General features: G+C 37.9%; 5 protein-coding genes and 1 non-coding gene across 6 annotated transcripts; 1 reads left to right on the plus strand and 5 right to left on the minus strand.

Annotated features, from left to right (window-relative positions):
- Positions 1 to 30,651: 30,651 nt before the first annotated feature.
- On the plus strand, positions 30,652 to 31,807 carry LOC110868639. The gene has a single exon (XM_022117867.2). The coding sequence runs from the start codon at positions 30,795 to 30,797 to the stop codon at positions 31,617 to 31,619; it is 825 nt and encodes a 274-aa protein (XP_021973559.1). The 5' UTR covers positions 30,652 to 30,794; the 3' UTR covers positions 31,620 to 31,807.
- Positions 31,808 to 41,377: 9,570 nt separating this feature from the next.
- Positions 41,378 to 46,134, minus strand: LOC110868638 (protease Do-like 1, chloroplastic). The gene is made up of 8 exons (XM_022117866.2): positions 45,666 to 46,134; positions 44,211 to 44,333; positions 43,916 to 44,087; positions 43,794 to 43,831; positions 42,819 to 43,017; positions 42,282 to 42,434; positions 41,735 to 41,869; positions 41,378 to 41,637 (listed from the first exon to the last, which is right to left on the minus strand). Exons 1-8 carry the CDS (start codon positions 46,061 to 46,063, stop codon positions 41,560 to 41,562), a joined length of 1,296 nt encoding a protein of 431 aa, XP_021973558.1. The 5' UTR covers positions 46,064 to 46,134; the 3' UTR covers positions 41,378 to 41,559.
- A 3,037-nt stretch (positions 46,135 to 49,171) lies between these two features.
- On the minus strand, positions 49,172 to 54,106 carry LOC110868637 (protein KINESIN LIGHT CHAIN-RELATED 2). The gene is made up of 3 exons (XM_022117865.2): positions 53,838 to 54,106; positions 50,628 to 52,366; positions 49,172 to 49,460 (listed from the first exon to the last, which is right to left on the minus strand). Exons 2-3 carry the CDS (start codon positions 52,340 to 52,342, stop codon positions 49,286 to 49,288), a joined length of 1,890 nt encoding a protein of 629 aa, XP_021973557.1. The 5' UTR covers positions 52,343 to 52,366; positions 53,838 to 54,106; the 3' UTR covers positions 49,172 to 49,285.
- A 1,748-nt stretch (positions 54,107 to 55,854) lies between these two features.
- LOC110868635 (protein farnesyltransferase subunit beta) lies at positions 55,855 to 63,866 on the minus strand. The gene is made up of 14 exons (XM_022117863.2): positions 63,661 to 63,866; positions 63,486 to 63,572; positions 60,646 to 60,751; positions 60,519 to 60,554; positions 59,977 to 60,059; positions 59,534 to 59,587; positions 59,362 to 59,413; positions 59,155 to 59,219; positions 58,156 to 58,212; positions 57,972 to 58,044; positions 57,804 to 57,890; positions 57,622 to 57,721; positions 56,996 to 57,102; positions 55,855 to 56,270 (listed from the first exon to the last, which is right to left on the minus strand). Exons 1-14 carry the CDS (start codon positions 63,804 to 63,806, stop codon positions 56,028 to 56,030), a joined length of 1,296 nt encoding a protein of 431 aa, XP_021973555.1. The 5' UTR covers positions 63,807 to 63,866; the 3' UTR covers positions 55,855 to 56,027.
- Positions 63,867 to 83,151: 19,285 nt separating this feature from the next.
- LOC110866959 lies at positions 83,152 to 86,787 on the minus strand. The gene is made up of 2 exons (XM_022116100.1): positions 86,283 to 86,787; positions 83,152 to 85,769 (listed from the first exon to the last, which is right to left on the minus strand). Exons 1-2 carry the CDS (start codon positions 86,785 to 86,787, stop codon positions 83,152 to 83,154), a joined length of 3,123 nt encoding a protein of 1,040 aa, XP_021971792.1.
- An 11,911-nt stretch (positions 86,788 to 98,698) lies between these two features.
- Positions 98,699 to 100,549, minus strand: LOC110868633. The gene is made up of 3 exons (XR_004862758.1): positions 100,502 to 100,549; positions 99,913 to 99,966; positions 98,699 to 98,818 (listed from the first exon to the last, which is right to left on the minus strand). It is a non-coding gene; the product is annotated as an uncharacterized LOC110868633 (transcript).
- Between the last annotated feature and the right edge of the window lie 43,630 nt (positions 100,550 to 144,179).

The following is a 144,179-nucleotide window of genomic DNA, read 5'->3' on the forward strand; positions in this document are numbered from 1 at the left end:
GGCTTTGTGAGATGTTTGCTATACGCCACGAATGGGTCCCGTGTTATTTCAGAGAGATACCGATGTGTTGTTTGATGAAGACTACATCCAGATGTGAGAGCTCAAACGCGCGTTTTAAAGTCAACTCGTCAGAAACTAACACATTAGTTCAATTTTTAATGTGTTTTGAAACCAGTATCGATGCTCAACGGCATACACAACGAGATCTCGAATTTAAAAGCGACATGTCGACCCCTCGCTTATCTACCGGTCTTCGCATAGAGGCACACGCGTCCGAAACATATACATGGTCTATGTTTCTTGAAGTTCGAAAAGAAATATATATGGGCATGTTCCATTGTATGCCAATTGAACGTCCTGGAACGACCGATGAAAAAAATTACACTGTTCGTCACTGCAAATCAAACATGTCTTATGTCAATGAATTCGAGGTATGTCCTTACCCCAATATACCATTACTACATATTAACCTCAATATATCTATTAATATACCATTACTACATATTAACCTCAATATATCTATTATAACTGTCTACTGTCTACTGTCTGTTTGATCAATTTTTTATTATGCACATGTGCATATATCAATTTTTGTCATTTGTCTGTTTGATCAATTTTTTATTATGCACATGTGCATATATCAATTTTTGTCATTTGTCTGTTTGATCAATTTTTTATTATGCACATGTGCATATTTGATCAATTTTTTATTATGCACATGTGCATATATCAATTTTTGTCATTTGTCTGTTTGATCAATTTTTTATTATGCACATGTGCATATATCAATTTTTGTCATTGTCTGTTTGATCAATTTTTTATTATGCACATGTGCATATATCAATTTTTGTCATGTTATGTTTGTTTGATCAATTTTTATTATGCACATGTGCATATATCAATTTTTGTCATGTTACAACTATTGTAACCGTCTGTTTGATTAATTTTTTTTGTTTTATCAATTTTTTGTTATGCACGTGTGCATGTATCAAACTTTGTCTTATGTTATACCTATTGTCTGTCTGATTAATTTTTTTTATTCACATGTGCATGTATCAAATTTTATCTTATGTTATTCACTCGTTCGTATATCAAACAGTGTTCATTCTACTTATAATATATGTTATGCATATGTGCAGGTGTCGCTCAATGTACCTGAACAAACTGTAAGTTGTACATGTCTTGGGTTCACTCTTATTGGATACCTATGCCGACATGTATTCTGTATATTCCGTTACCACCAAATTGAACGGATACCGTCCCACTACATCATTCCACGGTGGAAACGAGATGCGCTCCCGTCGGTTGTTCATAGCGTATCTAACATATACTCATCTAACAACAGCAAGTTTGCTATCATCCATAATGAAATAATGGATTTAGTCACTCAATGCACAACCCGACTCAGACGCAATCCTGATCAGCTACGTTCCTTATCTTCTGAGATCAAACGCATCAGAAACCGCGTATTTGAATCGTTCCCGTGTGAGCCTCAACCTCGTTCCGTTCAAAAAACTGCAAACATTAGTGACATCTTAAACATACCTTCAAATCTAAGCAAAAGTGTTCATCCTCCTCAAGGTATTAGAAACAAAGGTTGTGGGACCAAAAAACAACGGATCGGCCCCGGTGGTCAAAACATTAAAGATAAACGAAAGAAAGCCGGTAAACGACAAAAAGCCGCCCGCTTATGCAACAAATGCAACAAGTATGTATTTGACCATGATTCTCGCAACTGCGAGAAAATCAAAGCTGCCAAACTTGCTGCACGAGCAGCTAAACGTGCTTCTGCTATCGCCGCTGGACTACCCGCCTCGTCTGATTCTGATTCTGATGATACTGATGTTGATCTCGATGACACCAATGATGACATTGATGAGTATAATTCTTCTGATTACGATGCATCTGAATACCCCGTCTCTATGCAAAAAGCTCCCGTACCCGAGCGAACACATGTTGGACGTGAACCTGAACAGTCTTTTGAGCCTGATCAAAACCTTAGGCGTTCAACTAGACGTCGCAAACCATCCAACATAGCTCGTGATTCTTGATTGATTTATTATGTATTACAACTTATGATTAGCGAAGTTATCTAATTATGACTACTATCTAATTATGACTACTAATGTTTGTTTTGTTTATTTTTTATTAGTACCCATTTAACTTACAGTATTGATATTTGTGATTAACTTGTCATATACAATCTCTGTGTGTTTTATCACTTCATGCACATACTGTATGCACATGTGCATACAATCATTTAACTTACTTATCAACTGTGTTATATCACTTCATGCACCTGTATGCACATGTGCATACGGGTCATTTAACTTACTAATCAACGTAACATTCCATATTTTAACAAACATATACATTTATAACTAATAACACTGTATGCACATGTGCATATGGTCATTTTACCATATTATTTCACATGTGCATAAACAACACACAACACGAACTTGTTACTGTAACCAAATTAATTCACGTGTGAATAAACAACAAACTATATGAACTATAAATCCAAACATTGATCACCATATTACATATCCAACACACCAATTTTTACACTACACATTACCAATTTGCTAAGATTTCAACTTCTGAATATATCAACCAACTATTAGTAACATGATTATCTAATTCCAACCACACCTAACCAAAATGTAACATGCATCATAACTGTATCAACTTGTTACCTTCCCAACATAACCATCTAACATGCCTAACCAAACAAAACAATCCAAATTACCAGTTTAATGTTCAAATACTACCTACGTGTCATGAACTACTACTACTCTCAAACTTTATCCGCATTCTTCCATTTGCTAAGAGTGTCCCAACATTTTTCTTGTTTTGCTCGCTCTTTTTCCAACAATTCTCGCATTCTTTCATCTTCCAAATTTTGTATTGCTTTTCTTGCGAGGTACATAACCGTTGCCTTGTACACGTTCGCCTCTGATAGTAACAGTTTTGTTGCAATCTTCATCCTCATGTTTTGCAATTGCATGTCTTGAATATTTTTTTGCGTACTAAAACCGCATTCAAACTCGACATCACTCCCTTTGTACATTTCCATGTGCCTCATAGCAAACACGCCACAATCGTTGAAATTATCGCTCGTCGCCCATTCCAGTTTTTTATTCGTCAACGGTGCGGCTGCCATGCGTGCCGCGCTTGGATGTTTAACATTCTTCAAATAGCCAACCATATAATTTTTCTACAAAAAGAAATAATAATATTTAGTGTTACTACATGTCATATTCATATATCCTTATTTTCAAATATAACATTTAATATAAAAAATCTACACTTACCACTTTATATGGCGTTCCATTTTCTTTAAAACTTCTTCCTGCTGACATTCTATAAAACCCGCGACTACTCACCATATTATCAATAACTTCGACCTTTGCGTTCTCTAAATCAAAGCATATTATATAGAAATGCTTTCTTTCGATCATTGGTATTATTATGATGTTAAATTCCTTTAACTCCAACATTTTTTTGTTACACTCAACAACCTCCTTCAAGTGTGAAGTTAATATTGTAAACGCCTGTTATTCCGTCTGTTTCGTTTTCAACACATAATCTGGCTGCACGTTACATAAATACATGTCACACACAATTATAAATATCCTAAATATGATTGTTAAACATGAATTATAACACACTTACGATAGTTGTCGTATAACACCATAATCGCCTTTTCCCTGATGTATTGTTTTTTTCTCTTCGTAATTCAAAATAGCCGCCCAACAATCTATCACGTTTTGTGAGATCCATTGCCCATCCTCCAATGTGTTTATCAAAAATGCGCGTGTTGTCATTCCATGTGAGGTTTCAAAAATAGTTGAGCTGTAATCGTCACAATAAATTACATCAGTTATGTTCCGTATGCACATGTGCATAGAATACATTACATATACTATACACCATATTTTTTATGCCAAAATTCATCAGCCCATATACCTACACTATATTTTTAACTACCCTTCAAATCACAATCAGTTATGTTCTGTATGCACATGTGCATAAAATAAATTACATATACTATACACCATATTTTTTATGCCAAAATTCATCAGCCCATATACCTACACTATATTTTTAACTACCCTTCAAATCGAAACAGCCGCTAACCTAATCAATCGCAACCAACCAGACCCTTATAACATGCGAACATTATAAACAACCTACCTAATTATTCTGAATTTACTGATTACATGCTTTATATGACAAAAGTTTATGTCATTACTAAACAAATTGCTTCCTATACTACAATATGTAACATATTTTTAAATAAAAATTAATGCATATTTAATCTTACTTGAATGTCATGTTGACCTCTTCCTTCTCCTTTTCAACATCTATTTCTTTATCGTCCACATTACATTTTTTGCTCTCCGCCCTACAAAATGTACATCAGATTGTAATTCTAAATTATTATGTCACAACAAATAATAACATAACATTATAATTCACGTCCATACCTTCGTTTGTTGTCGATTGTTGTCATCAAATATTGCCATAATGTTTTTTCATCATCATTTAATGGCTCATTCATGTCAACCACATTTGTATCTCTACCACTCACATGTACGTTTACCTTTGTATCTTTAACACCCGCATGCACTTTTGTTCCAATGTCTGCTTCTGGTGAACTTTGTGAGCTTTGCGAGCTTTGTGACAACAACTCAAAACTCGGTACGGTGTTATCTACTTCTTTCCTCCTACGTGTTTGCCTCTTCATAACACTCTTTTCCGTTTCTGCCCACTTAATGGTCTCACCGAAAACTTTGTCTAACTTTAGATCCCCATCGTTTTGTGTCACCCCATCGACCTTCGTTGCACCACATTCGTCATTTTTTGATACACCGTCCAACACATCACCTTCATCTTTTAAACTTCTTTTTCTTGACCTTGTAAACACCTTCATCCCACCTTTGATTTTAACATTAACCTTTTTGTCTTTTTCAAGCTCAATCACTTTGTTTTCTTTGTTGTCACCCATCTCCTTTGTGCTTAGCAAAACCGACATTTTGTTTTCACCTCTAAACGTTCTATCATACTCCCTCACCAACTCTTCAACCTTCTCATTCTTTGGATATTTGTACCAAATATCATCCAACTCTTTATTTAACAACTTTTTTTTGCTTAATGTCTCAGCCATTAAACTTTCAACCATACGAACATGCTCCTAATTAATAACACATCAATAAAACAAAGTTAGTAATATCAACCCAACATTATGCATATATTCAGCAGCTTTATCACATTATAAAACACGGTTATGCACATGTGCATGAGTTATATGTTCATATCATCCTAACATTATGCACATGTGCATCAGCTAGAACATGAATTATATGTTCATATAAACACAACATTATGCACATGTGCATCAGTTTGCACAAATCATCTTAAAATTCTTATTATGCACTTGTGCATAAATTATATGTTCATATCGACACACAACATTATGCACATGTGCATCATCTTGCACAACATGTATCGTATACATCATATATGCATAAAATATATGTATGCACATGTGCATAAATTATATGTTCATAATAAAACAACATCATGCACATATCATATATGCATAAATTATATGTATGCACATGTGCATAAATTATATGTTCATATCAACACATCAATAAATTATATGTATGCACATGTGCATAAATTATATGTTCATAACAACACATCAGTATGCACATGTGCCTCAGGTTGCACAACATATATCATATTCATCGTATCCTAACCACTAACCCCACCACATGTCTATTAACCTAACACATATCTATGTCAACCACATACAATCTACAAAATACAAGTTATTATTTTAAACAATATAATTAATGAAAGCTGGGTCACATTTATAATTGCATAAAAAAACAAAAAATAAATAAATAAATCACGTTAAAACATTATACGTACCTCAAACGTCACATTTTTCTTTTCGCCTTCATTCTTATCTACCATTTGCTCCACTTTCTTCATTCTATCCTCTTTCGTTTCATGCTCCACGTCAACTTGAGTGTCGACATATCCTTCACGTAATGCCCCTTTTCCAAAACCGCCATTCTTTATTTCCCATGTCTGCCTTCTGGTCAACATTTCTTTAGTCCAGAATGATAATGGACTCGATGTTCGGACCGTATTGATGTCCCCACACAATGTTCTATCCACATATAACATCTGCACATGTGCATTATTTACCATATGTGAAAACTGTATATGTATATATACACAAACTAAAAACAAAATAATTTATACAAAAATACAAATTAATTATATGTCTTATTTCAAACATAACACTTAACTTACCACCAATATTGTAAGAGCACCATTAAAATATTTTGACGTGCTATCCCGTTGCCATCCATCTTTGCTCATCTTCATGCTATCACAAATATACTTGCACCAATTCACATCTTCAATCGCCACATATTCGCCTAAGCATTTCAGAAAATCAATTTTGCATCTACCATCTTTGTTTATTTCCACCATCGTATTCATGAACAATGTCAAAAAATCATATTTAAACATTATGCCATCCTCCGTTGGGCTATCTCTTAATCTATCGACAATTCTACTCGGTGTTATTGTACGCCCTTTGTATAAACTCTTCCACTCAGCCAATATCCCAACTTCCTCATCATCTTCTTCTTCGTCTTCGTCTTCTTTCACATCAGATTCTATATCAGACCCACTGTTTTTATCATTATTTTTCCCCTTTTGTTCATCCTTATGTTCTTTCTGCTCCTCATTCTCTTTATCCTTCTTTTTCTCCTTCTTTTTATACTCTATAACAGCCCCGCTGTTTCTCGATCCCAACAACTCGCTAATAACAGTTTCGTTAACTTCAATGTTTCCAACAGTCAACTTGATTGCCATATCTTTCCCGCTAAAATTGTCTACCACAAAATGTGACATCTTCGCTGGCAAGCTGTCAGTTTTAAGCTTCATAATACTTCCAAACCCCATATTTTTTATTGCTACCAACTGTTGTTTAGAGAATGTGTTTAACCCCACCAAAAGTTGATGTGGAGATATGCGTGTTCGTATCGATTGCCAGTTAGATACCCTCATAACCTTTTTACTCACCGTCTTCTTAACTTTCGGTGACACAACTTCTTTATTTGAACCTGTTTATCAACATAATAACATGCACATGTTATATAATGTATGTACAAAAAAAATGTACATGTGCATTTCAAATTCTTATTAATTGTTACATCCAAACCTTTGGTTGTTTCTTCGTGTTTGCGTTTGCTAGTCCTTCTTTCTACATCAACACATTTAGTTGCATCTTTTCGTTTCGGTATGCTTTTTTCCTTTTGTGCGCTTTTTTCCACCTTTAAAATACCTGAATTCAAAAAATTAATGCGTTTGCGTGAGTTATAACATTTGAAAAAAAAACTGATAATGCACATGTGCATAAAATGCATATTGCGTCATTAACAATACTAATATTAACAGTAAGTTCTCAATACTTTCTAACCTTTTTGCTTAACAACCGCATGCTCGTCTTCCGTCGCATCAGGCATTCTTTTTGACCCTTCATCTCTCGGCTTCAGTAGAAACGTAACTTTCTTTGTTTTTTTTTTTTCATTTTACTGCATACAAGGAGAATGTATATTAACACTAACATACGCGCATAACTATAACTAAGCAACGCGCATAACTATAACTAAGCAACTATAATTATGAACATGTGCATACATACAACTATTAAACAATTTATCAATATATACACATGTTAACACATTGACCCGACAAAAACAAATTCGGTTACAAATTAAACATACTTTATCATGTTATGCACATGTGCATACCAATCAATCATAAATATGAACCAAAACCATAAGTTATCAGTAAAACCATAAGTTATCACATTATGCACATGTGCATTCTAACACGTTATGCACATGTGCATACCAATCAAGCATAGATATGAACCAAAACCATACGTATGAAAATAAGTTATCACATTATGCACATGTGCATTCCAAATCAAACACAAACACATGCACACTACACGAACAAACAAACACAAACACATATGCACACTACACGAACAAACAAACACAAACACATATGCACAACATCGGCTGTAATCTACACGAACAAACATTAAAACCTTCAGTCTTTTCAACCAAAATACCCCTGGAACTTTTACTGCAGGACCAAATGAATAACTGATGCGGCCAGCTGTTAACAGCCATACACAAGCATTTTGAGGCTATATTAAGATCCAGCAGCATCATAAATTCAGCACTATGCTTTAGGCTCACACTTTGCAGACATACAAACAGTAGGTCTGTTATCCGGTGCACCATTAACATAATACTCACAACCTGCAGCAAACTACCAGCATTAACGATAGACCCTACATGTATGCAGCTGACTAACCCGGAGATCAACAACTCGGGAAGTAAATACGGATCCCAAAAGCACAGATAGTAAACCCAGTAGCCAGTACCTCGGACAGACAATAAAGAGCGGATGTAATATAACTATGCACATGTGCATACATACAACAATATTATGCACATGTGCATTCCAAAACAAACACAAACATATAATCGCAACAATATTATGCACATGTGCATTCTAAAACAAACAGAAACACATAATCGTATTTACATGCGGATGTAATATAAATATGCACATGTGCATACATACAACAATATTATGCACATGTGCACTCCAAATCAAAACACAAACACAAACACAAAATCGTATTTACATGAACAATATTATGCACATGTGCATTCCAAATCAATCACAAACACATAATCTATGCACATGTGCATTCCAAATCAATCACTAACACATAATTGTATTGACCTACATCGACTCTAATCTATATGAACAAGCACATACATATAATCGGCTGTAAGTATGAACAAGCATATACATATAATCGGCCGGCTGTAAGTATGAACAAGCACATACATGAACAAGCACAAAGAACTTTGTATGATATTAGATAGTATGAACTTACATGGCTGTATGAACTTTCAAGTTCGTAAACCTCGCCGAATATGCCGAGTATTACCGTTTTTTGCCCTAAATCGATTCGGTACGGCCGTTTTTTTGCCCTAATTTCGAGACGGCGATTGAATAGGATGATCGTATGGCGAATTTTGCTGATGAACTGTTGGAATAGGGAGCGGCATTGAGTATCGGCGATTGAATATTGAGTATCGGCGATTGATATCGGAATGTTTTTATGAGATTTTTGGGGGAAAATCGTCTGATTTGGGAGAGTTGTGATAGTTGTTTGGAACTGAAACTGTGATATAGATCATAATTTAATTCAACGCTGACGTCCGGGGAGCGCGGGGTCTATTTTTTTTGTATTATTTACAAAATTGCCATCCGTTCACATTGGTTCTCGCGGTTCTCGCAATAAAGGTGGTTCTCGCATGAACCTCACCCTATATATATATATATATATATATCAGTTTGTACATACAATACACAACAAAAAGGTACAACTAAGTACATAATACATAACAAAACACTAAACAAACAAAGTAATGTACTAATCCTCGTGCGGTGGGGACGGTGGGAGGGGAAGTGGAGGCAACGCAGCGAGCTCTCGTAGATCAACGAGCGTCTGGACGATCCAGTCAATGCGTGCGCCCTGACGTCTGAGGCGCCGGTCGAAGTCCCGAGCCACCTCACGCGCTGCCGGAGGCAGGTCAGCGTAAACGTGCTGGGGGTACTGTGGCGGCTCAGGAGCTGGCTGAACTGGTGGTACCAGGACCTCCTCGACCCGCTCCTTCTGCGCCGGATCATCCTGAGCCTGAGCCTGAGCCTCAGGCTGAGCCTCAGGCTCATCGATGCCCAGAGCCTGTAGCTGAGTCCGCCGAGCGGCCCGCTGAACATCAGGAGGGGCTAACATCCCAGGCCTCACCTCAATAACAACCGGGATGACCTCCGGCAACACCTCTGGCTGCCAAATCAGCCCGTCAGCACCCCTGAACCTTAGACCGACATCAAAGGTACGGGTGATCTGCATAGCGGCTACTGACGCGCGGCCCAACCTGGATGACGGGACCGGATCGGACAGCAGCGGATCATGCTTGATCGGAGTGTCGTGCTCCGGTCAAAGATAATATTTATATACCCTAATTACCCTAAACAAATAGCTAGTGGTAGCAAGAGGTCGAACCACGAAGAGTATGTGGTTTGTGTGCGGATTTGATTGAATTATGAATAGATGTCACTTTTATGAAGCTTGCTATATTGTTTTTGTATATTTTTGTTTGATTGAAAGATGTGAATTGGATGTGAATTGGAATTACTAAAATGATTAACTAAATTAACTACTCACGATTACTAAATGCAAGAAGTGAAAATGATTGTTTGAACACTAATAAGAAAACAAGGTTCACGCCCGGTTTCAACAATTGCAAGACTTAGGGTTACTATGTATTTTAATTAGCTTTACTTGAAATAGTTCGTTAACGGGTCGCAATCACAAAGCTTAGGTGTCAATCGCTATCAACGTCGTAAACAACGGACCATGATACACTTCGTTACTTTGGACTAGCAAATCCTACCAAAAGACAAAGCATAAATACGTGCATTCATTTCACAAAGTCAAATTTAATCATTCACTCGACAGTTTGCAAATTCAATACCAACGTAGGACAATTGTCTAAAATTCAAACGCAATTCAAGTTGTCACAAAACAATCAACAAAACATAATAAACCCTAAATCTTACAAAAGTCTACACCGGGGTGAAACCTCCGAGGAATTAGCCGCTCATGGTGTAAATGGCACGATCAACGGATGCACGGAACTTGAATTGGATCATCTTGGAACTTGGAGATGGATGATGGAATGGTTAGGGTTTGGGGAATGGTTGGTGGTGATGAATGGATTGGAGGTGGAAGAATGGTTGTGATGGTGATGAACTAGGGTTTTGATTCGGTAAGAAATTTGGGTTCTTGAGAGGATGGATTCTTGATTGGAGATGAAGTGGTAGTGAAGGAGGGGTGAATAATGGCTCCAAGACTTGTTTTTCAAACTCCAATTGAAGTGTAACTCCCGAATTGAAGGAGCTAGAACCAATAGGAATCGAAATAAACCCCAAAATGACCAACATTCGCGTTTCTGATTTTGACAGGCCGTCGCCGACGGGTCTGACCCCGTCGCCGACGGGTCCCCAAAAATGCAAGTTTGGCCGACGGCCTAATCATCTGGATACGGAAACTTCAGCCTACGGGGTTATCCAGGGGGCGTCGCCGACGGCATGGACCCCGTCGCCGACGGCTCCCTAAAAACCAAATTTCCATTTTTCGTTCCTTGCACTTCCGGTTGATCCGTAACGCATCCCGGTGCCCCGGTTTTCGACCCGATGACCTGTAAAGCTCCCGAAAAGCTCCTTAAACTCCATCAAACCTGCAAAACACATTCTTGATTAAAAGTAGGCTATTCGAAACTAAAACTTACGTAAAAACGTTAAGTTAAACAATGACAAGCACCGGTTTTCAACCGCGTATCACATCCCCACACTTGTCTTTTGCTTGTCCCCAAGCAAATCTGTTTTTCACTTTCACGTGGGTCGAACAACGAACATACATCCCATTCCCGAGACAAAGGTTAAGGTCTAATGTCATACGAAAGTTCAAACTCCTTACAATATTCAATGTATTTAGCGGTGACGTGCTTTAGATACACAAATGGTTACCCAAGATTAACCCGCCCGTAAAACTAACAAATCATGCATATCCCTCACAATGTGCTCTCCACTCGGCTTAAGATTTGCTAACATGTGTAATGTATTAGCTTTTCAACAATTAATCGCTCAAAACCAAATAGAACACGTACCCGCATAGGCTTGCAACTCAATCATTCTCCACTATCGAACACAAATACTAAGCACAAGTCAAAAGGTCTTTGAGGGGTTGTAACGGGGCTAGGCGAAGGGTAGGAATAGGATATTTTTAAGTGGCTATGGTGATGAAAAATTCGAATATTATTACAAAAGACTATCCTAAACAAAAGCAAACTATAAACAACCAAAAAAGGGCGAAAACTTCCGCCTTTTATTCAACAAACTACTAGCACATCTTCTTGTGTTTTTCTCACTGCTTTTTTTTTTCATTCTTTTTCGCAACATTTTCTGAATATTTTTTTTTTTTTTAAATAGATCACAACTATACAACTTAAGTTCCTATAATCGAATTTTCATCACACGGGTTTAAAAAGAAAAGGCTTATGGTTATGGGCTAAATGGGTTGTCAAACGAAAGGTTTAGGCTCAAATTAGGCGACTAGGGGACTTGTTTGGGTAAGGATAGATAAATGGTTTAAAAGGAAAAAGTTTACCTAATGCCTTAATCATTCTCGTGCTTGTATTCGGTCTATAGTCTCGAATGTATCAAAAGTTGCAAGTTCTACAATACGCGACTAATGGCCCACTCAAACAAAGAAACATGTGAATGTGAATCTATGATGTATAAAGGGCTCAAACCTCACGTATAAGGGTATGATATGTGATATGCATACATTGCTAGTTCCTTAGGCGAATTATTCTCAAATAACCACCCACTAAATACCCAATATGCTATTTAATTTGAACTTGACCATGACAGAAGACCAAATGGTTTGTGACATCCCTCGTTGACTTGGTTACTTGTGCTTTTGAGATTGCTTTGAAAACAAGACATTTTTGAAAAATTTTTTGAAATTTTCCCCCATCCCCACACTTGAGGTAGACATTGTCCTCAATGTGTGGTATTTAAATGAACGGGTCAAAATCGAAAATTTTTACTACTCCCCCATCCCCACACTTGAAGTACATATTGTCCTCAATGTGTAAGAACTAGAGTTTTTAGAGCACAAGGGATGTGACACGGCTAACCTCCCCAAAATTACCCCCCGGAAAATAAAATACAAAATACAGTCCACTTATTTGCTAACTAAAAATCAAAGGTAAAAAGAAACGTATGCACCTGGTTTTTCGCTAGTTCCTTGTGTGCTATTCATCTTTTCAACCAAGCGGTCGTCTCACGAACATAGTGTACCTACAAATCTTAACCCTTGTGTAGAAGCATGCTTCTCACAACCATCAAAATTTGTTAGTTACCTAGTTCTACCACTTTTATGAAATTATTACCAAGCCATACATTATTGTACCTTTGACTTTATGTGGAAAATATTTTACAACAACAATAAACCTAACTCACTTTCGTAGGAATCACGACGGCATTTAGCATATGCACGCAAGCCCTTTAAACCTCCCGATAGCTCGGGAGGACGAGTCGGTCTCGTGAGGGTTATATAGGGAACACACCCACAAAGTTCATTTAACTAGGCAATAATTAAATAAAAACAAAAAGAAATAACGGAAAATAATATACAACAACAACAACATAAAACATACCATACCTCTACCGCTGATATCGCTCGTTTGGATCCATGGGCGGGTTGGGTTGGTATGGATAACCAGTGAGGGCCTCGAACATCTCCCTATAGTTATCTAAGGGGCTTTGTTCCCCTTGGGGTGGTGGTTGGTACGGGATTGGAACGAAGCTAGACCCTACCGCTTCGGGCCAATGCGGAGTCGGGTCGGATGGGCCTTGAGGATAGGGAAGATCGGAGTAATTTGTCCACCCCGAGTGCTCAGCGTAGGGGAGGCCGGCTTGGTAGTCTCTATGGTGTCGCTCCTGATCATGCAACACTTTGGCGTTATTAAGCGCCATCTCTTGAGAGACGTACATGGCACTCCAACGGCGGCGGTTCAATTCTTCTTCTTGTTGTCGACGTGCCGTTTCCGCTTCTTCCCATGCCCGCCTTCGGGCTGCTTCATCCTCCTGTTGCTTTGCTAACTGTTCCATATGTGATCTTTGCATGGCTTGGAACAGTTCTTGCTCTTCCATGAACTTATTCATTCTTTCACGTTGGGCTCCTTGAGCGTCCCAGTATTCTTGCATTGAAGCTCCGTAAGACCCTTGCCAAGCTTCTCTCCTTTGATTGTATTCCCGACCTTCTCCTATACACGCGGAGACATTATCATATATCTCCTGTTGCCCCCTGTCAAAGTTTTTGTAGGAGGGTACCCGTCGTCGGGTCACAAAACCTGCCACCTCAGCGTTTATCTCCCTATGTGGCCGCATATAACGTTGCCTTGGCCTTCGTGCCTCGGAGGGTTCAGCTTCCTCCTCTTCTTCCTCTTCTTCCTCCATCTCCACATCTTCTTCCTGCACGGGTGGTGCCCCGGAAGTACGAACCTCAAACTTGTTCCCCAAATCATCGGTCACCACATACCTATTTCCCGAAAACTTGACCTCTATCCTCCAATTTTTCTTCATGTAACCCCAAGTAAATTCCTCCACTGGCTTAGAGACCCATAGTGCTTCCGAGGGCAAGCAATTCTGCTGCACAAGCATGGCACTAATGAGGCGTGCATACGGAATAAACCGCCTCTGAGACGACTCCCTGGTAGCCCATGTGTTCATCATGACTATGTGCCTCCACGACAGTGTCGGGGTCCCATACAATAAGGCATGCACCACCCTGCAATCACTTACTCTCACACCCCCACGATCACCAAATCTTGCTAAAATGTTCTCAACCGAGATCCCTTGAAGGATCTTTCCCTCGAGCGACATATGCTTCCGTTTCATGTCACCCCCTTGGTGGGTTGGCAAAATAACATCTATCAATTGATCCATATCGTTGGTGTTCAAATGATTATCCAAAAAATTCTCAATGGATGGGTAATCATAGGCTTGTACCCCCAAAGAGTCAAACCCAGCAATACGATTCATAGTTTCGAAAGACATCGTCATGTTTCCTCGAGATGTCTTCCCCACTAACTTCCATTGCGAAGGGGATTCATTCTTGTTTACAAGCTTCAAAGTGGACAACCACTCACATACTTCCGACAAGTAAATCCGGTGAGTATTGTCTTCACACCAATCCAAAACGCTCTCCCATCCCAACCTCTCAAACATTTGTACAATCCCGATGTTCCGGAATTCTTCTACATTCACGGTCCGTTCACATATCACTCTTGTTGGAACCGACGTGTTCACCCCGTTTGTCATCTTCCATTTCCACAACTTAGCTTCCAACTTTCTATCTTGGTAGCTCGACAACTGTTTGTTCTTCTCGTCATCCCAAATTCTGGCATTTTGACTATCCCTGAACTTTGCCCATTCCCAATCTTGTCGGTATAATCTTGCATCATTTTCTGCAACAGTGCTCAGTTGCTCCCACTTCTTCGGTATTAAACCGGAAGAAGACCCAATCCCAGATGATGAAGCTTGACCCGTAGTCTTTTGTCTTTTGCTTCCTGCCATGACTACAATCACAAACAAGCAAAACATCAATATAGATTCAACCTTCATTAACTCCCAAACTTTGAACATGAAGTATGATGTTGGCAATTTTATTAACAAGTATACGCAAAGTTGCCTCTTTAAACTTCCAAAGTCGCTCACTTTATCATAACTTATTAATCTTTTGTCAATCGTACAATCTCATATAATTTCAACAAAAATTCAACATCATCTTCATGTTCAATCATGTTCATAACAGTGTAATCACTTCACTATGGTTATGACATGCTCAAATTCCATTCAAAACTACTAATCTTGCTCAAAATCATGCTATCATAACATACATTGTCTAAACAACCTACTCTTAAACCAAAAAGTTTAAAATTTCGGAAGAAAAACACTAATATATAATAATCAAGCATAAACTTAAGAAGAATCCATACCTTTGGTGTTGTTAGACAAGAGAAACTAAGAAAAGATGACAAACAAGCACTTTGATGCACACCCTTTCAAAACCCTAAAGAACACGTCCAGAAATCTTGCACAATAGCAAGAATTGATGAAAACCGTGTTAGGGGTTTTGTTCGTCTTGAAAAATTATCCAAGATGGACCCAAGAATCAGTGGATTTGGTGGAGAATTGAGAGAGTTATGGTAGCTTGAAGGTTTAGGGTTTGGGGAAAAAATTGAGGAAGATGAAGTGATATGGTTATGTTGGGAGAGAGAATTCAGAGAATTGTGTGGTGAAAAGTGAGGTAAGATGATTGGGGTTCGATTTTGTGGTGAATAATGGGTTAGGATGAGATTTGATGAGGTAAAAATAAGTTTTAACTCGTTTTTAAACCATGGAAACGAACCTGCGTCGGAGCGAAATTGAGAAGCCGTCGCCGACGGGTCCCACCCCGTCGCCGACGGCCTTTGGATTTTTGATGTAGGGGCGACGGGTTAAGCGTCTGCCGACGGTTGAAAATGTGCCGACGGGTCATTTCTAGAAGCCGTCGCCGACGGTCATGACCCCGTCGCCGACGGTCACTTTTTTTTTTTTTTTTTTTTGAAAAATAAGAGGAAATTTATGAAGTTTTACCAAAAGGATTATGTACATTAAAAATTCCTAAAAATTACTAAAAAATATTTTTGTGATTTTTATAAGTTAAAATTTTTAAACAAATAACCGTTGACGGCCCTACCACCCCCCAAAAAGTCGTGTATTGTCCTCAATAAACCAAATCAAGTCTAAAACATACCTTGTATCTTCACAACCCGTTTGGAATGCCCGAACTTCACACAATCAAGAAAGGTTAGTATGAACCGGAAACGAGTCACATCCGATTACGCAAACAATTGAATAAGTATACATAACTTTACAAAAGCGTGTTACCGGTCTTTTTAATTCACCTCATATGTCGGTACGCTTCCCAAAAAACATACCAACTCCACATTTGCATCCTTTTTCTCTTCATTACCATCAAGGAATGGTTTAAGGCGGTGACCGTTAACCGTTTGCTTCGACCCGTCCTTCGGGTCCTTGATTGTAACATCGCCAAGTTTCCCGACCCGTGTAATCGCATACGGGCCCATCCACTTGCTCTTGAGCTTTCCGGGGAAGTATTTAAGCCTTGAATTGTAGAGCCAAGCCTTTTGACCCACTTCAAACTCCTTTGGCTTCAACTTCGCGTCATGTGCTCTCTTCATGTCATCCTTGTACTTTGAAGCACACTCGTACGCTTCTTCCCTAAGCTCCTCCAACTCACAAAGCTTCAACTTTCGCTCCTTTCCTGCATCGTCATATTTCATGTTAACCTCTTTTATAGCCCACCAAGCACGATGCACAAGTTCAACCGGTAAGTGACAATTTCGCCCATAAACTAAACGATAAGGAGTGGTTCCAATAGGTGTTTTATGAGCCGTTCTATAAGCCCATAAAGCGTCATTTAACTTCGTTGACCAATCCTTTCGGTCGGGTCGAACGGTCTTTTGCAAAATTTCTTTTATTTGCCTATTGGAAACCTCAACTTGACCGCTTGTTTGTGGGTGGTAAGGAGTAGCAATTCGATGGTCAACACCATACCGTTTCAAGAGTTTGCCAAAATTAAAATTCTTGAAATGAGATCCCCCATCACTAATGATCACTCGGGGGACCCCAAATCTAGAAATTATATTTGTTTGAACAAAATTGCAAACAACGGTGTGGTCATTCGTTTTAGTGGCAATCGCTTCGACCCATTTGGATACATAATCGACCGCCACCAAAATGTATAAGTTGCCATGCGAATTAGGGAATGGGCCCATGAAATCGATCCCCCATACATCAAAAATATCTACAATAAGGATCGGTTGCATGGGCATTTCATCCCTTTTTGATATACTCCCTAACTTTTGACACTCAACACAATTTTTAGCGAAATTAAAAGCATCCTTAAAAATAGTCGGCCAATAGAGGCCGCTATTGAGCACTTTGTGTCCAGTTTTGTGACCACTAAAATGACCCCCACAAGCAAATGAATGCAAGTGCATCAAGACGCTAGGAATCTCCTCGTCGGGTATGCATCTTCGAACGACTTGATCCGGACAAATCTTGAATAAGTCCGGTTCTTCCAACGTATAATACTTGATTTGAGACAGGAAATGCAACCTCTTCCTTCTATCCCAATGAGTCGGCAAGTCACCTGTAACCAAATAGTTGACAATATTAGCATACCATGGTAATATTCCAACTTTTAAGATTTGCTCATCTGGAAAAGTCTCATTAATTTCTTCACGGGAAGAATCCTCTACACTCAATCGAGACAAATGGTCCGCGACCACATTCTCGCTCCTTTCTTATCTCGAATCTCTAGGTCAAACTCTTGTAGCAAGAGAACCCATCGGATTAGCCTCGGCTTCGCATCCTTCTTGTCCATGAGATACCTAACTGCAGAATGGTCAGAATAAACAATGACCTTAGTACCCCATATATAAGCACGAAACTTATCCAACGCATATACCACCGCAAGTAGCTCTTTCTCGGTAGTTGTGTAATTCAATTGTGCATCCGAGAGAGTCTTACTTGCGTAGTAAATAGCAACCGGTTTCTTGTCTACCCTTTGACCCAACACGGCCCCCACCGCATAATCACTTGCATCACACATAATTTCGAATGGTAATGACCAATTCGGTGATTGCAAGATTGGGGCCTCAACCAACTTTTGTTTCAACACATTAAAGGCATTTTGACATTCTTGGTTAAATTCAAATGGTTGGTCTTTTAGCAATAACTTACATAGGGGTTTGGTTATATCACTAAACCCTTTTATAAATCTTCTATAAAACCCCGCGTGACCTAAGAACGATCTAATACCCTTAACATTCGTGGGATAAGGTAAGGTAGAAATAACTTGCACCTTTGCACGATCGACCTCTATCCCACGACTCGACACTACATGCCCCAACACAATTCCTTCTTGAACCATGAAATGGCTCTTTTCCCAACTCAAAACAAGATTTTTCTCAACACATCTTTTCAAAACTTTTTCGAGTTGGTCAAGGCATGTATCAAACGATGACCCAAATATTGAGAAATCATCCATGAAGATTTCCAAAGACTCCCCCACCATATCTGAAAAGATACTCATCATACACCTTTGAAAGGTGGCGGGGGCATTACAAAGTCCAAATGGCATCCGCCTAAATGCGAAAGTACCATATGGACAAGTAAAAGTAGTCTTTGCTTGGTCTTCCGGATGTATAGCAATTTGATTGTATCCGGAATAACCATCCAGAAAACAATAAAATTTTTGTCCGGCCAATTTCTCAACTATTTGGTCAATAAACGGCAAAGGGAAATGGTCTTTGGAAGTTGCGGCATTCAACTTCCTATAGTCAATACAAATACGCCACCCGGTTACCGGCCGAGTGGCGACCTCTTCACCTGCGTCGTTTGTGACGACTTGAATACCCGCCTTTTTTGGAACTGTTTGTGTCGGGCTCACCCATTGGCTATCCGAGATAGGGTATACAATACCCGCATCTAGCCACTTCAAAACTTCCTTCTTCACTACTTCTCGCATATTCGAATTTAGTCTTCTTTGTGTGTCGCGAGAAGGGTTCATTCCATCTTCCGTGATGATCTTATGCATCACCACCGAGGGACTAATTCCCTTCAAATCCGCAATGGTCCACCCGATAGCGGCTCTATGGGTGACCAATACCTTCATCAACCTCTCTTCTTCCCCGGTTAAATTGGATGCAATAATGACCGGGAGCGTGCTACCTTCACCCACATAAGCATACTTAAGATGCTTGGGTAGCACCTTCAACTCTAATGCCGGAGGTTCTTCCAATGACGGCTTCAGCTTCGTGTCTATGCTTTCCGGAAGACTTTCCACTTGATGTGTCCAAGTGGGCCTTCCTTCTTTTGCCGCCATAACCTCCAACTCTTTCATCTCTTCATCCATGCTCCGATTTGTTTCTCCTTGTAACCTGTCAAACATGAAACACTCCTCTATTGTGTTTTCCTCTTCGACACTAGTGTCACATAGAGGTATACACTCGTCAACGATGTCCGCCATATAACATTCATCGCCAACTAGAGGATCCGTTAATCCTGAAAAGACATTTAACCGCAACCGACGGTTACCAAAAGTCATGTCGACCGTGCCCGATTTGCAATTAATTTGGGCATTCGATGTTGCCAAAAATGGTCGACCAAGGATCACCGTTGGTTGCTTGGTTCGGTCCAAAGAAACATAATCTAACACAAGAAAGTCCACCGGATAGTAAAAGTCCTCGACCTTGACTATTACATCCGTGACTATCCCACGGGGTAGTTTAGGGGTCAAGTCGGCTAACACCACGGTGGTGTTCGACACTTGAAGTGGACCAAAATCATATTGGTCATATAAACTACCCAGCAAGATACTCATACTCGCCCCAAGATCCAAAAGTGCCCGTGTCATTTTGAATTCACCCACTTGTATTGAAATAATGGGCGCCCCCGGATCTTGGAGTTTTGGTGGAAGTGCACCCGAAAGAATTGAACTCACATTTTCGGTTAAATCAAGTTTTTTAGGAAATTTGTGAGTTCTCTTTTGGGTACATAAATCTTTCAAGTATTTCGCATATGAAGGAATTTGTTTGATAGCATCTAAGAGTGGTAAGTTAATTTTAACTTGTTTAAAAATTTCCCACATCTCTTCTTGATGTGGGCCTCTTTTGTTTACCACTTTCTTAGATGGTCCCAAAAGAGCTTCGGGAAAAGGGGCGGTATTACCCTCCACACCCTTGTCCTTAGCCTTTGGGATGGGAACGGTCGCAACGGGTGTATCTTTGTTAATTTTTAATTCATTTTTATTTTGACCCGTTCGACCGTTATTCTCTTCATCATCACTCGCATCTTCCACCACCCCTTCAACAAACTTGGGTGGTGGTGGCTCAACACCGTTATCTATCACTCGACCACTACGTAAAGAAATTTTGTTTATTGGTACCTCACGTGTGTTTTTCGAGCTCGACCCTTGATGCTTAGGGTTCACCGTGGTGTCGCTTGGAAGTCCTCCTCCACTTCCGCGAATTTGAGCCATCTCTTGAGCAAGTTGCCCCACTTGCTTCTCCATGCCTTTTGAGATTTATCCCTCACTTCAAACTCTTTCTTCACTTCGGCTTTGAACTCATGGTGTGAATTGGTAAGAGTACTCACAGCATTCATGATAGCATCAAATTTCGAACTAATCGAATCATCACCTTGGGAGTTAGAAGCATTACCCCCATTTCCGCCTTGGTTGTAACCACGTTGATAATTACCTTCACGGTTTTGATACCCTTGGTTACCCCCTTGATTGTAATTCCTTTGGTAACCCCCTTGGTTACCACCTTGACGATTGTTGTATGAAGACCCACCTTGACTACCTTGATTACCCGATTGGAAATTCGGATTCATTTGATTTGAGGCGTTACCATACCGGAAATTAGGGTGATTTCTCAAACCCGGATGGTAAGTGTTGGAATTCATGTCGTATTGCTTCCGATCCCCATACACTTGATTTACCTCTTCGGTGTAGTCACTCGATCCCGTTGGGCATTGCTTGGTGCTATGCCCAATATCACCACAATCTTCACACACTTCAAATTGAACCGCGTTCACCTCCTTCTTTTTCTTCAATTGAGCTATTTCCCGCTCTAAGGTGGAAATCCGATCCTTGGAATCGAGATCGGGAAGTGACCGGGAAACCGGATGCCTTTTTGCTCTATCGGCCGATTCTTTTTGTTTGGGCCGTTTACTCATCCTCTCCAAAAATTCCCAATCATCATCCTCATGGTTGCTCAAGAGTGTACCATTGCTTGTCGTCTCAAGCCGATTCCAAGTTGCATCATCCAACCCCCGTACGAAGCATTTCACCAATTCCCATTTTTCTATTTGGTGATGTGGGCATCTCCTCATGAGTTCTTTGAATCGGGTGAATGCTTCATGTAAAGGCTCACTTGAAAGTTGACGGAAATGACCGAATTTCATCTCTAGCATCGTCGGTCTTGGCCATGGAGTAGTATTCATCCAAAAATGCTTGTTGCATTTGCTCCCAAGTTCGAATACTATTGGCCGGAAGTGTAAAGAACCACTGTTTTGCTTTATCTTTCAATGAAAATTGAAATAGCCGAAGCTTCACTTCCTCTAGTGCGAAATTATGTCCTCCAATAGTATCACAAATAGACGAGAACTCCGTTAAATGGGTGTACGGCTCATCATTGGACCTCCCGTTGAAATGAGGAAGGATGTTGATGTAATGCGGCTTACAATCGAACATCCTCCTTTCGCATACTATTGGAGAGTTGTTCTCGGTCACTATTGGTCGGAAACGGTCGTTTACTCCCCGTGGAGGTTGTTGACGACGTTGTGGCCCATTAACTTCTTGATCGACCGGTCTTCGATTATCCCGTCTTTCATCCCGTCGCTCCTCTCTTCGATTATCTCTCGGGTTACCACCTCCCACAAAACGAGGAATCCGGTTAGGGTTTACATTGTTGTTGTTATTGTTGTTGTTGTTGTAAAACCCTTCATTCCGGTTCCGTTGGTTGTTGTTTTATGGTTGACGGTTGTTCCCATAACCATTGTTTCTTCCACCCCCGTAGCCATATTCCTCTTCCCCAACATAGTTGGCGTTTTGAGACCCAAACTCCTCATCGTCGTACCTTCGAGCATTGTATACATTTCCCCTATTCAAGTAACCCCAATCTTCATCATCATTGGCTCGATCCTCATAATAACCCCCATCGTCCGAATTTTCCGTATGAATGCTCACGTGTTCCGGTGATTGATAACCGGGAACACTATATGGTTCGTCATCGGGAATTGCATTCCTTAAATCGTCGATGTTGAAAAACGGGTCTTCATTTACGGGATTGCCGTGATCACGGTTACCTCTTCGATCTGAGTTGACATTCCGATCATCAAGGTTAATAGGTAACGATGCTTGTCGGTGAAGAGGTTGTTGTTGAGGTGTTCGTTGGGTGTTGTTGGTGTTTTGGTTTCGGAAAGGTGGAGTGGGTGGTCTTGCATTGGTGTTACCACCCGGTTGCTCTTGAGCGGGATAAAAGGCTCCTCGGGATTGGAATTGATTTGGGTGGAGGTTTTGGTTCGGGTTAAAGTCTTGGTTGGAATTGTGGTTTGCCATCGAATCGGTTTCAAAGGTCGGTGTGAGTGGTGATGTTTGGTTGGTTTGATTAGAAGCAAGAGTTGCTTCTAACCGGCTTGCTAAGTTTCTTCTTGCGAGTCTTTCAATTTCCGGTTCGTAGACTAGAGGTGAAATCCTCCCGGAATTTCGTGTACGCATGCACTACCTGTAACCTGCACAAGTAACACACCCCGCGTAACAAGGAAAAAGACAAGTACAAAAAGAAATCTAAACAAATTAAACAGTTAATCACACAAATTCAAACAATATCCAAACACAAAGCGCACGCACTCCCCGGCAACGGCGCCAAAATTTGATCGGAGTGTCGTGCTCCGGTCAAAGATAATATTTATATACCCTAATTACCCTTAACAAATAGCTAGTGGTAGCAAGGGGTCGAACCACGAAGAGTATGTGGTTTGTGTGCGGATTTGATTGAATTATGAATAGATGTCACTTTTATGAAGCTTGCTATATTGTTTTTGTATATTTTTGTTTGATTGAAAGATGTGAATTGGATGTGAATTGGAATTACTAAAATGATTAACTAAATTAACTACTCACGATTACTAAATGCAAGAAGTGAAAATGATTGTTTGAACACTAATAAGAAAACAAGGTTCACGCCCGGTTTCAACAATTGCAAGACTTAGGGTTACTATGTATTTTAATTAGCTTTACTTGAAATAGTTCGTTAACGGGTCGCAATCACAAAGCTTAGGTGTCAATCGCTATCAACGTCGTAAACAACGGACCATGATACACTTCGTTACTTTGGACTAGCAAATCCTACCAAAAGACAAAGCATAAATACGTGCATTCATTTCACAAAGTCAAATTTAATCATTCACTCGACAGTTTGCAAATTCAATACCAACGTAGGACAATTGTCTAAAATTCAAACGCAATTCAAGTTGTCACAAAACAATCAACAAAACATAATAAACCCTAAATCTTACAAAAGTCTACACCGGGGTGAAACCTCCGAGGAATTAGCCGCTCATGGTGTAAATGGCACGATCAACGGATGCACGGAACTTGAATTGGATCATCTTGGAACTTGGAGATGGATGATGGAATGGTTAGGGTTTGGGGAATGGTTGGTGGTGATGAATGGATTGGAGGTGGAAGAATGGTTGTGATGGTGATGAACTAGGGTTTTGATTCGGTAAGAAATTTGGGTTCTTGAGAGGATGGATTCTTGATTGGAGATGAAGTGGTAGTGAAGGAGGGGTGAATAATGGCTCCAAGACTTGTTTTTCAAACTCCAATTGAAGTGTAACTCCCGAATTGAAGGAGCTAGAACCAATAGGAATCGAAATAAACCCCAAAATGACCAACATTCGCGTTTCTGATTTTGACAGGCCGTCGCCGACGGGTCTGACCCCGTCGCCGACGGGTCCCCAAAAATGCAAGTTTGGCCGACGGCCTAATCATCTGGATACGGAAACTTCAGCCTACGGGGTTATCCAGGGGGCGTCGCCGACGGCATGGACCCCGTCGCCGACGGCTCCCTAAAAACCAAATTTCCATTTTTCGTTCCTTGCACTTCCGGTTGATCCGTAACGCATCCCGGTGCCCCGGTTTTCGACCCGATGACCTGTAAAGCTCCCGAAAAGCTCCTTAAACTCCATCAAACCTGCAAAACACATTCTTGATTAAAAGTAGGCTATTCGAAACTAAAACTTACGTAAAAACGTTAAGTTAAACAATGACAAGCACCGGTTTTCAACCGCGTATCAATGCTCGGGCACGATCCCTAGCGAGCGTGCAATGGCGGTGATAAATGAGCCAGTGTGAAGAAACCCGCGGAGCTGCCGGTGGTATGCAGTAGAAAAGTAATCTGCCAGGCTGGCTGCTAGATCGCAGGGCTGGCGGCGTAGTAGGCAGTATAGAAAGAAAAGGTCATTGAGGTTGACCTTCTCCTTGCTGGAACTCCGCGGCACGATAGTCGACGCGATAACATGGTGCAGGTATCGGTACAAGGGGTCTATAATGGTGGTGGCCTTTTGCCAGGATTTCCCAAAGGGAGCCCTGGAAATGGCCCTCCAGAAACTGATAAGCGTCTGCCTGTCCATCATCGTAACCGCCTGCGTATATAAATCAGTATCAAGCTCAGGCTCAGTGTACAAACCTGTATGGACAGCAAACTCCCGCACACTCATCTCAAACTCCTGACCGGCCAGACGGAATGTAACCTCGTGGACTGGAAAAGCAGGTCCTCCACGTAATCCGTCGGATGCGGCGCGTATGTAAACGTGGAAAGAAACTCGACCGTAAGCTCAGGGTACGAGTCCTCCATCGCTAACTCAAATAGGCGCGACCAAGGAGTATCTAGCCCAATAATATCACGCGCCCGCTCGACCTCCCCCACGGTACTCAGCAGCTCCCAATCTATCCCTACATGCTCCCCAATCTCTATGGTGTGCAACCTAGCGCATCTCCCCCTCGCCCGTGACCCCACCGGAAACTGAAGATACGGACATGCCGGCTCCTCCTCGTCCCCCACCTCTCCTTCAGCCTCCATATGCTCAATCTCCTCATCGGACAAATCCATCTCTGCACGTTGATCAAATAATAATATTAATTAAACAAATAATATTAAATAAATAATAATATTAAATAAATAATAATATTAAATAAATAATATTAAATAAATAATAATATTAAATAAATAATAATATTAAATAAATAATATTAAATAAATAATATTAAATAAACAAATATTAATAATTAAACAAATAATATTAATTAAACAAATAATATTAAACATATAATATTAAATAAACAAATAATAATAATAAATAAATAATAATTAAACAAATATTAATAATTAAATAAAAAAATATTAATAATTAAACAAATAATATTAAACATATAATATTAAATAAATAAATAATAATATTAAATAAACAAATAATAATATTAAATAAATAATAATATTAAACAAATATTAATAAACAAATATTAATAAACAATTAATAATAATTAAACAAATAATAATAATTAAACAAATAATAATAATTAAACAAATAATATTAAACAAATAATAATAATTAAACAAATAATAATCAATTAAACAAATAATAATAATTAAAGAAATAATATTAAACAAATAATAATAATTAAACACATAAAAATAATTAAACAATTAATAATAATTAAACAAATAATAATAATTAAACAATTAATAATAATTAAACACATAATAATAATTAAACAATTAATAATAATTAAACAAATAATAATAATTAAAAAAATAACAAAAAAAATAAACATGAACCAAAGCGCCCCGCTATGGCCTCGGCGTGACGCTTTGGTTCTTCATTCTGAAGAACAGATCCAGCAAAAATCGACATTACCAAACAACCAACTCAACAATCAACATGTATATTGTAAAGAAACGATTAAGGGTTTGAGATTATACATTTTAGCGGTTGAAAACCTCGAAAATCTCCGAAAATGGTCGACTGTGTGAGATCGCACGTTTGGTGTGTGTTTTTTGTTTTTGGGTGAAGTGGGGGAGAAGCTGCCCCGCTTCAGGGTATAACGAGGGTCCGAAGCGCCCCGCTATGGCCATAGCGCGGCGCTTTGGGTCCAAAACGCAGCGTTATGAGCATAGCGGGGCGCTTTGGGCATTTTTTAAATTTTTTAAAATTGATTTTAATTCACAAACGCGTCGATAAATAGTCTAAATTTTCCGTTTTTTTCATTATACATCATTTTTTAATATATATGGACTATACTGCAAGTTCCGGATCAAATCGGTTACGTGTGATGTCTTATTCCGTTATCTCGTATCATTTAGGTTTGAAAGCACAAGTACTCCTGGGAGAAGTGTTATGTGTATCAGCCGCCTACCGTACATGAACATGACGTATTTTTTCATTAATTGTAGTATTATGATCTATATTGTCATTTCGGTTCGTACAAGTGCGTATTGAATCTGATTGGGTCGTGTCGGTGACATTCGGTTTTTACCGTGATATAACGCGTATATTGAACAAACAAAAACGTGATTATTATTAAACACATTTAAGATACATCGTGAACATATGGGGTTACATTAAGGTCAGGGGCACGATATGTAAGCACTTCGTACGTGTTGATCTGATCCCTGTATAATGTATGCCAGGCTACTGCGCGCTCTGTTCTGTTCGCTGTCCGGGGGAGGCATTGGATAACAACCTCCAAGCTCTACATGTATGAAATGCCCATTGTCGACGAACACAACCGCAACTACCAGGTGAGGTTCCTCAGCTTCGTTTGAGGGAAAATTGTATCGCTCCCACAAATGTCGAAGGTGTGAACAATCACACCGTATCTTTGGGCAATAAGAAACCCCGTCTCAGGCATCGACATGTAATTTTCGATACCTGCTCGTCCCACCCCCTTGAAATCGACCCGTTTAACCAGCGCATCATAATGTCCTATGTTTTCCGGATCGAAAACCTGCCTCCAAAGCGATTCGTTCATACGTAACTCCTTTAGAAGTTGTTCCCGGATCTTCAAATATGAATTTTGTTTCACTCCTAACCCAACAGCCACCGATCGAAATCCACAATGACCATCTGGTTTCACGTCCTTTATTCTAACGATGTATGGATGGATCACTTTGGGAATCTGAGATGCGTAGTTGCGGATCGCTATATCCGTCTTAGGACCGAGCTTGATATTCGGGAAATCAGGGTGTAGGTTGAGCGGTTTGGTATTCTTTTCTCTTCTAGAATCTTCGGCTGATATGTACGAGCTGTGACGGGGAAGATCGTCTGAGGCATCGACCCAAGTTTCTTCTGACGGAATGTAAGAGCTTTGTCTAGCGGTTTCAACATTTCTTTCTTCCTGCGTTTTCAATGTTGGGCGACCACGAGTTTTCTTCAGAACAGCAGGAGGTTTTTTGTTACTGTTCCCTGGATTGAGGATTTGCTGAAACTTTTCAAAGAAGCTCCTTTTCACTTGAGGGGGTGTTGGATCGATCTGTTTTTTCAATTTTTCAAATTCCGCGTCTACATCGATATCCTCTATGTTATTCCTTGCAGGCTTGAAGTCAAGCTTCTTCCAAAACACGTCTATGTGTGTGATCCGGATTTGCTGACCTGTGGATGAAAACAAATTAGGTGGCAAAATCATAACGAGAAATGTCAAAAATATTAATTACCTTTATTTTCCAACTTTTCCAAACGACAGGCACATGGCAAACCACAGCTGGTAAAAAGTTGGCAACCACAGCTTGCACCGTAGGCTCTCAACCCGTCTTCCTTACGTTTTAGTTCCATACTCAAAATCTCAATCGCATATATTGAAACCTTTCTGAGAATATATGCAAGCATGGGCTGATTCTTGTGGTGCGTCATCACTTTTCGGAGGCTTGTTCCAAAGCTACTTCTAATCTCGGCGTATTGTTTATCAACAACATGATCAACATACAGTACAAGTTTATCCAGTGTGTTGCGATGACTTGGAAAGTAACTTTTTAATGTTGCATGCATGCTCTCAACCCTGTTGGTCATAGTCTGGTGAAAGTTGATAGTTTGGTTAATCTAGCAAGATACAAACTTTTCACGGTACGGATCCAACCAGGATTTCTTCAAATAATCAAAAACCTCTAAAATTAAAAAACGTAAATAGTCAGTTTTTGTTATTATATAAAATTTGAACATAATTATGTAAGAAATACTCACGTTCACGGTCAGCTTCTTTCAGCTGTGCTTCAAGGTTTTCCAAGTTATACCTGTATATTTCCTCGGTCGTAGACTCGCACAATGTCCAAAATGTACGTACGAATTCTTTCCACTCCTTGTCAGAGAATTCCTTCTTGCTGTTCTTATTAATATTTTGTTGAATATGGAACCGACAAAGATACTTATGCGCTTTTGGAAAAACTTGTTCACGCGCGTTCATTAGCGCAAAATCCCTGTCTGTTAAAATCACGCGCGGTTCCATACATCCTGCCAGCATAGACTTGATCCTCTGCAACACCCATAGGTAGTTCCCTGACTTCTCAGCGGAAATTACCGCACAAGCAGCCGTAAACGATTTGTTTGTCGACGTCATGCCTACGACCTGAACAAATGGCAGGTTGTACATGTTCGTTTTGTATGTGGCGTCAATCATTAGCACATGCGGGAAGGCACACCACATAGTGAATGATTTTTCGTGAACAAAGAAGACGTCTTCAACTTCGTTCGATATCTCATTCGTGCGCATGTAATAAGTGTAATTTTTTTCGATAAGAATGTTTTCAAGTTTTTGCATCGGAGACTTACCGACATTTTTTTCGGCGTTGATCTTCTGAACAGCGTTGTGTATATCTTTCGGAATAAGCTTTCTAGCCGGATTGTTTTTTGTCAGCGTTCGCCAGATACTTTGGTTGGGAATATCTTGCTCTGCCAACTCCTTAACCAGTTTTTTGTCCTCCGAAGAAAGCCTTCTCGCATACGCGTGACCCTCGAAATTTTCAATAGGAGTGTGGTTATGCTTCGCCTTCGTCACCTCGATCCTCCAAACACTTCCGGATGATTCCGAAAACCCGATCATCTCGAACGGGTAGCCTATTTTCTTGCTACCCGTTTTCCTCTGTGTAGCTACACTCTTATGCTCCCTACCAAAAGTACATTGAAACCAAATCTTGTAATTCTCTCCTCTTTTATTCGACCTCTTAGTCACAATGAGGTAACCATTGTCTTTTGCCGTGTCTTGTACCCAACGCACCAACTCTTTACGTGACGAAAAGGTCTGCGTTGTATCAAACGAAAATGTAACCGGGTAACAACCTTCCTCGTCAACAGACACATCCTCCGGCTCACTATCGTCACCGAGGTTCGAATAGACTTGATGTTCAAAGCTTTGTTCACAATCGTAACTCTGGTTTGGATAACACTCCTGCTGTACAAAGCTTTGCTCGCCACCGTAACCGAAATTCGAATAACCTTGTAAGCCTTGTTGACAACCGTAACTGTCGTTTGGATAACACTCATGCTGTACAAAGCTATAGTCGCCACCGTAACCGAAATTCGAATAACCTTGTTGTGCGTAAGGGTCCTCCACAGGGGTATTCAAATCCAGCTGCACCGTGTTATCACGATAACGAATGCCAGATACAACCTCTGTCTCCCTCAAGTTGGACGACACCGGTTTCTCAAACGAGTCAGAAATAGCGGTCCCCTCGTAAGAATCAGGAACAACTGACTCGTCAGAATATTGACCGAAAAGATAGTTACTGAACCACGACATCGTTTTTTCAAAAAATGTAACTAATAGAGCAAAGAAGATCGACAAAAAACAATCCGAATTATGAATGTCGAGTCTGGCCAGGGATTTAAAGGCAGCATTTGGGGTCGAAGCGCCGCGCTATGGCCAAAGCGCGGCGCTTAGGGTTCACGGGGCGACTGAAACCTCGTATCACCTTTATGTCTGTCAGTCTGTCAGTCAGTCAGTCGAAACCTCGTATCAACTTTTGTCGCCCTAAGCGCCCCGCTTTGGCCATAGCGCGGCGCTTAGGGGTGTGAAAATTATTTTGGCCGTGTGTAATTAGCATGATACTATAATTTTTCATACATATTACATGTACAATGAATAAACTATAAACTATATTTTTTTTCATAATAAAACAACAACTTGATGAATAAAAATACAAAATAATCGAATATTTTATTTTATCAAATCATTATACAAACATTTTATAATACAAACAACACCATTTGAAGCCGAAGAAAGTGCAATAGAGAATTTGTTTCTAGCACAACCCTCACGCGCCTCCCCCCTATATATTCCCCTGCTACCAAATCCTTCATTCATAATATTCATTCACCTGCTTTTCACTTCACAATTCAAAATGAATCAACAACAACAACAACTCGAAGACCTAGGGTTCTGCCCTAGCTTCAGCTGCTATTCCTCCGATACTCAACCATCCGCTACCGCCGTTGCCGCCGGTAGAATCAGCCGTCAGTTGTTACAACAACAACAACAACAGGCAAATCGATTTCACGATGACGACGAATTCGAGTTCTCGTTAGTCATCGGAGACGATGAATTCTCACCGGAAGATGTCGATAACATCGATTCTATTTCTACCGGCCGTTCAGTTTTTCCTCTTTTTAACCGTGATCTGTTGTTGATTGATGAAGACTGTGAAAACAGGAAAACAAAACTTGCAGAAGAAGAAATTGACCTTACGACGACGTCGTTGCGTAAGCTGTTTATCACCGAGCGAGAACAATCCGGTTGTTCTTCTTCGTCGGAAGACGAATCGGAAAGTGATGCTCAGGCGGTGTTTTGTGTGTGGAGGAATAAAAACGACGCCGGAGCATCTCCGTTAAGTAAATGTAAAAAAAGTAGATCTACCGGATCCGGAGCAGGATCCGGATCCGGATCGAGACGGTGGAGGATAAGAGATTTTCTACGGCGGAGTAATAGTGAAGGTAAGGAGCCGATGGTGATGTTTGCTCAGAAGAAAGTTGAGACGCCGAAACGGAAATTGAGTTCCGGTGAAGGTTTGGTGACTGCCGGAAAGTTAAAACCATCGTCTCCGTCGGTTCATGAGGTTTTTTATGTGCAGCAACGAGCGAAACGTGAAGGTGTTAAGAGGAGGTCGTATTTGCCGTACAGGCAAGGATTGGTAGGGTTTTTCAGCAATGGTAATGGGAAGAAAGCGTAGAGAATTCGACTGAACCTTATTTAGAGGAAGGAGAAGTCGTAACAAGGTTTATGCGCGTCTTGATGAATCACAATTTTGGTGTTGCTATTTTATCTAGTGTTGTAAGGCATGGATGATTGGATTATTCTGATTAATAAATTTGTAAATATATAAATGATAAATGAAAATAATTTAAGTTTTAATTATTATGATTAAGGGTTTAAAATGATAACTAACACAATTTTAAGTTTTTTTTAGCAAATTAGAAAACTTTTTTTTTTTTTTTTTGAAATCTATAGAAGTATGAGTTTTTGGAGGAAGGATACAGTGTTTGAAGATTAGGTTTTTATAAATTTAAGGTAGTTTTTATGTTGTTTTGATGAATATGACATGTTTTGACATCCACTACTGAAATCTTTTGAATTCGTGAGTGTATACCTATTTCGGATACTATTTACGAAACAAAACAAATGACAAGATATGTAGATAAAAATATAGTAATGGTTGGTTTTCAAAGAGGAATACAAACTTGGAATTTTATGTAAGCGAGTTTAGGGTGTGGTTTTGTTAGAAATTGTGGATGAGACAACTAACTATGGTTTTTGAAAACAATAAACCAATTCTATGTAGGGGTGTTTAGGGTTCGGCTTTCTAAGATATTCTAGATGAGACCAATAAGGCAATAACTATGGTTTTGAAAACAGCAAACCAAACTGGTTGGATTAGCAAACTAGCTAAACTGGATTAAGCGATTTGGTTTGGCTATGTGAATTGTTTTTCCCCAAAATATTTAGTTTGTATTTTGTTTTTCTAAATGATACTCGTACCTTACGAGTATTTTCATTCTAACACAAAAATTTCTCTGAGTTCTAATATAAAAGCTTCTAAGAGCAGATTTCTACAAGTACAATTTCTACCGAATGACTTGTAACTAATCTAATGATATCAATGTACGCTGGAAAGTTGTTCCTCCTCACAAAGTCGAGTACGGTGAACAAAATGTGTATATTTAGAAGCAAGATTTTAGAGTGTGTATTAACCATTAAAAAAAATATAAATACAATATCATTTCCTAGTTTTTGGGGAAATTGCGGTGTTATTTATGGTGCATTTAGGCCTATCAAATAAAATAGAAAAGTGGTTGAGGAGTACTCAATTTAAATAATCAAATTAGTTACACTAATATATAAACAGAATTTAAAACTAGTAAATGTGTACGTAAGGGATTACATAAACAGTCCATTAAATAGTGGTATAATGTAAATTAAAATGTTATTTTCGAAGTTTATGTTTCACCAACTATTTATCATTGTTTAATAGCTTTTATCACTAGCTTAAGCATCAATATATAATTAATTTCATCATAAATTCATTGTCATCAATTTAATATTTGTTGGTAAAAAAGGGAAAATCATTAAACTCTTTTTCATTGTCATCAATTTAATATTTGTTGGTAAAAAAAGAAAATCATTAAACTCTTTTTGTATGTAAATAGTATGTCCTCTTCCGTGTAGAAGCCAGCTGGAAAACGGATGTTCATGCCATTTTCCGGGATCTTTACTGCCATTTTCTTCTCTTGTAATTTACATTTAATTTTAATAAATTTTATTTGGTATTTTATTTATATTATTGATAAACACAAAGTTTTTAATACATTGTCATAGTACCTACTACGAGTTTAAAGAAAGTCGTTGATAAACATAAAAGTAAGTTGTAGAGCAGAAATTAAGTAGTTATGCATTTTGATAAATCATAGTTACTATGATTTTAACCCGTCGCGCGTTGCGGCGGCGCCGAAAGTTAAAGTAACTCGTATTTATACTGTATATTTGACCTGACTCTTTACTCAGTGGCGGATCTTGCCCGTTGAATGTGCCAGGGCCGAAAGACACGGGCACTTAAAAAAACCCGGGCAAGCGGGGGCCAAACATAGTATATATAAAAAATTTCGATCGAAATGTGGAAAATTAGCACTACGGCCGAAAAACTTGCCCGGGCCGTGACCCTGCCAGTGGCCTTCTAAGAACCGCCCCTGTCTTTACTTAAAAAAATTACATCGCCATTGAATGAAAACGTAGTATATTTGACCCGATTTGCTTTCAAATACAGTTTACGAACGTAAACAAAATAAGTATAACATAGATAAAAAAAAGTATAATAATTTGTCCACGTTGCGATGTAAAGTCGTAAAAGTCATTTAAACCAAAGGAGGTGTCAAGTTATTAAGTAGAAAAGGTTAAGAAGGTCAAAGTTGTCAATTACTGAAAGTTAGAAGTGAATGTGCAACTTACTTAAAGATAAGGGTTAATAGTGTTTCATGTTAAAAAATTAAGGGTGTAAAGTGGAAAAAACTTGAAAGTGTAATGGCCTTAAAGAAATGAAAAGGTCAAAGCTTGAGGGTTAAAAGAGAAAGGTCTCCACTGACCTTTCTCTTTAATAATATATAAATTGGTAAGGGTGAGCAAAACTGAACCATAATTGAAAATTGAACCGTCAACTGAAATTAACCATAAACTATAAAATTATTAGTTATGGTTAAGTGAATTTGATTAACCGATCATTCGGTTGTGGTTACGATTAATGTGTCTTCGTTAACCGAACTGAACCGAAGCTAGTATTTTTGTGATTTTCTAGCTTTTATAACGTAAATAAGTTTCTATTTGAAGTGGTTGTTAATTTGGAAAAAGTGTAAAGTTTGATTATTATTTTTTGTCTAGTTTGCTTGTAAAAAGTTTCTATACAAAAAGATCTTTGGGTTTTCGAGAATAATATCTTCATTAATTTCTTCATGGTTACCATAGGACCAGTGATGCATAATTCCTAATTGACAAAAAAAAAAAAAAAAAAAAAAACAACAACTGAGCTTAGAACACTATTATCAACCATTTGTAGTTGGAACAAATAATAAAAAATACATTGGACAATTAACTGGATTTAACCGAAATCAATCATAACCGACGGATTAAACGAACCACATTTAATTGACTCTGCACACCCCTAGACTAGGTAAGGTCTCTAGAGCAGAAGACGGTTACCCTGAGATTAGACGGGTTACAATGGCTACTAAAATTGAAGAATAACGACTCACCGACTAAAAGCAGATTCTAGGTTTGATCTAGACTATGCAATTTGGTGAACACTTGATGTAAAGGATAATAACTTTGATTTTTTTATGACATATAATTATCAAGCCAACTTCCATAAACCATCAATTAACGTAATATATTTTCATTTAGCTTATTAAAGATATATTTTCTAAGCTACATAAAAATGTAGTCAATTTTAGTGATTTTAAAGCTCCATGTCTTTTATAAAGACTGATGTGTTATTTATAGCGATGGATGTGTAGGGGTTTTTTTTTAATGTAAAAGTAAAAAAGTGAATTTCTAAATAAGTATTTTATGTCGTTGCTAGAGCATTTATAATACATATAGTATGAATATTACATCTAAAAGCCCTAAAAGACGAGTCAAGCGTACATAGGATGAACTCATGAATATTGTTTACTGAAATATAATTTAAAGACGCGTGCCTTAAGAAAACAAAAGTATAAATCAGAAGATTCAAGGGGGTGAAAGGATCATGAAAAGGGCAAGACTAGCACCAAGTTTGGTAGTTTACTTGTCACACATCTCATGCGTTTACACATCATCCTCTTCCACCTACATTTTTTAATTTTATTAAAAATAATATTAGCTAATTATTTCAAACTTTATCAATTATTTATTTCCATTACAACAATTATTAGACCATATTGATATATGAATGTGAACACATGATATTTTTAGGTTTTTATAGAAAATCCTTAAATCATTTGTATTGATATCCATGATTATTACGATTTTATGTCATCGCTCACTTGTTAATCCTACAATCTATACCTACGATAGGGAAAGGATGAGTCGGAAGCATCCACCCGACCTGCGTTTGACTTAAGATCAAGCTATTAATAGAAGGGGGCCGATTTATACCTCAAACGAAATATTTTACACGCTACATGTATGATTTGATGTTCGTGTTATATCACAATCTGTTATTGGTTTTAAAATTTGGCAAAATATCTTGATTAAATGGATTGACTATATCAAATCTTGATCTTAGACTTCAAAGCCTATGTGATTGTTATATTATATATTTTATTTTATTGTTATTGTTATATTATATTTATAGACACACATGTGTGTTTATAAATGAAGTGGAAGCTTTCTTAATATGAATTACTTTTGAGTTTTGATATTGATAGTTGATGGTCCCACAATTCACTAGTAATGAGCTTTGCTTAAGAAAGTCACCTAGAGGATCAAAGTTATTTCCAAGCAAAGTAGCCAAAAGATGAAAACCATGCATCCTTTTCGTGTACCACATTGCCCGGGTGCTTCATCTACCACCACCCATTTGTCCGGTTTCAATCCACCCTAATAGTGTTTGTTAAAGTAATGATGATTATTCATGACTTAATGCTAGAGTTTACCTTTATACTCAAACTCGAAATCAAGTTACTACTAAACTAAAGACATTTTGGGATGGATTAAACTGTCACGAACTTATTGACATGTTCTTAATTTAGAACGACCAAAAACCTATTAAAGAATGGAAACTCGACTAGCAAGAACCTAGATAAAAACAACAATACGATCCCGAACCACAAACCTAATAGAAATCGACCCCACTACAGACGCAAGGGAAAACAACAAAACCTACAAGTGAACGCTCATGATACACGTGAAAGACTCGATTGAAACAAAACAAGGGACCTGAAATTGAACATAATCTTCTCCCATTGATCGAATCGAAAACCTACAACGTCATTCAGAACATCCAACCAACTCTCGATTGTAACCATAAAGTTTCTCTTAACCGCGTCTCTTAAAAATGACATCTTTTTCCTTTTTAGTAGTTCTCCACATTTTTAGATCCACTTGGAAGTATTTATTACTATTCCATATATAACTCTGAAAAACAAAGAAGGCCATGAATTTGCAACATGTTCTATACCATGGTTATTTTGAGACCATACATTTCGTCGAAAATTTGCAACAAATTGGTGATGAAAATTTTGTGCGAAAGGGTTTACCGACATAAATCATCTATAACAGATTTTAATAAAGATAAATTTGTTGCGTAGTTAGGTAAAAATTTATGGTAGATCAAAATCCATTCCTAATACTCCTTTCTTTGAATGTGACAATGTGTGATAGTGGTACATCGTTGTTTCATCATCAATTATTTAGCCTTTTTACCACCCTAAATTTCTCCAAATGATGGTGTTTAGTGTTTTGACATTTTCCGGGTTTTTCCAAGATTTCTTGAGTTTCCTTGTATAGACATTATTGCCTTGTGAAAATAGATATAATCGGGTGATTCCGTTTATGGCATCAGTGGACTGTCAGTGATCCAAATTTTACTTTTAAAAAAGAAAAGAAAATTAATGGTTGATGGTGAGTAATGGCTACTTGGGCTCGGGCCATACTTTCCGATTAGGAAGCTATGGTTCGGGTAGTGAGTCCTGTGGGTGAGCCAACTGAATCATATTAGAGATTGCTGGCCATGTGCAATGGGTAGTGCCGTAGTGGTGACTTAATGGTACGGATCCTCTATATCTTTTAAGTATACCTCTTTCTTGATGTATGTGAGATTTATAGTTATTAATATTATATTCAATTTTAAAAGTTTATGCATTATTTTCTTCCTAAAAACATGTGACGCGGCGACTTCTTACAATTAGAACTGGAACGTTATTACCTCACATGAATCACTAAAAATATATTTTAGTATTTATCTTTTTTTTTTCTTGTAGACAAAGCAAAAAGAGTAAAAAAATCTATTTTCGGCTTCATAACTATAACTAGACATAGTAGTGTCCGTATAGACATTTTTTTAGATGTTTCCTTTGATTAAGATTAGGGCTGTAAGCGAATCGTTCAGCGAATAGTTCGTGAACCGTTTGATAGGAAGTTCGTTTATGTTCGTTCGTTTAGTTAATGAACGAACACAAACATGATATTACGTTCGACTAATTAAAAGAACGAACACGGACAAAGGTCTCGTTCGTTCGACTATGTTCGTGAACATTCGGTAATATGTTCGTTCGTTTACGTTCATTCATGACTTAGGGCTGGCATATCTTGTATACCCGTACACGATAAGACACGACACGACACGATACAAGAAATCCCATACACGAACACGACATGATAACTTATCGTGTCATTTTTTTCAAACACGAACACGACACGATATACACGAAAATTACCTGTTAACACGACTGTTCGACTGTTATACACGAAAATTACCTGTTAACACGAACAAAAACATGAACATGACATGCTATCTGAGAGTTACCGAGGGAGTTTAGGGTTTTTTTTTTTTTTTTTTTGAATTGGATGAGGAATGAGAATAGAAAGTAATTAAGGAACCCACACGCACATGGCTGCTGAGTTTTATTTAATTTAATTTCTTATCGTGTACTAATGGGTATTAACAGGTAGATAGGTATTTAACCTGTTTATACACGAAAATTAACAGGTAATCTCGTGTCTACCTTTTTGGTACACGATACCTGTTAAGGCCATACACGATACCTGTTAACATCATGTAGGTTCGTGTCGTCTATTCGTGTAAAATTGCCAGCCCTAATTCATGTTCGTTTGTTTATGTTAATTTGTTAAAAGTTTTTAATGTTTTTTTTGGGTTATTGGATTTTAATAATCCTAACTTTCACCCATTGACCAGCATTAATCTCAACTTCAAAAATTCCATCTGACAATCCCAACTTGTAAGAATTTCGCCCCTATCAATTCCATTTGATGGTGGTGATGGTGGCTAATAGTGGTGGTTGTTGATGGTGGTGGTGGTCAAAGTTGGGATTATTAAAATTAATAACCAAGTTTGTGCCACATCAACCAATAACTAGGTTTGTGCAACGTCAACAAAAAACTAACTCAGTTAGAAAAGGATCGATATGAGCCAAATTCTTACAAGTTATGATTGTCAGAGGGAATTTTTTTGAAGTTTGGATTAATGCCGGCCAATGGGTGAAATTTAGGATTATAACATAACCCTTTTTTTAATATTTCACTTTCCTTCTTAAGTTTTACTTTCCCACCTAAACATTAGTTAATGCTTATATTTTAAAAAATAAAATATAGACCCTTATCTAAACATATAAAGAAGTTGGACACTGAAGACATTTTTTGAGATGTATCTAAGTAAATTTATATAATTATGTTTTAAGTTAGCTAAACTTGATTTATCATATGGTGTTTATAGTGTGTTTTTTTCAAGTTTAATATTCGTTTGCGTTTGTTTGTGTTCGTGATCAGTGTTCACGAACAACTAAAATTCCTTAACAAACGAACACGAACATAAACTTGTGTTCGACATGTGTTCGCAAATAGTTCACGAACATCTGTATTTCCTTAACGTACGAACACAAACTTGACCTCATTTCTGTTCGTTCGGTTCGTTTACAACCCTAATTAAGATGTAAGACCAAAAGAATTAATTATTAGAATACCTAAACTATATAGATGAAAATATTATGCTTATTGTTTAAGGGGGAATAAGATTAAATTTTAAAGAGGTCATAAACTTTAAAGAATTAGAAATACTAATGAACCATACACTAAAATATCGAGATTTGTTATATACCTTATGTTTCACTCGTACGCATCGTATGATTTTATAATAAGGAACAGAATCAGGAGAGAACGCCTCAAAGTGTGAGAACGATTCTCAGCCACAAGATTTTAGTTGTTTGTGGCTGAGATTGATGCGGTGACATTTTTGTAAATAATATAGGACCTTGAAACTACCAGGGGGTAAAATAGGAAGATACAAACAAAGGTGCACATGCTAATCACATGCCATTTTCCGGTTTTCCTCCATCATATTTAAACGACAATAACTTTTTTATACGTGATTATTTTTCGAAAAAAATTACACCATAAAACTTAGCGTTTTTTTTATCTTTCCAACGAGTATACTATTGATATACTTTTCAAAAAAAAGTTAACTGGGTTTTATGACGTTTTTCTGAACTGGGTGTTTTATGGCGTTTTAGACTAGGTATTTTCGTAGCGTTTTTCTGAACTAGGTGTTTTTATAGCGTTTTAACTAGGTATTTTCATGGTGTTTTTCTGAACTGAGTGTTTTATGGCGTTTTCAACTGGGTATTTTCATGACGTTTTTCTGAACTGGGTGTTTTATGACGTTTTTTAACTGGGTATTTTCGTGGCGTTTTTTTCTGAATTGTGTGTTTTTATGGCGTTTTATTTGAACACCCAGTTCATGTGAGTGGGTTTTTTGATAATATTACCCCTTAGTGTAATTTAGCATCAATGCCACATGTCACCACCAATATCGTTCTCACCGTTCTCACACTTTTCACCGTTTTCTCTAAATCCCGACCCTTTATAATAAAACGTTGTACTAGGCACTTTGTTGTATATATGCTTTATACAATAAAATACATGGTAGTAAAAATAAAACATAGATCGAGCCACAAGATATATTATGTATACCAAGAGAATATATCTGAAAGTGAATTGTGCTTCCATCTTATTTCCAGCAACATTAACATTGATAGGCCTGCTTAACCTTATACGCGTTATAGCTGGGTTTTCAATTTCATAATGTTTATACGTGTTACGTATCATTGTGCAATTGTTTATCTAAATTATGTTTTCAATCCTCGAACCCTTTTAAGCATGGAATTTTAAATTTTAATCCTAAAATCTTGTTGACCTCAAAGTCATTAACTTTCTTTGTCTTATACTCTTATCTAAACTAATCTAGTATTATTATATACGCAACCGGTTTCACGCCCAATCTGTCCCGTGATATCATTTTTTCTTAATTATATTTCTTTTAATATTAACTTATTATTATTTTATTTAATAATTAAGAATCACTTCAAATCATACCAACTCACAACCATTAGTTAAACATCACCACTATTGACCAGCATAACCACCGCAGATTCAGCAAAGTACGTCTTCACTTGATATATTAAGATTAAAGACTTCAATGATGCAGAGCACTTGCATATATCTTCATTGGCAAATTTGAGCAGGCCTTATTATTTCAACTTAATTCACATGCTAGACAATTAACTACATGTGCATTCATGTAAAGGCGACCGCTTTATTGAACCCAAACACAACCTCTATACTTATTCTTGTCAAAGACATCAACTATCCCGGATATACATAAAATTATGTAACTCAAAAACATTGCGTAACTCAAAAACGACCTGTGTAACTGATTTATCCATACGAGTTAAACAATTTGGGGGGTTGGTTCCGGTACAAACCATATTTATCCTACAAACTGTAAGAACAGATCCTAGCACTTAAAAAAAGTTAAATTAGCACATACCAAAACAATACATACATAAAAATAGCACTTTTGAATTATATTAGCACATGAAAATTAATCAAGATAATTGATTTTAGCACATATTTGAATGATATCAGCACTTTTCTTAATCAACACATTGAAAACAAAAGGAAGATCCAAATAAAGAATTAATTGTTTGTTAGCATATTTACAGGGAATTCAATATAATTGATATTATTTAGGATATTATTTTATCATTTCCCTATAATTGATTGGATGCCACATGACACTTTTTAAATGGTTCTTACAGTTTGTATGCAAAATGTGGTTTGTATTTGATTCTACTCCAACAGTTTGATACTTGGTAGGATGTAAAAGAGTTGTAATCAAACTGTAACAGGTTGATAGGTCAACTTGTGTAATTAAATGAGTTAAACATGTGAACCCGAACATGACCTAACTATTACACCAATTTCAACAAAACATCAACAATTTTGAAACATGCAATATTATTGAGTTTCTTTCATTGCACTAACATGTGAGTCCAATAATAATGGGCCTAATGGCATACAATTATTTGTTAAGTATATAATAATTTCACAACTTACCTTATTCCAAATAATCATGTTTCATCAGCCTTTGGTTCAAGCACCACAGGTATCTTCTCTACACGGTCGCCACGCAACACCTCAACAGTAACCTGAAAGTTAACCATCAATTCCTTTAGGCATATATTTCTTGTATATCAACAATTACCACTATCATATCTAGATTTGAGAGTTTAAATGTGAACTTACGGTTTCACCGACTTTGCATTGGTCAAGAATTCTGTATAAGTCGCTTCCATTAGCAACCTTCTTGCCATTTACGGATGTTATAATATCACCCAATATAAGTCTGCCGTAAGCATCGCGTTTTGTTGATAACATACCCTACAAATTAATTTTACTCAGGTTAAAAATAAGCAGTGAAAAGTGAAAACCATTAGAGTAAATTTTGGATTTGGTCCCTAGCTTTTCAAAAGTACACGGATGGTCCTTGTGATTTACACTTTGTAACGGAATTAGTCCCCAGCCAACAAATCTAAAGGTTTTATTAGGTCTAAGTTAGGGGCTAAATGCGTTACAAAATGCAAACCACAGGGACCATTCATGTACTTTTGACAAAGTTGGGGACTAAATGCGTTAAAAATGCAAACCACAGAGACTATCTATGTAATTCTAAATAGCTAGGGACCAAATCCAAAATTTTGGTAAACCACAGGGACTGTCTTTGTACTTTAGTCAAACCATAATGTAAAAATTCAGTTGGTAAAACAGGACAGTGAAAAAATAAAAAAATTACCGCTTTTCCAGCTGGACCGTCGGGAGGAGCATCCAAGACTAGAACTCCGCTGACTCCTAGTTGTTCGGTTGACTGATCGGGTGCAAATTTGATTCCTAAAATTGGTCGTGTTACTTTCCCAAATTGTACCAATTGGTCAACAATTCCACTTACCTGGAAAAAATAAATAGATTTTAGAGAAAAGTACACAGTTGGTCCATGTGGTTAACCAAAATTTTGGATTTGGTCCTTATCTTTTCAAAAGTACATGGATGGTCCCTGTGGTTTGCATTTTGTAACGTATTTAGTCCCCAGCTAACAATTCTAAGGGTTTCAGCAAGTCCAAGTTTGGGATTAAATGGGTTACAAAGTGCAAACTACAGGGACCTTTGGAAAAAGTTGGGGACTAAATGCGTTACACAGTGCAAACCACATGGGCCATTCGTGTACTTTTAGAAAGCTACCGACCAAATCCAAAATTTAGTCAACCACAGTGACCATTCGTCTTTACTCTAGATTTTAATTGAAACATTAAAAACGTATAGCAGTATAACTCACTGTATCGACTGGAATGGAAAAACCGACACCAGAGGATGCACCCGATGGAGAGTAAATGGCTGTATTTATGCCAATAAGGCTTCCGGAGCTATCAAGAAGCGGGCCACCACTATTACCAGGGTTGATTGCAGCGTCTGTCTGGATGACATCTTGGATTGGACGCCCGGTTGCCGCAGAGCTTATTTCTCTCCTTAGTCCACTATAAAGAACGAAAACAGACGCTTTATAAGAATTACATTCTCACAAAATCTGTAAATATTTTTAACTAGTATTTGGCCTGCCGCGCGTTGCGGCAGCGTCTAAACTTAAAATAACTAGAATCTGTACTGTTAAATATTTAACCCGACTCGTTTCCGAACAAAACTTACACCAAAACGTAGACGAACTGAAAACGGACATAAAAATAAGTACTAAAATGTATTATATTTGACCTGACTTGTTACTGAAAAGAATTACGTCAAAACGTAAACCAATGTGGATTTATACCAAAATGTGCTAAAAAAAAGTATGTAAGAAAATAGTGTTATTTAAGATAAAGAACAGTACCGCGCATTGCGGCAATGTTGAAGCGTAAAGTAATTTGAATTTATACCGCCTAGTGAAAACGTATTATATTTGACCCACTTGTTTCAAACAAAATTTACGACAAAACATAGACCAACCGAAAACATACATAAAAATAAGGACGAAAACGTTTTTATATTTGACCCACGTACATAAAAAAGCACGTAAAACTCGAGGGGGTCAAAATGACACTTTACAAGGGTTTTATAAAGCTAAAGGAGTGTAAGTGACAAAGCAGAACGTTGAGGGATTGAGGTACAAAAAAGAAACAAAAACCAAAAAAAAAGAAAAAGAAACACTGATTTGACAACCGCTACAGTAAAAAACCGTTCCACAATTGTTATTTATAATAACTGATGTACACCAAGAGTTTAATGTATAAATGGTGAGTTTGTGGCACCAGTGTTATACCTGATAACGCCAGTTGTGAGTGTGTGATCGAGCCCAAACTGCACAAGGAACACCAACAATGTGACGTTAATTCACCTACGGGCCACGGCCCAAGAGTAAAAAGGAAGGAATACAATACTCACTGGGTTTCCAATAGCAAACACTTTTTGGCCAACAAGCAAGTCAGCCGAGACGCCAACTGGTATGGGTCTCAATTTGTCTTTTGGTGCATCAATACTTAATACTGCAACATCTTTATCTTGGTCAAACCCAACAACTTTTGCATCATAAGTGGTCTGGTCAGCAAGAGTTACCCTGAACAAAGATATGTCAACTCAACGTTAGCGGAAAAACTCGTGTTTCATAGTCATTTAGACCAAATTCATAACTCAGATAGAGATTTTTATTGAAATGAGGGAAATACGGAAAGTAACGAACCTAAGATCGGATGCCCCTCTGATAACATGATAATTTGTGACAATATGGCCTTTGTCATCCCAGACAAAGCCTGATCCAGATCCTTGAGGCACCTCCAACACGTCCAGAGTAAACGCATCCTGCCTAAACCACACAATATTCTATTAGGAAAATGATTTATCAGAAACTAATATCATCATCTCAGTTGATTCCACGAGATCGAGATTGCCAATTTTAGAATCATAACATTATATTGTTCAAACTGAATTAATCAGAAACTACTATCACCATTCTGGTTCATTCCACGAGATCCAGATGACCAATTTTAGCATCACAACATTAGATTTTTCAAACGATCTAATGTAACCAATCATAGAAAGCTACAGTTAAAGTTAAAGAAGGTCCAAACAATTTGAATTAGTATTAAAAAACAATTATGCACAATAATTTGATCATCTCACTATTGCATTATATTATTAATAGCGTTTGTTAGTATCATACTAGTCAATAGCGATCGTGGCGATCACTATAGCACGCTACGTAGCGTATAGGTATAGTGTCGCTATTAGGGTTGTAGCGATGGACAGCGAGAATAGCGACACTTTATTTATTTTTTGTTTTTTTAATATAAATAGCAATTAAATATAGCTATAAAATAGCTGGATTTTTAGGTTTTTGTTAAATATACATGTAAAATAGCATATATACCAGGGTATTTTGATATAATATACATATTAAAAAAATGAAAAAAAAATTCTAGCGTATGGCTATTTATAAAATAGTCGCCCGCTATTTATCGCTATTCGCCATTAACAACTATGGTTAGTATTATTAGATAGTAGAGTTTATTAGTTTACAAGAGCCCACGGGCGCATCAGGTTCAGTTTGGTTTCTAGGTTCATTGTAAATTGTAATCTCTCTCTATATATTGTAACATAACCATCCAATAATATTCATTCAGTATTTCACCATTGTAATCTCTCTACCACCACCAGTGCATCACACACACAAATAACCAAAGCCGAGCCACTGCCGCCACCCTAATATAGGACTACAGTCCACCACAGCCGCACCACTCATTAGCGCCGCACTGCCTACATCGCTTGCAGCAGGACTACGCGATCACTCAAAATTGTGGATTGTCACTCATTGAAAATTATGGTTTAAAGAATGCATGATTATGAAACTTTTGGCAGAACTCCTGGACTGAAACCGAACACCGTATCTTTTAGGGTTATTATTGTTGTTTTTATTAGTCTAATCTTCCAGTTAATTCTGCTCTTCCAGTCTATTATTGGACTATATTATTATTAGTATTTGACTGTATGAGCAGGAACTAAATCAGGTTTCTAAGCTTACTTGTGATCTCTATATATTGTAACATAACCATTCAATAATACCACCTAATCAAACAAACACAACAAAGACCACAAATCAAATATCCGTAAGAAACAGAACAAGTAATCAACAACATACCTAGAAGCTAGATTAGTAATATACACAACCGACGGAGTATTCTCCTGAAATAGACGAACAGTAGCGAGTTCATCCGTCTGCAACTTCCGAGGCGTAGCGACGACAAACGCAGCAGCTGTATCTACATCTGTAACAAATACAGAAACAGAGAGTGCTACAGAAGTGCAAAATACGAAGCAGGAGTCAAGGAATTTGGTGACGGAGGAGGAGGAGTTCCGGTGAGATTCCGGTGCCGGAGAGTAGGTAGCGGTGGTGATGGAAGAGATGCGACGGTGAGTGTGAGGTGTGCGGAGAGAGAAGGTTCTAGAGAGAGAAAGTAGAGTGGAGTTAGTTGAAGGAAGGTGGAGAGTTTGAGAAGAAGAAGATGTGTTTGAGGAAATGAGTGAACAGGTAGCCATTGTTGCTGCTCAGTGAGCTCCAGAGTTTGCTAGCTACTTTTAGTTTTCTGTTATTATTTCTGTTCCAACCTTTTTAATATTTTTAGAGTAATTTAATTTAAATATATTATTTTCACATAATAGTAAATAATTTGAAGTGTTTTGTATGCATATATTTTAGTTTTATTTTTATTTCATGTAAATTGAAATTGTGATTTCGTATGAATTTGTTAAATAGATGGAGGGTTTGTTTGAATGTGTGTTGCGATTGGCGATTCGCAGTTGACCTATATGTGTTTCGCCATCTCATTAAATATTTGATTCTTGGTTGTATAGCTAATTGTCTACCACAAAGTAGGTGCATCGGGTAGTGAGAAACAACCTTAAGTTTTTTAAAAAGACAGATAACCATATCCTTTTTTACGTGACATCTGCCATGGATTCATACTCTAACTCGGCACTCGATCTAAATACTTTATGTTGTTTCTTAGACTTTTGGTACACACGACTTCCTCCCGCAAGCACACAACACATAGTCGTAGATCATTGTAAACAGAACATCTTGCTCGATTTACATCTAAGAATCCAGATATGCGTTCATCTACATCTCGGTAAAGTTTGACCGTTGGGGGGGGGGGGGTCAATACGTATAAAAATTATGAAAATTTTGATAAAATTTATACTTCTAAGCGAAAACCTGAACTTAAAATGGGTTAGATCAAAATAGTGCCAGGCCAAAACGGGTAAAGCCACACCGGTAGTTTAGAGGAAGTAGGTAAGGATTTTTAAGCAATATTTAAAGCACTAGGTAAGGATTTGTAAGGGTGTAAGGAGTGGTTAAACACTTTGAAGTGGCAAACCAAAAAACCGACCAATCAGAGTGCGCCATATCAATCAGTCAAAAGTGTTTAAACTTTGCTGAAAAATGTTGGCAATGGTTTAAACACTTGCTAAAGTGGTAAAGTTTTATTTTTATTTTTTATTTTTTTGTAATCTAGAATATTTAAGTTAATAAATGTAGACTAAATACATTAAATTAAAAGACAATAAAGTTACATAAATTAAATTAAAAACATTAAAATTACATTTAATTCAAAAACAATAAAATTACATTAACTTGAAATAAATTAAACTAGTCTTCGTCCGAATCGATCAAAAGGTGGGGTAAATCTTGACTTACGAGATGATCTATGAGATTGTGTTTTAGTCTCCAGTACGTGTCTTCATCCATCAACTCGCCCAACACCGTATCGTCTAGAGCGGGCTCGACCGGAGGATCCCGAATGTGCACCGGTGCTATCGCCTTTCCTTCATCTTTCAAAATCATATTGTGTAAAATAATACACGTGTACACAACACTCCTAATTTTTTTAACGGATCTTGCTCGCATCGGTCGACTTAATACACCCCATTTCGCCTTCATAACACCAAAAGCTTGTTCGACGTCTTTTCTTGTCGCCTCATGTTGCCTCTTGAAATTTCTTTTGGTCTACTTCGTGAGGGTAAGGGATCGACTTCACAAACACGGACCACGAAGGGTAGATTCCATCCACGAGCAAATAACCACGTTTGTATAAATGGTTGTTAACGTAAAATGGACATTTTGGCGCGGTTCCATTTCGTTGCGTTAAAAATAACGGAGATTGTTGTAGAACATTGATATCGTTTTGAGAACCCGGTGGACCGGCAAAAGCATGCCAAAACCATAAGTCTTGAGAAGCAACCGCTTCGAGCATAACAGTTGGGTATCGATGATCTCCTCACATATAGTGGCCTCAATACTCTGTCGGACAAAATCGCCAAACGAAATGGGTGCAATCAAGGCTACCGAACATACCTAGAAGGTGATGTTTTTCCTTATGAGCTTGGTATAAAAGTGTCATGTCGTGGCTTGTCGGTCTACGTAAGAACTCCGGACCGTATATTTTGCAAACCGTGTCGCAAAAATATTCTAGGCACTCGTGGGAAGTTCTTTCGGCCATATGCAAGTACTCGTCGTTCTTGTCTGGAGTGTTACCAGTTGCGAGCTGTTTAATAGCCGATGTCACCTTTTGCAACGGCGTAAAGCTCTTCCTACCTCGCGCATCGGGGGCCTCTTCAAACCACGGGTCGTTCTCTTCCACGTCGGCCACAATTTTTAGAAACAAACGTTTCGACATACGGAACCTATGCCGAAAGATATCTTCGTTGTACTTCAGGTTTTCGACAAAATAATCCGCCATGAGTGTCTCATGCCCCTCCTCACGTTGACGTTCAATATATTTCCTTTGGTTAGATGTGCCTGTGTCTTGAAGTTCGGCTTCTTCGATGAGATTTTGAAAAAAAAAGAATGCTACTATCGGATGAATTGTCGCTACTCATGGGTGGGAACCATAACGGGAGTTCATCCGCCATTTTGTTTTGTAAATGTTTGGGAAGAATTGGTGGTATTTTTGGGTTTGATTGGGTATATATTTGAAGGTATTTGGTTATGGTTTGGTTTGATATTTATAGTTTAATTTTTTAAAGAAAAAATATTTTTTTATTTGTAACGGCAATATTACCGTTAATACTTGGCCCACATTCCAAATATTCTTCTTCCCCGAGTCGGCAAGCTGTCCCCGATCTGTTTGCCTTGCCGCGTCGGCATTGGGTCGGCGGCGGTGTTTGCCGATCGGCAAACACGTTTGCCGCCCTTTGCCGAATACCACACTGTACACCCTAAGCAAATTGCAATTAGAGATTTATATGGTTTGACTATTCAACCTTAGAATTTGCGATTGTTGGGACTTGTGAGGCACCTTTGGATGCCTGCTACAAAATTTAAATTTAGTTTTTTTACGCTTATTAGTTAAATATGAGTGGGCGTGCCTTCAAACAAAACCAAACCGTTAAAACTGTCAAACTGTGCAAACCGAACCATGAACCAAACTATCGGATCTTAAACAAAAAGATCGACTTGCTTCGGTTTGGAGACTTCGATTGTTAACACTACTGTTAATTGGTTGTTAACTAATGAGTACAGCTTAAGCAACTAATCACGACTACCGTTCAATTATTCTGTTAAGTTCGTTGTATTATCACATTTCAATGAAATGGTTGTAACTTTCCCAAATCAATATATAATAAAAAATCTATGGGCAAATCATATGATTACAAAACCACTTGAACAAGAAATAAATAACCGAAATTTGATATTATAATCTTGGATTGGTTTTTAAATAAAGAGAGAGAGAGAGAGACACAAGTGAAGTGTGTTTGTTGTTAATCATGAAGCAGAAATTGAAGTGACATATCTTTCTTGCTTAAATCCTTGCCTGAATCTTTTAATAACTGCCTCAGTCTTCTTCTCTCATCATCCACTTCTGAACTTGCTGTTCCCAGCTTCTCCTTTCTCATCCTCACCACATATTCCAGTATCTCACTTGCCTCTTCATACCTGCATCCATTCCAAAACATTACATATTATATTTAACTTGAAAACCGAGAAAACTACTACCAATTAATCCATTTTTTTTTTCTTTTCACTTTTCATTTTGTTTAATTATAAGGTTAGTTCTGTAGAAATAAAAATTAAAATGTAAAACTATATGTAGATTGATGAGCTATATGTATGTAGCTTGCGAAGGTACGCAGAGAGGTATATATATGTAGTTCACGAGCTACCATATATGTAGCTCGTCGATCTACATATATTTTTTTTAATTTCTTTTTCATTTTTACGAATAATAGTAACATATAAAAAGAATGAAAAAAGAAAAAAAAAAATCTTGTTTTAATGTGGTTTTCTCAAAGTTTTCTAGTATTTTTTAAGTTTTCAAATGATCACTTTCCTATATATATAACAATTTTATTTTTCTCTAATAACTTTTTTTCGTTAATTTAAAAAAATGTTAAATACACAGTTATGTTTAATTGTTTTTCTTAACATTCCGATGTATGTTTTTGGTATTGTAAACGACTTTCACACGTGCTTTGATCAGCATAGGTATTCACTTTTATGGTTTTCGGTTTCGATATGAATCGGTTTGGTAATTTTCTGGCATATTTGCACTACTGGTACCGAAACCAACAGATCGATGTAAAACACATTTTAATATCTTTTTTTGACATGTTACAGCTTTACGTTTTGGTTACACGGGGTACATTTTGTTGTAAGTACAATGTTTATTTTGTAAGATGCACTCCGACGCATCACATGGGAGCATAGTTGTCAATAGTGGCTACAACGCTCGCTATAGCGCCATAAGGTGTTTAGCGACAAATAACGACATTTTCTGTAATTGTTTTTTGATAAATATAAATAGTGATGCCCTTTAGGGTTAATTATTTCTTTCACGATTGAGAAAAGAACCGTTTTAGATGAAATATACATTGAAAGATAGCGTATTTTGATAGAATATACATATAAAATATTTCTTAGGATTTTCTATTACTTTGTCGCTAAACATGAAATAGCGGACGCTATTTCGTCACTACTGATACGTAGCATATATGTAGTTTGTCGCTATTTATAGCTATTTGCTATTGACAACTATCCATGGGAGAAATTAACTAGTTCAAAACAATATCAAGAAACCTTTAAACTCAAAATTCAATTTCATACCTGCCCATTGCATCATAAGTTCCAGCAAGATTACTATAAACCGCGATTGTATTCGAATGATTAGCACCATATTCCACCTCTAAAACACCCTTTGCTTCTTTAAAAACCTCAACAGCCTCATCAAACAACTCCATTTGAACACAAGCCAATCCCATTTGGTTCAAAACAATACCAAACAAAGCCGATTTCTTCTCCGCAACCACTCGTAGTTTCGAAACAGCCGCCTTCAAATAACCATACGAGTCCAAATAACTCCCCATCATGTAATACAAAACTCCCATTTGAGCCTCCACACCCGCAAGCGTGCTCAGTTGACCGTCGTCTTGACCCAAAACCTTAAGCGCCCGTTTCAGTAAGTTAACCGCTGCACCAACTTCATTCATGGATTCATAAATACCCGCAACTTCAATAAACCCGTTACCAATATCGTCGTTAGAACTTCCCTGCATCGGGTTCTCGTAGATCCGCAGTGCGTTTAAGCAGTAAGATTTTGACTCGCGAAACTTCCCCATTTTGTAATGAAGTTGAGCCAAACGTACGAAAACTGTAGCGACAGATGGATGATTGTCTCCTTTCGTTGCCTTGAACACGTTTAACGCTTTTTGATAAGCGAAAACCGCTTCGTCGTAACGGGCTAGTGATAAGTACGCATCACCGATACAGACGTTAATCGCTGCAACATCAGAATCTTGACCTGCTGCCGACATGATGATGCTGGCTAACGCGTAATGTTCGAGTGCAGCCTCGTATTCACCCTTGGCGTCACAAACAAGACCCATAAGTCTTCGGTCGGCTGCTGCTTCTACAGAAGCGGTTGAACCGTTTGCTTTGTGAACGTTGAGAGCCGTTTGACATAACCTCTTAGCTTCGTCAAACTCCATCGCACGAACATGAGCTTCCGCTACATACCTGCACGTTTCTCCAAATATCGGATCGGTTTCACCCAAAACCTGTCGTTGGATTCCCAGACCAGCCGTATAACAGAATATCGAATTTTCAACGTGTCCGAGCATCGCGTACGTATCGCCTAACTGCATACACCCCGCAAATTTAGCTAGCGAGTGTTTCTGGCCTGAACCCGTGTTTGGTATCTCGATAGAACGTTCTAGAAGCGGAATCGCTTCAGTGTACTGCCCTAAACTACAGTACAATGCGGCTACGATATGCAAACACATGACGTACTCCAAATTTGGCTTCTGAAATCGACTGTTTTCGAACGCTTTCATTGCTCTTACACCCACTTCAAGAGCTTTCTTCGGGTTTTCCCCTAGTGATAACAACTCGCGCGTTTGTTTAAGTAAGTAAGGCCCTAAGTATGCTGGTTCTTCTCTCCCGTTCGATACTTTTAAACTACTATTTCCGGTTTTACGAGGGTGGTTTTTCTGGTTATTGTCATGAAATGAATTAGTTCTTGCTTTCGGCTTTTCCGTTTTGAGAGATGGAAGTGTTTTGACGGTTGAAGATAAGTTTGATTTCTTCTGAGTACTAGTTTTAAGGTTATTGGTTATAAATTTCTGGCTTTGTGAATTAAAGGCGTCACGATATAACTGCTCGTAACTGTCGGCTGCTAGAGGGCTGACTTGATCTAAATCGATTATGTTGTTGTCGAGTTCTCGTGTGCTCAATGGACTACTTGGTGGTGTAATGATGAACAGGTCTTTATGGAGCAAGGAAAGGTTGCCAAGTGAACTCGAGTGCAAGCCAGATTTCGACATTTTTATTCCTAAAATGTGATTTGCCTGAAAATTATGAACAGAAATATGACTTAGGTTAGCAAAATAAGAGCCTTAATCAACATTATTGAACCGAATTCAAAACAATTGCTTCTTAAGTCTTCATATAAGTAAAAACTATGAACAGGATTGTAGCAAACGAACAAATATTGTATCAATATCAACAATCGAAACCAAACCTATGCATGATCAATTACAGAATAACATAGACATGATGATCGATGAAAAATCCTGAAAATATGACGTCGATTGGCATAATAAGAGCTAATCAACATTATTGAACCGAATCCAATACAATTGCTTCTAAAAGTTTTCAGACAAGTAAAAACTATGAACAAAAATATAGCAAACGAACAAATATCGTATCGATATCAACAATTGAAACCAAAACTAAGCATGATCAAATACAGAATAGCATAGACACGATGATCAATGAAAAATCCTGAAAATATGACCTAGGTTAGCAAAATAAGAGCCCTAATACAATTGCTTCTAAAAGTCTTCAAGTAAGTAAAAACTAAGAACAGAAAGTCAGAAATGTTGCAAATGAATGAACATTGTATCAATATTAACAATCAAAACCTAAACTATGCATGATCAAATACAAAATAGCATATACACATTGATCGATGAAAAAATCCTGAAAAATTATGACCTAAGGTAGCAAAATAAGAGCCCTAAACAACACAATTGAAGCTTATTCAATACAACTGCTTCTAAAAGTCTTCAGTTAAGTAAAAACTATGAACAGCAATGTAGCAAACAAACGAATATCCTATCAATATCAACAATCAAAACCAAAACACTACAAGTTCTAAAACAGAATATCGTATCGATATCAACAACCAAAACCAAAATGAACAATCAAAACCAAAATGAACAATCAAAACCAAAACTATGCATGATCAAATACAGAATAGCAAACGAACGGATATTGTATTAATATCAACAAAAACCATACATGATTAAATACAGAATAACATAGACATGAAGATTGATGAAAAATCCTGAAACTATCACCTAGGTTAGCAAAATATGAGCTCTAATCAACATAAACTGAACAGAATTCAATACAACAAACGAACGAATATCGTATCAATATCAATAATCAAAGTCAAAACTATGCATGTTCAAATACTGAATAGCAAACAAATGAATATCATATTAATATCAACAAAAACTATACATGATTAAATACAGAATAACATAGACACGACAATCGATGAAAAATCCTGAAACTATGACCTAGGTTAGCAAAATATGAGCTCTAATCAACATAAACTGAACCGAATTCAATACAACAAACGAACAAATATCGTATCAATATCAACAATCAAAGCCAAAACTATGCATGTTCAAATACATAATAGCATAGACAGTTAGACACAATGATCGATAATAAATCCGGTAAATATGACCTAGGTTAGCAAAATACGAGCTGTAATCAACATAAATGGAACTTTGAACCGAAATATACCTTGATATCTCACTCAAATAATAATCTCTGATCTCCTCCGCGTGTAGATCTGCAATCAAAGACCGATACAGAATACAGAGCTAGAAGGATGCAGAAAACGGTTGTTGTTGTGCAGATTATGAAATGAATGATGAGGAATGAAGATAAGATGGATGTGAAATTACAGACGAGAACGGTGGTGGAAGACGACGGAGGATCTACGGCACAACCACCGTCTCCGCAACCGTCGCTCTTTATTTCTTTCGCAATCGCTTTTATTCGGTTGGCGGGTTTTTTTTTTGTTGTTTGTGAGTTTATATATACGGATTCTGGTAAAGAAACGACCGTTGGTTTGAAATGTATAAAAAATAGAAAGAAATGTTTACCACAAATTTAGTTGTTAGATTACTTGATTATCGCCCTCCAACCAAATTTACGATGAGGTGATAAATAAAAATTACGAAGAATCCAAATTTATTATGAGGTGATAAATAAAATTACAAAGAATCATAATATTAAATATGCATCAATACTTAGGCCAGGGGTGTGGCTTAACGCCACCTCACCTGTTTTAGCGCCCCGGGGCGCGCCCTTCCGCCAGCACGCTAACGAGCAGAATTGAGGGGATCGAGGTGAATATAGTTTAAAAGGGGGCGCTATAGTTTAAAGGAGGGCTTTAAACCATTGCATTGCATGCAAGTTAAAGGAATAGGCTTTAAAGCCCCTTGTGTGAGGTGGCGTGATAAAACCCTTAGGGGAGGGGGGTGGTCACTAGTGATAAAATTTCTATCACTCACAATATCCAATCATGTTCCGCCATGTCAGCAACCATTTTTCCATCACTCACAACCTTTTTTAGTGGGGGTGGTCATCACTTACCACCACACCCAACAATTTCCCCCCAACCAACAATTACACTCACAAAACAAAACCATCACGCATTGAAAATATCACGAAAATTGAATCCGTGGAAAATATAACGCGTTGACATTTGTTGTGGGGGTGGGAATTGTTCATGTATAACGCGTTGTAGTTGATTTCCGTGATAAAATAACGCACGGCCCCGTGTGGCCTTAGACCATGTGTAGTGGTGAAGAATTATAATGCCCCCACCATGGGGCATTATCCGACACGTGTCATCCCAGTCAGCATGGGGCATTATAGCATAAAGTGGTGTAGTGGTGAAGAATTATAATGCCCATGTTATTTGTAATGCAAAAAAAAAAAAAAAAAAAAAAGAGTCAAATGGATGTCAGGTTGAAAAGTGTGGGTGGGCAAAAGTGATTGGAGGACCAAAGTGAAAAGTGTGGGTGGGCAAAAAAAGTCAAATGGATGTCAGACAATGAAAACCAAATTCAGCGTTTTAATGAAAACGCCAACATGCAAAATTGTCAAATATAACGCCCAAAAACGCCCGGTGTAGTGGGGGGGACGGCGTTTTGGGGCTTTTTTTTTTTTAATTTTTTTTTAAAAACACGCCCCATTACGGGTGGTCTTAGGGGCTTTATACCACACCCTGTAGCCTTATTGGTTATTCCTTTAACTAATAAGTTATGAGATATATATAGCCACTTGTTTATTCGAATCAAGTAGCATGTGTGTTTCTAGAACTTGTTATTGCACATAATGTGTCCAATTGTCAAAAACCATTTGTGCGCCTATGCACTTTGGTTGGAACTAACAGCATTCTATTCTTATCCTTAAAAACATATTTAGTTAGATATTAATTTAAGTAAAAAAAACATGTTTAGTTCGATATATATATATATATATATATATATATATATATATATTTGGCGCTGTATAAAGAACTTATCCAAACCAAACCAAGCATGCAAAGTATAATCTCAATTGTAACATGGTTATTTGTAGTTATTTGTAGGGTCTAGGGAGTATGTGATAGAGACAAACCTTACCCTCCGATGAAGAGATTGCGTATAAAGCACCTATATATGAATAATCTTATTGTAATAAGTTGTATACTTTAAGTGTCCCCGTACACATTGCAAACCTTCAGCATACATGATACGAAACAAAATACTAGACCATAATTCCATTTACTTTATAAGAGCACAACATTGACAAAAATGTTGCAATATTTATAAAGACCAAAAGCAAATCAACAACATTATCCATGAAATGTTACACATTAACAACACTACAACGTTTAAAAGATTTAAAAAAAAACAAATCAATGAGATTATGCACGCTTCATAATGCCGGTGCTTTGCTAAAGAAATCGCGAGCCTCGTCGTACTGGTCCAAGACTATGTTGTAAAGAGGGTTAACTGGTTCCACGAGATTAGAATACGGGCCCAACAACGAGCCAGGTAAGGGTGCAGAATCAGCGTCTTTGGAGCGACTATACTGAGCCACAGATAGCCCACTTAGACAATAGCATGTGTGATAGTGGTCTCTGTTTTTCCCTGGTTTGTCTCTGAACCCTCCCTCAACCTATATTGGCATAGATAGTTAAATACCTCAATAATAATCGAGATTAGGGCTGCAAATGAACCAAGTTCAGCGAACAGCTCGTGAACCATTTGGCGGAAAGTTCGTTTGTGTTCGTTCGTTTATTAAACAAACGAACACGAACAAGAAATTTCGTTTGTTTAGTTAAATGGACAAACATGAACAGATGCCGCGTTCGTTCATTTATGTTCGTGAACGTTCAGTAATGTGTTCATTTATGTTCAATTGTTTACGATAGTTCATTAGTGTTTTTAGTTTTTACATTTTATCTAAATACTTCAAAACTCCGATAAATAAAAAAATATTTAATAAGTGTCGGTGTATCCTATATTATGTTCATGAACGCTTGTTTGTGTTCGTTTGTTTCCATTTGTGTTCCTGAACATTAGTTATTAACAAACGAACACGAATACATTCATTTCCGTAACAAACGAACACAAACATAAAATTCCGTTCGGTAAGTTTTCGTGAACACATATATTTCTTAACAAACAAACACATATATTTCTTACCAAACAAACACGAACAAGGCCTTGTTCGTGTTCATTCGCAGCCCTAATTAATCGTGTTTGACTTTCAAGGTCAAAACTAGTAATTTTCAAAATCAACCTCAATATGATGTAAATACTTTCATAAAAGTACAAGACTTTATCTCAACTTTGAAGTTGAAATACAGTTTGTTTAAACTCGAAAACCGAAGGTAGTACCTGTGAGCACAAAAGGATATATTGCTGCAAGGCCTGGCTCTGAAAAAGAGGCTCGGTTTCTGTATGCCTTCTGATTAGAATACTCGATTCATCGTCACTAGGTTGTCCTGCACACACACACATGTATATTTAAATATATAAATATATAAATAAATAAATAAGAGTGAAATGCCATTTTCGTCCCTGAGGTTTGACCAGTTTTGCAACTTTCGTCCAAGGGTTTGTTTTGCCGCATCTGAATCCAAAAGGTCTGAAATCTTGCCATTTTCATCCGGCTCGTTAACTCCATCCATTTTTCTCCGTTAACTCAAGGGTATTTTCATCCTTTTTCTACGTTAAGAACATTTTAAATACTTGTACATTATGCAAAATGTTTGTACATTAAGTGAAAAAAACCGAATTGCCCTTTAACTCTTTAAGTTAACAAAAAAGACGAAAACACCCGACTTAACAGAGAAAAATGGATGGAGTTAACGAGCTGAATGAAAATGGCAAGATTTTAAACCTTTTGAATCCAGATGTGGAAGAACAAACCTTTAGACGAAAGTCACAAAACTGGCCAAACTTCAGGGACGAATATGGCAATTTACTCAATAAATAAAAATATACATTAAAAGTTGGCTTACCTTCCTCCCGGTCAGAAGAATCTTCATCATCGGATACTTCTGATGATGCAGAACCCGCGGCTGCTGCATGCAATCTTTGTATCAACGCAGCAGCTCCACCCTGGTCAACGTTTCTTAAACTATTTATAAATAAAAAGTCAACAAAACCATTGAATGTATGCAACAAGAAAGTATTTTTAAACCTGCCAGAAGGAATAGCAACCGTCAACTAATTTATTTGTTCTTCCCTGAAAACCGCCTTCAACTCCTTGTCGGAAAACCAACCAATCCTAGTTAAAAAAAAATAAGTTTTATCACAAAAAATGTTAATCATGGTAATTAAGTTGATGTGTGAGATTAGGGGGTCTTACGGTTAAGCTAGCCAGGTTCAAACGGTTAACCTCGTTGATTATAATCATTGTCGCCAAACCACAAAAGGTGTACCTATTGATAAATGAGTAGAGTGTGAGGATACCAGGTGAAACTTAGTTCATAAAGCGTACACTGTAACTTGAATAAATATATATATTATCTGTGGTTAAAAAAGAAACATACCCACCATGAGCTTCTGAACCCGGTTCACCCGCAATTCCACCTTCATAAGTCTGGCAGCTGCATGAACAGTAGTAAAGCTTGTTAATTCTAAACATTACCTAAAAAAGAGCAAAGTACACAGATGGTCCCTGTGGTTAACCAAAATTTTGGATTTAGTCCCTATGGTTTGCACTTTACAATGCATTTAGTCCTCAACTTTTGCCAAAAGTACACGGTATTGAAGTCTATGGGGTTCCACTCTAAAACCAATTGGTGATAGAGGGAGTAACCCAAGATCTTATTAATACAACCGGAAGGTCTTATTCTTTCGATGTGGGATAGGGCTCCTCCAATACCCTCCCGCACGTGTAACCCGGTCTATCAAGAGGTGTACACGTGGCCTTAACCGGAGCTGACATAGAGCCGTGGCTCTGATACCATATTGAAGTCTATGGGGTTCCACTCTAAAACCAATTGGTTTTAGAGGGAGTAACCCAAGATCTTATTAATACAACCGGAAGGTCTTATTCTTTCGATGTGGGATAGGGCTCCTCCAATACACGGATGGTCCCTGTGGTATGCACTTTGTAACGCATTTAGTCCCCAACTTTTAGTGACTACATGACAAACCACAAGGAACATCCATGTACTTTTGGCAAAAGTTAGGGACTAAATGTGTTACAAAGTACAAACCACATGGACCATTCGTGTACTTTTGGATAGCTAGGGACTAAATCCAAAATTTTGATTAACCACATGGACCATCCGTGTACTTTACTCTAACAAAAACTATAGGAAAATATCTATAAAAGTGTATATATCTAGCACAAACAAGTTCCATATTAGCCCCGTTGTTATATCGAAATTTAGATCATTTCAGGTGAGGATCACTTCAATTGCGGTTACTACTTATCAGTCACTAATTGATATTTCCAGAATATCATCTAACGAAAGGTAAAACAATTTTCTCCTTAATAATTGCAATCGAAACGATGAAATATCAAGTTGAACAAGACCAACCTTACGATGTAATTTCCAACACCTTGAACAAGTTCTTCATCTAATATATTTAGAACACTTGCAACCTGACAGCAAGTACAAGTATTAAGTATTAGTCAAAAATCATCGTATTTGAAAGAAAGTTGTGTTATTACTTATTACGTGTTCTTAACAGCTGGTTAAATATTAATGCATGAGATATATAAAGCTAGATCATCGCTAACTTACGGAGATGGCGGTGTAACAAGCACGGACATCTACTTCGCCACCTTCATGCATACTGAATGAAATGAATGTTCAGAAAGATTACCATTTGGATACACAAAACGCTTCAATCAAATAATTTTAAAAACTGAAATAAAACGAATCTATAATAACTTGTGTTAGTCTTTTGCCACACCTGAATCCACCACTTGTATGCTTCATTCTTCGCAAAAATGAGTAGATCTTGGCTCTGAAATAATAGCAGTAAGCAGATTGTGTGAAATGCAACAAAAATGTCACAAACAAAAGTGCTCGCTTAAAATTAAAATATAAAAAGGGCTCTTTTACTGTTTTAATGTGTGAATCACAAGGCTCGTTAAATTTGATAGGAAACCAAAATTGACACTTATCGTGTTAGGTGTTATACACGCAATACACTACAAGAGGAGTTTCCGTTTATGTGAAAAACTGAGTTATATTTGCTAAAGGTCAAATGGGAAAAAAAAAATTAAAATTAGTCAAAAAAAAAAAAGGGAACAAGTTAAATGGTTTAAAATCCGCTAAAGCATACTCAAGTGTTTACGTTTCCTATATTGCTTCGATAATCGAAGTAATTCCAGCATAACACGGAAAAATCACCTGTTAATTGATGCCAAAGAATTTTGCCCCCCTATAGTGATAAGTGTATTTACAGCAGCGTAAGTTGTTGCAAGATGCGGCATCTGACATTAATCGCAAATGTTAGCAGCTTTTGAAAAAAGATTAACTCAAAATGTTTCTATTATACATCATGCGCCCACAATAATGGTTTACCATAAAGAAACTAAACGGCCTTTTTGGGATAAATTTAGCCTTTTAAGACTGACAAATTAATAATCTACAACATACCGTGGTTTCATTTCAATCTAATATGGATATAATAGATTTCGGGGGTGTTTGGTGTTGCGTTTTCAAAATAGATTTTGCGTTTTCAAAACTGCGTTTTGAAAAAAGCATGTAGGTACATGCTTCTCCAAAACTGCGTTTTGGAGGCAGATAATAATCACTTTTTCATCCAAACACTTTTTTAGATTATTTATGTTTTACAAACGCAATAATCAAATAATCACTTCAAAACGTAATCCCAAACACCCTCTTCATATATTAATCAGTTAACAATCATAAGGTCAAAATTCACTTGCCTGCCCAGGTCCTCCACCGTATCCACCGTGTTGATCCTGAGATAATTATGAGACAACATTTTGCAATTAAAAAGGAAAGTAAATCAAAACTCGGTTTGCAAAAAATATGCAAAGTTAAATTGCCAACCTGGCACCGACTTAGAAAATCGATAGTGTTATTCTCCAAAGCAATATCCACAGATTCTCCCAGTAAAGCAATTGAATGAAAAATCCAATAGCAAATCCATGGCCGACTGGAAAGAACCAACGCTATGAATAAGTGACGGCATAAGAAATCATTCCTCCTACAAGGCTACAACTAGTCAACTATAAGGTTTAACTTGTCCATGTATTGTGTGGGGAAGTAATTCTCATTCACGTCGGGTTTGATTTCTTTATTTTGCTTAAATGCAAAATGAAATAGAAAAATTAATTAATGTCTATTAATAATTAATTTTATCTATTAATAACACATTATCTATTATTAACACAATTGAAATGAACAGTTGATTTTGTGGTGGTGAGGTCTGATTGGGCCTTTTTGGCGGCGGCGTGTTGATGTTGCTTTAAGTTGTACCTATATATGTGTATGGATATGTGTAATTTGGGTCAACTCGAAAACCTGTCTAACCCAAAAACAAAAATGGGTCACCTGATTCCAGTAATATGAATTCTGGTGGAACCAAACTTTTGTTCGGGTCACCTAATTTCAGGTTAGGGTACTTTCAAGCATAGTTACCTAATTCGTGGTTCGCTCCGGTACGGGTACGTGGTTCGGGTACGCGATTCGCTAGTGGTGACGTTTTCGGTACGGAGGGGGGTAGGTTCATTTCGGTACGAACCGGTACAGTGTACCATAGAGTTCGGTTCGGTGTACACAAATTAAAACAAAAAATCCAAAATTCAAATTATCAAACATAAATATAAACATAAACATTGAAGGTTAATGATAAAAATGGAAATTGAATAGGAGTAGAAATTGATGATGTAATTTGGTTAAATGTTATATATATATATATAATGTTAATTTATACTTTTTATGTATATGTATAGATAAGTTTATAAGTTTAAGGACCAAATGTAAACTAGTGAAGATGGAGGGGGTTAAATGTTTAAATACACAAACTACTTTTACACTTTTTATGTAGAAAACTACAAGTTTTAGTGTTTAAATATAAACTATTAAAAATAGAGGGGTTAAATGTTGAAATAACTAAACTTATTTAAACCCAAAAAACCTAAAACACACCCATACGCAGCCGCTCTTCTTCTTCCCCCTTCTTTCTTCACTTTCTTCCTGGACACTTTGTTTAAACTGACTCAACATATTCCCGCCTAAAATTAGCCATGGATTGCTGTACCAAAACGATTTAGAACGCCGTACCAGTTGAATCGGAACATGGTACCAATTCAACTCGGATCGCAAAATAACAAGAAGCGGATCGCTGTACCCAACCGATTTGGAACTTCGAACCAGTTCAATCTGAAACACTGTACCACATCGTTCTGGTACGACTGCGAATTGCGATTGGGTACACCACGATCCAATACGTGGATCGTGGCAAACCCAGCGATTTAGGTAACTATGCTTTCAAGCCTCACCCAAAACCGGAAATAGAAACTCACTAAAAATAATTTTAGCAATAATAGTACGCCCCGCTTGCGGTATGCGCATATAATGTATATATGTGTGGGCCATCGGGGGGCAAAAGTGAAAGTGCACTAATTTTAACGTTATTTTACTAATTTCGTGAAAATAACGTTAAAAGCTGAGGACGGTTAATCAGGCATCATTTGGTGGCGTTGATAGCTGAAAGACAAAAGGGTACATGCACTAATCGGTCTTTGTCCCGATTGCTGAGTGTTATGTGCCTTATGTCCGAGGCTTGATGCAAAACTACTATCGGGCCGGGGGTCTCACTGGAAGCAGCCTCTCTATTCCTACGGGGTAGAGGTAAGGCTGTCTACATCTTACCCTCCTCAGACCCTACCTTTGCTTTGCTATTGGTAGGATTTACTGAGTATGATGATGATGATGATGAATAATTATAGAAGGCTTCAAGTCTTTTAGATAACATTATCAAATAACCTGAACAAGAATTATATAATTTTAAGTAAAGCTCGAAATTTTGATCAATCACGTGCTAAAGTGTGAAAATTGGGCTAATCTCGTGATAAAACGTGTGAATTAGGTAAATTATTTTAATAAAGTGTGAAAAGTTGGCCAAATCTGGTGGTAAAGCTCTAGATATTGATCGAATCTTGTGATAGAGCTCCAGATATTGATCGAATAAAGCTAGATAAATTTGATAAATACAGAAATAGAGCAAGAAAACTTTGTCAAATCTAGAAATAAAGCTTAAAAGCTTGTCCATATCTTGTTATCATTCCACTAATTCAATTAGCTCACGCTCAACAGATTGTTTACCTGGCATCAACTAACTTAACCGCTGGAAACTAACTTAATCGATTGTTAATAATAGTAAGTTAGTTTTACATCTTAGACTCTACCTACAGTTACAAATAAGGCCTCTATATACCTTAACATGAATAATAAAAAAGTCAAATCATTCGTCGAATTCCTATTCTCCTCTGATCAAATTTACATATCACGCGAAAGAAGACATCGTAAAGAAATTATGAAATTATGCACCTCAAGTTAACTTCTAAGTTTTAACAGTTGATCATTAATACAAAATACTACAATACATTTACAATTATGCAGTATAAATCACTGTCAGTTACAAAAAATATATGCATCACTATCTTATTAGATACATTCGTCGAACCCTAACACCTTAACCTTAAACCCTAAAATCTAAACTATGAACCCTAAACGATAAAACCGGTTTGACGAGCCGGTTCAAACATTCGGAATGAGTTCAATTAAAGATCTATTTGTATTTGATCTGCATCTGAATTCTCAAATATCAATTCAATCAAAACAAGATACATACAAGATAGATACAGAGAGAGAGAAAGACATACTTGGCATCCAGTACGGAAAACGAAGGACCGAGATGCAGAAGGCCTTTCACGAGGTACTCCATGTGACTATCCCGTTGAAGCTCTAACCTTTAAACGAACCAAATCATTTCATAAATCAATCAAGTAAAACAGTTGAATCGGGTGCAAAGAGTGTTAGGGTTTTGAGTGGGCTTACATAGCTGCTTGTGAATTGGGGGGAATATTATACAGTAACTGATATATGTGAAATACTTGACTTTCAAGTGCCCACTGCTCTTTCTGGCTTACTGTCGGTTCCCTCTCAGCCGCCACCGCCGCCGCCGCCGATGATGAAGACTCCATAGTTGTCGTCCGACGCAGCTCTCGTTTTTTTCCGGTTGTTTACTACTCGACAAATAAATATAAAATATAATGAAATGAAATACCTGGTATACTTGTCACGCAACCCCACCGGCTTAATTTGGGGTGTGAGTACGTTTTTTTTTTAAATGTTTTTATACCGTACCGGGTTAGGCTCAAAAACGATTTAATCGGGTGTATCGGTTATACTCCAATTGATGGCGGAAATATCGGGGCGGGACGAGGACGAGATTGCTCGAGACTTAATAACCCTATTGCGACAATATTTAATTCAAAAACTGATTTCATTTTACTGATAACAATTGTTAATTACAACATACGAAAACAAATACAACATTGAAATTCAAGTACAACATGTGCGAACCAGTAAAACAAGTTGAAAATAAACAAATACAACAACAATTCTAGTAGTCTAAGTGTGTATCTAAGCATCCCTACTAGATTCCATCAACATCGACATCATCAACGTGCAACATGTTTTAAAATATAGTTAAATATACAAGGTATTGACGAGCATACAAGTTTAATAATAGCATAAGTATAGAAAAATGATTTAAACGAATCCACATGGCAAAATTTGTTATCTAGATTACGTAAAACTGGCATGCGATTAAAGTGTCAAACCAAAGATTACCGCTAGCGTAATCCTGTCGTAGCAACGATAGTAGTGTTCTGTTTTAGCTTAACATGACCACAGGCGGTGCGTTACTCCTATAGCGCTATACATGTTAAGGGGAAGCTCGTACGAAGTTAATGACAAGTTTATCACATAAGAATGTTCCAGAAACACGAATCAAGTATAACGTATTAAGCATGCATGATTGGATTGTTTGTGTGATTGCATAAAGTGTAACTGTGTAGGTTGATAAGTAAACATATTGCACCCAAAAGTATAAAACGTAAAAAAGGCGTTCGAGTATACTCATGGTTTTGCAAATCTTCGTTCGATGATCCCGTGAGTTGTTGAGTAGTTGACGAGAGCGCTGGAAGACCGAGGTTACCCTACATGTGGGTAAACGGAGGTGTGAGTCGTTGGAGTTTAGACGGAGGATTCGGATTTGGAATGTGAAGTATATAAGTACGAAAGTATGATTAAACAGAAATTATATTTCGTTTAGGCACTCGTTACGACACTAAGTTACTATGATTTAACGAGTCCTGATTCGCCCGTTAGAATCTGTAACGAGGAACGTATAACTGAAACAAACGGAAACCAAAACATCGCAACTCCGTTCGGGCGAATGGACGGTTCGCACGAACAGGAAAGTACCCTTCGTGCGAGAGGGAGTCCCCTTCGCGTGAATGGTGTCTGTTTGTGCGGACAGAACTTCGTTTTGAACGTTTTAACTATTAAATAGTCACGTTGTGAGTTAAGTCATGTTTTATATTATATTATATTTTATACTATAGTATCGGTCCTTGTAGTCATATAGATCACATAAGTCATGTATGGAGGTAATAACCTCATAATAAGTTCACCAAAGCACAAGTTCCTTAACTAAGTTAAACCGGTTGGTTATGAATAACAGAAAGTAAACAACAAAATTTAAATACCAAACAGCCAAACAAGGACAACCCGGGTGTGCCGTCTCAACATGGAAGGTATGAACCAAGTGTTGGAGGTTGGATGGGGTTAACTCATTCTAGGTCTAGGAGACTATTTAGGTGTTCGTTTGCAAGTTTAAGTGAGGCGGTGGAACTAGATTGAAAGCCAAGGCTTCCACAGTTCACACTCTGTTAACATAGAATCGTCCATATCGAGGATGGGGATCTGAATTGCATTCAACACTTAGAAAAGTGTCAAAACGAGAGAAACAACCCCTTCGTGCGAATGGCTCTGTTTTGGAATGAAATCAGTTCAGTTTTGTTTAAACAACTCATCTTCTTGGCTGGAATCAACCTTAATGCTAACCCACAGCTATAGACTTAGCTTGTGAGCTCGGTGGGCTCATGATTCTGCCAAGTTTTGTTATCAGAAAGTTATTTACAAAAGTCTTGAAAATAAAAGAACTTCAATCTTAATCTTAAACTTGAACCTTAAATTGGTGAGCTTCATTGTTCAGACTGCCATGGCAAGTCTGTGAATGCTCCCAAGAGGATAAAAAAGCTGCAAGATGAAAGAAATAGTAGAAAAATATAAGAAAATAAGAGAAGAGATGATGTTCGTGAGCTTAGAACTCACTTAGAATGTTATGGAAAAGCCTTGCTCGTAAAGTGCGAAATCAGTTAGTTGAGAGAGAATTTCGGAGTGTGGAAGGAGAGATATGAGAGTGAAGGTTCTTATTTATATGTTGAAGAGGATGTTGGAACGAATGGGCGAATGAGCGAATGGGCGAATGGGCCTTTGGACGACTGGGCTTGGCCTTTCGCACGAAGGGTATAGGTCTTGCGCTGTTGCACGAAGTTTCTAGTTTGTCGTTTTTCGCGTATTTAGTCAGTTTTAAGTGTGCAGGTGCAATGTGTAAGTGTAATGTATGTATAAACTGAATTTGCATGTATAATAAGTATGAGTTTGCGTATAAAGTTCGCACGTATAACAAGTATGTATCAATAATGTATAAAAAGATCGAGTTTTATTATGATTCAAGTCTCGGGTTACAATGCTTGGAAAGGAAAAACGAATACAAAGAGATTACAAGTTTCTGTAAATAGAAATACAGACAAACTTTCTAAATAAGGAAGGTTCCAAAAAGCGATGCGTTGCAGTCTCCCACCCGTTAAGAAATTTTGTCCCCGAAATTTATTCAAGAGGAAGACGCACCAAATAGGTGCAGATACTTAGTCTTCATTTCACTTTCGAGTTCCCAAGTAAACTCAGCACCACGTTTTCCTTCCCATCGTACCTTAACTATGGGAATTCGACTGCGCCTCAATTGCTTGACTCCTCGATCCATGATTTCGACAGGTTTCTCCATGAAGTGCAAAGTCTCGTTGATTTGAAGATCTTCGAGTGGAACTTGAAGGCCTTCTTCTGCTAGACATTTCTTCAAGTCTGAGACATGAAAAGTTGGATGGACATTGTTGAGTTCTTGAGGTAGGTCCAGTCGATACGCTACCTTGTCAATTCTTTCGAGAATCTTGAAAGGACGTATGTAGCGAGGAGCGAGTTTTCCCTTCTTACCAAAGCGAACTACACCCTTCCAATGGGATACCTTGAGAAGTACAAAGTCACCAACGTTGAATTCCAAAGGCTCGCGTCGCTTGTCAGCATAACTCTTTTGCCGGCTTCTGGCTTTGAGCAAGTTGTCTCGAATCTGTAAGATCTTGTCCGTTGTTTCTTGTATAAGCTTGGGACCGGTGATTTGAGCTTCTCCGATCTCGTGCCCACAAATAGGCGAACAGCACTTACAACCATACAATGCCTTGAATGGTGCCATTTGAATACTCGCGTGATAACTGTTATTGTACGAGAATTCAATCAAAGGCAAGTGCATATCCAAGTTGCCACCAATAATGATTACGCATGAACGAAGCATATCCTTTAGAGTTTGGATAGTGCGCTCGGTTTGACCGTTCGATTGAGGATGGAAAGCAGTACTAATATTAAGATGAGTACCAAGAGCGGATTGAAACGTTTGCCAAAGATGAGAGGTAAAACGACCATCACGGTCGAGATGATATCAATGGAAATACCATGACGACAAATGACTTCATCCGTATAGATATGAGTCAATTTCTCAACTTTGTAATATTCACGAATGGGGAGAAAATGAGCAGATTTGGTCAACCTATCGACGATTACCCAAATACTGTCATAACTAGAGGAAGTATGAGGAAGCTTAGTGATAACATCCATAGCGGTACTCTCCCATTTCCAGATAGGAATTTTTGGTTGTTCGAGTAGGCCAGAGGGACGTTGATGTTCACCTTTCACCTTAGAATAAGTGAGACACTTCGAAACAAAGGTGGCGATATCTTTCTTCATGCTAGGACACCAATAAGACGTACGTATATCATGGTACATCTTGTCAGCACTAGGATGAATGGAGTATCGCGTCTTGTGTGCCTCCTTCATTAAGAGTTCTCGAAGGTTATCACGATTTGGAATCCAGACACGATTGAGATAGTAAAGAATACCAACGGATTTGGTTACAAGCTGATCTTCAGTACCACATTTCATCTCATTATAGAGGTTACCCTCGTTAACTGATGAATATTAAGCTTATCGAATGCGGTTTCGAAGATCGTCAATGAGTTGGAAACAACGAATACTCTTGACACGAGTTTTACGACTAAGAGCGTCGGTCACGACATTCGCGTTACCTGGATGATAGCGAATCTCGTAGTCATAGTCATTTAACAACTCTACCCAGCGACGCTGACCCATGTTGAGTTCCTTTTGATTGAAGATGTGTTGAAGGCTCTTATGGTCGGTGAAGACCACACACTTAGTACCATAAAGGTAGTGTCGCCATATCTTTAACGCAAAAACAACTGCACCAAGTTCAAGATCGTGAGTAGTGTAGTTCTTCTCATGAATTTTGAGTTGTCTCGACGCGTAAGCGGTGACCTTGTCTCGTTGCATAAGGACGCAACCAAGACCTTGGTTCGAGGCATCACAATACACGACAAAATCGTCGTTTCCTTCGGGAAGAGCAAGGATATGAGCATTGCAAAGCATGTCCTTGAGAGTTCGAAAAGACTCCTCTTGTTTGGGACCCCAAACAAAAGGTTTATCTTTTTGAGTCAAAGAGGTGAGAGGAACGACGATTTTTGAAAAGTTGGAAATGAGTCGATGATAATAACCAGCCAAAGCAATGAATGAACGAATCTCAGACGGAGACTTAGGAGCAATCCAATTCTTCACTTATTCGATTTTTGTAGGATCGACGTGAATACCTCTTTCATTACGACGTGACCAAGGAATTAAACTTCTTTCAACCAAAATTCACATTTGGAGAATTTGGCATAAAGTTGTTCAGTACGCAGGAGTTCGAGGATAAGACGCAAGTGTCGCTTGTGCTCTTCTTGTTCCTTGGAATATATAAGAATATCATCTATGAAGACAACCACAAAACGGTCTAAGTAAAGTTTGCACACACGATTCATCAGATCCATGAAGACTGCAGGTGCGTTGGTCAAACCGAAAGTGTAACACCCCGTGTTTCGAAAGTCAAGATTGAAGTCACAGGAAGAAAAGATCGCTAATTGCGATCTGTCACTCCTTGCTCAATTACTGTTTTGACTTCTTTGACTATAGCTAGTCTATTTTATTTTATTTTTTTCCTTAGTTGTATTATGTGGAGTAATTAGTTAAAATCGAAGTAATCAAATTGTTTATCGCTACGAACCGCTTTACGACTGTGAATGATAGGAAGTAACAATGCGATAAAGTTAATCAAATGAAAGTCGAACTAATCTAATCAACATCGCGCTCGCAAACTCGAATTAAGCAATTTTGGTGTATTATACGTGTGTGTGTGTCTTATGTGTTACTTGTGCATGTTTATTAATGTCATATGTGGTAATCAATCAAATCGCAATCGAAACGCAATCGAACTCAATCGCAATCGAATCGAACTCGCAAACCGAATACGAAACAAGGATGATTGTATGTAGATATAGTATGATGATTAGTGGAGAAGAGACAGCGCGCGATATGAGTAGTGTGGATTAAAAGTAATTTGAATAGGAAACTCTATTGCGAGCGATGCGCAATCGCAATCGAAATCGAAACAGCAAAAATCGTCGTGCCGAACATCCGAACCAAGTGCCATCCGACCGGGCTGTCACTTGGTCTAGTACCAGATGACATCCGACCGGACTGTCATCCGGGCGAGATGCCATCCGAACGAACCACCCTTTCCCCTTTTGGAATCCTATAAATAGCCATGTCACTTTCACACTTTCCATTTCTGGAAATCCTCTGACTGAACAGCACGCACTCCTCACTTTTTCTTCGATTTCTCTCAAACCAGGTAAGATCTCGCTTTGAATCTTGTACTTTCTTGATCTACACGCGTTCCTACACCTTTCTATCTTTTAAATTTTAACTTTTAACTGTGAAATCACCAAGATTCGAGTGTTCTATGATGACGTCATCATGGTGTTCATCAAGAACTTCATGTTTTGGCCTCAATCCTTCAAGAACAACTTGAATCTAACCGATTTCCATATAAATAAACAAAGATCTTTCATAGATCTAAACATGTTCACGGAAAAAGGGATTGAAAGAAGGTTTCTAACTTTCTTTCAACTCTTTTACACTCAACGCACTCAAAACCGATAGAATCAGATCTAGTTCTAACCTTCACTTGTTCTCAGTGATGTGTTGGCTCAAGATCTAGATTTTATCCACGGGACCACCGATTTCGGGTTAACCAAGAACGACCGACTTGAACCGGTTAACTGATTAAACGATGGGTGATTCTTGTTCGGTCAGGTTACCAGGTTCGAGACGGGATTCTGTTGGTTGACATGATGTCAAAGCGTCTCGATAAAACTACAAACAATCAAACGACCAAGTAAAAGACGAACGGAACGACCAGCACGGAAGTGCTATCCGACCGGACTACTGTCCGACCGGACAACCATCCGACCGGACTACTCTTCGGTTCATGAGATACTTGACTTTAACACTTAATCGATTTTTCAACATGTTCAATGCACTAGTGATGCCACCCGCCCGGACTGCTGTCCGATCGAGTGACAACCTGCTGTGAACTTATTCTCACTGAAGTGTCAACCTATCGGATTACCATCCGATCGGACTACCGTCCGGTCGACCGGCCTGAAAGATAGAGATACTTCAATGTTTTCAAATGCTACAACAAAAAACTTCAAAAGTCAAACCATCATACACAAACACATCCTTCTAATAGGAAGAAACAATCCACTCGAATAGAAATCCGACCGGACTACCGTCAACCGGATAACCATCCGAACGGATTATCATCCGTACGAATTGGCCGTCCGATCGGATTACCATCCGACCGAACTACCATTCGACCCCTCAACACTTGTGTTCGTTTTACGCGTCACTTATCATTAAGCTATCATTATAATCAGGCTAACCTTACTCTCAAGCGCTCCCTTCAATCCATCCAACCCCCATGAGTATACTCGATCCCTTTTTGCTTTATGCACTTTTGGGTGTTACATATGTTACTTATACAAAATCACAATCGAACACACTACGCAATGTTTTAAACGCTAACCGTTACCGCATGTATTACGTGACTAAATGAATGCTTGTTGTTATGTTTACACGTGGAATGTTGTCTACCTGCCTTAACGACGATAGTACTATAGTTTGGACTCAGCACCCATTCACTCGGGGGTTGTTAAGGAAATTATTTGCATGGATTACAGTGGTGATCATGTATTATGAACTGCCTTGGGCAGTCAACCCGCAGTCATTGGTATCGATAGGTTTATGTCGATAACTAACATGCTTCGTTTTCCGCTGTGTACGTGCTGGTTATGCGTAAACTATTTCGAACTTTATATGCTATTATCAAACTTGTATACTCGCCTTTACACTATGTGTATTGACTTTATTTTAACGCATGTGACAGGTGTTTAGGATACTTATCTGCTAGGGAAGCGAGGCTAGAATAAAGCTCTAGAGTCCAACAAATAGTTGTCTGTAGTAATTGAATCAAGGGCATCTAGAAGCAGATAAACAATTGTTATATTTAAATCTGAGTTGTCGGAACATAATTAATTGCCTAGATTTGGTCTGTAATAATTTGCTTAGTGTTTGAGACATGGTATGGGACGTGTTATTTTATATTGAATAGTAATGATAATTGTTATGGAAACTTCTGGACAGTCTGTTTCGCTCAGTGCTATGCCCCGATGATTCCGCCATCAGTTGGGGTGTGACAGATTGGTATCAGAGCCATAAACTATAGGGAATTAGGCAAGACTCGACCTAGTCCGGGTCGATGTCTTAGAGACCTAGTCTATAGTTAGGACCCAATAGACCGACTCGTGCATGTCCATTAGGGATTTTGTAGGAGCCTATTGCTAATCTTCGCCATTCTCACCTGTACTACACTATCACTGCACTCGAATTTTCAATAATGAAGAAGCGATTTAGTCGAGATTAGGTGTGAAAACCGCAAACTCTCAACTAAAATATGCTTAATCGACCCGCATTTTTACTTACCAACGGGGGAAATTATACCAAATCAGGAGTGAAATCCATATTTTGATGAATAATCTCCTCAATTTTATTAAAATCAAAGGGAAGTTGTCGAGACAGGGGTAAAACCCTAACCTTGACGACTTGTCTATAATTTTACAAAACTCTCACCAAAGTCTCAACGGATTCCAACGACCTGAACTTACGATATGACAAGAAGGATGTACGCTGGATGCCCAAGAATCGAGGCAGAGGCCTGATCCTGAAAGTCAAATGTGAGTGACAAGTCTCTGAGAATAGTCGAATCTCTTTGGGTAGTCAATGTCTAATAGCCGCAGACAATCTACTTCTCGATTTTTATGTGTTTCGATTCTGAGCCCGCGACTGCTGACTCTGATGACTCGTCGATTTTATGTGTCTATATGTGTTTAACTGTTTATGTGCTTAAAATTTTGGAAACTTGTTCGATTTCGCCCGCATTTCAAACGACACACACAACCCGCATTGCTCTTCTATCTCAAAACGTTAACAAATCGTTACTACTATAGGGAACACTGTACGCTAGGATGCTCGCTATACTATACGCTTATGCTATACTAATCGCCACCCTAAACGCGATCGCTGTATTCGAACGATCGTAGGCTTTGAATGATAGGTTTCTGTATTCTGACTGCCTCTAAGACTAAATGCGTATGTGCTTCTGTGTTTCTGTGCTTCTGTGCTTATGTGCTTATGTGTCCCTATGTGAATCTGTGATTTCGTGCCTATGTGTTTATGTGATTAAACGTGTTCATAAGCTTTAGTAAGCACTAGACGTGTGAGGTGAGATTCGACTGTGACGTGTCTGAGACCTATGACAATGTCTATTGCAGACAATGTCAACTGGACTGTCATCAGGATCCCGTCGCCCATCACTTTCTCGCCAAGAAAAGAGAGACAAACGCCTTGCTGTTGTCATCGCCAAACAAGTAGCAAAAGCTGTGAGTGATGTCTATGAGAACGTTAGCAAATCATCTGAGGAGTCGAGAACCGAAGCTCCTAAGCTACTCCCAAAGCCGCCTTCAGTTTCAAGTAGTTTAAGGCTTGTGGGCCAAAAGAATTCACTGGCGAGGAAGGCCCCACAACGTTGTTCCAATGGTTTGATTCCATTGAGGTTACTCTATGACAGAGCGGTTGCCCTGACGACCTCCGTACTCTCAACGCTACTGGCGTCTTCCAGTCCCGCGCACTAGACTGGTGGACGGCCGAGAGAAACAAGCGAGGAAACGATGCAGCCTACGGTCTATCGTGGGACGAACTCAAGGAGGTCATGCTGGAAGAATTATGCCCTCCTCATGAACGCCAGATATTGGAGGATGAATTCTGGCACATAAAGCAAAAGGATGGCGAAAACGCTGCTCTAACTGCTCGATTCAAGCAGCTCAGCATCATTTGCCCTGATCAGGTGAAAACTTCTGACATGGCAATCAAGAAGTATATCCGAGCCCTGCCTGAATGTGTTGCAGATTTCGTGCAAGCGACTAAGACTAAGACGATCGAGGAAAGTTACTTACTGGCCGCTGAAATCAACGACAAACGGGTCAAGGCTGGTGTCTGGAATAAAACCTCGAAGCACCTACATCAAGCCACCGCCGCTCCAACTACCGAAACCGCCACTGCTCAACCGTCGAAGTCCTCACGCCGAAAGAAGAAGAACAACAACAGCAGCTCTAGCAACAAGAACTGCGCAATCACTACCACTGCTGCTCCTCTCCAGGCCGTACCGGCCCAGCAGCAGGCTCATCACCGTCCAGCTCCAACTACCTATGCACCACCAGCAAAGCGTGCATACACAGGCCCCCACCCGGTTTACTCAACATGCTCTTATCATCATCCGGTGGGTCTTGCCTGTCGTTTCTTCGCTCACTGCAACATGTACGACCACTTCACTGCCAACTGCCGTACTGGTCCTTGCAACACCCCAGCTCAAGCCACTGCTCATCAAGCTCTGCTCCCGACTCCGCAAGGCCATCAAGCAACTCAGGCACCCGCGGTCAACGCCCGAGTTTGCTTCGCATGTGGTGACCCCAACCACTTTGCGAACATGTGCCCCAACAGGGTCGTGAAGCAGGAGCCCGAGCAACACCAGCAGCAGCAGCTTCACCAGCAGCAGCAACAGCCCCAGCATTAACAACAAGCCTCACGCGCCAGAACTTTCAACATCAACGCGCGTCAAGCCCAGAATGACAACAACGTGGTCAATGGTACGTTCCTTGTGAATGGTATTTATGCATCGTGTTTGTTTGCTACTGGAGCCGATAATTGCTTTGTGTCGTTCGAATTTGAAAAGCTCCTTAGTCGTAAGCGCTCCTATCTGCCCTCGTCATTCGATGTTGAAGTCGCCACCGGAAGAACTGTCGCCGTTAATTCTGTTCTCCGTGATTGTACTCTTGAGCTCAACAATCACATCTTCCCAATCGACCTTATTCCGATGCAACTCGGAAGTTTCGACGTCATAGTAGGCATGGACTTTCTTCGTGAAAACCATGCTGAAGTTGTATGCTTCGACAAGATGATTCGACTCTCGCTCGCTCGCGAATGGTGATATATTATGTGTCTATGGCGAAAATGCTTTGAAAGGTCTCAAACTCATGTCGTGCGTCCAGGCTAGCAAGTATCTCTGCAAGGAATACAGAGCTTTCTTGGCCAACATTGTAGTAGCGGATAAGGAAAAGAAAAGGAAGACAGAAGTGAAAGACGTCCCAGTGGTTCATGAATTTCTTCAGGTGTTCCCTGATGATCTTCTGGGACTACCGCCAAGTCGTGATATTGACTTCCGTATCGACCTCATTCCTGGAGCCAACCCTGTGGCCAAAGCTCCTTACCGACTCGCGCCGTCCGAAATGCGTGAACTCTCGAATCAACTCCAGGAATTACTTGAGAAAGGCTTTATTCGCCCGAGCACCTCTTCTTGGGGCGCGCCAGTCCTCTTCGTCAAAAAGAAGGATGGGTCGTTCAGGATGTGCATCGACTACCGGAATTGAATAAGCTAACCATCAAGAATCGCTATCCCCTACCCCGCATTGACGATTTGTTTGATCAGCTGCAAGGTGCTACGTGTTTCTCAAAGATCGATCTCCGTTCAGGCTATCACCAGCTACACATTCAAGAGGTGGATATACCCAAAACCGCTTTCCTCAGCCGCTACGGGCACTACGAATTCGTTGTTATGCCTTTTGGTCTAACCAATGCACCTGCGGTTTTTATGGATCTGATGAATCGCGTGTGTAAGCCATATCTCGACCGTTTTGTCATCGTATTTATCGACGATGTCTTGATCTATTCCAAATCGAAAGCCGAACATGCGCAACATCTACATTTGGTTCTCGAACTACTCCAGGGGAATCAACTCTATGCCAAGTTCTCAAAGTGTGAATTCTGGTTAGAGGAGGTCATTGTTAATAGTCAGGGTATCTATGTCGATCCCGCGAAGATTGAAGCAGTTAAGAGTTGGATTACGCCAAAGAACCCGTCTGAAGTCCGTTCTTTTCTCGGACTAGCGGGCTATTATCGACGATTTATCGAAGGATTCTCAAAGATTGTTGTGCCGCTTATCGCTCTTACGCATAAAGACATGTCTTTTGTTTGGGGAACTGAACAAGAGTCTACTTTCCAAACCCTCAAGCATATGCTCTGCAATGCTCCGGTTCTCACATTGCCCGATGGAAACGACGGTTTCATTGTCTACTGTGATGCTTCCAACTTTGGTCTTGGTTGCGTTCTTATGCAACGAGACAAGGTTATAGCGTACGCATCTCGTCAGCTCAAAATCCACGAGAAGAACTATACAACCCATGATCTCGAGCTAGGCGCAGTTGTTTTTGCTTTAAAGATATGGCGACACTACCTGTATGGTACCAATTGTACGATCTTCACCGATCATAGGAGTCTACAACATATCTTTGATCAGAAAGAGCTTAATATGCGTCAACGCCGATGGGTAGAACTTCTCAACGCTTACGACTGTGAGATTCGTTATCACCCAGGCAAAGCCAATGTTGTTGCCGACGCTCTCAGCAGACGAAGTTATTTGCTCAGCATTCGCAATACCCAAGCCCAATACGATCTCGAAACCCTCATCCGCGAAGCCTAGCATGCCTGTTTTAATGAATGCACTCTGAAGAAGGAAAGAATCTATCACGATGGAGCTCAGCTTGTAAGCAAATCAAATGGGATCTTCTATTTTCTGGACCGAATTTGGATCCCTAAGCGGACCGAATTGGGAAAGATTTTGATGGACGAAGCCCATAAATCTCGGTATTCTATTCATCCCGATGCCGATAAAATGTACCAGGATCTTCGTTACAAGTACTGGTGGCCGGGGATGAAAAGGGATATCGCTCTCTACGTTGGGAAGTGCCTGACTTGTGCAAGGGTCAAGGCTGAACATCAAAGGCCCTTTGGCTTACTCGAGCAACCCCCAATCCCTATGTGGAAATGGGAGAGTATAGCTATGGACTTCATAACAAAGCTTTCGCACACGTCATCAGGTCACGACAACATCTGGGTTGTTGTTGATCGTTTAACTAAATCAATCCACTTTCTGCCAATACGGGAAGACTACAAGGTGGAACGATTAGCCCGAATCTACACCGACGAGATCATTTGTAATCATGGGACGCCTCGTGACATCATCTCTGACCGTGATGCTCGGTTTACCTCGCGATTGTGGGAAACGTTTCAAGCTGCTCTTGGTACTACGCTTAACCTGAGTACCGCATTCCATCCTCAAACCGACGGCCAGACTGAGCAAACGATTCGTACTCTTGAAGACATGCTCCGTTCGTGTGTCATAGACTTCGATGGTAATTGGGACAAATACCTGCCGTTAGTCGAATTCTCGTATAACAACAGTTATCATACCAACATCCAAATGGAACCATTCGAGGCTTTATATGGAAGAAGATGTCGATCGCCTATTGTATGGCACGAGATCGGTCACTCACAATTAACCGGTCCTGAGCTATTGCAAGAAACGACTAACAAAGTCCTCCAAATTCGGGACAACTTGTTGAAAGCTCGAAGTAGACAGAAAAGTTACGCCGATAGACGACGCAAGCCCCTTGAATTTGACGTTGGCGACTACGTACTCCTAAAGGTATCACCTTGGAAGGGTGTGGTCAGATTCGGAAAGAAAGGGAAACTAGCGCCTCGATATGTTGGACCTTTTAAGATTCTGGAAAGGATCGGAAGAGTCGCCTACAGACTCGAACTACCAGAGGAACTTAGTAACGTCCACCCGACTTTCCACGTGTCTAACCTCCAAAAGTGTCTAGCTGAGCATGATTTAATTGTACTGCTCGATGACCTCCAAATAAACGAAACACTACACTTCGTGGAGAAGCCTGTTGAAATCATGGATCGCCAAACCAAGCAGCTTAGACGCTCGCGCATTCGTATTGTGAAGGTCCGATGGGAAGGCAAACGAGGCGCAGAGTTCACTTGGTAACTCGAAAGCGACATGAAGGCGAAGTACCCGCAGTTGTTTGAAAGAACTTGTTTTAGAGAGTAAAAGTGTAGAAAGAGAAAGTTCTCCAAGGTGATTCACGGTGTTGTGCAACTTTCAGCTTAATTTCGGGACGAAATTCCCTAAACAAGGGGAGGCTGTAACACCCCGTGTTTCGAAAGTCAAAGTCAAAGTCAAGAATGAAGTCAAAGGAAGAAAAGATCGCTAATTGCGACCTGTCACTCCTTGCTCAATTACTGTTTTGACTTCTTTAACTATAGCTAGTCTATTTTATGTTTTTACGTTAGTTGTATTATATGGAGTAATTAGTTAAAATCGAAGTAATCGAATTGTTTATCGCTACGAACCGCTTTACGACTGTGAATGATAGGAAGTAACAATGCGATAAAGTTAATCAAACAAAAGTCGAATTAATCTAATCAACATCGCGCTCGCAAACTCGAATTACGCAATTTTGGTGTATTATACGTGCGTGTGTCTTATGCGTTACTTGTGCATGTTTATTAATGTCATATGTGGTAATAAATCGAATCGCAATCGAAACGCAATTGAACTCAATCGCAATCGAATCGAACTCGCAAACCAAATACGAAACAAGGATGATTGTATGTAGATATAGTATGATGATTAGTGGAGATGAGACAGCGTGCGATATGAGTAGTTGGGATTAAAAGTAATTTGAACAGGAAACTCGATTGCGAGCGATGCGCAATCGCAATCGAAATCGAAACAGCAAAAATCGTCGCGCCGAACATCCAAACCAAGTGCCATCCGGCCGGATTGTCATCCGACCAGGCTGTCACTTGGTCTAGTACCAGATGACATCCGACCGGACTGTCATCCGGGCGAGATGCCATCCGACCGAACTACCCTTTCCCCTTTTGGAATCCTATAAATACCCGTGTCACTTTCACACTTTCCATTTCTGGAAATCCTCTGACCGAACAGCACGCACTCCTTACCTTTTCTTCGATTTCTCTCAAACCAGGTAAGATCTCGCTCTGAATCTTGTACTTTCTTGACCTACACGCGTTCCTACACCTTTCTATCTTTTAAATTTTAACTTTTAACCGTGAAATCACCAAGATTCGAGTGTTCTATGATGACGTCATCATGGTGTTCATTGAGAACTTCATGTTTTGGCCTCAATCTTTCAAGAACAACTTGAATCTAACCGATTTCCATATAAATAAACAAAGATCTTTCATAGATCTAAACATGTTCACGAAAAAAGGGATTGAAAGAAGGTTTCTAACTTTCTTTCAACTCTTTTACACTCAACGCACTCAAAACCGATAGAATCAGATCTAGTTCTAACCTTCACTTGTTCTCAGTGATGTGTTGGCTCAAGATCTAGATTTTGTCCACGCGACCACCGATTTCGGGTTAACCAAGAACGACTGACTTGAACCGGTTAACTGATTAAACGATGGGTGATTCCTGTTCGGTCAGGTTACCAGGTTCGAGACGGGATTCTGTTGGTTGACATGATGTCAAAGCATCTCGATAAAACTACAAACAATCAAACGACCAAGTAAAAGACGAACAGAATGACCAGCACGGAAGTGCTATCCGACCGGACTACTGTCCGACCGGACAGCCACCCGAGCGACTCGCCGACCGAACGGCTGACACTTTGGGTCCCACATTTAGTCAACTTCATTTAAAGTTGAGTATTGAACGAGTTGCTATCCGATTGGACAACCATCCGACCGGACTACTCTTCGGATCATGAGATACTTGACATTAACACTTAATCGATTTTTCAACATGTTCAATGCACTAGTGATGCCACCCGACCGGACTGCTGTCCGATCTAGTGACAACCTGCTGTGAACTTATTCTCACTGAAGTGTCAACCTATCGGATTACCGTCCGATCAGACTACCGTCCGGTCGACCGGCCTGAAGAATAGAGATACTTCAATGTTTTCAAATGCTACAACAAAAACTTCAAAAGTCAAACCATCATACACAAACACATCCTTCTAATAGGAAGAAACAATCCACTCGAATAGACATCCGACTGGACTACCGTCTGACCGGATAACCATCCGAACGGATTATCATTCGCACGAATTAGCCGTCCCATCGGATTACCATTCGACCGAACTACTATTCGACCCCTCAACACTTGTGTTCGTTTTACGCGTCACTTATCGTTATGCTATCATTATTATCAGGCTAACCTTACTCTCAAGCGCTCCTTCAATCCATCTAACCGCCGTGAGTATACTCGATCCTTTTTTGCTTTATGCACTTTTGAGTGTTACATACGTTACTTATACAAAATCACAATCGAACACACTACGCAATGCTTTAAACGCTAATCGTTACCGCATGTATTACGTGACTAAATGAATGCTTGTTGTTATGTTTACACGTGGAATGTTGTCTACCTGCCTTAACGACGATAGTACTATAGTTTGGACTCAGCACCCGTTCACTCGGGGGTTGTTAAGGACAATTATTTGCATGGATTACAGTGGTGATCATGTATTACGAACTGCCTTGTGCAGTCAACCCCCAGTCATTGGTATCGATAGGTTCATGTCGATAACTAACATGCTTCGTTTTCCGCTGTGTACGTGCTGGTTATGCGTAAACTATTTCGAACTTTATATGCTATTATCAAACTTGTATACTCGCCTTTACACTATGTGTATTGACTTTATTTTAACGTATGTGACAGGTGTTTAGGATGCTTATCTCCTAGGGAAGCGAGGCTAGAATAAAGCTCTAGAGTCCAACAAATAGTTGTCTGTAGTAATTGAATCAAGGGTCTCTAGAAGCAGATAAACAATTGCTATATTTAAATCTGAGTTGTCGGAACAGAATTAGTTGCCTAGATTTGGTCTGTAATAATTTGCTTACTGTTTGAGACATGGTATGGGATGTGTTATTTTAAATTGAATAGTAATGATAATTGTTATGGAAACTTCTGGACAAAAGACTAAGTGCATATTTAATATCAAATAGGGAATAGGTTGGAGCTGCCCGGTTATGCATATTGGAATTTGCGACTCCACTCAAGGCCTAGTAGTCTAAAGTTTCTTTTTGTTATTTTCGATCCGCTTGTGGATCTTTTTAGTACTTTCAGTCTGTATAATTATTTTAAACTTTCGGACACTTGTACTTTGTAATATGTAATTTGTAATCCCAAGATTTCTGTTGTGCTATATGTGAATATCTGTTATCAATCATCACACATAAACCCCAAATCCGGGCCCAGCGGGAAATCAGGGTGTGACAATAATGGAACGATTTCAAGCTATGAAAAAAAAGATGACGACAAATTTATTAGGTATTTGTTTTACTTTATTTATCATCGTTTTTTTTAAATTGTATGATTGCACGGTATTTTTTTTTCTTTTTTCAGGATACCCCTAAATTAATGGGCTAGCTTCGCCACTGATAGTGGTGACCCTCGCGGAGATGGTAGTGGGGGAAACTACGGTTGTGGTGCATCCTAAACCAACGAGGACAGTTGTGGTGGTGGTGGTGGTGGTCCGCGGGGATATGGTAGTGGGGGCAACGACGGTTCTGGTGGTAGTGGTGACCTGCGGAAGGGAGGTTGTAGTGAATATGAGCATGTACAAGTTAAATTGTAAAGCATATATTGCAACTTGTACGTAGAAATAACCCTACTAAAAAATCTGATTGACACCCCCAAATCATAGCTCCCTCTCAACAGATGGTTTACTATTTAACTTCATTTAACTTTTAGGTTTAACTGGTAAGAAGACCCGCGCGTGTTGCGGCGCGGGTACTTCGTAAACATCAAATAAATTAGTCCAAGCGTTAAGCATATGATTGAACTCAGTTTAACCTATATAAGCATCGCAATTGGATCAAAATGTAAAGTAAATTGAATTTATACCATACAATCATAAGATATTATATACGGTCCGACTAACTCGAATACCGTCAAGTCAAAACGAATATGCGACTTGAAACATAAGTAGGAAATGTACAAAATAAAGCACGAAACTATACACCAAGTTAACGTCGAAATGTAGACAAACTCGAACTTATAGGAAAAAGTATACGAAATTTGTGTCGAAATGTAGACAAACTCGAATATTGTACCGACTATGTGGCGTGATTATATATAGATTATTAGCGACCCTTTACGTTAAAACGTAGACCAAGTCGAATTTAATCGACGAATCAAAATGTATTATATTTGACCCGATTGTTTTTAAACAAAACATACGCCGACACATACATAGAAAGTAAGCTCGAAAACGTATTATAATTGAAAACAAAATTTACTTGGAAATGTGGACCAACTTGAATTTATATTGTCAAATCAAGACGTATTATATTTGACCTGAATAGTTTTTGAGCAAAACTGACATCGAAACATACATAAAAAGTAAGCACAAAAATATATTATATTTGATCCGACTTGTTTTCAAACAATTATTTTGATCGAAACGTAGACCAACACATTTTTATACCAACACGTACATAAAAATAAGCACACAACAATTTGTTTTTTTTTTTAGTTAATGACCGAATGTATTAAGAAAAAAAACAGAATATATATACTCTCGATGGGGTCAAAGTAACATTTTATAAAGTTTACAAAAAGTTAAAGGGTTGAAAATTACATTGTCTAAACTAAAGAGCTTAAAATGGGATGAAAATGAAAGTTGAAAAATCTGGATGTCAAAACTAAGGGGTAAAATGAACTTTAAGAAAACTTGAGGATTTAAAGAGGAATGTCTTTAAGATTATATAAACGAGGAAGATGGCCCGCGCTCCGCCGCGGAGTAAACGTGTAATTAACTTCTTAATAGGCTATTTTATTCACATATAGGTCAGCACAAAAGTTTGATTCAACCCAGATTGAAAGTCCCAGTTACATGTTTTGAACTGTGTTAGTACTACAAAATATTTGAGGGGCAAATTATGGTGAATGAAAAGTTGATTTCCAGTTTGCAAGCAATATCCACAGGAAGCTTCCAATTAGTTTGATCCTTTGATGGTCCTGTAAAGTAGTTAATATGTTTGAAACAGCATTTGAAATAAATTTAACAAAGATGAGTAAAACTTCTAAAACATATTCAAAGTAATGTGTGGAGATATGGTTTACCTTTCGTCATTCGAGACTTCAAGATATCATGGGTAGCAAAATTGTAGTAAAGTGCCAATTCTCAAAGACGTTTCATATTGCGCCCCTGATAAGAGTAACATTGTTTTAAATTAAAAGGTGTGTCACAAATATAGTATAATGGCATGACTGATGTAACCAGGTTTAAATATGCAGCCCTGTTCATACCTTTGTTCTCCAAGTTGCCTAGATAGGTATGTAGATAGTTTTTTGGAAGTCACCAAGCCGTTACAGGAATAATTTAGATAAAGTGGTTTGCAAGGCTAGGTAGTTTATGTAAGAATATGTATATAGTCCTAATATTTAAACACAGGTAAAGAAAGTTGAGAAAGTGTACCTATTCAACTTGTATCTCGTTCAGAAAATTAGTATACACGATATTTTTTGTTGTATCAGCTGGGTAGTCTTCTTGAGGAACAATAAGAACCTTTAAACCGTCTGGTGAGGTGGCCCTTGAGAAGGCGACATATAGCTGTCCATGGCTGAAAACTGAATGTGGTAAGTAAACGCCAATTTTGTTTAGTGATTGACCTTGACTTTTGTTGATTGTCATGGCGTAGCATAACTTTACTGGGAATTGTTTTCTTTTAAAAACGAATGGCAGTTCATCGTCTTTATGGGTAAGACATATTCGCGGTATATATACACGATGGCCAATGGCCAATGGCAATTCCTGTTATGACCTGGGCCTCGATAACTCTAGGTAATAGCTGTGTGATAATTAGTCTTGTACCATTACAGAGCCCTGCTGTTTGATTTATGTTCCGAAGTAATATAATTGGGGCATTGACCTTCAATTCGAGGCGATGAGGCGGGAGGCCATTGAAATTCATGTGATTAAGATACTCAGTTGGATAAAGTATCTCCGTATCTTCCTGATCAGTTGCGTGTGGTGTGAGTGAGTCAGAACTCAAATAAGATACGCTAGTTCCAGAAGTCATGTTAACAACCAATGTGTTTATCTCGTCAATTGTTTCATTCTTGGGGCAAACGATGGCTTTTTGAGAAAGTGTTTCAGCTGATGGATTTTCAAGAGTATCATGGTCATAGATAAAGTGAATGAGTTCCATGAGAGCTGTCTTATGAAAAGGTATTAGGAATTGTGATGGTATGCGAATCCTTTTAGTGTCATTGGGATCATCTGCATCAGTTGTACCAAGTAAGCCATCACCCACAGCAAGCAACCATGATGAGAACGATGCAACTTCAGCCATGTAAGATGGATGAAGGTTAGGTCTTTGAAGGCGCATGTTTTCTATTAATTTGTGGATTTTAAAATGAGGCCATAAATATGACCTCGGCAGGGACGAAGCTAAGATTGTTGATTTTGCAGCTTTAGGTTTTATTGGAAGTGTTTGCCGAAAATCCCCACCAAGTAACAATGATTTTCCACCGAATAGATTGTTTGGATTGTTAAGAATATCCTTGAGAGTTCTGTCGAGTGACTCAAAACATTTACGATCATTCATAGGGGCTTCATCCCAAATGATAAGGGACGTTTCTTTAAACAATTGGGCTAAATGAGTATTTTTCTTAACGTGACAGATTGAGTTGTCCGCTAAATTGAGAGGAATTTTGAATCGTGAATGAGCTGTCCTCCCAGATGGCAACAGCAATGAAGCGATGCCAGATGCAGCAACAGCTAAGACAATTTTGCCTTGAGACCGGAGTGCGGAAATAATTGTTTTCCATAAAAACGTTTTACCCGTACCTCCATGGCCATAGACAAAAAGTAAGATTTGTCCGTTTGATGTCGACGTTTGTATGACCAATTGATAGATGGCATTTTGCTGAGAATTCAGTTGTCGTCGGTAGCACTCATGGTCGGAGGAAAGTTGAAGCCTATCATAATTCTTCTCTTCCATAAGTAGCGTATTTGCTAAAGATGACAATAAATTTTCTTGTGGCAATGGCAAGCCGAAATTTTTCAACGATGAAGGATTTGCTTCAGAACGTAGCAACAACTCAATTTCGTATAATACGTATTGCTTTATGTCCTCTTCATTCAACAGGCCATGGGTTTGTATAATGTCGTCAGCCATTTTACGCCACTGTGTGTCCCATATTTCCATAGGATTTGATATCTCACAAAACTGAAGCAAATATGTGAAAAGTGAAAGTAACTCCGAGGAAGTAGCCCAGGTCGCAGCTTCGTTAAATGTATACAACCATTCTCTATTGTCACCAAGTAGTCCTAGCCTCTCACAAGCGGCACGAAATGTGGGAAATATTTGGCCAGAAACTGTTCTTATGTCTGCAAATGACTGACAATCTTTTTGATGAGACAACAACATTCGTAAATAGAAAGTTTCACCGCAACTCGGATGTATATATATTAGCCTGCCAATGGCGGGTGTTGTTTCTCTTGTTCTACGAATCCAAAATTTTCCATTAGAGTCCCACCTATAGTATGAAAGGTAATCAACATAAGTGAGATGTCGACCTTCGGGTTCAGTTTGGTTATTACGAAGCCATTCAGTCAAGGTAGTTTTTTTAGCAACTGGGTTCCTTACTATGTTTTCCAACGTTTGGGTATCCTTAAATTGAAGATTTTGCATATTTTCCAAGTGAACTGCTAAAACTTGTACCGGGGGGTCTCTAACATGAATGAAGAAATTGAAGATCCGCCAAGCAGCCTCATGTGGGCAAATGAAACGACTGTCTACAAAGTTTTTGATTTCATCTACTTGAGATGCAGGAGCGTTCTCTGTATCAGAAGATGGAGAAATTGGTCTTGTAATTTTGAACCGAATGCGATCAGAGCCCTTTGATATATACTTGAACAAATATTTGATCATCATGTTCCACCCGCAGTATTCAACATTGATATGTGCCTGATAATGAAGGCATAGATGTTTGTTGTAGGGCACAACGTAAGCATTATCGAGTCTAACGCCATTCTTAACGATTGAATGCCCTGTTGACCGTCTTCTGTAATGTGCGTACCCATTTTTGTCAAACATCGTTGTTTCCTCGTAGTCTTTTGGGAAATGCTTTGAGCAAGAGGATGATGACATGCAGGGTGCATTAGGCTTTGCGAGGCCACATGGGCCATGCATCATCAGGTCTGTAACAACTTTATACAATTCCGGCTCAGTTAAGCGATTGGGGATCTCGGCGGAGATATAATTATCAAGCTGATCAGGTTTCCTTATCTTATTTGCAGAAGTAACCCATAGAAGCAAGTGACAATGAGGGAGTCCTTTTTTCTGAAATTCAATCGTGTATAAATCTACATACAATAAAGAAAACAACATAAGATTATGTTGACCTTTAATGCATATTTAAATATCAATTGGATTTAAATAAATTGAAGGGTTGAAAACGTAAATACAAATAAATAAATCGCAACAGGAAACTGTACCTGAAGATTTAAAAAGCACATCGCAGCGGCATATTCGAAAGCCACATTAAATTTATAGGTTTGCTTTGTTACAGGTTCGAAACGTAACAAAATAAGGTACTTACGATAGTACATATGAAATCTAGAATAACATTACACGTTAAGAAAATCCTGAAACACGACAATAAAAATAAGTAAAATGGAGAAGAAAAGTCCAGGATAAAGATAAATAAAAAATGGCATCGAATGATATATATATATATAGACAGCAAGTAAAACTACAAAGGGCCAAGTATAAATTTTAAAATCAAGCACATGTAAGACAAAAGTCAGACATAGGTTAGCAATGGTGAAAAAATAAAAAAAAGCACTGACGGAAGCAAGGCTGAATAACATAGCTACCTGCAGCTACTTGGCCAAAGGGTTTCCTTGTTTTAAGAAAGTTGATGAGTGAGGCCACTTTAATTTGAAAGACCCTAGCAATAATATCTGGACGATATTGTGCTCTAAGCGAAGGATACTGAGCTAAATACCTTACTATTTCCGGCCATTTGACATTGCACGTGAATGTGATAAAGTACTCGGGATTCCCATGAACTCTACAAATAGCTAAAGCGTCTTGGTAGTGCTTGTACATGTAACGTGGGCCACCAATGAAAGATGATGGTAGGATAGTTCGTTTGCCAATATGACGACCTTCGGTGTCACCACGAAGAATAGCATCATGAACACCCTTAAGATATTCACTTCTGAAGGTGTTTTGCTTTAGTCTTATGTAATCTAGCCGACTTTGCTCAATACAAATATAAGCATCCACCAAATATTGCTGGAAAAGTCGACCACCTCTTAACAATAAGGTATACAGGCCTGATCGATCATGTAGCTGATAACTGTAGAACATGTTCATCGTTAGATGGTCATTTTTTTCCCATGTTCCAGCTGTATCCGTAGGTCACGGGACCAACCACTCTCACCGTATACGAACAATAAAGGGTATTGTAAGGGCATATACAGACGATGCAATGTGTTGACTCGATGTGGATTATCATCCCTAGGTCGTATGATAATGTCAAAGTCAGTAGATGTAGGATCACCTTCATACACGATTGCGCCAATAGAGTTCGGAACTGGCATATCATAAGATAATTCGTTTTGGCTGTTATACAAATGAATACTGAAGTTTGGGACCTCTGTGGAACGACATAAGTCTCTAGCTGTACGAAAAAGTTTAACTAACTCGTTACAATGCTCTAATACAGAAATGAGTTGTTCAACAATCTCAGCTTCTAGTTGGGAACATGTATTATCAGAAAAGAATCGAAGCCTGTTAGAAACCTCATGATCAGTGTCGTAGACATACATTTGTAGGAAGCGAGGCTTCTCATTGGGTGGAGGGCATAAGCTACCAATCCAATGATATATTTGGCCTTCAACTCTGAATACATATGGGCCAGACCCGTCGTTAATAGAATCGTCGATGTCTCCGCCAAATGATGTCATAGAAAACATTGAATTATAAGCCCGTATGTTGTCAAGAAAAGCAGACCGATCAAAAAGACACTTCACTTGAGGAGGTGGTTCCTCGGGTAAAGCAAGTTTGATCCGACCACGTTTGCAACATTGATTGTACTTAGGTAGTCTATTAATAGACGCTGTGATAGCACGCTCGTCATACCAAAATAACGCATTACAATACTCACACAAATGCTGACAGTCGCCGTTGTCTATATAAGAAGATAAATTAGAAGTTGAAGTAATTGCTACAGAAGTATTAGTATCAGGACCAGGTTTTCTTGAAAACGACATGTGAATAGTTACGTAATATGACAGTAAAAAGACAAAAGCAATGGCTAAAAGCTATAAGTAATTAATTAGCCGGAAGTTTATCGCTATAAGTATGCAGTAAGTATTTAAAAGACGGATAATAAGCTGAAAGTAATTGTGTTGAAAGTATGCTAAACACAAACAGCAAAAGACGGGTAATATAGCAACACACTAAGTAGCACACAAAAATCATATAAGGCAACAACTTTATCATTAAAGCTCCATACCAAAATCAAGCGTATCCATCATAATAGTAGCAGAGATAAATCATATAAGGCAGCAACTTTATTAAGAACTATAAGTAAGCAAATTTCAGAATATTGATATACTAATATATCTAGTATAAAACATAAAGTAAACCTTGTGTGTTGTTGGGTTCTGTGGCACACAGGTTATACTTGTTCCTTTAGTTGCTTTTTACTAATTGGTGGCCATTAGACCTCATAGTTCGACGTCGTGAATTGATTTTGCAGCAATTAAGTGAAATTAAACCACATAAATTAAGCCATGTCACAGAAACTAAACCAAGCTGATGGTACAAACTTCATACCAAGGACGAAGACGATTGCGGCGGTGAGCGGCGATAGCGAGAGTAGCCTCGAGCAGTGATGAGGGGTGCGAATTGTTCGTCGGTGTGTACTGTAGCAGCGGATGGTGTCGTGGCTCGAGTCGATGGTGGTGGAGCGGTGGCCGGATTTGGTGGTGGCGGTGGGTGGGATACGGCGGTGGTGATGGAGAGGAAAAGATGGTGAGAAAGATGGGTTTTTTTTACACAATTAGTTTGATTTAATCAGAGGAGGAAAACGAAAGGCACCGATTAGTTACTTTGATTTAATCGGAGGAGGAAGACGACAATCATCGACATAGCCTTTTTATAGGTTATATAATACAATATAATATATCTTTTTATGAAGGCCCCAAGTTCAAAATTTGCTTAGCCCATTATGCTCAATTAATAGCAACAAGAATTTTAATTTGACTGTCGAAGCAACTTAAGAACCGAGGATTTGATTGGTTGGGTGAAGATGGCATCGAGCCAAGGAACAAGTATGATGGCAATCGACTGAGCAAGGGAGGGGATGGCTAAGAGAAGGTGGAGAGGTGTTCACCTGTGGTCTTCGTCGGCGGTGGGCATTGAAGAATAAAAGGTTTTTATGGAGATTTAACTTAACCGAACATACATTAAGTCACCTATGGTCTTTTCTCTAGACCCATGGCTTTATAGCCTAGTGGTATCTTGGGGGTGAGATAAGACTTTGGACCAATAGGTCTTGGGTTCGATTCTCACAAGGGGGGTTTTCCCATATTTATTGGGTTTCCTTCTGAATTGGTGTATAAGCATTATGCCTATTGGAGATGGATATGATCGGGTGGCTCTGTTGGTGGCATGATGATACTCCAGTGCTCCGTCAGTGATCCAAATTTGCCGTTCAAAAAAAAAAAAAATATTTTCTCTAGGAAATATATGTTTCTTTTAAGTTGGCTAACCCCACGTTGATAATAGAAGTACATTCATAGTCCTTTGAAGTGTGTGGATTCAAGCTAATCTTTCTATACTAATAAATAAAAATCCTTTTTGGACACGTGTCATTCTCTGGTAATTTCTCATCCTTATTTTTTATTTATCTCTTTTATTAAATAATAATAACAATATTAAACATTAATTTAACTAAATCAATTTATCTCTTTTGTTTTCAAAATCTGAAAGTGATTTCTTTTTTTTTTTAACAATATTTGGAAATTTAATTCTAAAGTTTCAATCTTTGGTATTTTAACCCCTTTAATTAATTTGATTTTTCATTTTTAATTCAAAAGTTTTCATCTTTTGCAATTTAACTCCTTTAATTTTTTTTTTACTTTCAACTCAAAGCTTTTCATCTTTCGCAATTTAATCTCAACACTTTTTTTACTTTCAGCTTTAGTCTCATATACTTTTCATCTTTCATAAGTTCTTCGTTTAACGTGTCGTTCTAAATTTCTGAGTTAACACGCCGCAACGTGCGTGTGAGGTTCAACGTTTTTTCATCTATTTTTTCCTGTTTGACATGTCCGTCGCAGCGCGTCTATTTTTCCCTCCTTTAATTTTTTTTTACTTTCAACTCAAAGCTTTTCATCTTTCGCAATTTAATCTCAACATTTTTTTTACTTTCAACTTTAGTCTCTTATATACTTTTCATCTTTCATAAGTTCTCCGTTTAACGTGTCGTTCTAAATTTCCGAGATAACACGCCGTAACATGCGTGTGAGGTTCAACGTTTTTTCATCTATTTTTTTCTGTTTGACATGTCCGTCGCAGCGCGTCTATTTTTCCCGTTTGATAGGTCTGTCGCAACGTGCGAGTCAGAGATCGACTTACTTATTTTTTTCTTGGTTTTACACAGAGGCTCGTGGTCATGTGAGAAACATTTGCCTTTCATCTAACATGATATATAACTAATGAATCCCCGCCGCATTGTGGTGGGTGGTAATTCTAGTATCAATAATAAAGAATCCAGTAGCATTTGATTTTATTATATAAAAGAAAATAAACAACTAATACACTATTTATAATAAGAAACTAGTTGGATTCTCCCGCGCTTCGCGGCAGGATCTTGGTTTGTATCAATTTGGTTTAGTTCGTTACGTTACCGGTATAGTACCGACATTCGATGTAGAAACAAAATGGGAAAACCTAAATTACATAGCCGTTATGCCCAATACAATATCGACATGTTTTTACACCGAGCGAAACCATAAAAGTAATATCGGTGCTAGTTCCGATAATATCGATACCGGTACCTAAGTTAGTATAGATTTTATTCGAACCGAAACATAAAAGATTCATACGAAATACAAACTGTCACCACCTTAACCCCAAATGAAAAATAAGAGTTATGCTAAAAGCATATATTATCAATTATACGTAAAAAAACTGTAGTATTATTTGAAATTTTTACCATAATGTGTTAAAAATATATTCAGACAATCTAAGTCATTTAAGAACAAATGATAGACTCTTGAAATATAAGATGCATGTTAACATTTTATTTGTTTAAAAAGTTGTTGATTCGTCTTTAAAGTTGATCAATTTTTCTAGTTTTTTTTTAAACTGCAATATAACTTGTATGTTTATTTTAGACCTTTTTGGCATAAAGCTTTACCCTATTATGTTCTTGCTAAGAATTTTACCATTTTTACTTACCTGCCAATTCATATGTAAAGTATAGTTAAATCATCAAGAAATGTATTGAATAGAAATTTAACCGGATCCAAGAAATTTATTAAAATAAAAAGAAAAACTGATATAAGTTCAAGAGAATTATTGTAGGTGAGTGTTCACGTGGCATTTGCTTTTGTCAGCCACTTTCCCTCCTCTCTAGTCTCTCTCTCCCTGGTTAATGTTTATCATCTTCACTAGGCTATCACCCGGGAACATCCCGGGTTAGGAAAATTTAGTTTTCAATAATAAAAAAGTATATAAACAACATTTTCAAACTCATTAGTATCTTCTTTCCCTTCCCACAATAATTATTTGTTCGGTTTCATCAGTATCCTAACTTTGTCTCCATGTGTATTCATAGTTTTCGTGCAAAGCTAATAACCTTTTAATTCTTACTGAGATCGCAGTATAAAAATATTTCCTACACCCATACAAAATGTTATATTGTTTGTTTTTAAATTATATTATATTATGCTTTTACTTGAATTTTCTACTAATAAAATTCATAAACATATTATAAACAACGTGTTTTAGGAAATTATATGTATTTTGTTTTCTTTTTTCTTTTATTAAGACTCATCCATTAATGTCAAATGATAAGTTGATTAAGTTAAAAGGAAAAAAAAAATATTGGTTAAAAATGATAGATTTATTCATATATAAAAAAAGCATATAAAGATCAAACAACCACGTCAAACAAACTGAAATATTCAAAAAAAACCAATGTTTAAAACGTAAAAATCATAAAAACTGCTTTGAATTCATCGAGATAAGAGCTAAGTCTCTTTCTTTCTAACTTTCTCCAGATCCTTGACGTTACTTGGAGTTGAAGAGTTGTAGACGTCAACCAGTTTACGCTTGTTGATTTTATTGATATCAGAACTGGTATTAGCATCATCATTCTTAATGCTTGGAATATGACTTTTTCTTTTGATAAATTCTTTATTGTTTCCCTGAGACAAATGTCAAAATTAAGTTACTAATAATAGAACTACATAAATTGTAAATATTAATGTATTAATATGAATCATCTATTTTTATAAAAAATAACTCAGTAATCTTCATCTTTTCTTTGAGCTTATTAATAATTGACTCATCATCGGTCATGTTTGTAACAAATACATTTCATCAAAGTTAGTCATATTATAAGTTGTTATCTCAATTTTAAAAGCAAACATCTTTCCAATGAACTTGTTTAAATCCACAGGAAAGCTAACTTTCTTCAACATCCTGTGAATCATAATATTTTATGATTAAATTAATATAACCAAAAATTTAAACATAATGACAAAAATATATAGGTGAAGTAAAAATTACTTATACATACAGATGTTGTGTTTTCTTGAAGCAACTGGTCGGCAGACTTGAGAACAACTTTTTCAATAATTTCATCAGCCAGAGGATGAAATAATATTATTGGAACATCATCACTAATGTCTTCCACTTGAACTTTTATTTTGAATCTAGTTAAATTAAATAAAAAATATATACAAATCGTTTATATTTTAATAAATATAATTATTAAAATAGATAAAAATAGGCTCATAATACCTTGCAACTGGATATGTAACCCTTTCATCACAATCATAATTGTTGCACACATGAAACAAATGCTCCTCCATGCCCACACAGTCTATAAGATCTGTATCCGCCTCAATTAAGATTTAGGACACTCCATATAGTGCCAACCAAAATGCTTATCTATAGCCTTAATAATACCAACTATCACAACGAATTGAGGGTGTATAAATTTTAAAATAAGAACATAATTAATTTCTATAAAATAATTTGGTACAAATTTTTTATATAAATTCATAAAAACCTTTATGATTTGCTAAAGGTCATATATGTTTCTCAAATGAGTCTTTATGATAAATTCATCCCTTGACATATACAAAATTTAATACAAAACTTTGTTATATATGAATCGAACAAAATATAAATTTGAAGCAATAAAATAATAGAGTACTTTAAGATTATAGTAAAAAAATGTAAATTCACACCATCTCAACTTCATGCTCAAAGACAGACTTTCTCTTATGATGTGTGCATTTGGAACAACTTTGAACATATATTATAATAAAGTTTTAATTTAGGAAGTTGTTAGATTAAAATTGATATATTAGAAGAGAATGAGTAAAATGAAAAACTTGATTGTATTTATGTTATTTTTGGAAAATTGATATTAAGTATATTTTTGATTTTCAAAAACTTTGACAATTTTTTTAACTGACATATTTATAAACGAATAACTTATAAATACTAAAAAAAATATAAGTTTTTCCTAATCAATATATAAGGGGCAGGTTTATAATGAAAAAACGTATAAATATTATATAAATTCATTAACATGTACATATAAAAAAATAATATTAATTTAGTTATGTTAATGTGAAGAAAAATATATATCTTTAAACAATGTAAATAATACAAAAATTTAAGGTTGTATTATGATCATTGATAAGAAATTATATATTTATATAAAAATAAATGAAAAAGTAATATACGTATTTATTGTTTTTTATTGACAATGATTAATAAAAATATATGTTATTTTAGTTATATGATATTGGTTGATTTTTTTTTTAAAAAACGTTATAAAAATGAAATTTAAGAGATTGACATGTGGGTATTAAAATTGATGATATTTTAGTACATTTCTAATTTTGCTATTGTTAGTTAGATCATTTGAAGATATAGATAAACTTGGTATGATTTTTAAGAGTAATAAAAATAGATATAATTCTACAAATATGGAATTGATTGCGTGATATTTTATATTTTGGAAACAAAAATAAAAAATCATACAAAAAACGGAATTCATTGAGTTAAATCTAAAGTAATTATATTGTTATATTATTATAATAATAATTAAATTGTTTTTTTTTATTTATTTGCCTTTTCTCTGTTTATTGTTTGTCACCCAGCCTATAGTATTAATTTAAAATTACATAACAATAATAATAATAATTATTATTATTCATCAATAATTTCAGTAGATGAATGTGATATTTATATGGATTATAATTTTACACATTTGGTTAATATTTATGATAACTTACTTGTATACATAAAAAGATCGTGCTTTTAGGCGATATCAAGATAGAGAAGAAGTTTGACATCAACACCCATTCATATAGTTGAATGATAAATTACTTTGCAACTTCTTAGTTATCTGTTCTGCAACCTTTAGTTTATGATCATTTTGTATACCTACCTATTTAGTTGAAAACTAATTTAGATTACATAAATGTATGCGTATATATTATAAAAATATATATTATTTAAAAAAAATTATGAACAACAAAATGGACCAAAAATAGATATAACAATAACTTGAAAATGAAAACAACCTCAACACCATAACAATCAAAATCCATATCAATTAACACAAAATCTTAATTTGAGTCATTGCTAAGTGGTTCTTCAAAAGGTGCAAGTATAAACTTTCCAACACGTTTAAACCACTTAAAGATGCACCTTTCTCCGATTGAAAAGCCTTCATCTTTTATCAACTTGTCCCAACTAATAACATAAAACCTAAAGTTAAAAATAATAGGCGAATAATAAGCATTGGCATTATAAAGATATATAAAGTTTCTCTATAAAAATCTATATAAGCAAATAAATTAGAAAAGTTTATACATTTTTGTAGGCTCATTTTTATGCTTGAGTTTCCATAGCCCATTCGTGACCATCTATAACTTTAATAATAATTCTCAAAGATTCATCTAAACCAGCTAAGATCGCAATTTCTTCAGGAATAATCTAATAAAATCAAAAGATTTAATCAGTTATTCATTTGATTAATTAGTAAATAAAATATTATTTACACGAAAATTATTCTATTGAACTCTTAGCAAATTAGAAGAAACAATTGTTTCAAAAAATGGTGTAATTGGTGAATTATCAAGTTGGGATTTCTTATACTGCTTGGTAATATTTCCATAAGTTACTAAGTCAGGTTTGGGAGATTTTAGAACATATTGACGTCCTGACTTATCAAATATGTTAGATGTTAAATAGCATGTTGTCTTGCATTTCAAAAAAAATAATATCACCAAAGTCTAACCGAATGTCAAAGAAAAATTTACTCCATCCATCTGTGAAGCAATAACTCGGACCAATTTTCGAAACGTTAACTTTCCAGGTGTGATCTTTAGACACTTTTAGAATAGCTGTAGTATGAACATGAAGAGTTCAGAAATATTTTATCCCAAAAGCCAAAGGTAGCACCTGATTATATAAACTAAATTTATAAAAAATTATCATTATACTGCCTATCTTAGAAAAGGAAATTAAGTATTTTATCAATAAGACTTCTTTATGAAATACTTATAAAATGGGTAGAGAATGGTTGATCAATTGACTTGCAAAAAGCAGGTTGTAAATACTGCTTAAAAGGGTTTTGGTGGTAATAAGATAGGTTAAACTTATTGTTTCTGACATATTCAAATACCAAAAAAACAAAGAACATCCAAATCCAAATCTTTAACGATATTTTGCCAACCATTCATGAAATAATATTGATCACCAATATAGTTGAGATCAAGAGCCCATAAATTGCCATTACTTGTAGTAACAACAACTTTAGAGTTGAACATATTATTCAGCAATAACATCTTGTTCATGCATGATTGAATTGCCTAAAAATAGCAAATTAAGTAACTAAATTTAAAAATCATCCAACATATGCGGTAGGTATAAATAAATATAACAACTAATAATGAAAAAAAATACGTATTTAGCAAATGAGAAGACAGTGGATCCGATAGAAGTTGTATAAACTTATAACCATGAAGATAAGACATTATCTACAAAATATAAATAAACTAACTGTAAGTAGATGAAACTTAATAATGATATATTCACTCTTCCGGTTAGTTATCATAAAACAATTGCATAAAAAAACGTTAAAAAACAACAATGAAACAATAAAATAGAAAATCTAAACATATTTTCAGTAAGAATTTCCTTATAGATTACATTGGTTGTTTTATTTGTAACAATTCCATCTTTATCTAGTATAAGTAACTTTGTAATATGCAAGCACAGTTAGATCATCACAACATCATGCTAATAAAAATAAAATACTTTACACAAATACATGAGTTATCTGCGCACCAAAATGTGTAAGGAGAAAACCGTCCTTCCGAAATCACCTTGTGTTGAGAATTTAACGGCCTCCTTGGTCACAAAAATCACAACTGCAAGCAACAACCTATACAAAATTGTTACAATATTCTAACCAAATGGCAAATTAAACCAATCATATCATAGTGAAATATCAAAAAATCATCTGGGATATATAAAAAATTGATCACTTTTTACCTGTGCGTGTCAAAATGGGTACCACTGCCCAGAAACTTGTTTTTCATAAAAAAAAGTTCAGTATTAGATATGATCAAAGAGTAAATATCAATATAGTAATTTATTTTGAAATAAAACAAATCCGGAGGTTATATGCATTTTAGGTGACTTTCGCTTGTTTGACCCGTTTCAGTTTGAGCTATATTAAATAAAATCAACTCATTTGACGCACCTGTTAGTGATAAATTAAACCGAATTATCCCATTTACCCATACATGTACTAAACATGATAAAGTGTGATGTCTTCTTACCCATCGATCTCACGTAAGCCAAGGCTTAACATCACGGACCAAGTGTCAACAAACAAACAATAACAATTTGTCCATTTTATAAAAGATTAAGCAAGAAAAAAGAAAACCATTTTGATAGTGTTGACCATAACTCGAACCATCTCAACATCACCTACAGTTAGGTAAAAGGACACAGAATGAAAGCCCCAAATCAGAATCTAAAAGACTTCAAAAATAAAATGCAAAAAAAAAAAAAAATACCAGGATATAAACCATCAGACTAAAAAAACATATTCTATAATGAAAAACAGTCTAAAAGCAAATCAACGATCATATTTCACAAATTAGATAGCAAAAATTGTTAATCTCCATCACGAGTAAAAATAAACTAATTTAAATACACAAAAACTAATCAAAGCTATAACTATAACTGATAAAGTAAGGAGGTAGAAATCGAACCTGAGAACCTCCTTTTGGAGTTCGGTGAAGAACTCTAGTAGCGATGTTAGATTAGAATGTTCTAAACTTTTAGGATGAACCATGGCTCGAACATGCGGCCATAAAAAAGTGACCATGTGCTGATTGTTCCAAGACTCAACCCTCAATATTTTGTAAACATTTAATAGCATCACTTGAAACCACCAAATACAAAAGAAGTGACCTGTAACATAATACCATAAGTAGTTGAATCAAACTTTCTTCTCGTTCATCGTTGTTGGCAATGTGAAGCCTTCCATCACAGCTCTTAGCTACAACATCAATCTGGAAAAAAGAAAATAAATTAGAGAAATAATGCTACCTAAACCACCTGTAATCTCCGACTGAGAACTGAACAATTAGCGCCGATCGCCGAACCTCCTGTACTCGCCGCCAAACCACTTGTAATTTCTGAACCACCTGAAATTGTCGACTTAGAAGGAGAATGAATTTTATGCTAATGATGCTAATTTAAATCCGAAATGATTAATTTATCTGGTAAAACCCATATAAGCCTTTTATCAAACACCTTAATTGCATAAACATAAACTTGCCACATTTGATGACACACATCGATGGATAACCGAATCTTCAAGTGTCAAACTTCTTAAAACACACTGAAAATTATGTACAATATTCTTGAATATATTGAACATGTATTATCATGTATAAACCACCATTTAGGGACACGTGTCCCAAACCCCATTTCATTTATACATATAGATAATAGATTAAAAAAATTCAAATTGTTATTACGTTTAAATAAAACTAAACTTAACCTGACCCGACCATTTTTACACCTATATAAGATTGGAGATCAAAGGTACCTAGTGTACTCTAAGTAAATAAGTAGCAACATGCTCTCTTCTAGTGATGGCGTCACCCAATTTGCATGGATGACCCATACAATTGGCACAACGTCTTTATTCACACATGAGCGTCTATTGGTTTTATTTCGTTTTTAGTTGACGTGTTATTTCTCATAATTTCTCTTTGAAAACTAATGCTACTAAATTGGAGGGTGGCCAGAGTCAACTTCCCCTCCTTGCGGTGCTTACATTAGACGCATATTTAATAACATCACTGGAATTTATCTTTCTAAATAACCACCCTGCATTTACAAAGTATATTAAAGTTTAAGACAAACTGTGAAAAACATATTATATGAAACTTAACTAAAGGCTTATCATACCATACCAGGTGAACGACATATGTTCTTTTTGTAGAAGCTGTAGTTTGGTCTTCTTTGGATCTTGTAAGAACGAACCAAAGCATCGTTAATATTAAAAAGATACGTAATTACTAACTGTATTATTAGTCTATATGCAGAACATGAAAAAAGGCACCCGAGAAAATGACATAAGTAGGCCCAAACATCGTCAGCCCTCCAACAACTGAATCAAAAAGAACTGGTGTAACCTTCAATTAGAAGACAACAATTATTGAATACATGCAACAAAATTTACAGTGGGTAAAAAAGGAGGAGAAATTACCCAAGTATCCACCATTGATCTGCAATCAATCAAAATGGGTAATATTATGTAAACGATGAATGATTAGAAAACACGATGAAAGAATAATGAGGATCATATATGTAAATATTTAAAGAAAGAGTATGGATGTGCCATTCCTACACACTAACTGGTTGCCACGTGAAAGCAAAGTCAAATCATATGACCATCTCGAGTACCCCGCCAGGACACACAAAATTCTCATCTTTGCTCAAATTTTAAACTATTCATACAGCAACAATCGCAATCTTGGATGGCAAGCCAAGATATGGAATATTTCATCTTCAAACCAAGAGAATAAATCTTCCACGGCTGCATACTCAACGACTGCGAAGTGAAAGTAAAGTCAATCACATAACCATACCAGCCAACAAACAAAAAACCTCAAATTTGCCTACACCTACACAAAGGCAATCAAATAATAGCTGGTGACAATAGTTCATCTTATTAGGAAAAATAAGAAATTAAACTTACAAATGTAAATGCCATCTGCAAACATGAATAAGAATTGAGGGAGTAACCCATTAACCTATTTAACTAACCTATTGAATATGTTACTTTAAAATTACAATTCAAAACTAAATTAATAATTTTGATTAACGTTTAAAAAAGTTAATTCTGATACAAATGGATGGAGAAAATAATTAAGCTTTACAAAGTAACTAATTAATAAATTTGACTAACCTATTAAATACTTCAACTTAAAATAACAATTCAAAATATAGACTTAACTTGTGATAAGTCAACGTTCAACACTCATTTTCATTGCTTAGTATTTAAATGATAAAAATATATATAATATAAATATACATTAAATTTATTGATTGATTATGAAATTGTGAATCATCATTTACACGTATTTGTAGAAATGGAAATAAATAAATGATGATAGTTAACATTCCTAAATGAAAAAAAAAATATACTAAACGAAAAAGATATATGAAAAGTTGGTAAGATGAAGGGAATCAAATTATGAATGAAAAGGAATGCATTTATTACCAATTTAAAGAAAAAAACAATTAATTGTTTGATAATATAAATGTTAAAAAGATACGGTATCATTTTAGAATTATTGTATAAATATTTTCAGTTATATTTTACAATATATAAAGTATATTATTTTAATACGCTTACCTTTTTTAGTGAAAGAAACAATTTAAGAGGTTGTATAAAAAATAAACTTTGGGTAATTTTCAACCAGTTTTGACGTGTTTCTATTTTGCTACTTCCAATTTTACATATTAGAGATTTAAAAAATCGAATTGATCAATTTATAAGTAAATGAATCTTTAGTAATTTAAGGCCTTCTTTGTTTTCCTAAAGATAAAGAACGAATATGTAGAAATCGTTAAAAAAGAATATCAAAATGATGTATGAAAATGGTTAAACCATGATCACCATAATATTAGAAGCAAAATCACCTTCATCACCAACATTGGTGGCATCATGGCCATATTTTTTCTTGATAACAAAACCTGTAAACACATGAAACTATGTTTTTTTGAAAAACAAACATTATTTTTTACATCAACAATAAGCTTCCTTAAACAATATGGTAATCATAAAACAAATATCGTGTTTCAATATAGTAAAAATCAATAAATATCAATTTCAAGTATCTTTCAAGAATTTTTTTTTTACTTGAAAAACGAACTCCATCCAATAAATAAAAATGAGAAAACCATATTTACAATCAAGATTAAAGCCAGATTCAACCAAGATTACAAAACTTTAAAACAAACATATTTTTTAAAACCTTAAGATTATCGAATTAAAAGACATTAATGATTCTGCGAAGAACTATTTGAATTTTAAAAGAAAAAAAAACAAAATAATAGTTAGGAAAATCATTAAGACATGCGTATAGAATCAAAAGAAAAGCTAGAGAAAACAAACATAGAAAACAATGATCCTTCAAATTACACAGTAACCGATCAAAACAAATAACATCCTAATGCAAAATCAAAGTAATAAAAAGCAAAATAACAAATGCTCAAATGATAAAAATACCTTTGATGTAAGGGATTTTGTGTATCGTTCTTCCAAATCCACAATAACCTAACGGTCATGGTACACGAAGTTCAAAATCACAAACAATAACACAAAATCTTGACAACAGATTATGGAATCCAATTGCTTACTGTCAATCAAGACGATTGTTGACGATGATCTTCATTTAGGTTCTTAAGAGTGTTTGGAACAATGATTGAGAGGAGAGATGTGAGATGCAATGGAGGTTATGGTATTGATTTAGGCTATTATTAGATGGTAATCAAATTTAGGAAATGTATTTAATACCGGGTCGGGTCAACCGATATTAAGAGATGGACCTAAAAAAAAGGCGGGAAAAAACCAAAATGGTTGCACCATGTGAGGACATGTGTCCCAAACCTTATTCATTTATTATATATATAGATTCTTTTCTATGAACACATTCACCTCTCTCCAGATTTCTATTTACTTTTTTTACAGTTTTATTATTCTTTTCAGATCAATCATCTTCGGCCATAGTAGTCGTAAGTCATGAGGCGGCGATGGTTTAGACAGAAGAAAAGGCAACATTTCATTTACAACTTATTTTCTTTCATTGCAAATTGCAATTGAATATAACACATTTGAGGCCTGGAGAGAGAAAGAGGGACGACAATTCCGTACGGGGTTGGAGACCCAAAATCAGTCTTCCAGCCCGTCTTCAGATCTGGTTGCATTCAAGTCACCGGCGATAAGGACGGTTCCGGTAACGTACCCCCAACAACCACTTGACTCGAGATCGACCTCCAATATACCAGATCTGGCCGGAAACGGGGCATGCAGGAGAAATCGGACAACCGTCGACGTCGCCGGAGTCATGCCGGCTGTTCCTTTCCCTTTCTCTGTCGCCTGTCGGTCTTCAAACAACCAACAGCCATACGATTAAGGCAGATTTCATCATCCGGCTTGAAGTCGTTGGATTTGGCCGGAGAAGAAAAGAGGTGCGGTGCTAGTGATGTCGCGTGTCGCAGAGAGCAGGAGAGAAGTTTTTCGTCACCACGACCGGAATGCCAAGCGGAGGCTTCTGGTGGTGATGTGAAGGATCTGAACCGCTTCACTTCTCTGGTTCTCTTTTTGCACAAGGCTACTAGCACAAACATGCTATGTGTTTTGATATAGTGAATTGTGGAAGACTGCAGGATGATAAACACACTGACCGGCAGATGTAGGTGTGGAAAACTGGAAAACCGGGACTGTTGCTAAGAACCTTCATCATTTGTTATTATATAGAATATTAAGACCTTGCAGAAATATAACAAATTAGTTATTATATGTTGACTTAATGCATGTTCGGTTAAGTTAAATCGAGTATTTAGATATATATAACCATAACCGAATCATAAAAGTCACTTGGCAAAAATAATCATACCCAAATCATCAGTTTCTAAGTTGGTTCGATTATTTTAGGTAGAATTTTTATAGTAACTAGTTGATTTTTCGTTCATGCGTTGCGGCGGGGACCTAAGGGCATACGGTGTGGTAATCGGGAAGACGCGGCAAACATGTTTGCCGATCGGCAAACACCGCCGCCAACGATCTGGCGATGCGGCAAACCTTTGAAATCGGTAACCCTTTACCGACTCGGGAAACATGATTTTTTTAATGTGGGGGCCACCCTAACAGTAATATTACCGTTTAAATAAAAAAAAAATTTCTTTAAAAAAATAAACTATAAATATCACACTAAACCATTTAACCATATACCTTCAAATATATACTCAACCAAACCAAAAAATACCACCAATTCTTCCCAAAAATTTACCATACAAAATGGCGGATGAACTCCCGTTATGGTTCCCACCCATGAGTAGCGACGATTCATCCGATAGTAGCATTCTTTTTTTTCAAAATCTCATCGAAGAAGCCGAACTTCAAGATACCGGCACATCTAACCGAAGGAGATATATTGAACGTCAACGTGAGGAGGGGCATGAGACACTCATGGCGGATTAGGAATGTCGTGTACCCGTGTATTATTTTACACAACATGATTTTGAAAGATGATGGAAAGGCGATAGCACCGGTGCACATTCGGGATCCTCCGGTCGAGCCCGCTCTAGACGATACGGTGTTGGGCGAGTTGATGAATGAAGACACGCATTGGAGACTCAAACACGATCTCATAGACCATCTTTTGGTCGATTCCGACGAAGACTAGTTTAAATTGTTTCATGTTAATGTAATTTTATTGTTTTTTAATTTAGTGTAACTTTGATGTTTTTAATTTAATTTATGAAAGTTTATTGTTTTTTAATTTAATGTATATATTCTAAATTTATTAATATTAAATAAAATAGTGCACAAAAAAAATAATAATAAAAGTTTACCACTTCAGCAAGTGTTTAAACCATTGCCAACACTTTTCAGCAAAGTTTAAACACTTTTGCCTGATTGACATGGCGCGCTCTAATTGATCGGTTTTTTAGTTTACCACTCCAAAGTGTTTAACCACTCCTTACACCCTAATGACTACAAAACGTGTGTCAGCAACGGTAAGCAGATACCGAATATCAAAACATAAATAAAAATGACGTAGTAAGGATAGTCATTCCGTCCTAAAAAAAGCGATTTTAAATATCCTAATATATATTAATAGGACCTACACGTCCTACACGTTGGAAACTAAGTTGTTTTTAGTTCAGTTATTACGGTACTAACACGTTAAAATATGGATGAGCTCAGTACCGGTAACGGCACTGAAAGTACCGATCCGGAAAATCATCGAATTTAAGTACCGGCACCGAAAATGCTCGGTACAATACGGTATGGTATTTGAAGGTAAAAATCAATACATACAAGTAAGATGCTAGACCAGTGTCGAACCGAAAGTAACGATTCTGAAAACGGCAAAAGGTTGGTACCGAAAATGATTTGGTATAGTAAATTTGGTACCGATACGATACCGGTTTGATTACAGGATTTGATACGATTTGCTCATCAATAATCTAAATATCCAAGTTAATTTTACATGCTATAACTCATTCATTACATAAAAAGACAAAAAAGAAAGCAAAATAAGTTGTTGTGTATATAAAATCTCATTCAAACGAAATACAATTTACTTACTGTGTGCATGAAAAGTAATCTAAACGGGGCAATTACTTGCATTGCTACGTTGCTACAGGATTTGATGAGCTCGGTACCAAACGGTACTGAAATCCCCAAAAGTGGGTACCAGTACCGAATATACCTGGTACGGTACGGTACGGTTCGGTACCGGTCGGTACTGGTACGACACCGGTATTTGAGGGTAAAAACCGGTGAATACCGGAGCCGAAACGGTACCGAAAATACACCTGGTTTGGTAAATTTGGTACAAGTACCAGTACAGTACCCGATACCAGTTACTCATCCCCTAATGATTTTACTGTTCATTCAGTTCTCTTTTTAATATATAGGTAATGTGTATTGCCTCGGTTATTAAAGTCGAGGCTTGCGCCCACTCTAATCCATCTTCTCTATCTACTTTTCGCTTTTGTTCTTGAGATCCATCTTGTTATGTTTGTGTGCCAATGAGGTAGTGGTGGAGTGGTAAGAGAGAGACTTAGTTTTCTAAAGGACCCAAGTTCTATTCCTGCCCTCCGTATTATTTTCTGCGGCACTTGTTGATGATGGGAGACTAGGCGAATAGGTGGAGATCGCTAGTTCGATCCTTGAACTGAGCGGGTTTTACCTCACCGCACTGGCGTGTATTCGGGCGAGTGTTCACGGGCTTCGGCCCTAGGTGAGGATTTTCCCTGGTTCAGAGGCGAGTGTATTTCGATACGGTGAATTTCACCAATAACCCATTTGAAAGATTCGTTGGCCGTTCAAAAAAATGTTTGTGTACTGCGTGTCACGCTCACGATCTATAACTATCACTATCAGTATCATTGTGAGTGTCACGAACTGAATTCTTCTCTATCCCTTAACTAGTTCTATCAGTCAAATAATGAATAGGAAGATGCAATGATGCATTGAATTTGAAATATATGTCCTTATTCTAGCAATGATACACTGAATTTGCAATATATCTTTAATATATTCAAGCTTGACAAGATGGACATAATGTACCCTTCAATTATTTCATTTTCCCAACAAAATCCACTTTTAGGATTTCATTTTCACAACAAAATCCAATTTTAAGATGTAAATTACGCAACAATCAATCATACCCAATAAAATCCCACAAATAGCAAAGCTATTGGTATGGTCTGGGGAGGGTGGGATGTAGGCACACCTTACCTCTACCCCTAGGGATAGAGAGACTGCTTCCAGTGAGACACTCGCTCCAAAACACACAGGAAAGAAATAAATAGAACATGAGGTGTGTGTGTGTGAAACTACCAATATAACATGAGTGGTGAAAGGGTGCATGATAAACAAGACAAATATAACAAGACAAACACCCTATACATATAGATACATATTTACGACCATACACTACACCTAAAACTACAATTATACCTAGGAAAGAAATAAATAGAACATGAGGTGTGTGTGTATGAAGCTACCAATATAAGATAAGATGTAAATTACGCACAAACAACAATTATTCATATTATTATAACGAGTTAGTAAATACATAAAGTTTTCACGTATCATTTGTTGCCTGTTCAATAAAAAATATTAGGTAATTGAGTGATTCACATAATTATAATTTTAGATCATTAATTTTCTATGACAAAAATAGTAACAAGCTTGTTTTTTTTGGTCACAATATATATTTTTTGTTGACATCAAAAGAGATGAACACAAGTTTGCCAAGCAAATAATCAAGAACACAAGTTTGGTTCAAAAAACAATAACAAGATGAACACAAAGAATTATTTCAGCAACAACCTTTATCAATAGTAAATACTTAAGTTTTGGATCCATAAGGATCCTATACCCAACAAAATAATAATTAAACATTTATCTAGTGCGAAGAAGACTGTAACAACGATCGATCTATTATGATTAACTGTTTTGTAACACCACTAAAGGCTATCACTATTCAATCTAGCATGGCCTACAAACTCGAGTTTTAAATTGATTATTAACTTTTAGTTGATGATTGCTTGATCTTAAATTGATATTTGAAACTTAACTTGATACTTAGAGCACCCACATGCCACAATGTTTGGTTTGTGGGTGCGTCTGGATCTACCCAGCATGGCAACAGACTTGTTGAGGAGTTTGGGAACATTGTGGGTGGCGTCTGGATGCTTTGTCCGCTTATTTGGTCTGGAATTCCAAACATCAATCCGGAGGAAAGCTTGAGCCACAATAACAACTATATTGGGTTAAAAGTGGGGAAAGTGAGCCACTATGTGGAGTGTGAGGTGAAGTTTGTAGAGGTTTGTACGTTGTGAAAAAGTGTCAGTTTTTCTTAGGGAAGTCTGAAAATCTAATTTGGCACGGAGCTGTCAGTTTGTGGAAGTCTGAAATATTAAACATCGTTGATGCTCACATTAATAATCCATCCTACGCAATGAATATGTTAGTCATGAATCCTAAGAAAACAAGTGTTATGCCAAGTAAACGTGTAAAGGAAGTGAATACACTTTTATGGTTATAAGTTATAACTATATAACATACTAAAGTCTTGTTTGGTTGAATGAGCTTGAAACTTTTAGGTCAGGAGCTTGAAGCTTTTGGTTGAACGCTCCTACTAGTAGCGTTTAGAAAGAGCTACAAACTTTTAGGGAAAAAAATATTGTTTTAACCTCTAAAGATAATTAACTTTTTAATGCATAAACTTTTTAAATTTTTAGTTATGTCTATTTTGGTTATTTTATATATTTTATTAAAAGCTCCAGTTACTCTGCCAAACACCAAATATATCTAAAAAACTACAGCTACTAATTATCAGCTACAACTAACAGCTTCCAGTCACCAGCTACCAGCTTCCAGCCAGTAGCCAACAGCTACTTTTGCCAAACATACCCTAAGATTCATGTCTATTTATTTTATTTCGATTAAAAATTTGTATTTACAAGCTAACCCTCTTGTGTAGACCCACCATGTAATTATAATATGCTTAATCTATAAACATTACACAATATAAATTCTAAACTAGCAACACTCGTTTCATTTCCATCTATTAATACACGAAAGGAAACTGCAAGTAGTTGATTAAACGACTTTATTTTCAAGATTCTACCCCACCTTTCCGCATGATGATCTCTGTGGTCACCTTAACAAATTCCATATCTAATTACTTCATATCACTAAGGGTAAATCTAGGGTTAAAAATGAAACTAGCGTTCAACGAATAGTTCATGAACTGTTCGGCAACTTATGCTCATTTATGTTCGTGAACGTTCGGTTACTTGTTCATTTATGCTCGTTTGTGTTTGACGGTTCATTAGTGTTTTTAGTTTTTATATTTTATTTAAATACTTCAAAATTATGACAAATAAAATATTTAATAAGTATCAATGTATTATATATATGTTCATGAACGTTTGTTTATGTTCGTTTATTTCCATTTGTGCTCGTGAACATCAGTTTGTGTTCATGAACGTTCGCTTGCGTTCGTTGCTAAAATTAAAAAAGCACGTCCATTTCCTTAACAAACGAACACGAAATATAAATCTTGTTCGGTAAGTGTTCATGAACGATTCGTGGACACATATATTTTCTTAACAAACGCGAACAAGATGTTGTTCGTGTTCCTTTGGTTCATTTGCATCCCTATGTAAATTCACATGTCAACCTTCTTCAATAAACTGCAACTTGCGTCAGGGTGGGGTTGTAGAGTGAACGCTAGTGTATTTGTGAACTGAGTGAACAAATCCTGGCCATTGATTTACACTTGTGTATTGATAATCAAGGGCTCACTAGTGTTCACAATCAAGAGGTTGTTCAAAAATGAAATTATATATATATATATATATATATATATATAGAGAGAGAGAGAGAGAGAAAGTATAATGTATATTACGGCTTAACCTACGTAACGTACGCGACCAAATTACGCAAGTGCATTTGAAAATCACGCACATTATAATTGGAAACCTAATCACGCATGGGAGCATTTTTTGTGTATTATTACGCAAACATGTACAAATCACGCACGTTAATTTGATGCCCATGCGTGATAATTGATACTTGCGTGATTACTTATCCGTGCGTGATAAGTTGATCTGATGGTCAGTATTGTCGCGTACGTGAAGTATGACAAGGGTTTTTGTATGTTAAACGCTCTCTCTCTCTCTCTCTCTCTATATATATATATATATATATATATATATATGGTGGGAGTTGGCTACAAAGTCTATTTTTCCTAAAAAGTATACAAAGTCACAAAACACCACAATTTCAGCAATAAAACACACTCAAAACCCACAAATAACAAAGTGAAGATTACTAAAACGTCATATTCGTGGGTTTTGTGTTGTGTTTTGGATGATAAAGCTTTGATTTTTGAATAACTAACATTAGTGTGTTTTATGTTGATTATCGTGTTGTGTTTTATATTCATAGTTCTACGATGGTGTGTTTGAAGTTTTTGTGGACTGTTAGGGTTTGGATATTGTGTTTTAGTGATCTTAACTCTTTTATTTGTGGGTTTTAAGTGTGTTTAATGGCCGAAACTGTTGTGTTTTATGACTTTGTACACTTTGTAGGAAAAATTGACTTTGTAGCCGAACCTCACCATACATACATACATATATATATATATATATATATATATATATATATATATATATATATATATATAGGGAGAGGATCATGAGAAAACTAGATATAAATGAGAAAACTAGATATAGATGAGAAAACTAGAAAACTAACTAAAATCCACTAAAAAGGAGGGGGAGGGAGACTTTTAATGAAGGAGGGGGGACTTTTAATGAAGGAGAGGTAAAATTGGAAAAAAAATATATAACTTTTCAAACATTTCCCATTTCTCCATACGTTATCATTTTAAAACAAAAATGGCACCATAAGATCACAAATTTTCTTATCTTTCATTCAAGTATATTCGAGCATATTTTTTATGACATAAAAAAAGATTTATGGTGTCGTCTTGTTTTCAACAATATTATTATAGTAGTGCACATGTGCAATATAACATGTACTACAATTGCATTACATGCTTAAAATTAGCTTTTTGAGTATAGTTTAGCTTTTAGGGTTAGTTTTTTTGGAGGTTTAGGATTAGGATTAGGTTTTTTGGGTGTGGGGGAGGGGGGTTTAGGTTTTTTTTTTGGGGGGGGGGGGGTGGGCTGGGGGGTTTAGGTTTTTTTCGGGTTTATGTTTAGGGTTTAGTTTTAGGTTTTTGGGGGGTGGGGTGGGGGGGGGGGGTTTAGGTTTTTGGGGGGTGTCGGTGGGGGGTGTCGGTGGGGGGTGGGTTAAGTGGTTTAGGCTTTCCGTATTAGTGCACATGTGCAGTACAACAAAATTTTTTTTTTTTTGAAATTTTTTTTCCATACATAAAAAGTAGCGATTTTTCTTTAAAAAATTGTAAAAAAAAATTTGGTATTTTTTTAGGTTTTTTTAGTTAGTTTTTTGGTTTTCTCATTTAAACTAGTTTTTTTATGATCCATCCCCTATATATATATATATATATATATATATATATATATATATATATATATATATATATATATATATATATTATGAGTCCCCATGTTTGCAGATTTTTGGTCATCTGAGCCCCCGGACTAACTTTTTTGGTCATCTCAACAATAAGCTCCCATTTTCCGTCAACATCACTTTCGCCGTCTGCAACTGACCGGAAGTACGTCTTAGCAGCGCCAAGGTGAGTCGACTCGCTCTTGTGAGTTTAAACCTCTCAGGTGTGTTCGTTGCCAACACATTGACTCGGATGGATCAGTTACAAGTTTTGAGTCTCCATTACAACTCGCTTACTGGTCTGATTCCGGATCTCACCGGACACGTTAATTTAAAAGCGTTGTTTCTTGACCATAACTACTTCACCGGTGTAATTCCAACGTTTCTGTCGTTTATTCACCACCTCCGGACGCTGGATCTTTCGTATAACAAGTTATCCGGTGAAATTTCGTATGAGTTGAGTGATCTAGACTGGTTAAACCACCAAATTATCCGGTGAAATTCCAATTAGCCGGACGGTGGTGTAAATGAAAGTGGTTATGTTCGTCTTTTTATCTTTCGCATAACAAGTTATCCGGTGAAATTCCGGTTGGTTGGGCGATGGTGTAAATGAAGGTGGTAATGTTCGTCTTTTTATCTTCCGTATAACAAGTTATCCGATGAAATCATGGATGGCTGGACGGTGGTGTAATGAAGGTGGTAATGTTTGGTGGTGGGTTGCTGTATCAGTGGTTGGTGATGTGACACCCCAGGAAAAACCAGTAAACGATACAACTTACCTAGCTTCCTCAGTAACCGCATGCTAAATTTCGGGACGAAATTTCTTTCAAGTTGGGGATAATGTGACAACTCGAGTTTCCGACTTTCACTTTCGCATTAAGTGCACGTTGACTTTGACTGTCTAGTGGTTTGACTTGTTTGACTTGTAACGATACATGTTGTGTTATAATGAAACAAATTTCGAGCACCCCTATCTGTCAGATCAACATATCAAAATTAGAAAGTGTGATGTTTGTGTAAGTTGTGTCAAGTTGAGGAATTATTCGAGTAAAATGCAATAGCTATGCAAACACAATACGTTTCATTATAACACAACATGTATCGTTACAAGTCAAACAAGTCAAACCACTAGACAGTCAAAGTCAACGTGCACTTAATGCGAAATTGAAAGTCGGAAACTCGAGTTGTCACATTATCCCCAACTTGAAAGAAATTTCGTCCCGAAATTTAGCATGCGGTTACTGAGGAAGCTAGGTAAGTTGTATCGTTTACTGGTTTTTCCTGGGGTGTCAGTGGTACTGAGGGAGTTGTAGGCCTCCTCCATTGGTTCGAGAGGCTCGAAACTGACTTCGAGGTGCATGATTGCCCTGAGTCTCGTAGAGTAAAGTTTGCTACTGGAACACTCGAAGGTGCTGCATTAACCTGGTGGGAAGCACAGGTTCAAATGTTAGGGCTGGCAGCTGCTAATGCCACCCCCTGGAACGAATTCAAGGATCTAATTAAGGAAGAGTTTTGCAGTCAGGACGACATCCACCAACTAGAGGTGGAGTTTCATAAATTACAGATGACGGGGTCGGAAATTGAGGCTTATACAAGGAGATCAAATGAATTAGCCACATTGTGTCCCACTATGGTAGACCCTCCCACCAAACGTATCAAGCTGTACCTTAAGGGTCTGGTGCCAGAAATTCAGGGCCATGTGACCGCAGCTAATCTTGGCACTATCCAGCAAGTCACTCGGCTTGCTCATCGTCTCACAAACCAGGCCGTAGAACAAAACAAACTACCGAAACGTGTTAGAGCTGCTACAACATGTGCTTCTAGTGATAACAAACGCAAGTGGGATGGAAACCTGAGCAAGGGTTCCGCTACGATTCAGTCCCGAGCGCAGCAGCGAAAGATAGATGATTACCAGAGCCCCAGTCAGCAGCCTTCTGGTAGTCGCGGGCAGAAAAGATATCGGGGAATTCACCCATGGTGCAACAATTGTAACCGACACCACAGTGGCCGGTGCAACAAGGGTCGTTCCCAGAGGTGTCTCAAGATAGGTCATGAAGCAAAGGATTGCCGAAACTCACGTCCTGTAAGTCAGGAACAACAACAACAGCCTCAAGCTCCACAGGCTCAGCAGCAGCAGCAAAGTTTTAGAGAATGTTTTCAGTATGGTGCTAAAGATCACTACGAGAGACACTATCCACAGTTGAACTGGAACCAGAATCAGAACCACGACCATGGAAGCAGGAATGACAATGGGGTTAGCAACGGAGGAAACAATGGAAGCAATGACGCCCATGGTCGTGTGTTCGGGATGGGTCAGGGTGATGCAAGAGATGATTCTAACGTAGTAATGGGTAAGTCCCTCTTCGACGACTTTTATGTTACTGTTTGATTCGGGTACGGATATAAGTTATATGACTTTGATAGTTAGCCAAATGTTAAAACGTGCACCTACTCCCTTAAACGCCAAGCATGTCGTAGGGTTAGCTAACGGTAAAAGTCTAGAGGCCACACATAGTTCAGGGTTGTAATCTTATCCTCGCTGGTCAGACTTTCTCTATTGATCTCATTCCCATAGTTTTGGGTAGCTTTGATATTGTCATTGGGATGGATTGGTTATCCCAACACCAGGCGGAAATCTTATGCAAGGAGAAGATAGTTCGCATTCCTCGTTCTGGCAAGGAACCTCTCGAAGTTCAAGGCGGCAAGAGTGGTGCTGTGGTTGGCATCATCTCTTTCTTGAAGGCTCAGAAATGTTTGCGGAAGGGTCACACCGCTATCTTGGCACTCGTTACAGACGCATCGACGAAAGAAAAGAAATTGGAAGACATTCCAGTTGTACGCGACTTCCCTCAGGTGTTCCCTGAAGATTTACCCGGTTTACCGCCTCATCGCCAAGTCGAATTTCAGATCGAGCTCGCTCCAGGAGCAGCCCCCATAGCTCGAGCACCGTATCGTTTAGCTCCAACTGAACTGGAAGAACTGTCAAAACAGCTACAAGAGCTCTTGGAAAAGGGCTTTATTCGTCCAAGCTCTTCGCCTTGGGGAGCTCCAGTGTTATTTGTGAAAAAGAAGGACGGTACCTTCAGGATGTGCATAGACTACCGGAAACTCAACAAGGTGACGACGAAGAACCGTTATCCTCTTCCGCGCATAGACGACTTATTCGACCAGTTGCAAGGGTCGAGTTACTACTCCAAGATAGACTTGAGGTCAGGGTATCATCAGCTGAGAGTCCGGGATGAGGACGTCTCCAAAACCGCATTCAGAACTCGCTACGGTCACTACGAGTTTCTTGTTATGCCATTCGGGTTAACGAACGCGCCTGCCGTGTTTATGGACCTTATGAACAGGGTGTGCAAACCCTACTGTAACACCTCGAAAAATTTCGTCCAATAATGTATTGACACGTGTCATAAGGTTCCGGTATGTGAAAACAAACTTTAGAGGGACTAAAGTTGACAAACGGTGAAAACTATGGAACGTAAGGGTCCAAAGTGTCAACAATAGATAAATAGACTCTATAATAACCCTACATAATGTTTATAACCTTAGACGGAAGGATCATGGATCATACGAAACGGAAATTGCACAAAAGTGAGGAATTACAAACTATAGGGGCTAAAAGTGTCAACATGTTGAATTTATACCTCTGAGTGAACTTTTGGAGACCCGAAGCTTTGTAATGCTAAAATATACTCACTAGAATATGTGGTAAAAATTTCATGAAGTTTCGTTATCGTATGAGAAAGTTATGGCCAAAACCGTACTTGAGGGGTTAAAAGCGTCAACGTCGAATTTCATGGCTTTTCGGTTGAGCGCAAAGTTATCCGAGGACATTACCATGTTGGTAAATGTCCCAAGGTTCTTAAAAACCAAGTTTGGGGGTTTACGAGTCAAGATAAGTAGCCAAAACCTCGCGTGCGAAGACAGGGACCAAAGCTGCCAAGTTTGAAAGAAGTTTGACAGCAGCAGACCTCAGGCGGCCCGCCTGGGCTGCCTAATGCGGGCCGCGACCCCCTATCAGATGCAGTAATTCGCGAAAATTGCTAATTGGGTCCGAAATTGGAGTGGGATACAGCTGCTAGCACCTCCTAAATGCACCAATAGAAGCCCTTGCATGTTGGGACACCTGTTGTCTTCCTACAACCTCTGAATTCACCTTAAAATCTGATCAAACTTCAGATTTTGAGGCACATGTGATAGTAACAAGAACAAAGCAAACTTCAAGAACTTCACAAGGCAACTTCTGGAGCAATCTGATCGTCAAGGCCACTTCCAAGTCCTATCTAAGCTTCATTAGGACCTTTGTAAGCCTTTATATCATTCTATAATCCGTTCTAGCATAGATTATTAGTTAAAAGTCAAACCGTTGTTCATATAGTTTGAATTTTCGATTAAACGAGTTTGGCTCTGTCATTTCTCAAATTGAAACCACTTATAAGTTGGTATTTATGTGGGAAACAAACCCTCAAAAGGGTGTTCTCTGATTCCCACTCTAAGCATGCTATTTGTCGAGTCAAAGATGTTCTTAAAAAGTCAACAGAAATGGTTTTTGCGAAATATAGCGTAAATGGTAATGTAGATGACATGCAATCAGTTTGATCATCAAAAATAACTTATAATGAATATAAGAATGTGTTTTATCATAATCAACTCGACAATCTTTAGTATAAACTCGGATCGGAACCGAAAGTCCTATAAAACGACTTTTTCGTTGACTCTCGATTCGGATCCATGCATGCATGTTTGAGATCTGTATTTGAGTTTATTTTTGACCATTTTTATTTATGTATAACTTTCTGGAATTTTTACATCTTGAGTCTATGCTTAACCGATTCATATGCATGTTTCCGATTATGCTTAAAAGTTGACTATTTTGCCCTTTTTGATATAAAACGTGATTTTTGGAAAAGTGAAAGAGTAGAAATCTTTATTATTAATTTATAAACTTGCACCGAAAATTTGAGATCAGTTGGTGGTCCAGATTTTGAGTTATGGCCGATATCGTAAAACTATATCTTTATGTTAAATAAACGGCGCATTTAGCGTATAACCTATTTAAGGCCACTTTTCGATGTAAAACTTTTTACCCACTGATGTTATATAATATTCTGGGATTTTTGAAGATTTTTATTTAATTTTTGGCTGATCGGATCATACGTCGCTAAGTCGATTCGGTTAATGCCGGTTTTGACCGTTTAAGCCATAAAATGAGTTTTATACATCCTTTTGACCCCAAACCTTTTTCTACTGATTTTATTTGTCAAATAAATTATTTTGAGCATTCTGGAAATATAAAAATCTCAGCTTTCTTTTAAAAACCCGGAAACGGCTCTAAATCGTATTTTTAGCGTTTTAGCGCATAGTAAGCGTTATACTCATATTAAACATATAAGACTCATACCTACTGATGTATTTAGCATATTTTCATATAATAACAGTAAGTATAAGATTTTGATCTCAGATTTCCAGTTTTGACATTTTTAGCCCTTGTGAAATTACTAAAATACCCCTACGGTGCATAGTTTGATTTTAAATGATAAGTTTTGTTTATGGGTCATACCCTACTGTTATAACATGTCAAATTAAGTATATTTACTGTATAAATCAGACCTGTAACTCAGATTTCTAATTTAACTCTTTTATAATCTTTAAATGACCAAAATGCCCTTCTAAGGCGTAAATTGAGTTTAAAATTATTCGGGGCATAATAGAACATAACTTGCTGATATTATATCATATTTAAAGCATATCGTCTCAGGGAACTTGCATATGACTCCTTTGGCTACCCGTAACGCCCTTTTAGCGTTCGGTTCGGTTTACGTAACTAGTTTGCGTAAATTGACCGAAACGGGTCAAACGTTATCATTTTTATCTCAAAATCCAGAATGTATTTAGTATACCCATATTACACAAGTATTCAAACTTGTCGGGTCTAAATCACATTCTATCCGGTCTTTCGCTTAATCATGCGCTTGTACCGTATCGTCTTTAAAACTAACCGGTCAAAGCTTAGGCTTAAATAAAAGACCCGTTAGGAATCTAATAGGTTATTATAAACCTTTGTTCCAGATTAGGAGGCCCAGTAAAAGCTACCTACACTTACCAATTGTGATTCATACTTACTCAGGTAAATACATTTTGACTTATTTTCCCTATACGTTCTTGGGGTAAGGTATATAAAATACCGCTTGGTCCGGCATCGAATCATTTAATCGTATAGTGGTTAAATCCATTGAGATGACCCTGTTTTGAATGTGTTTTATTACTTGAAGCCTTTGGGGGGTTAATGACCATGTCCCGGATATCCTTGGCATTATCTTACGAGATGGCCACGACCAGAGCACGGGGTGTAGGCGTACATCCGTCGTGTATAACTCTATATTGTGGTGTGTCTATTAATCTTTAACCCGGACAGAAGATCCCGGGCTACTGAACGCGGAGTAACATATAAATCCATTACAAGTTTATCTTGCATACTTATCCCAAGTTATAAAAATATTTATGCCATGTGCATTTAAATCAATTTTCAATCATTTTCAAAATGAGTCAGTTAATTTGTATTTACCAGTGTAAACTGACGTATTTTCCCAAAAGGTTAAGTGCAGGTACTATACGTACTAGGCTGGCTGTTTCCTAAAGAGCGTCCACAATAGTCTCGCAAGCTCGGACGACAATAAACTGTTGAACAATTTATCTTATTTTATTTGATCCGCCTGTGGATCCGTTTCAACTACTTGTGATATTTATTATTGCATTTTTTAAAGTTGAAATGTATCTATTTCTGCTTCCGCTGTGCATTATTATATTGTGTTGTTTGTCTATGACGATGCCAACTACGTCACCATACCCCACACCGGGCCCACCGGTGACACGTGGAGATCGGGGTGTGACAGGTTGGTATCAGAGCCAACGCTGAGTGAATTAAACACTAGTCTTTTGTGCTTAATCTCAATTACACAATTGCACATTCCTCGATTTTCGAGTCTAGACAAAGAACTTAGGAAATGTTCAAAATTTCGTTTATTTTTATTTTCATTTTCTAACTTTGTCTCATATATAAATTTTTGTTGTGCAACTTGTTTGATTTTTGACAGGTTCAGTATGCCGCCACGAGTTCGAGGAAGGGGACGAGGAGGATTCGCCACCTCACATGACCACGAGGCAGGGCCTTCGCATAGGCGGACCCCATCAGCATCCCACAACACTACTGCCCACGATCTTTGGAGATCATTTGCTGAACCAGCCAGGCACTCGGTATCACTGAGTACCTCACCATCCCTACCTCACTCCTTTGGGCCACATTCTGAAAATGGGCCCCACGACTCCCATGGATCTTTCATACCTCTTCACCAGTCACCTCACAACTACCCAGCACCCGTTTATCAGGGCCTGTACAACCCTGATGCCTACTTGGATGAACCAGTGGGTCATAACCCACTAGGACCTGAAGACCACTTCTCTAGTGGCAACGAGATGGAGGTCGACGAGGACACCGATCCCTCCATGCCACCGTCTGGCACTCCCAACCATCCCATTGAGATATCGGATGGGTCACCATACAGGGGATCACCTTTCAATGGTGTTGACAGCTACGAGGAGAGGTTTAAGCAGCACGACTGGGTCTATACCCCCAGCTACCATAACTCCCCCATGCACCAGTCTTACCATGGTTCTCCCGTGCACTCGCAACATCACTCCCAGCAGCAGCAACATCAGCAGCAGCCTCAGCAGCAGGACCCATCTGAGGCCTTCTGGCGCGACGTGGTCACTCCGTCGCCACCACCACCACCGGTTTTGCCTCCTCCGCCTCAGAGGCCAAGGAGGAACGCGCGTATATCTACGCGAGGAGGGATTCGCATTGGCACCCCTCCGCATGTTGGTAGCAGCCGCTACTCGCCGCTCCACGAGGAGTCAGAGATGGGAGAGTCTCCGCATCCCGTCTCAGAGGTTACTTCTGCGCCTATTGCGCCACCGCCACCGCAGAACTTTGGAGAGCCAATCCCTGCGTATGCTAGCGCAGCACAGTTCAACCCTTTCGAGCCGACGTTTCCCCCAGGGTATGATTATACAGGGGATCCCTACTGGTTAGCTTCAGGCTACAACCCTCTCAACCAGGAGAGTGCTTTTGGAGGTCCCTGGGCTACGGGACAATCAACTTTTGGGTACTTACCGCAAGGGTACCAGCAGCCGCAGCCTCCACAGCCACCGCAGTATCAGCCACCACCGCCGGCGCCGATGATGTCGCCACCGCAAGTCCAAGAAATCCTGCAAGGGATACACGACGTGCGACGGGAATTGCGACAGGAAATGCGACAAGATCGCCGACACAACCGCGGTATGTTCAAGAAGATGGTTGACTTGATTAAGGGTAAGAGTAAGAAGGATTATTAAATTCTTTGGTTGTTAGCTCATTTACTCATGTCCCTGCGAGGACATTTATTCCTGTATTCTACCCCTGCGTGGGTATATTTCTCTTATTCTACCCCTGCGTGGGTATGTTATTTCTGTTTAACCCCTGCGTGGGTTTGTTTTGTTTTAATTGTTTGTTATTTGGTTTAGCCCCTGCGTGGGCATGTCATTTGAGTAAAAGTCCCGTTTAGGGCAAAGTTGTATTAGATTACTTTATTAAAAATGGTTAATTTAAGTTTTTCATTTTATCTATGTGCATGAACATAATATACAAATAAATGAAAAATATCAATTTTATTTTGATTTACCATTTTAACAAGGATCTTAAGAAGGTAAAACCTAGCTTGAATGTCTTATTAAAAGGCCTGGCCAATATGGTAAAACCTGGATAAAAAGATTCAAATCTCTGTTAACATCTGTAAACATGTTAACATTCTTGGCCAAGCGTGATCTGTAAAAAAATCACACAAGCCACCCTTTTTTTTATAAATTATCTACATATTTTATCTGTATACAAGTCTGATTATGACTTGATACCTACGGGTTATGACTATGTCATGTAAAACAAAAAGGCAGTTGTGGTTTATAACTCCCTGCCAAGTAAAGGATTATCTGTTTAATTATACAAATTTTAATCCTATAAAAATCTGAATTTAAAATTTAGAAGTTGTCCGAAGTGACTAGGCCTATGGTGCCAATATATATATTTCATTCTATGATATAGTTGCTAATAAAAGTGCTGAATGAAATTAAATAAATTAACTATTATGGTTATTAATACCATGGTTAATAAATCGTCAAGGACGATAATACTGTTAGGTTTCTAAATAGACCTTGTCCTTACTTTTATATAGCTTAAAGCTACATGGCAAAATCGGAAGAAACCAACAGTCGTTCTGGGGAACACCCAGATAATACAAAGATTCACATAACTGGTGCGGAACTGCAAGCACTGGTAGAAAACGCTGTTGCCAAAGCTATGGATAGGCAATTCAGAGAATCTAGCGGGACTCGGAGTAGGACCCGAACCGTATCGCACGTAAAGCCCAAGACTCATTCGGAGGCTCATAGTAAGCCACCTTCTAAGAAGAATGAGCCGAAGAAGGATGAGGAGGATAATCACTCCTCCAACCACAGCAGTGTACCAAAACAAGAAATCAAACTGAAGCATGATACGCACAGCAAGTCCTGTACGTACAAGTATTTTGTTTCATGCAAACCCAGAGATTTTACCGGGGAAAAAGGAGCAGTTGACTGCATGACGTGGATTGATGAGATGGATACAGTCGTTGATATCAGTGGGTGTGCTGATAGGGACATAGTAAAGTACGTGTCCCAGTCATTTAAAGGAGATGCTCTAGCATGGTGCAAATCACTCCTACAAGCTGCCGGTAAAGCCGCTCTGTACAGCATGGCATGGGATCAGTTTGTAGCCCTGATCAAGGAAAATTTCTGCCCTCAGCACGAGGTTGAAAGGATTGAGTCGGATTTCGTATCCCTAGTGATGAAGAACCTCGACTGTCAGGCATATCTCACCACCTTCAACACCTTATCTCGATTAGTGCCATATTTGGTGACCCCAGAGCCGCGAAGGATCGCCCGTTTTATTGGGGGTTTAGCACCAGAGATCAAGGCGAGCGTTAAAGCATCAAGGCCTACGACATTCAGATCAGTAGCTGATCTATCCCTCTCCCTCACTCAAGATGTAGTCAGATTGAGAGCCCTTAAGAGCTCAGAGGAAAACAAGAGGAAACGTGAGGACGACACCTCACGAAGATCGGAAAAACGACACCGAGGGAACAACGACCGCAGGAAAGGGTCGGGATCTCGGAGAGATTGGCAACCATCAGGGGATAAGCCCAGATGCAAGACCTGCAAGAGGCATCATTTTGGAAAATGTCGTTTAGAATCGAAATCGCAGTCTCCCTTGAGGCCCTGTGGAATCTGCAAATCTGCAGATCATACAACTCTGAAGTGCAAGGGTCTGAAAGATGCAACCTGTTACGGTTGCAACGAGAAGGGGCACATCAAGTCTAATTGCCCAAAGAATACTAAGAAAGCTGAGGATGGAAAGAAGACAAACGCGAGAGTCTTCAGAATGGACGCCAAGGAAGCAGTTCTAGATGACAACGTCATTACAAGTACTTTTCTTGTAAATGATGTTTTTGCTAGAGTTCTATTTGATTCAAGAGCAGATAAGTCACTTGTAGATGATAAATTATGTAAGTTGTTAAACCTACCTGTTAAAACCTTAAGTGTGAAGTATGAGGTGGAATTAGCCGATGGAACCATAGAAACCGCCTTGACTATTCTAGATGGATGTGTTATATCTATTAGGAATCATTCATTCCCGTTATCCCTGCTTCCCTTTAAGCTAGCTGGATTCGATATAGTAATAGGCATGGATTGGTTATCGCGCAACTAAGCCCAGATTGTGTGCAACAGAAAGCAAGTGGTAGTGAAGACTCCGTCTGGTGAGTCACTTACTATCCAGGGAGACACCCAGCATGGATTGCCTGAGCAAGTGTCCATGCTCAAGGCATCCAGATGCCTGCAGAAGGGTTGTGTCATTTATATGGCACAAGTTACTATTGATGAACCGAAGCCGAAGATTGAAGATATCCCTGTCATCTCAGAATACCCTGAAGTATTTCCTGAAGAACTCCCCGGTTTGCCACCGGATAGGCAAGTGGAGTTTCGAATAGACATCATTCCGGGTGCAGCGCCTGTAGCAAGAGCACCATATAGGTTGGCACCAACGGAGATGAAGGAGTTGAGGACGCAATTGGATGATCTGTTAGCTAAGGGTTTTATTAGGCCTAGCTCATCTCCTTGGGGAGCGCCAATCTTGTTCGTTAAAAAGAAGGATGGGTCGATGCGTCTGTGCATCGATTACCGTGAGCTTAACAAAGTCACTATTAAGAATAGATATCCATTACCCAGGATCGACGATCTGTTCGATCAGTTGCAAGGAGCAAGCTATTTCTCAAAGATCGACCTGAGGTCAGGTTATCATCAGTTGAAGGTCAAGGATGAAGACGTGCACAAGACAGCGTTTAGGACTTGTTATGGACATTACGAGTTCCTAGTGATGCCTTTTGGGCTCACTAACGCACCAGCCGCATTCATGGATCTCATGAATCGCGTCTGCAAGCCTTATCTGGATAAATTCGTCATCGTCTTTATCGACGACATCCTTATCTACTCGAAGAGCCAAGCCGACCATGAGAAACACCTTCGTTGTATTCTCAAACTTCTGCATCAGGAGAAACTTTATGCCAAATTTTCGAAGTGCGAATTTTGGCTTCGAGAAGTCCAATTTCTTGGACATGTGGTAAGCGAGCGTGGTATCCAAGTAGATCCCGCTAAAGTAGAAGCAGTCATGAACTGGCAGGAGCCGAAGACTCCCACCGAGATTCACAGTTTCCTCGGATTGGCAGGATACTATAGGCGATTTATCGAGAACTTTTCGAGGATTGCTGCGCCCCTAACTTCGTTGACTCGTAAGAAGATTAAGTTTGATTGGGGCCCTAAGCAGCAGGAATCCTTTGACATCCTGAAGAAGAAGTTGAGCAATGCGCCCGTGTTAACATTGCCCGATGGCGTAGAAGAATTTGTGGTGTATTGTGATGCGTCACACACTGGTATGGGCTGTGTACTCATGCAGAGAGGCAAAGTCATTGCCTACGCTTCTCGACAGTTAAAGGTGCATGAGAAGAACTACACCACCCACGATTTGGAATTGGGTGCCGTTGTATTTGCATTGAAGCTATGGAGACATTACTTGTATGGAACCAAGTGTATAATTTATTCGGATCACAAGAGTCTTCAACACTTGTTCACTCAGAAGGAATTGAACATGCGACAAAGGCGATGGATGGAAACTCTAAATGATTACGACTGTGAAATAAGATACCATCCAGGCAAGGCCAATGTAGTTGCCGACGCCTTAAGCAGGAAAGAAAGGGTGAAACCGATCAGAATCAATGCCAAGCGCATTGAGATAAGGAATAATTTGAACGAAAGGGTGTTAGCTGCATAGAAGGAAGCTGTGCTGGAAGCTAACTATCCTGACGAGAAGTTAGGAGTAACTGAGGAGCAGTTATCCTACGGCAAAGATGGAATGCTACGACTAAACGGACGAATATGGGTTCCAGTTTATGGAGGACTTCGGGATGTTATCCTCCAGGAAGCCCACAGCTCTAAATATTCCGTTCATCCTGGAGCTGATAAGATGTACCAGGATCTGAAAGCAAACTACTGGTGGATTGGTTTGAAAAAGTCAGTAGCTGAGCACGTAGCTAAATGTTTGACTTGTGCGCAAGTCAAGGCTGAGCATCAGAAGCCGTCAGGTTTGCTTCAGCAACCTGAAATTCCCAAGTGGAAATGGGAAATGGTGACAATGGATTTCATCACCAAGTTGCGAAGACGAAAAAGGGAAATGATACCATATGGGTCATAGTAGATAGACTGACGAAGTCAGCTCATTTTCTACCCATCAAGGAGACATATAGCTCCGATATGTTAGCTCAATTATATGTCGATAAGATTGTAGCGTTGCATGGTATACCTGTATCTATTATCTCCGATAGAGATACTAGATATACGTCGCATTTTTGGAAGAGTTTCCAACAATCGTTGGGCACTCGTTTGAATTTTAGTACGGCTTATCATCCTCAGACCGATGGTCAGAGTGAGCGTACTATTCAAACTTTGGAAGACATGCTTCGTGCATGTGCGATCGACTTGGGTGGTAGTTGGGATAAGAACCTACCACTGATTGAATTCTCCTACAACAATAGCTACCATTCCAGCATAAAAGTTGCGCCTTTTGAGGCCTTATACGGTAGAAAGTGTAGATCGCCCATCAGTTGGGCAGAAGTTGGAGATGTCCAACTGTCAGGGCCAGATATCGTTTTTGAGACGACGGACAAGATCGTGCAGATTCGCGATCGTTTGAAAGCTGCCAGGGATAGGCAGAAAAGTTATGCGGATCCTAAGCGCAAAGATTTTCGCTTCGATGTAGGTGATAAGGTATTGCTTAAGGTATCGCCCTGGAAAGGGGTGATGCGATTTGGTAAGAAAGGCAAGCTAAGCCCAAGATACATAGGACCTTTCGAGATTATCGAACGTGTCGGGGCAGTTGCTTATAAGTTAAACTTGCCTGAAGAACTTAGCGCTATTCATAATGTGTTCCACATCTGTAATTTGAAGAAGTGTTTCGCTGACGAATCACTGGTTATATCGCATACAGATATACACATAGATGAGAGTTTGAAGTTTGTAGAAAAACCTTTGTCGATTGAGGATCGACAGGTGAAGAAGCTTCGAAGGAAGCATGTACCTATTGTCAAGGTCAAATGGGATGCCCGTAGAGGTCCCGAATATACGTGGGAAGTGGAATCCATGATGAAAGAGAAATATCCTCATTTGTTTCAGTAAATCTCGAGGTCGAGATTTCTTTTAAGGGGGTGAGGATGTAACACCTCGAAAAATTTCGTCCAATAATGTATTGACACGTGTCATAAGGTTCCGGTATGTGAAAACAAACTTTAGAGGGACTAAAGTTGACAAACTGTGAAAACTATGGAACGTAAGGGTCCAAAGTGTCAACAATGGATAAGTAGACTCTATAATAACCCTACATAATGTTTATCACCTTAGACGGATGGATCATGGATCATACGAAGCGGAAATTGCACAAAAGTGAGGAATTACAAACTATAGGGGCTAAAAGTGTCAACATGTTGAATTTATACCTCTGAGTGAACTTTTGGCAGACCCGAAGCTTTGTAATGCTAAAATATACTCACTAGAATATGTGGTAAAAATTTCATGAAGTTTCGTTATCGTATGAGAAAGTTATGGCCAAAACCGTACTTGAGGGGTTAAAAGCGTCAACGTCGAATTTCATGGCTTTTCGGTTGAGCGCAAAGTTATCCGAGGACATCACCATGTTGGTAAATGTCCCAAGGTTCTTAAAAACCAAGTTTGGGGGTTTACGAGTCAAGATAAGTAGCCAAAACCTCGCGTGCGAAGACAGGGACCAAAGCTGCCAAGTTTGAAAGAAGTTTGACAGCAGCAGACCTCATGCGGCCCGCCTGGGCTGCCTAATGCGGGCCGCGACCCCCTATCAGATGCAGTAATTCGCGAAAATTGCTAATTGGGTCCGAAATTGGAGTGGGATACAACTGCTAGCACCTCCTAAATGCACCAATAGAAGCCCTTGCATGTTGGGACACCTGTTGTCTTCCTACAACCTCTGAATTCACCTTAAAATCTGATCAAACTTCACATTTTGAGGCACATGTGATAGTAACAAGAACAAAGCAAACTTCAAGAACTTCACAAGGCAACTTCTGGAGCAATCTGATCGTCAAGGCCACTTCCAAGTCCTATCTAAGCTTCATTAGGACCTTTGTAAGCCTTTATATCATTCTATAATCCGTTCTAGCATAGATTATTAGTTAAAAGTCAAACCGTTGTTCATATAGTTTGACTTTTCGATTAAACGAGTTTGGCTCTGTCATTTCTCAAATTGAAACCATTTATAAGTTGGTATTTATGTGGGAAACAAACCCTCAAAAGGGTGTTCTCTGATTCCCACTCTAAGCATGCTATTTGTCGAGTCAAAGATGTTCTTAAAAAGTCAACAGAAATGGTTTTTGTGAAATATAGCGTAAATGGTAATGTAGATGACATGCAATCAGTTTGATCATCAAAAATAACTTATAATGAATATAAGAATGTGTTTTATCATAATCAACTCGACAATCTTTAGTATAAACTCGGATCGGAACCGAAAGTCCTATAAAACGACTTTTTCGTTGACTCTCGATTCGGATCCGTGCATGCATGTTTGAGACCTGTATTTGAGTTTATTTTTGACCATTTTTATTTATGTATAACTTTCTGGAATTTTTACATCTTGAGTCTATGCTTAACCGATTCATATGCATGTTTCCGATTATGCTTAAAAGTTGACTATTTTGCCCTTTTTGATATAAAACGTGATTTTTGGAAAAGTGAAAGAGTAGAAATCTTTATTATTAATTTATAAACTTGCACCTAAAATTTGAGATCAGTTGGTGGTCCAGATTTTGAGTTATGGCCGATATTGTAAAACTATATCTTTATGTTAAATAAACGGCGCATTTAGCGTATAACCTATTTAAGGACACTTTTCGATGTAAAACTTTTTACCCACTGATGTTATATAATATTCTGGGATTTTTGAAGTATTTTATTTAATTTTTGGCTGATCGGATCATACGTCGCTAAGTCGATTCGGTTAATGCCGGTTTTGACCGTTTAAGCCATAAAATGAGTTTTATACATCCTTTTGACCCCAAACCTTTTTCTACTGATTTTATTTGTCAAATAAATTATTTTGAGCATTCTGGAAATATAAAAATCTCAGCTTTCTTTTAAAAACCCGGAAACGGCTCTAAATCGTATTTTTAGCGTTTTTAGCGCATAGTAAGCGTTATACTCATATTAAACATATAAGACTCATACCTACTGATGTATTTAGCATATTTTCATATAATAACAGTAAGTATAAGATTTTGATCTCAGATTTCCAGTTTTGACATTTTTAGCCCTTGTGAAATTACTAAAATACCCCTACGGTGCATAGTTTGATTTTAAATGATAAGTTTTGTTTATGGGTCATACCCTACTGTTATAACATGTCAAATTAAGTATATTTACTGTATAAATCAGACCTGTAACTCAGATTTCTAATTTAACTCTTTTATAATCTTTAAATGACCAAAATGCCCTTCTAAGGCGTAAATTGAGTTTAAAATTATTCGGGGCATAATAGAACATAACTTGCTGATATTGTATCATATTTAAAGCATATTATCTCAGGGAACTTGCATATGACTCTTTTGGCTACCCGTAACGCCCTTTTAGCGTTCGGTTCGGTTTACGTAACTAGTTTGCGTAAATTGACCGAAACGGGTCAAACGTTATCATTTTTATCTCAAAATCCAGAATGTATTTAGTATACCCATATTACACAAGTATTCAAACTTGTCGGGTCTAAATCACATTCTATCCGGTCTTTCGCTTAATCATGCGCTTGTACCGTATCGTCTTTAAAACTAACCGGTCAAAGCTTAGGCTTAAATAAAAGACCCGTTAGGAATCTAATAGGTTATTATAAACCTTTGTTCCAGATTAGGAGGCCCAGTAAAAGCTACCTACACTTACCAATTGTGATTCATACTTACTCAGGTAAATACATTTTGACTTATTTTCCCTATACGGGCTTGGGGTAAGGTATATAAAATACCGCTTGGTCCGGCATCGAATCATTTAATCGTATAGTGGTTAAATCCATTGAGATGACCCTGTTTTGAATGTGTTTTATTACTTGAAGCCTTTGGGGGGTTAATGACCATGTCCCGGATATCCTTGGCATTATCTTACGAGATGGCCACGACCAGAGCACGGGGTGTAGGCGTACATCCGTCGTGTATAACTCTATATTGTGGTGTGTCTATTAATCTTTAACCCGGACAGAAGATCCCGGGCTACTGAACGCGGAGTAACATATAAATCCATTACAAGTTTATCTTGCATAATTATCCCAAGTTATAAAAATATTTATGCCATGTGCATTTAAATCAATTTTCAATCATTTTCAAAATGAGTCAGTTAATTTGTATTTACCAGTGTAAACTGACGTATTTTCCCAAAAGGTTAAGTGCAGGTACTATACGTACTAGGCTGGTTGTTTCCTAAAGAGCGTCCACAATAGTCTCGCAAGCTCGGACGACAATAAACTGTTGAACAATTTATCTTATTTTATTTGATCCGCCTGTGGATCCGTTTCAACTACTTGTGATATTTATTATTGCATTTTTTAAAGTTGAAATGTATCTATTTCTGCTTCCGCTGTGCATTATTATATTGTGTTGTTTGTCTATGATGATGCCAACTACGTCACCATACCCCACACCGGGCCCACCGGTGACACGTGGAGATCGGGGTGTGACACCTACTTAGACAAATTTGTGATAGTGTTTATTGACGACATTCTGACCTACTCCAAGAGTCAGGAGGAACACGAGCAGCATCTACGACTTATTTTGGAATTCCTTCGGAAGGAACAGCTGTACGCTAAGTTTTCGAAATGCGACTTCTGGCTTCAAGAAGTCCATTTCCTAGGCCACGTGGTAAACGAGGATGGGATCCATGTTGATCCATCTAAGGTAGACTCGATCAGGAACTGGCCTGCACCGCGTACACCGACAGAAATACGCCAATTCTTGGGTTTGGCAGGTTACTACAGGCGATTCATCAAAGACATTTCGAAGATCGCACAGCCGCTTACATTACTGACACAGAAAGGTGTCACCTATCGTTGGGGAGATTCCCAGGAAATCGCTTTCCAGTACTTAAAGGATAGGCTTTGCAGCGCACCTATTCTCTCATTGCCAGAGGGCACGGACGATTTTGTGGTGTATTGTGACGCATCAATACAGGGTCTTGGTTGTGTATTGATGCAACGGGATAAAGTTATTGCCTACGCTTCTCGTCAACTCAAGGTTCATGAACGAAACTACACGACACACGATTTAGAGCTGGGAGCTGTTGTTTTCGCGCTTAAGATATGGCGACACTACCTGTACGGTACCAGGTGCACAATTTACACCGATCACAGGAGTCTCGATCATATCCTTAAGCAAAAAGATTTGAACATGCGACAACGAAGATGGGTCGAACTTTTGAATGATTATGAATGCGCCATCAAGTACCATCCAGGCAAAGCCAATGTTGTGGCTGATGCCCTCAGTCGGAAAGATACTACACCTAGGCGTGTACGAGCCTTACAGCTTACTATTCAGTCTAGTATTCCTACACAGATACGAGATGCTCAGGTAGAAGCATTGAAGCCAGAAAATGTCAAGGCTGAGGCCTTACGCGGCTCAAGGAGAACAGAAGGAAGACGGCGCCTACTATGTAACGGGGCGTATTTGGGTCCCACTTTATGGCGGTCTACGCGAACTTGTGATGGACGAAGCGCACAAGTCTCGCTACTCGGTACATCCAGGGTCGGATAAAATGTACCACGATCTCAGAACTACGTATTGGTGGCCAAACATGAAAGCTCTTATCGCAACTTACGTCGGTAAGTGTTTGACTTGTGCGAGAGTCAAAGTTGAATACCAGAAACCTTCAGGCCTACTTCAGCAACCCAAGATACCGCAATGGAAATGGGAAGAAATTTCCATGGATTTCGTTACAGGCCTACCCAGATCCCAGCGTGGGAACGATACTATTTGGGTGATCGTGGATCGACTCACCAAGTCTGCTCATTTCCTGGCTATCAAGGAAACGGACAAGTTCTCCACATTAGCAGACCTATACGTAAAGGAATTAGTCTCAAGGCACGGGGTGCCCACCTCTATCATTTCGGATCGCGATGCACGATTCACATCGGAATTATGGCAAGCAATGCACAAGGCTTTTGGCTCGCGGCTAGACATGAGCACAGCATATCACCCTCAGGCGGATGGGCAGTCTGAACGCACGATTCAAACCTTAGAAGACATGCTTCGGGCATGTGTCATCGATTTTGGCAACAGTTGGGAAAAGCATCTCCCGTTAGTGGAGTTTTCATACAATAACAGTTATCACACCAGCATACAAGCCGCTCCATTCGAGGCATTGTACGGGCGTAAATGCCGGTCACCTCTCTGTTGGGCAGAGGTGGAGGATAGTCAGATCACGGGTCCAGAGCTTATAGTGGACACCACGGAAAAGATTGCACAGATACGACAACGCATGGCGGCGGCGCGCGACCGTCAGAAAAGCTACCCGGATAAGCGTAGGAAGCCATTGGAGTTTCAGGTCGGGGACCGGGTTTTACTTAAAGTCTCACCCTGGAAGGGTGTGGTTCGTTTTGGCAAACGGGGCAAACTTAATCCGCGGTATGTCGGACCGTTCGAAATCATTGAAAAGATAGGCAAAGTAGCCTACAAACTGAACCTACCAGCTGAACTCGGGGCAGTTCACAATGTTTTTCACGTGTCAAATCTGAAGAAGTGCCTGTCAGATGAGACCCTCATCATTCCTTTGAAGGAACTCACTATCGACGAGCGGTTGCAGTTCGTCGAGGAACCAGTTGAAATCACGGACCGGGATGTTAAGGTCCTCAAGAACACGAGAATCCCTCTTGTTCGAGTTCGTTGGAACTCCCGTCGCGGCCCAGAGTTCACCTGGGAGCGTGAAGATCAAATGAAACTCAAGTATCCCCAGTTATTCGGAACCAATGCAACCACTGCTGAGGTTGAAGCTACTACTGCAGAATTTCAGGATGAAATTCCAAATCAACGGGGGGATGATGTGACACCCCAGGAAAAACCAGTAAACGCTACAACTTACCTAGCTTCCTCAGTAACCGCATGCTAAATTTCGGGACGAAATTTCTTTCAAGTTGGGGATAATGTGACAACTCGAGTTTCCGACTTTCACTTTCGCATTAAGTGCACGTTGACTTTGACTGTCTAGTGGTTTGACTTGTTTGACTTGTAACGATACATGTTGTGTTATAATGAAACGTATTGTGTTTGCATGATTATGTGTTTGATTGTAGAACATGAAACCTGATGGAAAACCTTAAACTGTTAACACATGAATGAACCCGGCGAAACAAAAGTTGATTCGCCAAGAACATCCCGACGAAACAGAACTCGTTCCGTCAAGCCATTTTCGACGAAACAGAACTGTGTTTCGCCGAAGCCCAGATTCGCCAAAGCCCACAAAGGGCCCATTACGTCAATACGAGTATAATAACGTGTAACGACTTCTAGTTCACACCCTTAGCAAAACTGAAACCCTAGAGGCGTTCCTGAGCACGTCGGCAGCCCCCATCATCTGGATATTCACCCGTTCCATTCGTGTTAATCGTTTAATTCTCCGGTTAGTCATTACTATTACTATTGATTATTGGTCTATGTATTGCTGATGATTATCATGATGGTCTGTGAATACATGATTGTATGATTTAAGGTTAACTGATGAGATGAATCAACTAATGTTATTGAACTCGAAACCATGATAGTATGCATAGGGGCTAGATGTTCTTGTTGATCGAGTGCTAGGGATGAGAACTAAGTTACTGTGATTGATGATTTTGTTGAATGATTATTTCTGAATGATTTCTCTATGATTCCTGCATAATGAACTGTGATTGATGATGATAGTATGATCGTATGATTTGATGGGTAACGGCTGTAGATGATTAGGGTTTATGTGTGTAACTGCTGAACGATGTTAACTGGTCGACATAACTGACTGGTTGATGAAATGGAATTCTCGGCGAAACAGAATGTGTTTCGCCGAAGGGATCACGACGAAACAGAATATTGTTTCGCCAAGGGTGGTTGACGAAACAGAATGTGTCTCGCCAATAAGTGTTTCGCCAAAGTGTGTTTCGCCAACAATGTGTTTTTCCAAATGTATAATCTGTCCAGTAACTCAGTCTAATCCTGTTAAAAGTTAACTGAGATATTTAACTGCTGTTAAGTATAAAACAGTACTTGTATGATTACGAATACGTGCAATGTGATACTCGGTGTTTACTGATGCGATGTCTACTATGAATATACTTACGTGCCAACTTCATGAATACAAACTGATTATGTATACGTGCATACTTTAGGACATGATTGATTTACTTTGAGCATACTTAGCATACCGAGCAAACCAAGGTGAGTTCACACAGCCAAGGCATGGGGTTCCCAGGGTGGGAATGGGATTTTGATGATTTATTCGTACATACTTAATTAATAGAACCTAATGATATGGTCCTCGTGTGAGGAAGAGAAATGATAAGATACGGCTAGACTAGTATACCGATTGAACTGATCTTCGCATACACGCCAAGGGTTGGCCGCGATATTATGACTAATCATTCGCACACGTGCCTTGGGAAGGCCGCGAACTATAGATACTAAAACTTCGCAAGTAATGCCAGGGTGGCCGCGATACAAAAATACATAGTCTAGGATATTTGGGAGTATTTCCCCAAATCTTCGCATACATGCCGAGAGGGCCCGCGATGGAAACTAATACGATACATGACTAAACGAACGAACATAATGCTACTCATACTATTACAATTACTGAACTGTACACTGTGAACTCGCTCAACTAGTTGTTGACTCTCTGCTGCATGCCTTGCAGGACCTTAGGTACTTATGGAGCTTGCACAAGGAGGAGCAGGTCGTTGTGGGCAATGGATCGTGAATGATTATGACATTACACACTTAATACTTATGTTTGGGTTTTTACATTTATGCTTCCGCGACACTTGATTATGTGGTTTTGAAAACACCTTTCGTATTGTTGAATAACGATTACTACTTATTTACATGTTCAATATGATTGGTGGCTTGATCCTGGTCATGTCACGCCTCCAAGCGGTGGTACTCCGCGAGTGGATTCTGGGGGTGTGACAGGTGATGGCAGGTTTGATGTGCGATTTGATTGGCTTGTTGCTAACCTGTATTATGTCAAAAGTGATGAATTGATGAAGGAATGGGCTAATGACACAAATACCCTTATTTTCCGAGATAAAAGGACGACTATACCCTAGTTGACTAACGGTCAACAAACCGAAAGTTAGTCCAGGGACTCTAATGACCAAAAACTGCAACCACGGTACTTAGATTACCAAAAAAAAGTTAGAGACTCAACATGAAAACTTGTGTAAACCATAGGGGCTTAAGTTGCAGTTTACTCTATTTTCTATCATTATATATGTATATGCATCTTTATCAAAAATAATAATAGAAAAAGAAGAAAGTAAATGGATAACTATATCCTAATATTATAAACTTTTATTACTCATAAAATGGGCCCATAGCTATTGCATTTTACTCGAATAATTCCTCAACTTGACACAACTTACACAAACATCACACTTTCTAATTTTGATATGTTGATCTGACAGCTAGGGGTGCTCGAAATTTGTTTCGAATTAAAAAATGTAACGCTCCAAAATACGAATTAATAATTTACCTTTCGTTTAAAGGTTTTAGTTAGTTAACTAAGTTAGATTGTATGGCAAAAGTGTAGAAAGAACCAAAGTTTTGCCTTATTAATAACCAAGTGAAACCCTAGGGGTTGAAAGTGAATATTTAACAAATAAATAAGGAAAAAAAATAAAAATGCAGTGTGTGGGTTGTGGGTGTGTGCGACGCAAGGCAGGATCAGGAGAAGGAAAACCCTTCTTCTCCAATTGATCCAAAATTTGAAGAAATTAAGTGAGATTGTGGATGAATTTCGAATGCATGTGACTGGATTTTCAGTCATCTAAGAGTTCTCAATGTAAGGTAAGTTAAATTATGTGTTTTAATGTTATTGGATGAAATGGGTTTTAATCAATCCGTAAAAATTGAATGAATTGAAGTTATATATGAGTTAGAATCATCATATTGGAGATGATTTATACTTGAATTTGGTTATATTGAAGGATTGAGGTGGAACCCACTTGTTCTAGTAGTATGTTGATGAATGATGATCTTGGCATTGTGTAATTTTGTTGAATGAAAGCATACACACTAATGTATTGTTAGCCAATCATGTTATATGATGAATGAATCATGTGAAATTAGTTGAATGATTGAGTTTTGTGGTTTACTAATGGGTTATGCATAGAACTCATGCACATGATGCTTAAAATGTTATACGCCCACCATGTGTTTGATAAAATGCCTCAATGATAAAACATGTAGTTTTGCATGGATTGAGAAGTGTGGTGATGCATAAGGACAATATAATATTGATGTATTGTGAAAAATGGTATGAAATATGAATGATGTGTGAATGTAAATTGTTATGTAAATAAATGGCGTAATCTAAAATGGGAATGGATTATATATAGGATTGAAGTTAGAAGGTACAAATTTGTATGCAAGAACTTATGTGTTATGAACTAGCTAATTTATGTGTCATGTACGGTACTAATGAAGTATGATGATACATATCTTATATACGCGCTAATCAACTAACGAAAGTCAAACATTTCATGATTTGAAAGCCGAATGAATAAATGAATGTAAGCTAACCGTGTTATGAATGTGATGACATGTACGGATAGGAGTCATGTCAACATGGACACAAGCATGAAAGCGCCACGGGTCGAAGGTAAACACGGAAGCTATGCGTGAACTCGGATGCACGAGGTAAGTAAACTCCCGGACTCTCTCTTTAGTAGTAATGGAATTAATTGTATGATAATTGTTAGAGGTTATGTTGAAATTCATTATTAAGGATTGTAACACCCCGTGTTTCGAAAGTCAAAGTCAAAGTCAACATTGAAGTCAAAGGAAGGAAAGATTGCTAATTGCGATCTGTCACTCCTTGCTCAACTCCTGTTTTGACTTCTTTGACTTGTAGGTAGCCTAATTATGCTTTTACGTTAGTTGTATGTGGTGGAGTACTTGTTAATAATCGAGGTTTAATCGATGTTTATCGCTTGTTTTATCGCTTTATCGCTTACCGCATCGCAATCGCATTCGCAACTCGAATTATGTGTTCTGGATATTATTTTACGTGTGTGTGTGCCTTTATGTGTTACTTGTGCATGTTTATTTATGTATATGATGTGGTGATTAATCGAAACGCAATCGCAATCGAATCGCAGACACTAAACGCAAGTTATTTAGGATGATTGTATGTTAGATATAGTAGTTGGGATTAAAAGTAATTTGAATGGGAAACTCTATCGCATCGCAACGCACAACGCGCGAATCGAAACTGCAAAACTCGTCGTGCCGAACACTCCGATCGAGCGGCCAACCGATCGAGTTGCCACCCAATCGAGTTGCCACTCGATCGAGATGCCACCCGATCGGGCTGCCACCCGATCGACCAGCCACCTTCCCCCACTTTCCTTTTATGGAAACCCTATAAATACCCCCATATGTCACATCACTTGATGTTGACAGCTCTCTCTCTACTCAACTTGCTCCAGCCTACTTTTCTTCCGATTTCTCGCGAATCTTGTAAGTTTTCAACCTAAATCTTATACTTTCTTAATCTACACGCACTCCTACACCTTTCAATCTTTTGAATCTTAACTTTTAACCGTGAAATCACTAGATTTGAGGTGTTGTAGGATGATGTCATCATGATGTTCATAAGAACTTCATGTTTTGGCTTCAATACACCAAGAAAAACTTAGATCCGAACGATTTCCACATGAATAAACAAAGATCTTTCATAGATCTGAACATATTCATGGTGAAAAGGATTGAAAGATGGTTTTCCAACTTTCTTTCAACTCTTTTACACTCAATGCAGTCAAACCCGATGGAATCGGAGCTAGATCTGATCTTCTACTCATTCTTAGTGATGCATTAGTTCCAGACCTGAATTTTATCCGGGGGAGATGTTGATTACGGGTTTGAACATAAACAACCGACTCGAGCCGTGAACTGTTCGAACTAGGGTGATTCCTGTTCGGCCGGGTCACTTGGGACGAGATAAGGGTCCTGTTGTTCAAGCAAGATATCAAAACATCTCATTCAAAGCTACAACACCTCAAACAGAAACAAGTGTTAGGACGATCAGACCGTCGGAATGGATTGTCGTCCGATCGGGTTACCACCCGATCGGATTGCCGCCCGATCGACCGGCCGTCCGATCGGGCTGCACTTGGTTCCATACTCAAACTATTTCTCAAACTATTCAAAGGATCTAAACGTTGAAACGGATTACCACCCGATCGGATTGCCACCCGATCGAGTGACCGTCCGATCATGTAACGTTTGGGACTTAAACAATTTTCAACATGTTCAACTCATTACTAGTTCTAACGGATTGCCACCCGATCGGATTGCAATCCGATCGAGTGACAAACTGCTGTGAACTTGTTCTCACTGAAGTGTCATACTAATCGGATCGCCGTCCGATCGAGCCGTCGTTCGATCGACCGACCTGAAAGGTAGAGGTACTTCTCTGTTTTCAAAATGCTACAACGAAAACTTCAAAAGATAAGCCATCATACACAAACACATCCATCCCAAACGAGGTAACAATCCAATTGAATGGTCACCCGATCGGATGACCATCCGAACGGATTGTCACCCGATCGACTGGCCACCCGATCGGATTACCATCCGATCGGATTACCGTCCGATCCACTGACACTCTACACCGTTTTACGCGCCGCTTATCATTTATGCTATCGTTCTGTTCAGGCTAATCTTGCTCTAGCGCTCCCTTCAATCCATCATCGCTGTGAGTATACTCGAACCCTTTTTGCTTTACGCACTTTTGGATGTTACATACGTTACTTATTCTAAATCACATCGAACACACTACGCAATACTTTAACGCTAACCGTTACCGCATGTTATACGTGACTTTATGAATGCTTGTTTGTTATGTTTACACATGGATTGCTGTCTACCTTCCTTAGCAACGATAGTACTATAGTTTGGACCCAGCACCTGTTTACTCAGGGGTTGTTAAGGACAATTAATTACATGGCTCATAGTGGTGATTCTGTATTACGAACTGCCTTGCGTAGTCAACCCGCGGTCATTGGTATTGATAGGATCATGTCGATAACTTACGTGCTTCATTTCACACTGTGTACGTGCTGGTTATGCGTAAACGATTTCGAACTCTACTATATCTATTAAACCTGTATGCTCACCTTTACACTATGTGTATTGAATTTTACTTTAACGTATGTGGCAGGTGCTTAAGATGTTTAATTGCTTGTCTTGCTGTGAAATCGAGGCTAGGAAAGGTCTAGAAACGAATAAAAGAATTGTCTGTATTTAAATTATGAGTTGTCAGAACAGAACAATTTGTCTTGACTTTGCCTGTAATAATTATGTTACTTTTTATGTCATGGTATGGGACGTGATGCTTTAAATAATTGGTAATAATAGTTGTTATGGAAACTTCTGGACAATCTGTTTCGCTCAGTGCCACGCCCCGATGTTTCCGCCATCGGTTGGGGTGTGACAAGGATGATATCAAATAAGTAGTATTAAGTAAGTGGTTTCCGAATTACTTATTAGATTATTTAAGCAAAGTTATGTGCTAGTCAGTTTAGCATGATAATCGAAGCCTATTAGGATTTGGTTATTTAGAAGTGAAGGTTTTCGCTATGTAGACCAACAAGTCAAAATAAGAATTTATTTCATTACAGAATGGTTGCATAAGTATAGATGACGGTATTATAATCCGGGTAACGGGTAGAATTTCTCATAAGTGCGCTAAGCGAGAGATGGGGACGCGGGTTAATGGGCAAAGGACTTGGTTTAAGACATGACCAATGGGAACAATTTCGTGCTAATAAAGTTCAATTACGTAAACTTTATTGAAATGAATAAGTTTAACATATACCGGGAATCGGGTTCATAAACTCATTGTACGGAACTTCGGATATTGTAAAAGTGTCATAGTTATAATGTTCATGTAAGTTTTGGGTATAAACATATGAGTTATTTGATAAACACATGAACGGGTCGAATAATTCATAGATGAATATTAAGCCGAAAGCATATAAGTTAAGAAATTCCTTAGTTCGGATGTTAGATTTTGAGTCCATATGATAGAGGACCAAATTAGGATCATATGGGAAGAAACGGATTGTAAAACGGACAAGAAATGAGAAAGTTATGACCAAAATTGTAAAAATTCGTTAAGCTGAAAGTTGCAGGTCTGAACCAGGCGCAAGGTTGCGCCCCCCTGGAACAAGGTTGCGCCCCTGACTGATGTCTTCTGTATTGCGCCAGAACTGGCACAAGGTTGCGCTAGATTGGTTTCTTCTTGCGCCAATCGCTGGTTATTTCATATTTTTTGCATTCTTCAACTCCAAACTTGTGTGATGGCTATCTAACTACGTTATATGCATTATATAACTATATGTAAGTATGTAAGCATGTACGTATAGACGTGTTTATGTTTGCATGTATGTTTTCGGGTGTATGTAAATAGATGTATGAGTAGACATATATGAAAGTATGTACGTATGTATTAAATGGGATTAAATGTACACAAAGGAATAAAGCTTGTATATATGTATGTATGTATGTATGTATGTACGTATGTATGTACGTACGTACGTATGTACGTACGTATGTATGTACGTATGTATGTACGTACGTATGTATGTATGTATGTATGTATGTATGTATGTATGTATGTATGTATGTATGTATGTATGTATGTATGTATGTATGTATGTATGTATGTATGTATGTATGTATGTATGTATGTATGTATGTATGTATGTATGTATGTATGTATGTATGTATGTATGTAAGCATGTATGTACGTATGTGTGTAAGTATGTATGTATGTATGTATGTATGTATGTATGTATGTATGTATGTATGTATGTATGTATGTATGTATGTATGTATGTATGTATGTATGTATGTATGTATGTATGTATGTATGTATGTATGTATGTATGTATGTATGTATGTATGTATGTATGTATGTATGTATGTATGTATGTAAGTATGTATGTATGTACGTAAGTATGTATGCATGTATGTATGTAGGTATGATTGTATAAATTGTGTATGAACATACGTGTGTAGGTACTTATCCATGAAGTAGGATTTGTTGTGCATGAAAGAAAGGATCTTGTATATATGCTTATATATATGGCTCTAACATGTTTGAGTAGTCACGTTACTAATGGTGTGCCTTGAGAATGGAACAGGAATGCAGATACGTAAGTATTGGGCTTACAAAGATTGGATGCTCGGTATAAAGAATGAACTCAAAAGAATATTATATCGGAGTTGTATAAAATGATAGATTGCTAAGTGGTTATGTATATTTTTATGTCTTTATACTAATGTATATGATGTCACCAACTATTAACGTGTTAGGTGACCGCAGGTTAGTCGGATATTCATGACGGACTAGTGATCGAGGGTCGAGTTAAGATCAAGGATTGTACGAGGATGTGATCACATGTTGGAAACCATTTGTAATGTAATTTTCTTGATTAGGTACGAATAATGTAAAGGATTTAAATCAAATCGATTCGAATGGCTTATTAATAAGTTGTATGATTGTCAAGAAAAGAAATTTCAAGGCTCGCAATTTCCACTGCGTCACTTTAAGGTTAAACGTGCCAGGGCGTTACAAAAAATTTCAAAATTTAATTTAATTTGATTCGATTATCAAGAATTCGAATTTGAATTCAATTCAATTCGAGTCCGGTAAATTGAATACATAATTATAATTCTAGATTCGAATTAAAATTATACATATTTATATAATACACATCTAACTTTTATTAGGCTATAGCATAAATTAATCTCTAAATTTATTCTAAGCATTAAAATTGTCTATTACAAAACTCATTACAAAGCACATAACTTCAACGAATTTATTACATATTTTAACGAAATTTGAATCCAAACGGAATTCGAATTTTTTATCAAGTTTGAATTGGATTTTTTGAATCAAATACGAATTCAAGCAAAAAAAAAAATCGATTCAAACATTTTGAAAATTCAATATTCGATTAGATGAGCACCCCTACATGAAAGCACCTTTCACACAGAATGACCACCATCTTGTTTAAATAATGAGATTTGTTTGGTTTGGCTAATGGTTTAAAGAAATTAAAATATTAAAAATATCTGTAAAACTAAAATTAGATTAAAAACGTTATCGATTGGTTGTGATATAATGAAATAAAATTCTTTGATACAATCTTACTAGGTTTGTAAGATTGTCAAAGAACTACAATATAAAACCATGACAAGTGAAATAGTATCTTGATTTTATTTTTTATATATTATTTACTTAAGACTAATAATAAATACATGTAAACATTTATAAAATACATTTATATTTGGTTTAAGGTGACAATCTCAAACAGCGGCGTCGAAACTGAGGAATTATAACATGACGAGACAACTTGATATGTATATTTGTATTTGTATTTGTGAGAATCTCCAACATTTGGATGTTACGATTTAAACAAACACGTGGTAAGTGGCAACTAATTTAAGAAAATAAGATATTTTAATAGTGATAATGACTTGAGAAAGATGGTTCTGAGTCTTGCGACTTTTCAACAACCATATCGTGAACTTTTATATTAACAATAGTAACATTAGTTTAAATACCAAAAAGATGTTAACATTATATATTAGAACATATTCTACTAAATTTGACAAAAGATTAAATACAAATAATCTTATCATACAAAAGGTGCAAAGTGTATGTTTGTTGAAAAAGAGCTGTGGCATTTCTGTAATTTCCTCAAACTGCAATTCCTTCATTCGAATCGTACATTTTTTCTTTGCCAATCAACGGCCCTGATTGGCAAATCAAGCTTTGCAAGTTGTAAATAGAGATCGGTCAATTGCGCTAAACGTGATTTGAACACTCCATTGATTCTGATTTCCCTTGCTTCTTAGATCGATCAATTGAAGTTCCATAAAAAATTCTGAATTTGAATCAAATGAATTGATGCTTGCAAACCATATTCGATTGTTAAATTGAGCCTTTCGAATTGGTTTTTAATGTCAATATGTAGTTACATAATGATTTTGAACGAGTATGATTTTGATGTAGAATAAACTGATAGAATAATTACCCTACTAGAGTAATTATCCTACCTCCCTTCTTCTTCTTCTTCTATGTAATTACTATACTAACGTAATAATGTAATTACGTTACATATATACATGGCGTATCTATGTAATTATGCTACTTGAGTTATAAACAAGGTTTAACTTGGGTAATTTTATATTAGAGTAATTTTATAACTAGAGTAACTGATAAGGTTAGGATAGAGTAATTATTCTATATGTAGAGTAACTATTTTAATAACTTCTATAAAGTAGTTATAGTAGTGGAGTAATTATCTCATCAGGTGCGTAATGATTTGCATAACTTAAATAATTATTTTCATGTGACACGATATGTAATTGTGAATATGTCTAATGCCTGCTCAATAACATGCATCTTGCCTGCTTGATTTCATGATGTTCCTTTTTAATTGACTTTAAAAGAAATCAACATCAACATGTAAAATTCATAATGTAATTTCAAAAAGGGATTACATATTAGTTAAATCATTCTATTTTTATAAGTTAAAAGCATGTTCCACAATTGTAATATTTCCACAAACAATGCAAAGTATAATTGTTCAAAAACAAAAAACAAAAAAAATGTATCTTGTTCGAGAAAAGAAAAAAACTTAATGATTGCAAAACAATCCTATTTTAAACTGACTTAAGAGTAGGTGTTATACCTTTCTTAGATCTAAATCAAACTGTCTTTCTAAGATGCATCCATTTCTTTTTGATCCATTGCTTAAAATTTCAATGTATTGTCTAGTAGTTCCAATCTTTTGGATAAGAACTTGTGCCCGAGTTCGTTGAGTTGTTGCTAAACATCTTCATGGGTTGATAAGCTATATATCCATGGTTGTTCACCCATATAGATTTCCATATGTCGCATCATATGAACTCCACAATCGATTTCTGTTAATGTTTTTAGTTTATACTTTTGTTAGCATTCTATCCATGTTTCTAGCAAAGACTGTTTGATCCATTACTATGTCTTCATAGTGATCATTAGGCTGCAATTGGACAGTAGCAAAAATAAAGTAATTATTCTATTAGTAGAGTAATTACTAAAAATAGAGTAATATGTTTTGTAACTAGAGTAACTGCTCTATTATTAGATAAATTATGCTAGAACAATTATATTAGGGTGATTATTATACAAGTATAGTAATTATATATTGTGCATCAAACAACTAGTCATTCAAAATTATTTTACAAGTGCATCAAACTACATAAAATTCAAAATTACTCTACAAGTGCATCATAATTATTCTACTAGTTCATTATTAATACCCTATTACAAAATATCATTCAAAATTACTCTACAAGAGTATCATCATTAATGGGGAAGGATATACTAAAAAGTGGATTTTGCCTAAGTTGACTAAAAAGGATTGTGATGATGACATGTGGTACTCCTTATAAGTAGGAAATGAGGACATTTTGTGTCACACCCCTATTTTCCACGTGTCACCGGTGGGCCCGGTGGGGAGTATCGTGACGTCATTGATATCATCATAGTCAAACAACACAACATATAAATGTACAGCGGAAGCAAAAGATATAGATTTATTTCAACTGAGTAAATTGTAATGTTTAAGTATCACAAACAGTCGAAACAGATCCACGGGCGGATCAAATAAAAAGGAAAACTGTTCAACAGACTTTGACATCTAAAGCTTGCGAGACTTGAGTAATGATGCCTGGAGTAGCCAGCCTATTTAGTCTAGTACCTGCACTTAGCCTTTTTGGAAAATACGTCAGTTTGCACTGGTAAATACAACTTAACTGACTCATTTTGAAAAGAGTTTGAAAATTGATTTAGATGCACTTCGGCAAAAACATTTTATAACTTGGGGCAATTATTCAAAATAATCTTGTATACAGTTTTACTCATTTGTCGTCCATTAGGGCTGTTTTGGTCAAAAATCACACAAGGATAATGTAACCAAACTCTATGTAAACGGGGTATGATGCTTGGTTAATTATGAAAATTAAGGATCACTTCCGTGATAAAAGATGCAAAGACACAATGATTTATACGAGGAAAAAGCCCTTGATCAGTGAATGATCTCCGGCATAAAAAACCTCGGGTGATGGCAACTACCGATCACCAACTTCAATATAACAAAAATATGATTACAACTTTGGATGATAATGAGCTGAGTACAAGGATCACTATTGCTTTTGGTGTCTAAGTGTGTGAGAGTTGCGTTGTATGTCGTGTGTGTTCTTCCGAATGAGGAAGAGGGGTATTTATACAAGTGTAGGTGACTTATTTTAGGTAAAATGACTAATTATCAGCTCATTACCCCTTTAGAAATAAAGACAATCTAGCCTAAATTGCTGCCCATGAATCAAGCCAAGTTTCCATATCCTGTGCAACGTCTATCTTCAATTAAGCTCTTGCCATATTTGTGAAGACGCGTCCCTGGATCATGATGTCTAGAGCATATCCTGCTAGATGTTCCTGCAAAACAATATTGTATTAAGCGGAAGTGGCTGTTAGTATGAGGATCACCATAATGTCCCATGATCCTGATCCTGAAGTTCTGCTGAGGATCACTGTCTGCCAAAGAAACAAGGATCACTGGTTAGGATCATGTGTAAGGATCACCTATAATAAAAATCCAGCCCTAACAATTGCCCCCAAAATATAAGGAGTTAATTGTAAATAGACGAGTTATATTTTGTTTCGATCTTATCTCTAACGGGCGATTCCGAATAACTAGCCGTTACACATGGACTAGCCGTTGTGATCATTACGTCATAGATGTGACAATCCCTGCAAATCATCATTATAAATAGGAGATAGGGTTAGGATCATTCTGCATTTAAATTCGAGATATCTTCCCTTTATAATTGCTACCGAAGACTGATCAGGTATCCTCTTCTTCTCTCTTTCCCTTCTTCCTTCTCTTTGCTCTGTTTTTTATACTCCGTCTCTGTTTCTATTCCGTCACAAACATGTTGCTCCGGAATTCTCCACACAAGGATTCCAAGAAGGATAGTCCCCTGAAAAGCCAAGGGATCATTAAGGATTCTCCTACGGAGAGATGTTGCTTTACCGATGCTCATGTAGATAGGATTCGTCATTGCTTTCCGGCGGATGCCGTTTTCAAATCCTTCACATCCACTGCCTTGAGTGATTTTACTTCAGATACCTGGGTGATCTTTCCTGCAACTCCATTTATCATAGGATATTCGTATCCTTTTCCGGCCTTCACCCAATCTTTCTTTTCTCTGACCGGCATATCTTATATCCAAGCTATGCCGATGATCTGGAGGGTCTTGTATACCTTCGAGAGGATCATCGAGCAGGAGGGGATTGATTTAGGGATGGCAGAGCTGGCCGCACTTTATGATCTTACCACGTTTGGTTCCCATCGATATTTGTTGAAACGGAAGGCCGGGGAGGATCATCCTGTTTTGAAGGTTACCAAAAATGACACAAATTGGAAGCGTCGTTTCTTCTTCGTGAGAAGGGATTCCCTCCCTGGTGGGAATGATCTGCCCAAGGAGTGGGCTACTCATGGTAGGGTAGAGGATCCTAGAAGGATCACTATCAGTCCTGTCTTATTTGACTAAGATCACTAATATCTCTTTTCCTTTGCAGCTATTTCCATTGCTCATCTCAAGTTAACCCCTGCTGCAAGAGAAAGAGTTTTAGCTTTTAAAAGGTTAAACCCTGAGGCCAGAAGTTTTCAAGTCACCATCCGAGATTCACAAGAAGTATCTTCCGCGTCTGTCACAATGTCAAGTAAGTATCCTTACCAAAAAGTAAAATATTAAATTAGTTAGGAGACTTATCTTGTTTTGATTGTGTAGGTGCTGGGAAATCCGCTAAGTCTGCCAAATCTGCCTCCTTGTTTGGGATTGATGATCTTGCCAAGGTCACGTCTTCGAAGAAGAAGACTTCGGTTGCTAGTCCTTCTGCTTCAGCCCCCAAATTACCCATTAGGGGTAAAGGGAAGAAGAGGAAAGTTTCTGAGGACCTTCAAGGATTCCCCCTTCTCCGTCAGCAATTTCTTGATTCTGTCAACGAGGTCAGGATCACTGCCCCTGTTGGTTATCCTGATGGTTTTTGAGGATCACCCATGTCTGACGTTATATCCTGTTGTTTTTGCAGAAACTTACTGAAATAGAATCTTATGTCAGCCACGTTGAAGATCAGGATCGCCGGATTGCCGACCTTCATCAAATGGGTGTGCTGAAGGATCTCAAGATCACTGATCTTGAGAAGAAGATCCGGGCTGTTAAGGATGAGGCTGTCAAAGCATTGATCAAGTTCGATTATGAGAAGCATGACATTACTCAGGACGCTAAAGTCTCTGCCGCGATAGCTATGTACAAGATACAACTGCAGATGGCCAGGGAGGCTCAGGATCCTTCCTTTGATAAGAGCACATGGGATATTGAAGGCTGGAAGGCAAGGCTAGCAGAGTTGGAGGATGACGATGATGTTGAGGATATCCCTATGCTTGAAGGTGGAGATGCTGGTAAGGATCAGGGTGAAGCGAGTGGAGCTGGTGGTGATGGTGCAGCGAAGGTTTGAGCTGCAAGATTGGGCAATGATGGAAACTTCTAGACATAGCCGGAGCCCAATTTTTTTAAATTTTGATAGTAGTTTGTGGTGTTTGAAACAATTATGGTCTGTAATCTTCGAACAATAGTTTCTTAGGGTTAAGGATCCTGGATCCTTTGAACAATAGGTAGGATTGAAAAAGGTGGAGGGATCCTCTGTTTGGGGGATGAAGCCTTTGTGATCCTGCCGCTTTAATTTTCCTGCACAATGCTAAGACCGCATAGACAATGGACACCCTTTGCCAACCCATGTGGACGGGCCACGTTTTGCTGGTAGAAATGTGGGTTGGCAATTTTGACAACTTTTTGAAAGGGTTAATGATCCTTTTGTTTAATAATATAACTTTAATCTTTTTGGCTTATCTTGTGTTGTTATCCTTCAATAATCCTCTTATTTCTCAGTTGCTATGTTTGTTAAAATAACAAGAGTTGAAAAAGTGTTTTAATAAACTTAGGATATGATCCTAGATCAAATATCCTCATATTGAAAATTCTCAAAGTGTTTTAGTTCAAGGATCATAGGTTCG

Source organism: Helianthus annuus, chromosome 7 (genome assembly GCF_002127325.2).
Source record: "Helianthus annuus cultivar XRQ/B chromosome 7, HanXRQr2.0-SUNRISE, whole genome shotgun sequence".
NCBI classification, from domain to species: Eukaryota; Viridiplantae; Streptophyta; class Magnoliopsida; order Asterales; family Asteraceae; genus Helianthus; species Helianthus annuus.

Bases quoted from the DNA above. Each gene is read 5' to 3' on its own strand.
- LOC110868639 (XM_022117867.2), top strand. From the start codon at position 30,795: ATGAATCAACAACAACAACAACTCGAAGACCTAGGGTTCTGCCCTAGC.
- LOC110868638 (XM_022117866.2), bottom strand. From the start codon at position 46,063: ATGGCTACCTGTTCACTCATTTCCTCAAACACATCTTCTTCTTCTCAA. The intron at 41,870-42,281 runs GTAATTTTTTTA...ATTAATTTGTAG, and splicing joins ACGGTCCAGCTGGAAAAGCG to GGTATGTTATCAACAAAACG. The intron at 41,638-41,734 runs GTAAGTTCACAT...GTTAACTTTCAG, and splicing joins AATGCAAAGTCGGTGAAACC to GTTACTGTTGAGGTGTTGCG.
- LOC110868637 (XM_022117865.2), bottom strand. From the start codon at position 52,342: ATGTCGAAATCTGGCTTGCACTCGAGTTCACTTGGCAACCTTTCCTTG. The intron at 49,461-50,627 runs GTATGAAATTGA...GAATGGATGCAG, and splicing joins ACTTATGATGCAATGGGCAG to GTATGAAGAGGCAAGTGAGA.
- LOC110868635 (XM_022117863.2), bottom strand. From the start codon at position 63,806: ATGGAGTCTTCATCATCGGCGGCGGCGGCGGTGGCGGCTGAGAGGGAA. The intron at 63,573-63,660 runs GTAAGCCCACTC...GTTCGTTTAAAG, and splicing joins CCCAATTCACAAGCAGCTAT to GTTAGAGCTTCAACGGGATA. The intron at 58,045-58,155 runs GTATGTTTCTTT...ATTTATCAATAG, and splicing joins GGTTCAGAAGCTCATGGTGG to GTACACCTTTTGTGGTTTGG.
- LOC110866959 (XM_022116100.1), bottom strand. From the start codon at position 86,787: ATGAACATGTTCTACAGTTATCAGCTACATGATCGATCAGGCCTGTAT. The intron at 85,770-86,282 runs GTAGCTATGTTA...TATTGTATGTAG, and splicing joins CTTTGGCCAAGTAGCTGCAG to ATTTATACACGATTGAATTT.